Source organism: Urocitellus parryii, chromosome 6, assembly GCF_045843805.1.
Source record: "Urocitellus parryii isolate mUroPar1 chromosome 6, mUroPar1.hap1, whole genome shotgun sequence".
NCBI lineage: Eukaryota > Metazoa > Chordata > Mammalia > Rodentia > Sciuridae > Urocitellus > Urocitellus parryii.
In genome coordinates, this window is record NC_135536.1 from 125,915,413 (window position 1) to 126,059,591 (window position 144,179).

The following is a 144,179-nucleotide window of genomic DNA, read 5'->3' on the forward strand; positions in this document are numbered from 1 at the left end:
CCTCACACCGGTGCTGCCCCAACAGGCCTGACTCTTTCCAGCACCTGACTCGGCTCAGCCAAGAATACTAAGCGGCCACACGCACATGGACGGGGCCACGGCCCAGCTGTGGGCATCGGCCGGCCTAGGAATTCGCCCAGGAGGAGGACAAGTATGGGAAGCCCCGGCGGCTATCCCTGGCCCCTGCCACCTCTGCCTCTGCCAACGTGTGCCGGACCTCAGTCACGATGAGCGAGACGGTAGTGGGTTTTCACTCATTTTGTTCAGCTTTTCCAAGGAATGTTATTGGAGGACTCATCATCGATCCAAGCACGCCGGAGGCACCAACCGCGTCCACGCCCCGGGCCGGGACGGGCCGGGGCCCGAACGAGCACAGTCACGGGGAAGGTATTTGCACACCAACCCTCATAGCCCCCAACAACTGGCTCGGCACGGGGGAGGTGGACAAGCCAAGCTTACCGTCTTCGCCACGCTCCGGCCTGGGTCCCAGTCGCGAACACGGGGATGCCAAACACCAAACAGGACCCCACGGCATCAGCAGAGGTGGGCACGCTCCACTCAGCCACCAGGAACGCCTCCCTCGCCCGCCACCGCGTCCTGAAGAGTGTACACAAGTGACAAGCAACCATGAGAACAACGGCCCGGTGCCAGGGCTCTCCTGTCCGATGCCAGCTTCCTGTCGGCTGAGTATACTCCCCAAGCCTCACCATACACTGTCCTGCATCCCCAATCCACAGGGAGCGCATCCACAATCCCGCACCTGGGGGCTAGTTCCGCACAACGGGGAACCTGGGCGCGCCATCTTGGGAGGACAGTTTGCTACAGGCCTCGCTTTCCGCACCTTCTAGGCTTCACCAGGGGTATGCCTGCTGCAATTGTCCCCATCCGCCTTGTACCTGTCCTCCCCTTCACCCTCCACACTCCACCCCGCTGCCCGCTGCGAGAAGCTCTGCTACACCCTCACCCACTGGTCCTCTAACAAAGGGAGGGCCAGGGCTAGCCCTCTCCAGACAACCTCATGCCTCCAGGTCATCCCAACCTTTCAAATAGAGCGCCTGGACACCTCACACCTGTTGTTCCCCAGCAGACCTGGCTCTGCGGAGCATGCAGTTCCGCTCAGCCAAGAATACCCAGCGGCCCCTTGCACACGGACGGGGCCACAAACCCAGCTGTGGGCACCGGCCGCGCCTAGGACTTCGCCCAGGAGGAGGACAAGTATGGGAAGCCCCGGCAGCTATCCCTGGCCCCTACCACCTCTGCCTCTGCCTCTGCCTCTGCCTCTGCCAACGTGTGCTGGACCTCAGTCACGATGAGCGAGACGGTAGTGGGTTTTCACTCATTTTGTTCAGCTTTTCCAAGGAATGTTATTGGAGGACTCATCATCGATCCAAGCACGCTGGACACACCAGCGGCGTCCACGCCCCTGGCCGGGCCGGGGCCCGACCCAGCACATTTAGGGGGCGGTATGCCCACGCCAATTCCTGCCTATCGTCCAACAACTGGCTTGGCACCGTGGACGTGGACAAGCCAAGCTTACCGTCTTCGCCACGCCCCGGCCTGGGTCCCAGTCACGAACACGGGGATGCCAACCAGAAAACAGGACCCCACGGCCTCAGCACAGGTGGGCACGCTCCAAGCAGCCACCAGGCACGCCTCCCTCGCCCGCCACCTCGTCCTGAAGAGTGCACACAAATGACAAGCAACCATGAGAACAAAGGCCCCGGGCCAGGGCTCTCCTCTCCCATGCCAGCTTCCTGTAGGCTGAGTAAAATCCTCAATGCTCAGGATACACTCTCCTGCATCCCCCATATACTCAGAGCTAATGGAGAATCGCACATCTGGGCGCTACGGCCACACACCCGGAGACCTTGCGCGGGCCATCTAGGGAGGATAGATTGCCACAGGCCTCGCTTCCCGCACCCTGCACTCATCGCCAGGGGTCTGCCTGCTGCAACATTCCACTTCCGCCTTGTTCCTGTCCTCCACTCCACCCCGCTGCCCCCTGAGATAACGTATGCTACACCCTCACCCACTGGTCCCATCAGGAAAGGGAGGGCCAGGGCTAGGCAACCTCGTGCCTACAGGCAACCTCGTGCCTCCAACTCATCCCAACCTTTTAAAGGAGGGCGCTTGGACACCTCACACCGGTGGTGCCCCAGCAGGCCTGGCTCTTTCCAGCACCTGACTCGGCTCAGCCAAGAATACCCAGCAGCCACACGCACATGGACGGGGCCACGGCCCAGCTGTGGGCATCGGCTGGCCTAGGAATGCGCCCAGGAGGAGGACAAGAATGGGAAGCCCCGGCGGCTATCCCTGGCCCCTGCCACCTCTGCCTCTGCCTCTGCCTCTGCCTCTGCCTCTGCCTCTGCCTCTGCCAACGTGTGCCGGACCTCAGTCACGATGAGCGAGACGGTAGTGGGTTTTCACTCATTTTGTTCAGCTTTTCCAAGGAATGTTATTGGAGGACTCATCATCGATCCAAGCACGCCGGAGGCACCAACCGCGTCCACGCCCCGGGCCGGGACGGGCCGGGGCCCGAACGAGCACAGTCACGGGGAAGGTATTTGCACACCAACCCTCATAGCCCCCAACAACTGGCTCGGCACGGGGGAGGTGGACAAGCCAAGCTTACCGTCTTCGCCACGCTCCGGCCTGGGTCCCAGTCGCGAACACGGGGATGCCAAACACCAAACAGGACCCCACGGCATCAGCAGAGGTGGGCACGCTCCACTCAGCCACCAGGAACGCCTCCCTCGCCCGCCACCTCGTCCTGAAGAGTGTACACAAGTGACAAGCAACCATGAGAACAACGGCCCTGTGCCAGGGCTCTCCTGTCCGATGCCAGCTTCGTGTCGGCTGAGTATACTCCCCAAGCCTCACCATACACTGTCCTGCATCCCCAATCCACAGGGAGCGCATCCACAATCCCGCACCTGGGGGCTAGTTCCGCACAACGGGGAACCTGGGCGCGCCATCTTGGGAGGACAGTTTGCTACAGGCCTCGCTTTCCGCACCTTCTAGGCTTCACCAGGGGTATGCCTGCTGCAATTGTCCCCATCCGCCTTGTACCTGTCCTCCCCTTCACCCTCCACACTCCACCCCGCTGCCCGCTGCGAGAAGCTCTGCTACACCCTCACCCACTGGTCCTCTAACAAAGGGAGGGCCAGGGCTAGCCCTCTCCAGACAACCTCATGCCTCCAGGTCATCCCAACCTTTCAAAAAGGGCGCCTGGACACCTCAAACCTGTTGTTCCCCAGCAGGCCTGGCTCTGCGGAGCATGCGGTTCCGCTCAGCCAAGAATACCCAGCGGCCCCTTGCACACGGACGGGGCCACAAACCCAGCTGTGGGCACCGGCCGCGCCTAGGACTTCGCCCAGGAGGAGGACAAGTATGGGAAGCCCCGGCAGCTATCCCTGGCCCCTGCCCCCTCTGCCTCTGCCTCTGCCTCTGCCTCTGCCAACGTGTGCCGGACCTCAGTCACGATGAGCGAGACGGTAGTGGGTTTTCACTCATTTTGTTCAGCTTTTCCAAGGAATGTTATTGGAGGACTCATCATCGATCCAAGCACGCCGGAGGCACCAACCGCGTCCACGCCCCGGGCCGGGACGGGCCGGGGCCCGAACGAGCACAGTCACGGGGAAGGTATTTGCACACCAACCCTCATAGCCCCCAACAACTGGCTCGGCACGGGGGAGGTGGACAAGCCAAGCTTACCGTCTTCGCCACGCTCCGGCCTGGGTCCCAGTCGCGAACACGGGGATGCCAAACACCAAACAGGACCCCACGGCATCAGCAGAGGTGGGCACGCTCCACTCAGCCACCAGGAACGCCTCCCTCGCCCGCCACCTCGTCCTGAAGAGTGTACACAAGTGACAAGCAACCATGAGAACAACGGCCCGGTGCCAGGGCTCTCCTGTCCGATGCCAGCTTCCTGTCGGCTGAGTATACTCCCCAAGCCTCACCATACACTGTCCTGCATCCCCAATCCACAGGGAGCGCATCCACAATCCCGCACCTGGGGGCTAGTTCCGCACAACGGGGAACCTGGGCGCGCCATCTTGGGAGGACAGTTTGCTACAGGCCTCGCTTTCCGCACCTTCTAGGCTTCACCAGGGGTATGCCTGCTGCAATTGTCCCCATCCGCCTTGTACCTGTCCTCCCCTTCACCCTCCACACTCCACCCCGCTGCCCCCTGCGAGAAGCTCTGCTACACCCTCACCCACTGGTCCTCTAACAAAGGGAGGGCCAGGGCTAGCCCTCTCCAGACAACCTCATGCCTCCAGGTCATCCCAACCTTTCAAAAAGGGCGCCTGGACACCTCACACCTGTTGTTCCCCAGCAGGCCTGGCTCTGCGGAGCATGCGGTTCCGCTCAGCCAAGAATACCCAGCGGCCGCTTCCACACGGACGGGGCCACAAACCCAGCTGTGGGCACCGGCCGCGCCTAGGACTTCGCCCAGGAGGAGGACAAGTATGGGAAGCCCCGGCAGCTATCCCTGGCCCCTGCCACCTCTGCCTCTGCCTCTGCCTCTGCCAACGTGTGCCGGACCTCAGTCACGATGAGCGAGACGGTAGTGGGTTTTCACTCATTTTGTTCAGCTTTTCCAAGGAATGTTATTGGAGGACTCATCATCGATCCAAGCACGCTGGACGCACCAACCGCGTCCACGCCCCGGGCCGGGACGGGCCGGGGCCCGAACGAGCACAGTCACGGGGAAGGTATTTGCACACCAACCCTCATAGCCCCCAACAACTGGCTCGGCACGGGGGAGGTGGACAAGCCAAGCTTACCGTCTTCGCCACGCTCCGGCCTGGGTCCCAGTCGCGAACACGGGGATGCCAAACACCAAACAGGACCCCACGGCATCAGCAGAGGTGGGCACGCTCCACTCAGCCACCAGGAACGCCTCCCTCGCCCGCCACCTCGTCCTGAAGAGTGTACACAAGTGACAAGCAACCATGAGAACAAAGGCCCCGGGCCAGAGCCCCTGGAAGTATAGGCATGCGTTACCACACCCAGCCATGGGTTGTACATTTTTATGCCTGGCAATTTATAGCATAAACTTCATAGTCAATATATATTTCTTGGATTGGAAAAGCAGCCTTGATACCACAAATCTATTTATGTACTATTATGAACAGATATACAAATTACAGCTTTGTAACATATTTATTAGATTAAAACCAAGTACCAATGGTGGGCACAGTTGCACACACCTGTAATCACAGCCACTTGCGAATTTGCAACAGGATTATTAAGTCTGTAACAGTCCAAGATTGTTAAGTTCTATAAAAGCTTGGAGAATTTGTCAATCTCCTGTCTCAAAATAAAATTAGACAATTAGAGATGTAGCTCAGTGGTAGAAAAACCCTGGGTTCAACTCCAACTACTAAAAAACAAAACAAAAACATATTTCAATGCTTCTCCTATTCATATCTACCCTAAAACTTTTTTTAAGTGATGAAAGGCTAGAGCACCTTTCACCATGTGATATGAGCTTTTACTCTTAGAACTTACAATTCTTATTCTTCATAATATTTTGTTAATTATCACACTTGTTTCTGAAGAAATAAATACATATATTAAAGTATACTACAAATATAAAAGAAAAACCTAAACTAGCCATTTGAAAAAAAAATGACAATAAATTTTTCAAAAAAAATAACACAGCCAGATGCAGAGGTACATGCCTATATTGTCAGTGACTTGGAAGGCTGGAAAAGTGTGATCACACATTGAAGGCCACCTTAGCAACTTAGCAAGACCTTGTCTCAAAATAAAAAAATAAAAAGGTCTGTGGTGTAGCTAATTGGTAGATAGCATTTCCTGGATTCAGTTCCAAGTAGAAGGAAGGAAGGCAGGCAGGCAGGCAGGCAAATGTTTCAGGTAATATGAAATATTTATAATCATGGCAAGAAACAAACTATTTGTTCTACTGATGCTAACTTCAACTTCATAAACAAATAGTGATTCTGTATATAAAATTCCAGTATATCATCACTGGACAATTAAACTTATTTCAGAACGATGAAGTGCTTCATGCATGATTCTTTGTCATTTAAAATCTTCATGGCTTTAAAAAAACTTATAAAACTTGATATATAATTTTCCAGATCAAAAAGTGTAAGAAAATAATAAATTCAAATCTTCATGATGAGAAGAATAGTAATAATCATCCATAATAACTAGAATCTGACCCAAGCGATCTGATGATAATCTTAATCATAAAGTCAATGCACTGTAACCAAATATTTTTAAGATAACCTTCAGCATACTTAGAGTACCCCAAAAGATATTTAATTATATAAAACTGCAAAAAATTCCCCAAATTTTATAATTATCATTCCTTGCAAAAATCTGATAATTTAGTAATTCAGGTGTAGTTCAACAAATAAAAAGTCACTTCATATAGATATTATCTGATAAGTCACAGACAAAATAAACACAAAACTCTGAAGATGAGGCAAATAACATGGTGTATGAATTTCAGGGTATGATGATTCAGCTACTTACCCCTATTTTCTGAAATGGAAGACCTCATTAAAGCCCTCCTCTTCTCTACCTCAGCAAAACAAAACAGGGAAGAAAAGTAGTCTCAGAAAATATTTTGCATAAAAATGACAAAACACTAAAATTGTTTCATAGTCAACATTTAATATAGGCATACAAAATTCTTCTCTTTATCCCACCTCTGGTTAGTCTTTTAGTACCTATAACAGTAGCTGAATGGATTTTAATTCAATTTCTCTTTTCCTCACTTATTAATAGTTCCTATATATATTCTATCTACAATTTCATTCAAATGAGGAAAATAAAATAAGCCATAGGTAACTGAATGTAATAAAAGTACATAAGACAGGATAGTAATATTTTGAGAGAAAGAAAAGGCAATCTTACACTTTTATTATGTTTTCATTAAGGATCCACCAATAGATCCAGGCTCTGAGAATCTTATTTGTCCTATTCGAGGGTTGCTCGTCTAGACCTCAGATTGACATCTGGAATGAGTCTCTCAGCATCCTCAGACAATTGTGCTCATCATTGATCCATACAAGCACCCTCCCAACAAATAAGCATTACCATAGCCAGGCTTTTATTTTTTATTTTTGTCATACATTACATGTACAAAAGACATTTTGTTTAACAGGTGAAAAATGGACCTCTAAAATATATAGCATACATATATGATGATGGATTGTTCTAACAAAATTAGGTGACATCTATTAGAAAACTTTAAAACACAATATTTTTAATACACTGAAATTTTAAGAAGTAGCACAAAAATTTAAAAATTGCACATTCTAGGAACTTGGGAGGCTGATGCAAGAGGCTCACAAGTTCAAACCAGCCTTATCAACTTAGCAAAGGTCTAAGTAACTCAGCTAGGAGACCCTATCTCTAAATAAATATTTTAAAAGGGCTGGGATGTACTCCTAGTTTCAATTCCTGGTACCAAAAACAAACAAATAAATAAATAAATAGCATGATTATACTACAGATATGAGAAGAAACATCTATGTTTTCATTGTTCCAGATATACAATAAATATATAGCACATTTAAATTTCACTATAAGATCACTTAAAACAAAACAAAATGGTGAAAAAAGTATGTCAGATATTCACCAAAATTATTCATGCTACTTCAAAAATAAATTTTCAAAGGGAAGAAACAATAATAATGATTCTTTAAACAATGAAGGAATACCCATGGGGAAAATTATTATCATAAAATTATTCTCCATCAAGCCTCTGAAATTGGGAACTCACAAGCCTTTAAGTTGTGACATTATTGGCCATAGTACATAAAAAATTTTTAAAAGTGCCACAGCAATTGCTCACCTCTCTTCCCTGAAGCACTCTAACATGTTATAAATTTTGACCTGCAGGAAAATATCATTAAGAAAACAAATCAGATCAAAAAATACAAGAAATTCATTAATAAAATAACAATAATGAATTTCATGGTAGTTATCATTAACAGTGGTTATTTGCAAACAAGTCAGACAATGTGAGGGGGAAAAAAAGAAGTGGGTCACATTAGATTGGGTAGAAAGAAGTGATGGAAGGCGAAAGAAGGAAAACGGGGGAATGGAAGGACAGCAGAATAAAATAGACATTATTTTTGTTGTGGGTATATATATGACTGCATGACCAATGTAATTCTGCAACCTGTACACTCAGAAAAATGAGAAATTATATCCCATCTGATTCAAAAGTATGATATGTCAAGATCATTGTACTGTCATGTGTAGCTAATTAAAACAAATTAAAAAATACACAATTCAATTAAGTATTTCAGGAGAAACATGAATATATTAGCCCAGGACTCTAAAGAATAGATATTTCAAGATGAAATACAGAACTCAAAAGTGTCATAAACATACCAATATATTTGGTAGTTTTCTTTTCCTCTGCTATCTCCTAGCCTGGTTCAGGAAGGAGGGGTGGGCTTAAAGAGAAACCATGAAAGTATTTATCAAGAAACATAAATGTTATATGCTATTTATAACAAACCACCTGAAATATAATGATGTAAGTTGGTTAATGCCCCTTCAGGATGGGGATGGAGATGTAGCTCAAGTGTAGAACACTTGTCTAGTACACATGAGGCCCTGAGTTCTAGCCCCACTATCATCTATACACCCCGACACAAAGAAATAAAATGTAGTAGAAAGATTTATCAAGCAAACATAAGTTAAAAGGAAGATAAAGTAGCAAAGAAAGGAAAAAATGAGGAATTTTTCTGTATCCCTTCTCCAAGAAGATAAAAGTCATGAATCTGAATGCAACCAACAATAGCTTCAATGAGAAAGAAGCAAAAAGTAGAAGTGATTATCTACAATTTCATATGGATACTATAACATTCTTCTTTCAGTAATCAATAGTATGAGTATACAGAAAATCCATAAAAATCCATAAAGAACTGAACAAAACCACAACAAATGATCTGACATTCATAGCACATTCTATGCAACAACAGTGGAATATAATAAACATTTTAAATTCACATGAACATTCACCATGATAAAGCCTATCCTGGGCCATAATGCACACATTAATGAATTTTTAATGCTTGAATTATACAAAGTGCATTTTCTAATCAAAATTAAAGAGTAAATGAAAACAAAAAAATGGAAAACCATGCAAAGACTGGCAGTTAATATAATCTAAATAAGCCATGTGGTTTAAAGATATCTCATAGTAAATTAGAAAATATTCTGAATTAAACAAATGAAAATACATTATGTTAAAATTCATGGGATGCATCTAAAGCAGTGCTTGAAGGGATGTTTATATAGCTAAAACCCTAATATTGGGGGGTGGGAGGTTTAAAAAAAAAAAACACTACAACTTCCAAAATAAGATTCAGGCACATTCTTTCAAAGGATTTTACTACATCTAGTTCCATCTGTCTCTTCTCACATTCTCTAGAATTTCTTTCAAAAATATGTACATGCATCTATCATTTTATCTAAACAACTTCAAAATTGTAGCTATGATACCTCTGACCTCCTTGTTACAAAGCCTTAGTATCATTATCTAAGTTAAATATTTACATCATACTATAATTTGACAGACTTTCTTCAAATTTGTCCAATTCTTTTCTACCCTTTATAGAAATCCTGAATCAATATTGCATTCAATTCTATTTAGTGTGAAATAATCTAGATCATTTACTCAGCAATATTAATGCTTGTTGACTAAGAGTAGAATGTCACTGAATTTGGGTCTGATGTTTCCTCACAAGTATATTCAGTTTATGTCAATGATACCACAGAAATAAAACTGGGTTCTTCTCAATACATCCAAATGTAATGTAACATCAATGTTTCTATTATTGGTTGTATTACACATCACTTCTTTATTCATGTAGTGTCTGTCAGGTATTTTACCATGAAATTACTATTTTCCTTTTATAACTTTGTAAATTACCTCATGGAGCAGATAATTGCATACTATGGAAATATCCTGTGAATCCTCAAATTTCCTTGCAAATTTTAGCTTCCTTTGATGGTTCCTAAATGAAAAACTTATGCTTCTTACCAAATATTGATTTAAAAAGAAAAAAAACAACCTCTATTATTTCCTTTATAATTGAGGGCTTTCTATTATTAAGACAGCTTTAAATTCTACCCGACTTATTCACTCATTCACGTTAATTTAAAAATACTATAAACATCTTACCACCATTAACCATTTTTTCATCCTTCAAGAGGTTTACGGTATCCAAATATCCCCAAAAGTTATCAGTGAAAACCCAAGGTGGTTCACAGTTTCTGTCCAATGATCTTTCTTGAGGGATGAAGTTTCACCCATCTCTGATTGCTTTCTCTTTCTATACTCATCTTCCTTCTCTGTTATTCTCAATGTTCCAGAACCTCAACTGCAAAAATCTTATACAATCAATCTCCCTCCCGTGTCCATATACCAGAAAATAAAAAGGTGGAGTTACAATAGCATAGCACATTCTTTCCATTACAAATTAGTCAAAGTTTTAAATTTATTTCAGCAACTGTTGTGACACAGTGAAACAAAATTTCTGTCATTATTCCAATATGTTTAGTTAAAATCAGAGAACTGCTAAGTAATTACACATGAGAAAACAAAGTGTTGACATTACAAAAGGGTTAGAATGAACGAAGATAACTGAGGAAAAGTGAACTAATTATAGAACACATTTTCAAATGTGTTTAGACCCTAGAACATATGTTCATAAATTACATTTGGAAAAAAATCCCAACAGGAGTGTTATGACATTAAAGTTTACATTAGCTGTCAATTATTTCTTTTTTTAATTTTTTTTTAAAAAGAGAGAGAGAGAATTTTTTAATATTTATTTATTTATTTATTAGATTTGGCGGACACAACATCTTTGTTTATATGTGGTGCTGAGGATCAAACCCGGGCCACACGCATGCCAGGCGAGTGCGCTACCTCTTGAGCCACATCCCCAGCCCTCAATTATTTCTTTACTCAGGGATTCCCAATGGCCTTTTGGTTGTTTTTAACCATGTTTATAGCTTGAGATAGCCTATCTTTAGGTCTAATCAAAAGTCAGTTCCCTCCAGTTAGTGGCTTCTTTTTGATTTGCCACTTTCTTTGGATTTTAATCTTCAATCCCATAGTATTTCAGAATTTTGGCCCCAGAAACACAGTATTCCATATCCTAGATAATGGCGCCCTATATTTCTAGAGGTTGAACCTCATAAAAATTTATACCATGGAATATTTTAAAAACCATGTCTTGTTCACCCGTTTCTCCTGTACTTTCAATATCCCAACACTTTAATCCTGAGAATCTGCACTTAGTAATTCACTTAACATTGAGCATTAGAGACACAGAGAAAATGAAAATCACCTCTGACACATACATTCTTCCACAAAGCATGGTTTTGATCAACACATTAAGAAATTATGTTTAAATATTATCATTTAAAAGTTGTGACAACTACAAATTTTTATTATCATTCAAATGTTGTCCATCTTTTTTTCTTCCTTTTTTGATAAAGAAAAATATACTATAGTCACTGCTCAAGGAGGAGTAATAACATGAATGCGGCTGAGAGACAACATTTTGATTTTAACTGGGCTAAATGGGAAAAGAAACAGGTAAGATTAGAAACTAATTACTTAGGAACCTTGCAGATGAAATTTGGAAGAAACGGGTTCAATTGTGAAATTTAATTAGTTACCAGATGTAACTAAAAAAGTTTTACATTACTGCTATACCTTACATAGTGCTTGTTTACATTGTTTTAAACAATGACGTTGGTATATGATAGTTAATTATATCACTTTCTTATGAATAGATTTCCCCAAAGTAGCTAAAAATACTTTTCTTGAAAATAAAATGCAAAATTACTCTAGAATATTTTTAGCATGTAGTTACATTAAGTTGATTTTCTTGCAATTGAACCAATGCTGTAGTTCAAGGATTTTTAAACTCTAGGCCACAGGCTGCTATTGTAAATAAAGTTTTATTAGAATACAGTTTCAGCATGTTTATAAAATAATATATTATCTACAACTGTGTTCATAATATAACAGCAGGGTAGATTAGGTGCAATAGAGATTAGAAGATATTCAAAACTGAAAATGTTAATTTGGTCCTTTGTAGAAAATTTTTCAATACATGATCTAGTTTAACAAAGGCTTGGGTGATCATATAACTTAAACTGAGCTTTAAAATATGGAAGGATAGACCTGGGGTTGTAGCTCAGTGGTAGAACTTTTGCCTTGCACGTGTGAGGCCATGGTTCAATCCTCAATGCCACATAAAAATAAATAAAGATATTGTGTCCATCTACAAATAAAAAATATTTTTAAAAACTATGGAAGAATAGGAGAACTGAAAAGACAGAGCCATCATTTTTACTCTAATATTTCTCATGTCAAGACAACACAGGCCAGGCCTGGTGGTGCATGCCTGTAATCCCAGTGGCTAGGGGGGCTGAGGCAGGAGGATCGAAAGTTCAAAGCCTCAGCAACTATGTCACTATGCAACTCAGTGAGACACTGCCTTTAAATAAAATACAAAATAGGGCTGTAGATGTGGCTCAGTGTTGAGTGCCCCTGAGTTCAATCCCTGATAACACCCCTCCCCGCAAAAAAAGACAACACAGGACACATCTCTATTTTGCTTTTACAGATTGAGCACAGAAACAAGGCCAGACTTCCTATTCTGCACAGTCCCTGAATTTATTTTAGAGAGAGGGAGGGAGGGAGGGAGGGAGGGAGGGAGGGAGAGAGAGAGAGAGAGAGAGAGAGAGAGAGAGAATTTTTTAATATTTATTTTTTAGTTATTGGAAGACACAACATCTTTGTATGTGGTGCTGAGGATCGAACCCGGGCCGCACACATGCCAGACGAGCACGCTACCACTTGAGCCACATCCCCAACCCACAGTCCCTGAATTTGTCCCTGAATTTATTCTCATGGGTCCCCAAGGTTTCTTTTTCTATAAAACATCACCTCACAAGCCACTGTCATCAATGTCCTCTTACATGGGGTTGACTCTCCGTTCTCCATTGCTATGCTCTCCTACTTCTCATAACCAATGACAAAGATAGATGATAGACAACAAATGAAGATAGATGATAGATAAGAGATGACAAAATATTTCTTAGAAATTTAAATGGGTAAAAATACACATAACAAGACCAAACACGTTTTTTTTCTAATAACTGAACACTTTTTGTTTCACAGAAGCTTATTTATCTTATCTCAATTGGAAAAATGTTTCTGAATTTCTCCCATGACCATAGAAAGACAGTAACTATCTTTTAGTGATGGTATACATCATTAAACTATGATAGCTTCCTTTTCTTACTGACATGTGGGAATTATGACAAAAGTGAACTATTCAAACCAAACAGATACAGTCACAAGATAAATGTTACCTTCCCCCTCAATTCAGAGGTTGTGAGGTATCTATTTCCCACTAATCTTTAATTAAAAGATACAATTTTAAGAGTTGGACCAATGGTATACTAAAAAAAATATATATCAAATGTCTATCACACAATTTACCAAATAATCCCTAGCTAACATTAACTGTTTTTAATATATTAAATGAAAACTATTTCTATCATCAATTCTCTCTTAATGTTTTACCTTACTTTTTTCTATTAACAGTCATCTATTTACTCCCTAACTCATTCTTTCACTATAAATAACATGAAGGCCAAAATTAGCTATTTAAGAATATGGAATGACTAGTTTCTATATGACTTTCCAAAATAAGGGAAAATTATAAACAAAACCAATTCCTTGTCAAAGAAGATCATTTTATTAAAAAAAAAAAAAAAAAAGTAAAACAGGGGCTGGGATATGGCTCAAGCAGTAGCGCGCTCGCCTGGCATATGTGCGGCCCGGGTCCGATCCTCAGCACCACATACAAACAACGATGTTGTGTCTGCCAAGAAATGGAAAATAAATATTAAAAAATTCTCTCTCTCTCTCTCTCTCTCTCTCTCTCTCTCTCTCTCTCTAAAAAAAAAGTAAAACAGAGAAAAGCAACACAAAAACTATTTAGTTAATAACTTTTCATAACTAATCTTTGTTAAATTATCTATCACATTCTGCTATACCAGCCAAAATGTCTGTTTTATCTATTTGCTACAACTACTGAAATTTTGTCTTTTAGCTTTACATAAAAGCCACTCACCTCCGATGATCAGGGTATCTACCACATATATCTATCTCAATTATTCTCCCTTCTGAAACAATCTAAACAGATCAAAGCTCAGTCCTTATGGAGGAAGTCATAAAAGCAGCTTTCTGAAACAATACATTGGTTATGGAAAAGTACACCTAGGCTACATTAGCTTTATGTGTTATGGGAAAAGAATATTTTCATCGACTTTTTGAGATTTTCATCTTGCATAGTTAAGAGTATTTGGAGAAAGTTCTCATTATTTTAAAATGGTAAAAGTAGAACTAATGTTGAAGAATGGTTGAGAAAGGCTACCAGTAGCCCAAATTAATCACCTAGAATTTCTAATAATATCTCTAAGACAAACTGAAACATACTACACAGTGAAGTCAATGCTACATCTGTTTGTTGTTGTTTACAGTTATCTATTTTGGGATTATCTTGGTATGATGTCCAGACTGTTCCTGAACTCCTGGGCTCAAAAATCCTCCTGCCCAACAATCCTCCTGCCAAACAATCCTCCTAAGAGTAACTGGGACTGCAGGCATATACCACAATGCCCAGCCTTCCATCTGGTTTTTGTGAATGAAAAATAGATTTCATATTCATACCAAGGGATTATTTCCAAGTAAATACAAAATTTTTCCTAGGTGAAACACAAAACTGGCAGATCTTGAAAATATGAAACTTGTAAGAATAGGTGTTTTCAAAAGCAAACAGGGCTTAGGATTGGTAGAACTCTCACCTAGCATGTGAGAAGTTCTGGGTTCATTCCCAAGTACTACCCACCCAAACAAACAAAACAAAGACTCCTACAGAAATTTCAGCATGTGGCCTTTATATATAAATGTCTGCGAAATACAGAGAAGTTTCATGTAGGTTTTTACTTGTACATTTTTGTCTCAGAAATTCCAATTTTTCATATCAGGTAACACACAGGTATGACTACTGGTAATGGAGGTACCATATATCTGTAATCAAATTAAACTCTTCACAGATATCAACAATAAACTCCAGATAGAATTAAAAAAACAACTGTCCAGGGTTGGGGTTGTGGCTCAGTGGTAGAGTCCTTACCTTGTACGCGTTAGGCACTGGGTTCCATCTTCAGCACAACATAAATAAATAAGTAAAACAAAGGTATTGTTTCCATGTTCAAAAATGATAATAACTGCCTAAAGACACTGGAAAGTGACCACATAGAAGTAGAAACTTGAGTGTTTGCTTGTAGAAAAGGAATTTCTCTCAGGATATTTCCTTTTTGTTCATTGCACTTTACCTAAAGGTATAGAAGCTAAAGGGTAAAACAAAAGTACCACACAGTAGAGAATCAAAAGGGAGGGCCTCAAATTCTGTGTATAAGTGCTGGTAAAATTCTAGGCTGACCACTGAACTGTCCATAGCGTAGGAGAGATTCCAAATAGCCTAATCAGGATGAAAAGAACTGGAAAAAATATTCTGCTATTTCACACCACAGAAACTAGAGTTTCACACCACAGAAATTAGAGTTTAAATCCAGCTAAGGTAACTGCTTGTATTAAAAAAAAACAATAAAATTACCAATATTCTTTACACATATAGTTCTCAATAAGAAAGATGGAATGGGGATGGGCAGTTTTCCACAAGGGAACCTTTGGAAATGCCTACACTTCTCTGGTCGTTTCAATGCTATAGATAGGTGGAAAGGAAAAGCTCACAATATGAACACATACTTGATAGAGCCAGGGAAGCTACTGAATAGCCTTCAATGCATAACATCTCACACACACACACACACATACACACACACACACACACACAAATGATGTTCAAAATGTCAATATTGCCCAGGATCATAGAATTTAATTTTTATAACACTTTACAATATGCAAGTTATAATCCAAAATTAATAGAAAGACAGAAAAACATAATCCATATGCCAATAAAAGGACATCAAATAAAACGAACCTTTCAACTCTCCAAATACTGAAATTTTTAAAAAGCCATTACATTTATGCTAAAGACATGAAGGAAAAAAATCATGCTATAGCACATGAATGAAATTATCTTGTCTGTTATAATAGAACATATATATTTTTAAATTCCTGAACTAAAAATAAGTTACCTGAAATAAAATATTCACGGAGAAAATTGGGAAGAGTGAACACAGAAACATATTAGAAGAAATTCTTGAAACTGAAAATCAGTAAAAATAAGATTACATAAAGAATCTTAGAAATCTATGAAAAAAAATCAGAATAAAATACATGTAAAAATTGGAGACTCAAGGGAAAGAAAAAAGACTGAAAAGATTATTTTTTAAGTGGATGAAATTTCTTTACATTTGGTGTAGGACATAAGTTAACAGATTAAAGAAGTTAACCAAATGACCAGACAATACAAAGAAAATCACACTGATCACATCATTGTCAGAAAAGGATCAATACCACAGATACTGAGAAAATCCTGACTCAAGTGAAGAGGTAAAAAGGCACAGTGATGTAAACAGAAACAAGAATTCAAACATTAACTGACCAATCAAAATCAATGGAGAACAAAAAACTTAAATTATCTTTAAAGTGCTAAAAAATGTAAACCATAATTCTGTATTCAGTAACAATATCTTTCAATAAAGAGAACAACGACAAGATAAATTTGAGTAAAAGAGAGAAGAAACTCTTATACCAACAAATAATTATCTTGGGTAGTCCTACAAGAAATGCTTAAGAAATTTCTTGAAACAGAATAATAATCAAAAAAGACAATGAATACTCAAGAAACAATTAAGAGCTTTAGAACTGGTTAGGGTTTAAGTAAATGTGGGGAAATTGAAAAACTATGTTAGAGTGAAGGAAAAAATTATGACTAATAAGGAAGGTTCAAAACGAGGCATTCAGATTCATCAAGTATGTCAAACGAAAGTATTACCAATTGACATAGAAACTAAGCCCTTTCATTTCCACTGGCAACATAGAAGGTTGTTTTCCTGATATTTTCAGTAAATCCAAAGACAGACCCATACAAAGTATCATCAGTGGTACCATTTCCCTTCTCTGCAAGCCAAAAATTGTGCCATAGGTAAAACTTATACAACATTCCCATAGAACAGACACAAAAAGCAGTCACCAGACAGAAAATGTTTTCTACTTTTCCAAATTTGGACATTTCTAGTTTTTTCCCCCTACCACTTATTTGAAAATAAGGATCATAATCATTATCTGTATTTTTATATCTCACAGAAAAAAATTTCACCTGTTTCTCTGTAACACTGTCAAACATAACAGATTCTCAAGTATCTCAAATAATATTGCAGGTCTATCAGAACACCATATTTGACCAGAGATGTTACACCGCATAATCATCAAAGCTTTATTCCTACATCTTTCATTATTTGTGATCACTCATTCATTCCTTCACAAATTTGCTCATTCCACAAAATTTAATGAAACTTTTTGAAATTTTAGAAAAGATAATAGAAATTTAAAATATCCCTTTCAAGTAGGAGCTCACTATATTTATTTTGGGAAAAGGAGACAAAACAGTAGACATAAAATGAATCAAAATAGGCATGTGTATTCCGAGTTTTTGAGAGCCTAAGTTGGGGATTCAAAGCAAACAGAACTGAATATATGTAACCAGTTACATTAAGGCATATGTATCAACTGTATGTAACACTCATCCCACTGCAAATATATCATCTGAGGAGAAATCCATTCAGATCTTTACTAAGATACAGGGTGAATAAGAATCACAGATAGTATTATCAATGGAAAAAAAAAACATGAGTCAACAACACGATTTAACAAGATGTGGATGAATCTGACAATACTCCAAATTAAACAAACACCTTTACTTTTTCTAATGATAATAAAGTCAGAAGATATGTTAATCTTACTCAAAAAAGCGGTGAGAGGTCACTAGGTGAGGAGGGCAGGAAGGCACACATCCTATTTATCTAAGGACTTAATGACCTTCTAAAATTTTCAACATTACCAAAGCATCTCATGGTATAAAGGGCTTTCCTTCCCCCCTACTCCTACCCCCCAAGGAATTTAATACAAAGGGGCTTTACCACTGAGTTATTTATTTATAATATAATATATAAAAATATTTTATATTTTATTTTTTATTATTTTGAGATGGGTTCACACTGTAACTCGGGATCTTGCTAAATTGCTGAGGCTGGATCCGAAATTTCCATCCTTCTATCTCAGCTTCCAAAAGGCAAAAATACTCCTCTTCTAAGCTTTCTGAACTTAACAATAGTAAAGGAAAAGTTCATGCATAATTTCTTCTTATTTTCTTTTTGGGCTCTATTCTCTTATTTATTTAAAACATACTCTTCCCATCTGTAATAAATCCATAGACATTTCTTCAGCACCCTTGAATAGTACATGAGTGAACTGGGTTACAAAAATGAAAACAAACTCCTTTGGGGAAACATCCATAATACTTAGTAGGATGATACATGGGTACCTAAAGGAATAAAATTTAAAAATTAAAAAGGTCAAAAACCAGCAATATGTACATATTATTACGGAAACACTGAACAGTCTGACTGAAGTTGGCCATACAGATTGTACTCTATCAATCCATCTAATAATTGAGATTTATTAGTCAATGACTATATTCTACAATGTAATTCATCCTAATTGAATAGTTTTTCCACAAAAATAGCTCTTATCTTAAAAAGGACTTTTTAAATAGAAAAGTATAAAATATGGAGAAAAATGAATTCTTCCTAGGGAGTGATTAAACATAAAGAGAGAGCACTAGCTGGGAGAAGTAGCACATGCCTGTAATCCTAGCAGGTAAGGAGGCTGAGGCAGGAGGATCATGAGTTCAACACCAGTCTGAGCAAAAGACAGATACTAAGCAACTCAGTGAGACCACTATGGCTCAGTGCCTCTGAGTTCTATCTCCAGTACCAAAAAGAGAGCGGGGCGGGGGGGACTACTATTATGTATATCGAATTTGGGGGGCATACCGGATATTGAACTCAGGGGCACTCAACCACTGAGCCACACCCCTAGCCCTATTTTGTATTTTATTAGAGACAGGGTTCTCAGCACCTTGCTAAATTTCTAAGACTGGCTTTGAACTAGGGATCCTCCTCCATCAGCCTCCCGAACCACTGGGATTATAGGTGTGCACCACCGGGCCCAGTCTGTATATTGAATTTTTCTAGATTAAAATGTGTACATAAAACCTCCTCTCAGGATTGTTTTTATTTGAGAGCACACTGTGAAAAAAAGATAATAATGGTACATGCCATAAAAACAGCAAAGAAAACAGGGGCTGTCTTCTACTCCAACTATCAATGCAGATTTTAAATCAATCCCTCATTTTCACCATAAAAGGTCAATGTAGATGCTGAGTCTCTTATTATCATGATCTATTTTTGCATATTCTGAGAATCTATGAGTGCCTCAGTGATGCCATAAAATCCCTCCTAGAAAAATTAAATGATTATGTTATACTAAGCAACCATAAACCCTTCTTTTCCTCACCCTTTAAGTACCTGGAGCTCATTCATCAAAATTTCACTTCTTCTCTGAATTCTTGTAATCTCAGTTACTCAAAATCACTCATTCATGGTCTATACAACTAGTTTAGTCAACACAATTCCTAAATTAAATATCTGCTAGGTGCGATTTGCTCTAAATAAACAATTAAATGTAAATTGGAAAATACCCCTGTCAATTGGAGTTCATTATTCTAGTGTGTTAAGTAGAAAATAGAGCAATAAAATAAAATCTGACAGCTGAAATTTCATTTGCATAAAGCATGTTACAGATTAATTAAACAGTGCTAATCTAACAGACTGGGCAAAGTATTTCCTTGGACTTGTCTCTATCCTGTCAGTGTACAGTAAATTTTTGCACGTGGGGTTAATACATTTTCTGAATCATCTGGAAAAGAACAACTTCTACAGTCATATCTTCTCCTTGACTTTACTGATGCTGTTGCCATTGCTATTGTCCTCTGGAACTACAATCGAAAATTTAGGCTCAATTCACTTTCACTTTGCACTGCAACTCTTTCCTTCAAAATTCTATCTTCTGTTGATTCTCTCTTGCTTGACTCCCTAAATTCCTACCACCATCATTTCTCCATTCCTTTTTCAGTTTTTGACATTGGTAGTTGCTTTTCCTTATACTTGACTTCTCACCAATTACCTCCTCCAAATATCTTAGCTGAACATCCCACAAAAGTCAAAAATCTCTGAACCATTCAGCCTTTTTTTTGCCTAACTAAAACATTCTAGAATGGCCAATAGTACAGAAGACAGAAACAACAGAAGCATGAACTCAAATATAAAAGCTGTACAAAGATTGTTATTGGAATACTAGAGTATTATGAAGAAATCTATTTCTATCCTGCATATATGTAATTAAAAAGGATCTCAATTTGTAAAACTAGGTTGTGTTTTTGCTATATTCACATACTGATTTGTGTAAGCAGCTCACAAAGTTAAATACACACCTGACTATGCTGGGCTTACATTAGTAACATACTACAGTACAAGGTATCCTTCAAACATGGCCTTGCCAATATGAAAGGCAATACCTCCTATCCCAACATAGCACTTTCACTTAAAAACAATGATATTCTCTATATAACCAAACACAATTATGTCTTTCAATGCAATCCAAAAAGCCAACTGCTACCTCATTCATTTTTTTAATATCATTCTTCATTTATCTTCAGGGAAATAGCATTTTCTTTGTTTTCATTATAAGCCTGGGCATTCTTTTCTATAGATCCTCTTAGCTTTCTCAATAACTACACACTAGAGTGTACCTAAAGACAGTCTCAGACTAATATATCCCTTCTCTCACATACATTGTCTTCAGATATTATCCTTTCCAATAGCCATGAGAAAGAAATCAAAAGTATTAGCTCTATTTCCTAAATACCCTGAGTATAAACTTCCTATTTCCATCTTAAAAATCAAAATCTTAATCTATGGGCTTAATACAGATCTAAAACTATCAAAATTTATCTCTTTTTAAAAAGAGGCACTCTGAGAAAACCAACCTTCTCCTTCAGAACTGTAAGAGTAAACAATGTTTTCATTTACTACCTTGAGTCTTAAATGACAAGAGTACTGTTTGCATCCTCTCCTCCTCATCTTTTCACATTCCATGTTTGGACTAGAAAGACTCTCAAACTACACTGAAGCAACCAAATACATCACAGTTCAAGAGTATTGAGATAACCATAAACTTCCCTTTGTCATTACTGTTTATATGTAGACATCTATAATGAGCTTTGTCTTACTTAACTTGTTGAAAATAGCTATTAAATGAGGCAATTCTTAGTACTAATTCTTACATTAGTACTTACATGAGAACATTCTATCTTTAAAAATCTCAACTGGAAATTATGGGAAGAAAGAAACTTTTAGGATTCACAATTCTGTAAGTAAATAATTTATAAATTTAAAATGTCATTATCTTGTATAAAAATAAAAACAAACAAAATGATAATTTAATAATACTTTGTGATAAACCATGTGGAACAACATAGCACAAAATATTTCAAACCATCCAATAAACATGAAAATGGTATTTTTAACCAATGATTGTGTCACTTGGAATTAACACATGTCCTATCCTTGTCAATTATTTTAGTGCAAATGATTTATCAAAGAGTAATAAAGCTCAAAAAGTAAAAGGAAGTGTTAGAGGTTACACTCAAGTTTTTGTTGGTCTATGTCTTCTCCCACTAAAAAAAGAAACTCTACCTTGACTGGTGAGATTTCACAGTATTCACTAAGTAACACTTTTATTTTTATTATTATTATTTTACTTACTATTTTACCACACCAGGATACACCCTGACATTGTCACAAAGATATGGGCTAAACCCTCTCTAATTCAGTCCCAGAACTTATTCCCATCCCTGCTCTCCTGCATCCACTCCACAATCTCACTTGAATCCATTTACAGTTTACATTTTGTAAAAATTAGCATCCTATGTCCTGATGCCAGGACTCACTGTGTAACTTCCATGCATGTACATTTTAAGTTCACTCAGATACATTCCACTGTACTTCTCTTTTCCTGTCCCTTCCTCTTCCTCATTCCCCTTAATGTACTCTACTGATCTTTCCTTTATTTTGGTGAAATTCCCTCTCCTCCTCCCCGCTTATTTAGGATTTCTTAATGGAAATTTTCTGTGTTCTATGGTCACCAACAAGTAGAGTCCTTCTTTCTATCTTCACTTCAAGTTCATAGGCTGATAATATGAACAGATTCAATTATGTTTATTCCTTGTCCTTATCTCCAGGGTAAAGTTTTCAGAATTCTACTGAGATTTGAAATTGAGATAGAAACTGAATTGCTCTATTTCTCCTAGTACTACAAAGTATACTGTAATGCAGTTTTTATTACCAATGGAGAGGAAAATTAAAAGTAATGTGCTTTCCTGTTATGATTTCCTTAATTTTTAAAAAATTTCCTTCATTTTAGGAAATTTGAGACATTACAATATTAAGAATATCTCTCCCCTTTCCATTCTCTTTCTCACAGTGTTGCGGATTGAACCCAAGGTCTGCATGTGAGGCAGGGACTCCACTACCTAGGGCTGACTTTCTGAATTTCGTAATAAAACCATCTTAAATATTCCCCAATATCACTATAGAGGAGGAATTGTTTTTGTCAGGTGGGTATTAAACTTTCAAGAATCCGTTATCACATTATAGTAAAAGTAGCAATACTTTATAAAACAGTATCAAACTCCCTAAATTCCTTGGTGAGTTCTTTATTTGTTTTTCATTTCTTAGATGACACATTCTTTTACTACTAATATGTCTATTTATTTGTGTATTCATTTGACTAGGCTTCATTTGTTTATCATCAGTAATTTTGATCCTATTTCTATTTTCTCCTTCAAAATATTAAATGCATAATATTTACTAAGCCTCTGCCATAATCTTTCCATTAAAGAAGTACAAAATAGATACAGAAATAAGGAAACTTTGAATCATCAATTTTGATCAAAGCCTTAGGTCATGTTCAAACCTCCATAAGTCTACAACATGGATTCACAATTTATAAAATGATAATGGCATTCCATTAATACTAGATGACCTATACTTTTATACAATAAAACAAATTTTGAAACACGCATAATAAGAATGATTAAGACAACTTAAATTAATCCAATTAAATCACTAATCAAAATAAAGAATATCTTAATTATGGAAACCTTCTTTAGTTAGCATTCTTAGTAGACTGCTACTGTGTAGTTATAGAGAACACAGAACAAATTATGGGAATGTATGGGTTTTAACCAACATAGCCACTGCATCACAGTCACAGAGCATAAGAGGAACATGAAAAAGGCTAAGAAAGATAAGTGTTTATCTTTAGATAGATCCTGGATGCCGGCCCTTCACTATTACTCTTGAATGCTCTACAGGGTTAAAGAAATTTAAAGTGACAAAAACAAAAACAGAAGGAACACTGTTGATTTATCACCTATATAGAATATAGCTATAGAGTGAATTTGGACCTAGACACCACTACCATGGCTTATAATGTGTTCCAGATTACTGAATACCCTGCAATAACAAAGGCATGCTGCATTTCCTGTCTGAAATTTATTTATTTTTTTTTAATTTTATTTATCTTTTTGTTTTTCAGCAGACACAACATCTTTGTTTGTATGTGGTGCTGAGGATCGAACCTGGGCCGCACACATGCCAGGTGAGTGCGCTACCGCTTGAGCCACATCCCCAGCCCTGAAATTTATTTTTTTTTTGAGAATTTTTAATATTTATTTTCTAGTTCTCGGCGGACACAACATCTTTGTTGGTATGTGGTGCTGAGGATCGAACCCGGGCCGCACGCATGCCAGGCGAGCGCGCTACCGCTCCTGAAATTTATTTTTAAGAACCTGTTATTCCCCTCTACCATGTAACCATGTATGTTAACACCTAACTCTGGACTTCTTCTGCACGTCACTCACATTCCATGCCAAAATTTTGACATAAACTCATTTGACTCTAAATGAAATCCATGGCACTCATACTGAATATCACTCCCTTATTTTTCTGTTAACCATTTTTTATTAAAAACATTGTTGAATATTTCTGATAAGCCAGGAGATACAAACTTTTCCTTATGGTTGAATACAAAACAAAAAACAACAAGAAAAACTTCAATTCATGAAAAGTTCAGAGTACTAACATTTTAATTTAAAACTTTGATGCTTAACAGAATATTTAGATAGTTTCAATATCTTCCTATACAATATGTATGACAAACGAATAAATTTAAAGATGGAGAAGGCTAGGGGCCTCTAATTAAACCAAATGATTAAAGTTAACTTTACCAATAATGGAACAAAGTGTCAGTTTTCACTTCTGATGATACTGAGTAAATTCTGAAATGTTCTTTCACAAAATGTATAATCTAAGCCTTTTCATGAGGAAATTTCCAAATTTTATGAAATTTTCTTAAAACCTATAAAGCATTGTTTTACAATAAAAAATGTTATTATAGTTGATGAAAGACTTGGGGGATGTTTCTAATTAAAGATGACTAAGGAGATATAACATATGAATACCATACAGGATTCTTTTCTGAATCTCAGTAATGGGGAAAACTCTGTGAAAAAATGACAAAAACATCTGGTAAAATGAAAATATGGACTGTATATAATGTTTGTAAAATTAACAGTTAAGAACATACATATGCTCTTAGAAAATTTTGAGTTCAGGGCAAAAGGAACATAATGTCTGCAACTAATATATAATTTAAAAAAATATCAACACTATGAATATACACACATAGAAGAGGGGAGAGAAGATGGGAAGGGAAAGGGAAGGACGGAGATAGGAGGAGGAAGAAGGAGAACAATGCAGGAAAAAATGTCGATCTGGAGGAAGTGTGTAAGGTTTCTCTATATGATTCTTTCAACACTAAATCTAAGATTATTTTAAAATAAAAAGTTAAAATAAACACTGACATGCTATACTTATGAAGTTTATGAACCTCCAAGAAATGGTAAATATAGAAAAGTTTAATGTATTCTAGCTCCAACAACCAGGTTATTTCTTGGGCTTAGAGGAGAGGTAGAGTACTGTTTTTATTATAAACCACCAATATACATTAAATCCATGGCCACCATTTAAATTAGGTATATTTTAAAAACATCACTTCATCTATAAAATTGACTAAAAATTTAATGGTTCTTAATACTGGATCAAACACAAGGTTCTGTGAAAATTAGCCCTGATATAACACACTGGTCTGTGGTGTCCCAGAAAGCATTTTGAAGGTCAATTTCATAATACCTACTGAAACCAAAAGCATACACAATTGATGATCCAACAATGCCACATCTAGAAATATATTTTATAAAATTAGGAGTAAGACACATTAGAATATATGTTATTTATGTACATTACTGCATTGTAAGTAGTACCAAAAATAAGAATTTAAAACTGTTAACCTATATTTCTCAAAATAAAGAAACAGATAAATCCATTGTCCTATGTACTTAGCATCCAATAAAAGGTCCTGTAGGTGAACCATTTATTGATTTAGGAACATATCCATGATAAACAGAAAATTACAAAATAACATATTACCACAATGATCACACATTTGTAAATAAATTGAGAATAAATTACACATAAGCTTACAAAAGCTTAGAAAAGTTATTGACTACTTTGTATACCACAAATGGTTAATTCTTATGAAAACTGAGAAATAGGGTTGTAAGATGAAAGATGATGATCCCTTACTGCTACATATTATTGAATGATATTCATTCTTGGTGGCCACATTTCAATGTACTACAAGTTTAAGGGCAAAGGAGGCTAAGAAAAATAGATAACACTCAACTTAGCTTTAGAGCTAAAATAGAGCCATATTCCATGCATGCATGTTATACCAAAATGAACCCCCAAATTACATATAACTATACTCCCCCAATAAAAACATAAAATGTTTATCTCTCCCATTTTTTAAATTTCACATTTCATAAAGTTGAGATTTCAGAAAACTGACATGCAAAGAGATAATATTCCTCCTGGTTTCTGTATCTTCCTACCTTTACAATAAAATTAAACCTATGCTTTGGGCAGGGGACAGCAAACTATAGCCTGTAGTAGAAATCTGGCCTACCACCTATTCTTTGTAAGTACATTTTATTAGAATGCAGTAATATCCATTTGAATCAGTCATAGCTGCTTTCACATTAGTGGCAGAGTTGTATATTTGCCACAAACTGTAGGATTTATCAATTCTGTTCCATTACAATTTCACCAGTCCCTAAAATAGACTAAAAATACCAGATTGTTAGGTATTTTTTGACTGGGTACATATTTTGTTGTTTTTGGTTTTTTGGTTTTTTTTGTTTTTTGTTTTTTTTTATTGGTTGTTCAAAACATTACAAAGCTCTTGACATACCATATTTCATACATTAGATTCAAATTGGTTATGAACTCCCAATTTTACCCAAAATACAGATTGCAGAATCACATCGGTTACACATCCACATTTTTACATAATGCCCTATTAGTAACTGTTGTATTCTGCTACCTTTCCTATCCTCTACTATCCCCCCTCCCCTCCCCTCCCATCTTCTCTCTCTACCCCATCTACTGTAATTCATTTCTCTCCTTGTTTATTTTCCCATTCCCCTCACAACCTCTTTTTTTTTTTTGGAAGAGAATTTTATTTTTAATATTTATTTTTTAGTTCTCGGCGGACACAACATCTTTGTTGGTATGTGGTGCTGAGGATCGAACCCAGGCCGCACGCATTCCAGGCGAGTGCGCTACCAGTTGAGCCACATCCCCAGCCCCACAACCTCTTTTTTAACATGAATCAAAATATGTACCCAGTAAGCGACATACTGGGTACATGTAAAATAAAGTTGTATGATTATAATACTGACCTTATATTAAGGAGACCATTCTGAATTTGTAAAATAATTTCAGATAGATTAATTTAACTTTGGAAATAAAAAAGGAACTTCTCATCTTGTAAAATAAATTAGTATTGCAAAAGAAAATTAGTCAAACTTCATTAGAAAACTAAAAGAATAATATAATAAGAATGGAGATATAGATGACAATATATATTGTTGAGATTTTTAACATATTAAATCCTCTGTTGAAAAATTTAGTAGAGCTTGAAAGAGGGATTATCACAAAGTCTTAAAATTCTAGGAACATTTTTTTACTGCTAATACTAGCATATAGAGAAAATATTATTGGATACCCATGGTATATACCTATTTATTAAGACAGGTTGAGCAATACAGTTAGTAGCTCCCTGATGAACAGTACCATTTGTTCCAGAAGCAGATAATTAATATTTCAAATAATCCATATTTTACATCAGCCTCCCTTAGGTGAAACAGAAAACAAATGAAAATAAAGACAATAATGTTCTTTTACTCCAAATACAAAGAAGAGAATATTAGCTATATCAGGAAAATGATGGAATCACATATTCTACAAGATAGCATTACAACATGGTTCAAAATATCAGTTCAGGCATCTAGTATTCCCTTGTATTGTAACAGTTGTTTTGGCATTCATATCTTAGATTCGACCACTGGAGAAGTGGTGAAGTGCAATCAGTCTCAAATACTGACCCAGAATGAGACTACTAGATTCAACAAAAAAATGTAACTAGGGGGCTTAGTCCAGATAACACAAGTGTTTAAGAAGATTTTGTTTAGGACATGCCTAAAAACTGCAGAACTTTGATTCAAATGAGTAAGAATATATCTTACCAATGGAAACAAAATAGGCACAGACAAGACACTCGGGTAGTAGGAAAGTCAAGCTACTATGTGAAGCAACCATGCTGTTGCCCTAATTACACTTCCCACACACAAATGTCTCTTCTATTTATAAAGTAAAATATGAATAAAAACACAATGAATAATACACAACATTAGAGGGAAGCACAAATACACTGAGAGCAGAGAGACTTAATATTTCTGGAAATTACTTAGCAAAAAGCAGGTCCCTTTTATTCCTGTGCATACTTCTATCAAAGTTGTGAGATATAAAGATGGAGTAAGATCCAAGAAAGGAGAAATAATGGCAGTATTTGGGTGATGGTGTGAATGGAACTACTGCAGAATGGACATATTTTGTAATCATCCACACAGTCACCACCTAAGAGTACAGGAGATTCCAAATGGAAATAACAAGTTATCACTCAATCTTGCCTCATGACAGGTAGATATCATCATCAAGTACTTAATCCCACTCCATGAAAATAACTCACACAAATCATAATACTACATTATCTCCAAGCAACAAAACACTTAATTGATGAAAATGATGAAATGGTCATTTAATTTCCTCTGTCCATTTGTTGTTATTTGAGTACTCAAATTGTATCCCAAATTATTTTTATGACATCTAAACTCCTATCATTCTTTGAATGACCATTTCCTGTGTAGCTTCTTAAAATTAATGTATATTCTAGTGGGGGCTTTAAAAAGCCACTGTACAAAGAAATAACAACATACTATGTATTCCATAATATTCATGGAAATTGCTCCCAAAACCAAAATCCATTGTCAAAACATTCAATTATGCATTCCCTTTCCTTTCCTGTGTACTTCTTATGCAACTTCTGGTGGTAATAAAGGTAAGAAAGCACCCTAGTATTTCAATTGTCTATTTCATTAAATATACTATAATAAACAGAGATAACTAAAATCATTGATTAAAATATATCCTAAAATCATAGCATAGCAACAATGTAGATTTGATGAAAAAGAAAAATTCAGTGAACAAAAATCTAATCTAATCTATATCAACATGATGAAAACTAATACACACTAAAAATCATAATACATGCCTTAATGCTCTTACCTTAAGGGAAGCTCTTTTGGGTCCTTGCTTGTGAAAGAGGCTTATGAAAGAAAAAAAATAGTATTGTTTGAAATTATTTAAATAGTCTTCATTAACTCATCAAGTGAAAGTGTTTAAAAACCTACTTTCATCATCCTAACATGGACATATTCCTCAACTTACCATCTGCTAATAATATTAGCAATATTCTAAGTCATGCAGCCAAAAATAAAATTCAACCTGCTGCTGTCATTACAACCCATGTTATTTGCAGCAGATGCTAATACCTATGGCTGTTTATTTCTTTTCTTTTTTTTTTAAATAAGAGAGAGAGAGAGAGAGAGAGGAGAGAGAGAATTTCAATATTTATTCAGTTTTTGGCGTACACAATATCTTTGTTTGTATGTGGTGCTGAGAATCGAACCTGGGCCGCACGCATGCCAGGCGCGCGCACTACCACTTGAGCCACATCCCCAGCCCCAGCTGTTTATTTCTGATATTTTCTATATCCCTTTTTTTCCCTGACTGGCCTGATTTCCTTGTTTCCCTCTACCTATCCACTATTGATATATTTCAAAACATTTATTGACTCTCAGATAAATTATACATAATTATGTTTGACATGTATATAATGTGGTATGTCTAATTCAAGCTAATTGATATCTATTACCTCATTTACATAATATTTTAATAATAATTATTATTATTATTAAACATGAAAAAATACATTTTCCAAATTCCCTAAACTTTAGGGTGCTCATGTGATTGATTTATACACCAATTATCTGACTTTCCTTTCCACAACGTCCCATTGATGTAATGAACCATAAAACCTTATATTGTAATGGAACCAGCAATAAATACTATCTTTGTGACAACACATGAGTGACTGCCATGACCCATAAACTCCTAGCAGAAACTTAAAATCTTTACTTTCCTGATTTGACTTATTCATATATTCTTTCAGATATTCATCAATATTTTTATAAATTTGTTTTTCATTTTACATAGTATATATCAAATTGCCAAGTATATCAATATTTATCCCTATTTCCTCTTCTACTCATGCATCAACCTTATATACATAAAATACTTATATATTCATACCTTTTCTTCTTTCTTAACAACATCCAAAATACATTTCTGTATCCAACCTACAATTGACATAGAGCCACTTGTTCTCAACTATTTGTGATTCCATCAATCTTCCAACCAGACCATGCATCTATACACTCATTCTTGCATTCATCAATTAATCCCTCTATTCTGAAATTGAACCAGTCACCCTAAGAAACAATCTATCATTTCTGAATTCCTTTCATTTAACACACATACATCAATCAGATCAATGGGCAGAGTTCAGTACAGCTCAGAATTACAGACCCTAAATATTTGGCTGAACTAAACTTCCTCACTATCAGTGATCCAATCATCCTGGCCACAAATAACTTCAAATTACTTATTTACCTTCTGACTTTAAAATCATTACATAAAATCTCTGGAAAATACTAACATTACATAAAATCTCTGGAAAACACTAGAATAATTCTGAACAAAAATATTATGGAATATGTGCACATTCCCATAAATCAAATATTTTAAAATATAAAATAAGCTCTTTATTTAGAACTTTAGGTTACAGTTAACTTTATTAAGAAGGCTTCTGCCTCGCCGTCATTTAAAAAATGAGGACTAAACTGGGCACAGCTGTGCAGGCCTATAATCCCAGCTACTTGGAAAGTTGAGGCAGGATTGCAAATTTTAGCTAGCCTTGATAAATTAGTAAGACCTTGTTTCAAAATGAAAATAAAGAAATAGGACATGGTGGCACACGTCTCTAATCCCAGTGAGAAGTACCACTGAGAAGTATCACAATTTGAAGTCAGCCTTGGCAACCTAGCAAGACCATACTGCAAAATAAATAATAAACATGGCTGGGCACACAGATAAAAGGAAGGAAGGTCAATACTGAGTTCTATTCTCAGTACTGCCAAAAAAAAAAAGGAGAAAAAGAATGTAATGATCACAGGACAAATAAGGTTGAATATAAGGATAGAAGGAAAAACATAAGTATAGAAATTATATTGCCATATAGCTCATCTAAAAAAAAGAGTAAAGACATACTGTAAAAATTCCTCCATATTTTTAGCTGTCCAATGTTAACATGTCAGAAAGTCATTTTCATGCTCCTTCACCCCCAAGCAACCCAAGAAACTGGGAAAGACTAAAGGGAAGAAGATAGCCATGGATTCTGCTATGGTGAATGAGGCCAAGAAAGTGGTTAATCTGAAAAAAGACTCAAGAGTTATGGCTGTCATCAGGGAATATAGTCCCAAATGAAACTTACCCACTCTGTCAAATAGCCCTGCTACATCAGGCAATACCAGCAAACGTGCCTACTGTGTCTATCTATTCACTCATAACTTGGGCTGCCAAACAACTACTCTGCTTATTCTGGTTCACAAATACAGATCCAAGAAAATGTGAGAGAAGCAGAGACAGTTGGCCCTGTGAGAGGAAAGCAGCAGGCAAAGGGACTGTCCTAACAAAGAGACCACTTGTCCTTTGTGTACTGTGCTATCTTGGCAGGAACAGCTGCTTATTACAGTGTCTGGTATGAACCTCATTAATCTGGTTATCTTCCTCCCTGTTCTATGACATACGATAGGGGTTCCTTACTATAACATTAATGGGAAAGCCACACTGGGACAGCCTCAAAAAGACCTGGACCACTAATGCCTTAGTACAGGTAAATTCACAAGAAACATAAGCAGTGCCTAAGCTGTTAGACCAGGATCAATTACATTGGTAGATATGAGATCTGCCATCATTGAAAGAGAAAACATCCTAGACTCAAAACCCAGGGTTCCCATTGCTACAGAGGAAAATGAAAAGGCTAAACTTGCCACTAAACTTGTTTCAATGTACACTGTTTTCTGTGAATAAAAATATGAATTATCCTTCAAAATAAAGAAATAGTCATTTCCTCATGATAAAGGAAGAGTGATACACTACTCCAGTTCAAAACATTTTGAGGGATAGGTCAACAGTAGAGTGCTGGCCTAGCATGTGCAAGGCCCTGAGCTCAATTCATAAAAGGAACAAAACAATTTTTTTTGCACTTTCTACTCAAATTACTATAGTGGAAAAGATAAAAGATGAAAGTATGAAAAATAATGAGCCTAAGCAGGGCATGGTGGCACATGCCTGTAATCCCAGGGATTTGGGAGGCAAAGGCAGGACAACTCCAAATTCAAGGCCAGCATCAGCAATTTAAGCAAGGCCTTAAACAATTTAGCAAGACCTGCTTGCAAAAAAAATAAATAAATAAATAAGGGCTGGGGATATGGCTCAGTGGAATTTAATGAGCCCAAATATGGCAGGAGATGGTACTAAATTTCAGTGCAGAATATTAATGACTTCCATTAATTAAGACAAAGAAGTCTCACAATCTGAAAATTCAGCATCCTTTGTGTCAATTATTAGAAATTCATATAAAGTCAAAAAATGATATTAACACTAAACCTACTAGAATGTGGAATTACATTTGTAGTATAAGGAATTTCCGGAATTATCTTTCCTTATGTATTATATTATTACTCTATTTCTCAAATTATCTGGAATAAGCACCTAATTTTTAATCAGAGAGGAGTAACTAAATTGTTTATCATCTCATACTTGTGTTCTAATTGTTTTATTTTAGCAGATATGAAATTTTAAGTTCACATATATAGAAAATCAGAAGTAAAACAAGTAATACAAAATAGAAAGATTTCAAATGGCACTTTGACAATGAATGGCCTAAGAATGGAGGAACTTTGGGCAAAGGGGAGGGAGGAAGAGGAGATTTGGGGACAAGAAAGATGGTGGAATGAGATGGACATCATACCCTAAGTATATGTATGACTGCACATATGATGCAACTCTAATTGTATACAAACAGAGAAATGAAAAGTTGTGCTCCATTTGTGTACAATGAATCAAAATGTATTCTGCTCTCATGTATAATTATTTAGCATAAATAAATAAAAGAAAATGAATAGTTCTTGGGTTGGGGTTGTGGCTCAGTGGTGGAATGCTTGCCTGGCATGTGTAAGGAACCTGGTCCAATTCTCTGCACCACATATAAGTAAATAAAGGTCAATTGAAAACTAAAAAGAATTTTTTTAAAATTTTAAATAATATATTTTACCACATCTATCAAATTACTTCTCCTTTCAAATCAGTATGCCTAATAATTAGAATTTATATCAGATTTACCTTGCATGTGTGAAGCACTGGGTTCCATCCTCAGCACCACATAATAATGAATAAGTAAAATAAAGGTATCATGCCCATCTAAATATATATATGTTGTTTATATATATATATATTTAAATATATATATATATATATATTATTGTTCTATTTCTCAAATTATCTGGAATAAGCACCTAATTTTTAATCAGAGATGAGTAACTGAACTGTTTACAAATATATATTATATATATATAATATATTATATATAATATATATATGGAGCAAAAATCAAGTATTACTCATGAGTATAAGGTACTGCGGCACTGAAGTTAAAAGACCCAGAGTGAGTCAAAATTCAGTTCCTATCTCAGTAACTACTTTAACATAAGTTACTATTAGTATTCAATACCAATTAGAATTGAGTACTGTGATATACCAGGCCCTCTTCTAAACTCCATATATAATTTATCTTAATGCAAGTAATCTTGAGACATGCTCTATGATAGGCAGCTCAAAAACTCACAAGTAAAAATGTGTGAAATGAACAGAGCCACTTAAGCCTAGGAACTTTAAACATATTGTTTGACTAGAAATGTTACAGTAAATGAATGAGATAGTACATGTTTTTGTCAAAAGAGGAAAGGTAAAAATAATACTGTTCAGGGCTGGGGTTGTGGCTCAGTGGTAAAACGCTTGCCTAGCATGTGTGAGGGTTCAATTTTCAGCACAACATGTAAGTAAATAAATAAAATAAAAAATTATCACCAACTAATAAAAATATTTTTAAAAATAACACTGTCAAGTTACAATTTCTTCATAATTATGTAAAAGATTTAACTAGGGGCTGGGGTTGAGGCTCAGTGGTAGAGTGCTCACCTAGCACGTTCGAGGCCCTGGGTTCAATCCTCAGCACCACATAAAAATAAGTAAATAAAATAAAGGTATTGTGTACAACTAAGAAATAAACATCTAAAAAAAAGATTTAACCTAAATTATAGAAAAATATTGTGCATCTTCCAAAATAAGAGTGTACTAAAACTAAGTAGAGATAACAAATGGAAATGAGACACTTTTGTAGAAAAGGAAAAAGATACTTAAAAAGGTAAATTATTGGAGTGGGAGTATAGATCAGTTGGTAGAGTTCTTGTGTCATATGCACAAGGCCCTGAGTTTAATCCCCAGCACCAAAAAAAATTAAATTATTGGGGCTGGGGCTGAGACTCAGCAATAGCACACTTGCCTGGCATGTGTGAGTCACTAGGTCCAATTCTCAGCATCACATAAAAATAAATAAAAGTCTATCAATAACTAAAAAGATTTTTTTTTCATTGTTTTATAATTTATTGTATATTTGGAAACAGTTCATATAAAAAACAGTTCACATTAACTGTGTTTATAAAAAGCACAAACACATAGAAAACTGCAAACACAGATATAATGTAGGTCCTTAGTATATTGAAGTCACAGTGATCTGGATTCAGGTTTCTTATGCAAAATACTATCTTAGTTGTATTATAATTTTTGTGTACTTTGGGTCAATATTTATTCATAGGACTAGTGAAGCAAATTAGACAATAAAAAGTAATAAATAGTTATATATTAAGGAAATTATTTTAAAAAGTAAATTTTTTTGTTCATTTGTACACACACACAATAAGTTTTATAAATAAGAACATACCCAAACTATACACTAAATAAAACAATTGCATGAATAATATACATCTGAATAAACTTAAAAACTAGAAAAATAATTAAAATGTACTGGTTACCTCTTTTATCCTATTTTTGCATCTCCATGTCATAATTATAAGCATTATTATACAACACAACTGAACTTTCCTTGCAGTTCTTTTGGAATTAGAAGTTGAAAAATAGTTGAGAAATAGAGTTATCATTTAAAAGGAGAATTTATTGACATTCAGAAGAAATACACCAACTAATAATGTATAGAAAATGATTCTTTCTTTTATTTTTTGTTGTTGTTGTTGCTTTTGAGACAACTGCTTGCTATGTTGCCCAAAATGGTCTTTAAATCCTGAACTTTCAAGAACCTCACAACTCAACCTCCAGATAAGAGCCACCATACTCATACGAAGCCATATTATTATGTATGAAAGAAATGACAGGTGAGGCACAGTGGTACACACCTGCAATCCCAACAACTTGGAAGGCTGGGGTACAAGAATCCCAAGTTCAAAATCAGCCTCAGCGACTTAGAAAGACCCTCGGCAACTTAGTGAGAAGCTCAGCAACTTAATGAGACCCTGTCTAAAAATAAAAAATAATTAAGTTGATATAGTTCAGTGGTAAAGCACCCCTGGGTTCAACCTCCATTACTAAATATAAAAAATTATTTACTTCATGGGTCTCAACATCATAGAATGGTAAACAAAAGTTATGTAAAATGGTATTCATATAATAAATACATACATTGTGACACAACCGCTTATACAATAAATGATAAAGAATTTAGTTTGATAAACCCAGTGACACACACCAATTGTTTGTAAGTATTAAAGAAATTAATTAATGAACACTTCCACAGGGGTGAAAACTATGAAACCTAAAATGTACAAATATAAATCTTTCACAGGGAAAATGACTTGATTTCCTCTAAAAGCAAACCACCATTAGAAAATATTAGAAACTAAAAGATGGACCTGGGGGTATAACTCAAGTGATTTGTCTGGCATGCCTGAGGACCAGAGTTTGTTTCCCAGCAAAACAACAACAAAAGGGTTGTTACAAATTCAAAGAGACACATTAACCAAACACATGAAACACAATATATTTCTGAGGTGCCAATTTTAACATCAAAACTATTTTTAAAATTCTTTGCTGATTTAGCCAGGCACAGCAGTGCACACCTTGTAATCCCAATGGAACAGAAGGCTAAAGCAGAAGGATCACAAACTCAAAGCCAGCCACAACAACTTAGCAAGCCCCTAAGCAAGTCAGCAAGACCATCACTAAATAAAAATATTAAAAAAGGGCTGGACATGTGGCTGAGAAACACCCCTGAGTTCAATCCCTAATAATGCTCCCCTCAAAATTGTTAACTTAGTGACATTCAGCAAATAATATGATGATCATGTGTAAATAAGAACATGGGATATGAAATTCAGAAAAAGTTACAAAATAACACCAGAAGTTAGCTGGCAATTCACCAATAAATGGGAAAAATCAAGATCATTATCAGACTCTAATGGACCACTTTTAACAAATCCCACCAACACGAGCGTATGGAAAACCGAAAATAGCATAAGATATTATACTGTACAATAAAGCCAAAAGAAATCAAGGGAAAGTATCTGTAATAATGGTAAAAAAAAAAAAAAAGAAATCTGAACCAAGTTGATAATATACTTTGGTAACACTTACTTAAAGAGCTCTCTACCTACTGAAGACTAGAAGCTTTTCCAAACAAATATAACATATTTACAAGATTATACTTTGTTATACTCTGTATAGTGTATTGATATGTACTTACATATCACATATATTTTATTACATATTCAACAGAAACATATATACAAATCTTTGAGGTAAAAATGATAAGGCTTGGACTGGGGATGTGGCTCAAGCGGTAGCACGCTCGCCTGGCATGCGTGCGGCCCGGGTTCGATCCTCAGCACCACGTACAAACAAAGATGTTGTGTCCGCCGAAAACTAAAAAATAAAATAAAAATTTTAAAAACTGATAAGGCTTTAGCTCACCAAAATCTATTTAATATGCTAAAATTAAAAATAGTCCAGGCGCAGTGGTGCACACTGTAATCCCAGTGGCTATGGAGGCTGAGACAGGAGAAATCACGAGTTCAAAGCCAACCTTAGCAACAGTGAGTTGGTTATCAGCTCAGTGAGACACTGTCTCTAAATAAAATACAAAAATAGGGGTGGGGATGTGGCTCAGTGGCCAAGTGCCCCTGAGTTCAATACCCAGTACCAAAAAAATAGAATCAACAAAATGGCAAATATGGAAATTAAGCAGTTCCTCCTTATTGATATGAAACTTTAAAAAAAAATTACACTTAGGGGCTAGAAGTACAAATCAGAGGCAGAATACTTGTCTAGCATTCTTAGCACCATAAATTTGGATCTCAGATCCCCGCCTCACCCCCTCAAAATATATGTGTGTGTGTGTGTGTGTGTGTATTTCTATCTAAAATGAGTATATAATAGATTAAAGACTGAGAATAAATTATGAAGCTCATTAGCAAAAATATCTGCTTAGCATTCATGAGACTGGTTTCTATTCCCAACAATAAGAAAAAAAGAGAAAAATTTAAAAAATACATAAAGGTACTAGATTGCATCTAAATGTGCAAAAACTGAGATTTTTTTTTAAAATGGATTTTTCACCTTATTTGTTTATTCATATGTGGTGCTGAGGATTGAACCTAGGGCCTCATACATGCTAGGCAAGTGGTCTACCACTGAGCCATAGCCCCCAATTGAGATATTTTAATGAGGACTTTCTTCTAATCAAAATTGAAATACATTATCTGTAATTTTGAACATACACACATAATGTTAATAATGATTAGGTTCTGGTTACTAGATATAGAAAAAATCATTTTTCCATTCTCATTGTCAGTGTTTATGGAATAATTAACAGTTCATCAAATAATGAAACTTGGAATTACCTACCATATGACCCAGTAACTGCACTCCTATATGTACATGTCAAAATAATTAAAACACCATTTATTTGCTATACTCCTCAAAATAATATCAACAACAGTGAAAAGTTGAAAATAAACAAGTGTCTTTCAACAAATGAATGGATAAACACAACCTGTTATACTCGTACAATGGAATATTGTTCAAGCATAAAAATAAGTTCAAATGCTTATTTTATTACACAGAAGAACTTTGAAAATATCAAGTGAAATAAGTACAAAAGTTTCATATGGTGCAACTTTTAGAAAAAGCAAAATCATACAGTGGTGGGAGGAGTCATTTTGGCCGAATGGAGAGAAAAAACTTTTGTAAATAGTAGTGATAGTTATAAAACACCAAGTACAAATAACTTGCTCAATTGTATGAATAAAATTCTGGAAAATCCAATACAAAACATATCAAAAACATAGTGTATCATGATCAAGTGGTGTTCAAATAGGGATGCAAAGTTGGCTCAACATACAGAAATCAATAAACATATTTCATCACATCAATAGACTTAAAGATAAGAACCATTTGATCATCTCAATAGAGGCAGAAAAAGCATTTGACAAAATACAGCACCCCTTCATGTTGAAAATACTAGAAAAACTAGGGATAGCAGGAATCTACTCTTAGCCCCAGGCCAACATCATTCTAAATGGAGATAAAATGGAAAGTAGTCCCTCTAAAAACTGAAACAAGACAGAGATTCCTTCTTTCACCACTTCTATTTAACATGGTTCTTGAAAAAACCAGCCAGAGCAATTGGACAGATGAAAGAAATTAAAGGGATACACATAAAAAAAGAAAACTCAAATTAGTACTATTTGCCAATGATGATTCTATACAAAGACCCCAAATTTCCAGCAGAAAGCTTCTAGAACTAGTAAGTGAGTTCAGCAAAGTAGCAGGATACAAAATCAACACTCATAAGTCAAAGGCATTTCTGTGTTATCAGTGACAAATCCCCTGAAAGGGAAACAAAGAAAATTACCCCATTTACAGAGCCTCAAAAAAAATTACTTGGGAATCAACCTAACTAAAGATGTGAAAGACCTCTACAACAAAAAATTACAGAACGTTAAAGAAATAAATTTTAAAACACTCTTCTTAGAAGATAGAAAGATCTACCTTGTTCTTGGATAGGCAGACTTAATATTGTCAAAATGACCATACTACCTAAAGTATTACACAGATTTAATGCAATTCCAATCAAAATCCCAATGACATTCCTCAGAGAAATGGAAAATGTAGTCATGAAATTCATTTGGAAAAATAAGAGACCCAGAATAGCTAAAGTAATCCTTAACAAGAGAAATGAAGCAGGTAGCATCACTATGCCAAAACTTTATACTACAGAGCAATGATAACTTAAAACTGCATGGTATTGGCACCAAAATAGACTTGTAAACTAATGGTACAGAATACAAGGTACAGACACTAACTCACATAATTACAGTTATCTTACATTAGCCAAAGGTGCCAAAAACATACATTGTAGAAACAAATGGTGCTGGGAAAAATAGAAATTCATATGCAACAACATGAAATTAAACCTTTGTCTCTCACCATGTACAATACTCACCTGAAAGTGGAGCAAGGACCTAGGAATTAAACCAGAGATCCTGCGTCTAATAGAAGAAAAAGTAGGCCCAAACCTCCATCATATTGGATTAGGCACCTACTTTCTTAATAAGACTCCTATAACGCAAGAAGTAAAATCAAGAATTAATAAATGGGATGGATTCAAACTAAAAAGCTTCTTCTCAGCAAAAGAAACAATCAATGAAGTGAATAGAGAACCTAGAGCTAGGAAGCAACTTTTTAACACTTGCACATCAGATAGAGCACTAATCTCTAGGGTATATAAAGAATTTAAAAGGCTAAACACAAAAAAAATAGAATAGACAATTTATTGATGTATGTACATTCTATGTATGTATTATATGTCAGAATGCATTCTACTGTCATGTATGACTAAAAAAAATAAATAAAAGTTAAAAAAAACAATAAATGGGACAAGGAAATGAACAGACACTTCTCAGAAGAGGATATATAATCAATCAACAAATATATGAAAATATGTTCAACATCTCTAGCAATTAGACAAATGCAAATCAAAACTACTCTAAGATTTAATTTCACTCCAGTGAGAATGGTAGCTATTAAGAATACAAACAACAGGGCTGGGGATGTGCCTCAGTGGTAGAATGCTCACTTAGCATGAGTGAGGCCTTGGGTTCGATCCTCAGCACCACATGTAAATAAATTAATTAAATAAAGATACTGTGTCCAACTACAACTAAGAAATAAAGATTTAAGAAATTTTAAAAAATACAAACAACGATAAGTGTTGGTGAGGATGTGGGGAGAAAGGCACACTTATACATTGCTAGTGGGACTGCCAATTGGTACAAGCAATATGGAAACCGTATGGAGATTCCTTGGAAAACTGGGAATGGATCCACATTTTGACCCAGTTATCCTACGCTCTATACCCAAAGGACCTAAAAACAACATACTACAGGGACACAGCTACATCAATGTTTACTGCAGCACAATTCACAATAGCTAGCTAAACTGTGAAACCAACCTAGTTGCCCTTCAGTAGATGAATGGACACAGAAAATATGGTATATATACACAATGGAATAAAAGAGCAATAAAAGAGAATAAAATCACAGCATCTGCCAGTAAATGGATGGCATTGTAGAATATAATGCTAAGTGAAGTTAGCCAAATCCAAAAACCCAATATTGAATGTTTTCTTTGATATAAGGAGCCTGATTCATAGTAGGGTTGGGAGGCGGAACAAGGAAACATTAAAGGAAGTCTAGATAGGGCAAAGGAGTGACAGGGGAAGGGAGGGGGTATGGAGGTAGGAAAGTTGGTGGAATGAGATGGACATCATTACCCTAAGTAATGAAGACACAAATGGTGCAAATATACTTTGTATACAACTAGAGATATGAAAAATTGTGCTCTATATGTGTAATACAAACTGTAATGCATTCTGCTGCCATATTTAACAAATTAGAATCAAAAATTTTAAAACATTAGTTAGTTAGTTAATATTGCAAATACTATGTAGTGGTTATTTATCATAACAAAGTAGTTTACTAGAATAAAAATTGTGGAGGAGGCAAATGACGATATATATACAGATAATGTCTGTCCATACCATTTCTTAGAAGGGCTTATACAGAACAGTAACAAAATAGAAATGAACTTTCTTAGCACTCATATCTTGATTCCTACATGTCATATCCCATAATAAACCAGACATCCAAGGAAAAATAGCTTGCATCAGCAGGCAAGAAAAAACCTTAAACTTTATATTGTTGTGCACAGAAAATTTTAAATGAATATTAATAAGAAAGACTAAGGTCTAGATAAAAAATAAGAACTTATAAGAATACTAAATGAGGCTGGGTTTGTGGCTCAGCAATAGAGCACCCACCTAGCATATGTTAGGCACTGGATTTGATCCTCAGTACCACACAAAATAAATAAATAAAATAAAGGTACTGTGTCCACTAAGTGTGTGTGTGTGTGTGTGTGTGTGTGTATACACATACACACACACACACACAAATGACCAAATTTGGGACAATATCAGTAAATATAAAAATCACATTGATTAGTTTCATCCATAGAATAAAGCAAATTTCCATACTGATATAAATAAGTGGAAGATAAAGTATAAAATATAAAATTCCAATTGCAACTGGACTTGGTGGCACTAAGGAGAGATTGATCTTGGAGTAGCATTGACTCCCACCCACACTGATTTTTATTATAGTAAAATACACTTAACTTAATCTTCACTATTTTAATGATTTCTTAACTATAAAGATCAAATGTATTAATTACATTTGCCTATGATCACAGAAATTTGAAAAGGTGTAGAGAGATGATTGAAAGTTTTGAAGCCTGGTTGTATCCTGGTATTGTATGTATTAAAAAGAATAAAGTTTGAAGCCCAGCTTAGGCAATTTAGAGATCTTGTCTCAAAAATCAAATAAAAATTCAAAAAGGGCACCAGGAAAGCAGCATAGTGTTAGAGCAATTGCCTAACATGAGCAAGGCCCTCTGCTTAATCCCCAGTACCTAAGAACAAATAAACAAACAAACAAAAAACAATAAAACACACAACAAATGTTTGATTTTTTTTTAAATTACATCTATCACTTAATAACAGTTGCAAGCAAGAAACACCAATGTATAATTAATTTAGTAGATAAAATGAAGAATATTTGTAGTATCATCTTTAAAAGGTATTAATTATAAGACAAATAAGCAAAATAACATCACTAGCAACAAGATCAACAATATATACCCCTTTGGCAATGAAATTATAGAAGCATAAAATCATTTTCATAGCATTTGTTCCAAAAACTAATAAAATCAATCACAAAGATTAGACAAACACAAAAAAGGGGGCAGTAATGGGCAGAAATTCTTTAGAATGCTCAAATAATAAAGATCATTAAAATAAAAAAATGGAGAAATGCCCGAAAAGAGGCACAGGACAACTTTATATAATGTAGAAACAAACTTTCAATCACAGACTCATAAAATTTCATTGACACTAACAACCCAAATATCAATAAGGTATGTGGATCAGTTAAAATGATATATAAATGACAATATCCTGGTTTAGAGAACTAAATAATATAAGAAAGGAAGGGAAAAATATAAAATTACTATGTACTGCTACATTAACATATTTTAAATCCAACAATTATTTCAATTTAAAAACCTTTTACAGAAGTTATACAAGTATTTAACTCTTTCCGATCTGAAATTGGTCTCAAAGAGCCATTAAAATAATATAATGCTCTGGAAAAAAAGGAAAAAAAACTTCTTGCATGCAAATATTATTTCACAAATTCCATATAAAATTTTAACATGAAGGGAAGTATATACTTTATAATAAATTTATGTTCAACTAATCAATAATTTAAAGTGCAAGTATCAATAGCTGTACCATAAAATAATTAAATCTTCACTAAATTTTATAAAAACTCACTAGAAGTTATATAAAATGACCAGAAAAAACCTAAACAACCTCAAACCAATAAAATTCATATTAATGGCCAAATAATCAATGGTATATTCTAGTTTTACACACACTAGAATAATTTCCCAGAGTATTTAATCAAGAGTAACAAAAATGATAATACTAAAATAAAATGATAAAAATTATAACCAGAGATATGAAAAATTGTGCTGTATACATGTAATAAGAATTGTAATGCATTCCACTGTCATTTATTTTTTTAATTTTTAAAAACTGAAAATACTATTATAAAAGGATATAAAATGATTTATCAATAATAAATTGGAAAATTGTTCCCAATCACTACAGTTAACAAAAGTTATGAAATATTGTAGGAATGAAAAAAAAATGTTCAACTGTACTGGCAGTATCCCAATACAATAATCTAATTAGAAACAGACATACATACCTTGAAGTTGGATAGGAAGACTCAATTTTAAAGTGATCTATTCTCTAATTAATCTATTAAATTTGGTGCAAATGAAATTAAAACTGCATTTTTTCCAATGTGTAAAATAATTGAATGCATCAAGTGAGAAAAAAAATGCAATTATAAACACGGAAAATTCTAAAAAAGAAATGAGAACTGAATGGAACAAATGAGACTGTACAAATCATTAGTAAATGAACTGTCAATAGAAGGTGTGGCAAACAATTGAAGCCAAATACAGCTAATTTTATGTAGTAATTTTCTATGATTATGATAGAACTTAAAAGAAGTAACAGTAAAAGTCAAGGCAAGAAATTTGAATACTTATTATGCTAACAACATAGCAGTGATTAGTAGACCAAGAAATCAACTGACAAAAATATTTGATGGAAAAATAGGAAGACAATGCAAATAAATGTATGCTACTAATATAAACATGTTTGTCAAGAAAAACACAAAACACAGAGGCAATAAAGCAGGATTATATTTCAACACATAATTTGTATACAACCAAAAATAAAATTATAGCACAGTAAAGAAAATGGAAAAACACACATACGCGTATATATTATATATACATATTTCATTTACAATATATGACATGTTAACATAAGTATAAATGAATTCTTAGTAATCAGTAACAAAAAGTCTTATTATAGGGAAGTGAAAATAAAGGAACAAGAATTTGAAATAATACAAATGAATACTAATATAATATGAAGATGATCCAGTTTAACAGAAAAAGAAGGGACTTTCTTTTTAATATACATTATCAATGATCAAGAAAATACGGATATCTAATGTTTACACAGTATTAGAAAATGGGGAATGCTGATTAAACAATGGAAGAACTTACTCCAATTAGGAGGAAATTTACTCAATTGTAGATTTTGGAAATACTTTTCCCCGGCAATTCCAATCCACAGAAAATATTCCAAAGTAGCTGAAAAATTCAAATTTATACATAAGGATGTTTACCAAATCGAGAATACAGAGCTAAGATCAACCCATGAAAAAAATACAAATTGTATCAATTTAATAGCAAACAGCATTAGAGTATGAATTAGAAGGAGAAAAAAATTTAATAAATTAAAATATTAGCTTAGCATGGTGGCACATCCCTATAGTCCCAGAGAATTGAAGACTGAGGCAGTAGGATTGCCAAGTTCAAAGTCAGCCTCAGAAATACCTTCTGCAACTAAGCAAGACACTGTCTCAAAATAAAAAGGACTGGGGATGAAGCCTAAGTGGCAAAGCACCAAGGGATCATTTCTCAGTACCCAAAAAAAAAAAAAAAAAAAAAACCTGCTTCACAAGATTCTGCATTCTTTAATATTTTAAAGTCATGTTCAAATTTATCCTGTCATAAGTGATACTTATAAATGCATGCACTTTATACTTATGGAAAACTTCTCTGGACACAAATGTTTCTTCCATTGCACTTCCTGAGATAAAGTCCAACAGCAAGAATAAAGACAATTAATACAACTAAGTATTAGAATTTTCTGGGCTATATTTTAGGTCTCTTTTCAAAAACAAGCTTTCTGAGTTCAGTTCTTCTGATGAGCAAGGAGTGTCCACTGCAACACACATTAAGTATAAAGTCTTCATTCATTATGCAGAACATATTTTAGTTTTGAGGAAGAAGGTGGTAAAAACAATGGCATGCATTTCTTTCCAGTAATTCCCTGAAAGGACAAATAGAAAAATGGGAAAAGTTTAGGAGCAAACTTAGTATCATCAGCAAGGACTATAAAGTGCAACATTCATTCTATTATCAAAAATTCCTACTGGAATTTATAACAATAAGGAGATCAGATATTAGCCTTCTTTTTGTAACTTAATATTAACTGATCCTCTGCATATGATATGATGCTCATACTATCTATTTGGCTGCTTATATCTCAATGTTATCATTTATATACAGAATATTATAAAGAAAAGGTACATGGTCTATACATGTGTTTATACACACAAAAAAATAACAATGTCTAATCAAATATCAGGAAAAAATAACAATATGAAAAATAAAGAGGATGCTGGACACAGTGGCAAATGCCTGTAATCCCAGTGGCTCAGGAAGCTGAGACAGGAGGATCACCAGTTCAAAGCCAGCCTCAACAAAAAGTGAGGCACTAAGCAACTCAGTGAGACCTGTCCCAAATAAAATACAAAATAGGGCTGGTGATGTGGCTCAGTGGTTGAGTGCCTCTGAATTCAATCCCTGATTCCCATCCCCCCAAAAAATATTTCTGTTAAAAAAAATTAGAGAGAGGCTTTGATGGAGCTATAAAGAGAACATAACATAAAAATCATGTGGACATTGTTAAAAAGTGTTGACCCACAACACAATAGTTGTCACCGTATAAAACTGTTTCAGGATATTCAACCTCAACACATGCTACTGCAAACTAGTAACATCAAATAGCCATTAAACTTAGGAAAAACAGGCTATATAAATAAACTTATATCACTAAAGCACCCCATTCCCCATCAAATGGGCAGTCAGTGGCCCTTATAGTCATACCGCCAAGTGAGAGATAGGAGTGAAGAACACATGAATTAAATTACTCCAACAGATCTTTCATTGCTAGTACATATCATTCACAGGATTAAAACCAAGGATGACAGAAGTATTCTTTCTTGAAACTATCATCTGTTAACAAGAAAAACAAAACAATTTAAGCATATCACTCTGAAGAACTGCTAAGGTAGTAGGGTAAGTGGATATTCATGTTTAATATTTTTAGAAATGTCAGTTAACAGTTACAAGTACTGTCTTGTTAATCAACCCTGCAGCTGAGTTAACTTTAACATAAGTCATGATTCACAACTTCAGTCAGCAATTATGGTGGTTTCCATAAAATTATCTTTTTGTCATAGTACTGTTATTTGCAAAAGCAAATATATTATCAATTTCTTTTTGTTGTTGTTGTTGTTTTTGTTTTGTTTAAATTTTTGTTTTGGAGTAGCAGGGATTGAACTCCAGAGCACTCAACCACTGAGCCACATCTCTAGCCCTATTTTTTATTTTATGGAGACAGGTCTCACTGAGTTGCTTAGTGCCTCACTGAATTGCTGAGGATGGCTTTGAACTCAGGATCCTCCTGCCTCCACCTCCCAAGCCACTGGGATTATAGGCATGAGCTACCATGCCCAGCTCAATTTCTTAATTAAACATTTGGTCACTTACTTTATTGAATTAGTTATGTTGTCATGGTTGCTAATAAGTAAGTAAAATAAACAAATGGCACACTGTGTGCACACACGTAATACCTTTACTACCTTTTGATCAGCTAATTCAGGGGCTGGTCAAGTAATCAGTGGCAGATTGTTTTCCTAAAATACATAAAGCCCTGAGTTCTATCCCCCCAAACTGCAAAAAATAAAAAAGACAAATCTATTTACCAATCAAAATCCCAATGGCATTCCTTATAGAAAAGCAATCATGAAATTCATCTGGAAAAATAAGAGACCCAGAGTAGCCAAAGCAATCCTTAGCAAGAAGAATGAAGCAGGTGGCATTACTATTCCAGACCTAAAACTATACTACAGAGCAATAGTAACTAAAATAGCATAGTATTGGCACCAAAACAGACTTGTAGACAAATGGTACAGAAGAGAGGACACAGAGACTAACCTATATAATTACAATTATCTTATATTAGACAAAGGTGCCAAAAATGTACATTGGAGAAAAGATAGTCTCTTCAGCAAATCTTGCTGAGAAAACTGAAGTCCACATTTAACAAAATGAAATTAAACCTCTATTTCTCACCATGCACAAACTCAACTCAAAGTGGATCAAGGACATAGGAATTAAACCAGAGACCTTGAACCTACTGGAAGAAAAAATAGGCCCAAATCTCATCATCATGTTGGATTAGGCCCCACTTTCTTAATAAAACTCCTGTAGTGCAAGAATTAAACCCAAGAATTAACAAATGGAATGTATTCAAACTAAAAAACTTCTCAGCAAAAGGAACAATCAGTGGGGTGAACAGAGAGCCTACAGAATGGGAGCAAATCTTTACCACTTGCACATCAGATAGATTACTAATCTCCAGGATATATAAAGAAATCAAAAGCCTTAACACCAAAAACACAAATAACCCAATCAATAAATGGGCCAAGGAAATGAACAGACATTTCTTAGAAGAAGATATACAATTAATCAACAAATATATGAAAAATGTTCAACATCTCTAGCAATTAGAGAAATATGAGTGAATCAAAACTACTCTGAAATTTCATCTCACTCCAGTGAGAATGGTAGCTATTGTAGCTCAGTGGTAGAGTACTAACTAGCCCAGCGCATGCGAGGTATTGGGTTCTGATCCTCACCACCACATAAAAATAATAAAATGTATTTTAAAAAGGAAAAAAAAACTAGAAATAGAACCATAATATGACTCAACTAACTCACTCCTTGGTATTTATCCTAAAGAACTAAAATCAGCATACTAAAACAATATAGCCACTTCAATGTTTACAGCAGCATAATTCACAATAGCTAAATTTTGGAATCAGCCCAGATATCCATCAGGAGATAAATAGATCAGGAGATAAATAGATCAGGAAAATGTGGCGTGTACACACACACACACACACACACACACACACACACACATAATGGAATTTTACTCAGTCATAAAGAAGAATAAAATAATGGCATTTGACAGTAAATAGAGGGAAATGGAGAACATAAGTAAAAAAAGCCAGACTCAGAAAAATCAAGGGTCAAAAGTCTTCTCTCATATGTGAAAGCTATAGCAAAATAAGGAAAAGATGGTGAAGAGTGGGGTAAGCGGGGATTGGATATCATATAGGGAAGATAAGTAGAGGAAGGAGAATTAGGAGGAGAGAGGAAGGGAGTGAAAGGGGGAGAATAGGGATTTAAATCAAATTAAATTCCATGCATGTATGATTTTGTCAAAATGAACCTGACTACTATGTATATATAATTATTGGTGCAGCCAATCCGGAAAGCAGTATAAATATTCCTTGGAAAACTGGGAATGGAACCACCATTTGACTCAGCTATCCCACTTCTCTCGGTTTATACCCAAAGGTCTCAGCCATATCAATGTTTATAGCTGCACAATTCACAATAGCTAAATTAGGGATCCAACCTAGATGCCTTTCAGTAGATAAATGGATAGGGAAACTTTGGCATATATACACAATGGAACATTACATAGCATTTAAAGAGAATAAAATTCACGGCATTTGCAGGTAAATTGATGAAGTTGGAGAATATAATGCTAAGTGAAGCAAGCCAATCCCCCCAAAACAAAGGCTGAATATTTTCTTTGATATGAAGATGCAGATGCATAATAGCAACTGGGGGGAGTGGGGAGCATGGGAGGAATGGAGGGATAGGGTAATGGGCAAGGAGGGGAAAGTAGGGGGGAAAGGGGTAGGAAAGATGGGGGAATGAGATGGACATCATTACCCTAAGTACTTGTATAAGACATGAATGGTGTGAAAATATTTTGTGTACACCCAGTTTCTTGAAAAATTGTGCTCTATATTTATAATATGAAATGAATTGCATTCTGTCATCATGTGTAACAAATCAGAATGAAAAAAAAAATTCCACAGGATAGTGTGTATATCAGAACTAGTTTCCTGAGCTTAGTTAATGTCTCACCTGAAAATGGCACCAGAATCTTCTTACCTATGCTTTGCAGTTAAGATGTAAAAATTAAGGACTCCAAAGGAAGATATTCCTGATGATTTCATCACCTGTACTCAAGTTACCTTCAATATATCTCTCATTGTGAATACCTGAAAAATGTAACATCCAATGAGCAATGGATAGATACGAACCAAGCATAAGAACATAAAAAATCAGGATAACATCATGTTGATCAGGCATATTCAATTAGCAAACACAACTGCAAAAAAACACTTTCTATTTTAGCCAACATGGTTAGCACAAATGCCAAAAATATTCAAATATTTCCCCTGCTAATTTTGTGTGAGCTATAAAATACTAAAATTTTATTTGAAATCTTTCAGCACAATGAACCAAAGGAAAAAACAAGCAAACAAACAATCCATTCTTCATTCAAATCAAAATTAAATAAGGAGGCTAGAAACAAGGTTCAGTGGTAAAGCATGTGGTTACATGCTTTTACATCAAATGCAACATCTCTACAATATCTCTAATTAGTCCCCATAAATATGATCTTGTTATTAAAATTTACTCACTTTATAGAATTTTTAGTTCTATTTTTTACTCATTTGTTAATCAAAATACAACTGCTTGGCACCTACCTATAATTCCATCTTCTTCCTTCTTTTCTTGGATAATCCAATACTATTTATTCTCTTAAACTGCATACTCTTCATAAAATCATTGAAAAAAAATCATTCACAAAGGCCTCTGGGAAGACAAAGCTGGATATGACAACCAAATGCTCCAACGATGGTGAGTTGCAAGAATGAAAATAAGTACAAACTGTCTCCTTAACACTTCTTTCTTGTTTAATTGTTCATGTTTTAATACCTTTATAAAAACTAAAAGAAGATAAAAGAAACACTCCTTCTATTCTCATCTCTCTACAGAGGACTGGTAAGTTTTTACCTTATTCTTCCAGACAACTTTTCTATTTCCATTAGACATATTCATTTTAGATTTTTTTCACGTAGCAATTTACAAATGTGGATGGATCTTTTGAATTTTAACTCATATATAAAAATGCCAACAGGATTATAAAATAACATTTTAACAATAGGAAATATTACCTCACTATAAAAATCTCATTTCCAAAATGTTATAAATATTTTATAGTTAACCATTAATACTTCAGCTAGGACAAAGAGGCATAAGCATTCAAATCTATAACAAACAATTATTCAATATCTGTTCAACTCAAAATACTTCAAAACCTACATCAATATTGAAATACTTCTGTGCAAAATTTACATTGATGTTGAGTAAGCCATAATAAATACAATCTTTCTTTCACTGGTTGATATTTCAGTTGTTTACATTATGTTTTTAAAGTAAACACATAATACTTTCTTCCTAGCAAATGTTTAAGTATTCCAACATTTGGAATTGGCTATTCCAATAGCCAATTATTACATTTAAAATATTTTATACCTACAGAATTTGATGATCTATACCAAATTCTATTCAAAAAATGAGGATCTATACTTTGATCAACACAAGAATTTTTATTTAAAAAAATCCTTCTTTATGTAACAGGTAACATGACTTGTCTTTGATTATCACATAAATGAATTATATATAGGTCACAAGAAAATTTCAAAAATAATATCAGAAAAAACAAACTATTCATAATTATTGTTGTTTTGTTCTCACAGGGATATACAAACATGGAAACAGATTTGGAATTCAAAGTAATAGAGCTTAGTATTACTATAAAATTATAGTTAGAAATAATAATAAATTGGATTCTAGAAATATGTTCAAGCTAAAAAATAAAAGTTTCATCACTTGTAAAATAAAAAGGCCTGGGGCTATAGTGTAGTGGCAGAGCACAAGCCTATATCATTCATGAGTCTCTGGGAAAAATCCCAAGCAAAAATATAAAAATTAAAGTAAAATAAAATATAAATCATTAAACAAACAAATGAGAAAAGCTGTAATGAGCAATATCCCAACTATTTAACTAAAACATGATTTCAAAGGCATGTACTTGCAAGTAAATTCGCAGAGAATAAATATAACCAGGTAACAATAATTGTACCGATCTTTTTAATTCTCTCTTTTTTTAAAATGGGAATTTCCTTCTCATATCTTCTACTTGGTACCTGAGGTCAAACTGTATGCCAGGGTAATTGTTTAAATATATAATGCACACAAACAGCAATGATCCTGATCAGTGAGGAGATGCAGACACAATTTACCTATTGCTCTCTCACAAAACAGCAAAATGTTTGTCTTTATATTAATTCACCAATGGACTGTAAAAGCATTTACAGCAATCAATTTAACTATGGAGTTTTACAATGAAATATTTACAAATTTATACTTTCTTGAGACCCAGAGCACATGGCAAAACTAGTTATTTTCAAATGACAAGGGTAACTGGTATTTACAAAGTTGTCTTGAATTTTGTCATGCAGTCCAAGAACATATAATACTATATTAGGTCGAAGAGGTAGAAGGAAATTTTTCTTATAAAAGGCATTTTCTACAATGCTTATAAAAAATACTATTAAAATGTAGCAATACAACTACAAACTTATGAAGTATATAATACAAGCAAATAACTATGGTTAAAATGTATTTTTTTTCTTTTGATGGAAACTCAAAAGCTTAAAATACACATATTTTAACCTTTTCCTTCCCATAACTCAATAAACAGATATTTAATAAAACCTACAACTTTGTGTATTTCATTGGCAAAAAATTTCAAAGAACAATCAAATGATGAAATTTTACAATGAATTATTTACAAAATTATACTTTGTGAGACTCTATACATCTAGAAGGACAACTAGATGTTGAAAATTAAAATTTTGGCTTTACCTTATTTACAAAGTTGTCTTGAATATTGTCATGCAACCAAGGGAACACATACATAACATTGTATAGTTCCAAGAGGTAGTACAAACTCTCTTTAATCATTTATATCTTGAATGTTGACAGCAAAGGGGAAAAAAAGATATAAGGAAGCTTGGAACATCCAGAAAAAGACGATTGGATTTAACTGTTACTTCATTTGAGTATTTTTAAATATGCAATTCATACATGGCAAACTGTAGACTTCCATGGAAATGGAGTTAATTGCATAGTGTCTTCCTATTTTCTTATTTTCTCCTTCTAACATCTATATTAATATATGATAAATTTTTATAGCTCTAAGAGCTACTTATGAATAACCAATTTAACTGCCACATTAATCAAAAATGACCATAGCACTACTAATTTTGTGGATTTACAAAATTTATACTTGTGAGACGCTAGAAATACATGTTTGAAATAAAAAAATTATTTCCCCATTATTTATAAAGTTGTGGTTTTTTGCCATGTAGTAAAAAAATGAACCACAAAATTTAGAAATTCTATAAAACATGTAAGAAGAAAGAATTGCATCATGAACGTAAGTTTAGCAAAATAAGATATGTCTACTTATCTATTACATAGACACATTGTATTTACATTAAATGGATACCCTGGAATGATAATCTAATTTTACTTGTAAATGTGGTAAAATACCACTATCTTCTCTAACATGACAGTATATACACTAATAACATGCAAGCACAGAAGCTTTTGTCAATGGAATATACAAGTAATTTGTACAATCACAGAAATATATTCACGTTTTTCCAAAAGGTAAAAATAATACTTTACCATTAAAAGAAAAATATTTCTTCTTTTTCTAATTCTCATCAACTCACATGCATCTAAAAATGCTGAAATATTATAAAGCATCTATTACAGATATTAAATAAACCCCCAAAAGCTAACCACCTAATGCTGTTAAAGTCATTTATAATTATTTATATTTCAACTAGTTTAACAGTTTAACAAAGTAATGGTTGCAATATATAAATGTTCACCATCTCTACCAAAACAAAAACAGAAGTAAGCAAAAGGATTGTACACGTACATGAAACTGTGATCATAAAAAAATCCATCCTTTCCATATACCTTCCAACAATAAATTTTAATATGTAAAAAAGTACATGGCTGTATTAATTTAAAAAGGTTATTTTCCAAAATGTATATGCATCAGCAATGCCATTCTGGGGGAAAATGTTCAAAACATATAAATGTATACTTTTTGTATATACTCACACATCCACATACTACACATTCATGCGTCCACACACATGAACACACAGATGTGATGCTGACATTTAGTTAATTCTAGCTCAACACAGAGTGTGTTCATGCCTCCTCACAGACAAAAAAAGGCAAAAAAAGTTAAGAGCAAGGGTAATGAATCATTTTACAAAATGACTCTAATCACAAATAATGATTCATAACACAGAAATATGGATTGATTAATTGCAAGAAGGATTTCAGAAGTCATACATTTCTTGAAACATGTTTTAAAACGTACTAACTATATATACATATCTGTGTAAAAATCCTTCTAAATAGAGGCTTGGGTTTTTGCATTTTGTTAATTGCATTTCAGTTAACAAAAAAACACTTTCTGTCCTATAATTTATTTTATTTTTTTATTTATCCTATTTATTTTATGCAAAATATATTCACAAAATGTGACAGAAAATTCTCCACATCTACAAATGTAAACAACATGTGAACATATACATAACAACTGAAAACAAAAAAAAAATGTATACCCAAAATTGCATATATACCATGTATATATGACATGAATATATGTGTGTATCACTCATATCCATACAGGTAGATATATAGTTATATATGCTACATATATTATAAGAACATTTCCTATCATATACCAAAATCTAAAAATTGAGGGCAGTGATCCAATGACTCTTTCAATCTTTTCACATGGAAGTCATATAAAAACCATCTCTGAACATAGGGCCAGCTGCTAAAACTCCATCCTTATATATTAAGTCCATATCTTAAATTTGCTAAATTTAAAGTAGTTTAGCAATCCCTCTAAGCAATAAACAGAATCATAATCATTTCTCAAATGCAAAATATCAGACATTTTTCTTATTAGAAATATTCCCTAATAGTTTTGTGTGGCATACACATACCTCTGTCATACAAAGCCCACCTGGTTGTCAATGTTAGTGTTCATAAAGGTTGATCTCTTCTTCAACTTCATCATGAAAAGGAAAGCTCATATCATAGACATTTAACAGTGAGACATTTGCAAAACATAGATATACCCATGAGTTCCACACATATAGCAGCCTTAACAAAATTCCAGGGGCTGGAGTTGTAGCTCATGGGACAGGAGTTATAGCTCAGCAGTAGAGCACTTGCCATATATGTGTGAGGCACTGGGTTTGATCCCCAGCACTACATATAAATAAGGAAATAAAATAAAGGTCTATCAACAACTAATAAATAAATAAATAAGCAGATAAATGGAGTTCTGCATTTAACAGTTCTGTGCATGTAGTATTCGTGGAAAAAGAATACTAAAGTCTAATACAAAAGTTTAATCAAAGGAATTCAATTTACATCATTCAAAGGTAGTCTTTTCTTTAGTCATCTTTCTATATAGTTCAAACTCGTGGCTAACAATCTCTATATTTAATCAAGAAAATGTCAGAAAACAGTTACATTGAGACGCTGCATAGAGTGAATTCTCAAATGTACTTTAAAAATGCTTCTTCTAATTAATATATAAAGCATTTTTAATATCTCCTTCTTTATTACTCTTAAACACTGAAAAAAATGAACATATAATTTATTCCATACTAAAACATGTAAGACTATATTTACCAAATGTGTTTTTGCAAATTTCCCCTAGGAAAACAGCTGTTTTATCACAGAAACCATTTTTAAAACATCCTAATAAACATTAAAAATCAATGTGCTTGTGTTTCTCTAATTAGATTTTAGGAAAGATTAAAACAATACAAATAAAAAGAATGAAAAGTAATACATGATTAATTTCATTCTGACTCTTGTAGAATACAAGAAACTCATACACATTAGTCATTCAATTATTATATCTGCACTGAAATACTATTATGCCACCACAATTCTCCCAAGTATTTCCCTAGACTCATAAGCTTATTATTTCCTAAAAAATAATAAAATTTGAAGATTTAGAAATGTTTTACAATACTAACAAGAGGGAAAAAAGAATATATTTGCTGTATATGCTTGCAAGTATTACATATGTAAGGTTTTAATTGCAAAGATCATTGTAAGGAAAAACAAATACTTTTGGCTTTTTTGTTTGCCTAAGGTATAGAAGAATACAATTAAAGGTATGCAACAAATTTTATGAACCCAGGAGAATAAATAGACCAAATTTTGTTTTGTGCATGTATACCATAATAGATCCCCTCATTATAGTTATCATGCACCAATAAAAAATTATAAAATATCTTTTGCCCAGTGCCTAACAATGGGAAGTTTCCATTTTATTGTTGTATAATATGCTCTAAATATTTTCAACTGATGTCATTTGTGTCTTCTCCAACACTTTTTAAAATGCCAACTTCAGATTTATAAAAAAAAAAAAAGAATGAGTTCCATCATGTCTTCACAACTGCCACACCAGAAAGATATATTGAAGAACCTCTGGAAGCAAGGGAATTGGGTAAAAAAAAAGTAAACTGGTTTAGATGACAAACACTTCAGCCTTCAGCTATAGAAGCAGTACCAGAACAGTCATATAATGGAGCATGAACAGTATCTGCAATGCATAATATTTCTAAGGAAATCCTTATTTGTTTCCATCTCTTTGCCTCAGCTCTTCAGAATTAACAGTGAAATAGAATAAACTCATTTTAAGAAATATGTATTAATAAATCTATAATATGGCATTATCCTCAAATTTTTCCCATTTTAGGAATAAATTTTTAATTTATTTATACTAAAATGTAATCATGTTCATATTATATAGTTTTCAGGTCACAGAATTACATATGCATTTTCATTCATTTTTATATGGTCAATTAATTATTCTTACCCACTAACACATAAACTCTGTCATATGCTTTCCAATAGCAATGCCCCCTTGATATATCTAATTAAGATCTTTCACAATGGAAAACTTCAAATGAACCCATGTTATACAACATCCTATAGATTTATTCTCCAGTGAGAAAAACTTTAAGGAATTTGAGACACTCAACAAAATGGACAACACCTTAAGAGATTATTTCCATTTAAAAAAAAAAAACACGGGGCCTGGGGATGTGGCTCAAGCCGTAGCGTGCTCGCCTGGCATGCGTGCGGCCTGGGTTTGATCCTCAGCACCACATACCAACAAAGATGTTGTGTCCGCCGAGAATTTAAAAAATAAATAAATAAATATTTAAAAAAAAATAAAAAATAAAAAAAAACCCAACTAGAAATCTGGAAGCATACCTTTTTAATTGATGAAATAGGCAACTTAAAAACAATGCAATTTTCCCCACTTTTTTTAGTCTAGCATTATGGTACAATAAGAAAGACCTGATTCTTGACCTAACCCCTAACAAAGAATAGGATAAAACAGGGTAAAGCTGAAGGGCAAACTTGGCCTTCACTTCACTAGAGGGCAAAATTCTTACACCTACTATTCATTCATGTATTAATTCTATCAATAATTTTGATAGAGTATACCAATGAAACAAAAATTAATTAATTGGTAAAATTAATTTTACCAATTGTGTCAGCCCTTTGTGACAGAGGGCAGGAAAAAAAGGACACTATGTCCTCTGGTGATTCCTTAATGTTTACATTTTCCTCATAAAGTAAAGTCAAGTCTACAACCTCTTCAAACTACATTTCTAAATTTTGCCATGTAATCATCTCACACAAATTAAATAACAAGTCATATATGAAAGTGTCATTATGACTTCAACAATTTCTAATGGATGCATTTGTTATTTTTGCTCCAACAGCACTCTGGGCCACAAGACACTTGGCAGATAAAATGCCTAATTGGTCTATATAATTTGAATTCAGTGTCTAGGCAAGTTCATTAAAGAGAGTTTTACCTAATAGATAAGTTAACCACAAATTACAAGATCAACCTAGAAAATAATTGCAGTAACTTATTCTCAGAAAAAGGACGATTTTATTCAATTCAAGTCAATGTAAAAGTAAGTAAGTTTCTTTGTTTCAAGTTTGGATTTATTATTCAGCTGTCGTTATTATGGGAAATAACTGACTTGACCTGAATATATCCATATTATTTACAACTTCTAATCTTGACCTGAATATATCCATATTATTTACAACTTCTAATCTTGACCTGAATATATCCATATTATTTACAACTTCTAATCTTGATCTGAATATATCCATATTATTTACAACTTCTAATCTCTGTAGTGACTAATTTTACAAAGTTTCTAGGAAAACAGACTATTGTAACACTATTCTCATAGAGAACTACCATTAGAAGATACTAATGAAGTCATATCCAAAGGAAATAAAATCACTGCATCAAAGAGACTCCTGTATTCTCATGATCATTCTAGTACTATTCAGAAGATCCAACATATGCAATCAAATGAGTCATCCATCAGAAGTTAGATGAAGAAAATGTGGTGTGTACATGACTCTGTGTGTGTATACTTTTTTGAATTCATAAAAAAGGTAAAATCATGTGATTTATGTCAACATGGATGGGAAGAGATATTGTTCTACAGCCCAGTAGGGTTATTGTTATAGTATGGATATGAGGTGTCCCCAAAAAATCCTGTGTCCCTGGCAGGAATAATAAGAGGTGAAATGATTAGATTAGGTGACCTGTAATCCGAATCAATCCCCCTTAGTTTGAATGGACTGACTGGATAATAACTGTAAGCAGATGGGGTGTAGCTAAAGAGGGGAGTCACTGGGGTATGGCTTGGAAGTTTTCATCTTCACTGTGTTCCCCCTTCCATCTTCTCCTTTTCTATTTCCTGATGGCTGCATAAGCTGAGCAGCTTTCTTCTGGGGGCACTCTGGTCATGATACTCCACCTCATCTTGGGGATCAAAGCAGTGGACTCAGCCAAAGACAAACTGAACCTTTGGACTTGTGAGTCAAAATAAAATTTCACTCTGCTAGGTTGTTTTTGTCAGGTATTTTTGTCACAGCAATGTAAAGCTAAGATAGTAACTATAGTTAACAAGTTTAATATATATTTTATAATAAAGAACTTGAAGAAAATATTTCAAACGCCTCCAAAACAAAGAAATTATAAATATTGGAGACAGAAATGCTAATTATTCTGCCAGAGATATTAGCACATGCTTACAATCCAGCTAATCAGGAGGTTGAGGCACAAAGATACCAAACTCAAGGCCAGCCTGGCAACTTAGCTGGACCATGTCTCAAAAACAAATAAGGGATCAGAGTGTATCTCAGTGGCCCTGGTTTCAACTCCTAATACCAAAAAAGAAAAAAAAACACTAATTACTCTGATATGATAATTATATCCTATATTCTTTTTTTTCAAATTTTCTTACTGAATCTCATAAATGTGTACAATTACTGTATGATAACATTTTTAGAAAAAATTAAAAATACATTGAAAAAATTTAAAACCACTATTATATGAGAGTGATAAATAAATAAAAGTATATAATATGGTAGGAAAATTTAATATTTCTTGTAAATTTATTGATTTCTGAAATTTTTTTAACCAAAAAATTATGGGTGAAAGTCTTTTTTTATGAAGTGTGTTTAATTAAACTGGATTTAGAATTGTGGTGGATTCAAAGTTAGTCTAATTTTAATCTAGCATTTGAACAGCTGATTTATTTTTAGGAAAACAATAAAAAGCTTTCATCTTCAAATTAGTTAGGACAACTTTCAAACTCCATTTATCATTTCCTCAATTACAAACATGCTATAAGAATACCTTACATTGCATTGTCCACATCTATATAAATTAAGTCATATTAAATATTATTTTAAAGCAATCAAATGTTATGTCAGTTTTCACAGAATTAATCACTGTGTTTACATTTGTTTGGAAGTGTTTGGAATCAAACCCAGGGCTTTGCACCTATTAGGCAGCCACTCTAACACTGACCTACATCAACACACTGTCTCTGGGTACACACTAATGACAACTTTTATTCTTTCTACCTTGTTCCCTTTAATTATTTTTGTCCAGGGATTTATGCATAGCTATTCTTGCAGTCAGATAAACAAATGTCTATTGCTTTAAGCACAGAAGACATATCATAAGCATCACCAGGAGACTGAATGTAAAGAAAAATCAACAAAGACAAAAAATTAATTAATTAATTAATTAAGTCATATAAAAGCACATTCAGAAAATGAAAACTCCATCCTGAACACAACCACCCCATTGTTCTCTAAGTGTTGTGCCTAGGAACAACACCATCTGCCAACTTATTAAAAATCTAATTTCACATCTAAACCTAATGAAAAGCAGAAATTCCAAAACTGGGACCCAGAAAACTGTTTTAATAAGCTCTCCTCCAAGTAATTCATATGCACATTAAATTTTGAAAAGTTCCAATTTAATCAAAGCTGTCTAGAAATGCCCTTTACCCATTCCAATACAGATACTTGATCAGCAAATCTTGCTAATCACAGTAATGTTAAGACACTCCTTTATATAGTCACCTCAAAAGAGGGCACAGAAAAGGGGCTGAGACTCACTCTCTGAAGAAAAACAAATATTGCCATGTAAATGACGACTGACTTCTCAACTGATCACTGTTACAAAATACAAATATAAGTTCTTTCAATGCCAAAAAGTGAAACATCCTAATATTACTCTAAATTTACATATCTACCTTTATAACAATTTAAGGACATGGTTCAACCTCTGTATACTTAGATTCTATATTTCCTTTCCCCCATCCATCAATGCACTCAACAATCTACTACTAATTCATGCCTTCTATTACTCTTTGCCAAATTATTCTACTGTAAATTAGCTGGACTGGAAATTCCCTGGCAGAGATGAAAATCATCATTAGGTTGAAGAAACTATCCCCAAACCACAAAAACAAATTGTTCATCTCTTCCACAGATTCTTATTTGTGGAGAATTTTCTTCAGGTCATCTGTACAGAAGAACTACCAACCAAATAAAGTTATTTGGATGAAGCTTATACAACAAATACTACAGTGTCCTCTCTCAACTGCATCAAATATCACAAGGTCAAAGAACCTACACATATATACACTACACCTCAACAGATCCTACACTTGTTCCTTTCCTTTCTCACTCAACAGAACATTTTTACTTCTATCAAGTGGAACGGTAGCTCAACTTTCTCAATTGACCCAATATATTGCTATTAGTCAAGATCAAAAATACTATGATAAATCAAAGTTGAATATGCAACACTGGAAAAATGGCTCAATAAAAGAAAAATCCAGAAAAAAGCCTTGTTTACCTTACTTTTAAGTGAATGTTCATTTCTCCATACCCCAAATAACTTTTTGACACCCTAATTTTTATACAGTTATAATATTTAAACTGATATTGTTCATTAGTGTACATATATCTATATACATACATAAAACTCATATAGACTCTAGCAATTGAGATGACTATTTGAGGATAGAGTCTTAATATCTACAACCATCTGTGCTAGATTTGTAAACAGGTTGTTTCTAAATTAACTATTTAATTACCTTATCCTACATTGTCAACCACAGGTAACAAACAATGTATCACTCCTATAATAAAAGGTAAATATTAACATGCCAGTGCATGGCTATAATTCCAGCTACTCAGGAGGCTAAGAAAGGAGAACAACCTTTGAGACTTAGCAAAACTCTGTTATAAAAAAAAAAAAAAAAAAAGGAAAAGGGCTGGGGATATAGCTCAGTGGGAAAGCAACTTGGAGTTTAATCCTCAGGAAATCCTCTCCAAAAGGATGCAGGAATTAATTGAAAGATCATCTAATGGCCAATAATCAAACAATTCAAGCATCAGTATAATTAAAGTATGCAAGTAGTACACAAAATAATGTCTACCTGGGCTCAGTACCCAATATCATAAAACAAGTAAATATAAAAGGATACAATGAGATAAAATACATAACTCAAGAAATTAATATTTAGCAAATCTTTATCTTGTGTGACCAGCATCACCAACAAAATATCAATTTCATTCCCTTAACTACATCACAGTCCAAACTTCTAAGATTCCATACTGCCAAGATACAGAAAAAGACATTAAAAGTAGAACCAGATCGCTGAGGATACAGCTCAGTTAGCCCTTGGTCACATGTCCAAGTCCTTAAGTTCAAACCCCAAATTAACTCTGTACATAACTTAAGCATGTGCAAAAGCTATAAATTAACTTAAACTATACATAATCTTAAACTATACATAATAAACCATCAATATCCTATTCAACTGGTAAATATAGAAACTACTTCAGTTACTTGGAAAACGCTTATGAAATGTTCACAGACGTTTGAACCTAAGTGATGCTAGTAATGGGATAGGGAAACATAGTACCTTCCAAATCCTTATTCTCCTCAATTTATCACTTGAAACACATAATGGAAAAGAGAAATTTGAAATTTGTCAAGACTATGAATATAGAAGCACTCTACAAAAGAAAACTATACTAATATAACCACTTTTGTCTACTGAACTGCAAAAAAAAAAAAAAAAAAATCTACCAGTCCAGTCCATTCTCCTTTACCAGAAAGTATTGATAAGAAAAACCTTGTGAAATTTACATTTTGAAAACTTACATTCAGAATATTTCTGTCTAAATCCTTAAAAATGACACTTAGGCTGGACCTCAGAGTAATCATATTGAGCTTCACTTCATCATGCTCAGTAAACATAGCTCATCATAAATCCAGCCAAGGTCTTTACCAAAGTCTCTCTTAAAATCTAACTTTAAAAAGAAATAAAAAGAATGGGACTGGGGTTGTAGGCCAGGGCTATAATGCATAGTAGCATTTAATAGATCCCATGTTCAAACCCTAGCACCAAAAAAAAAAAAAAAAATCAAAAAAAAATTTAACATATAGAAAGTATATCTCTATGCATAGACAGTCCTCTTATCTGGTAAAATGATTGCCTTTAATTGGCAAAGGATATGAAAACAATGTAATAGACTGATGCAGAATTAAGGGGACAATAGTAAGAAACAAAAAAAAAATCAGCAGGCATACAGGCAGAGAGACATACTGACACAAATATGCACAAACAAAACAATGTGCCTTAAGATTGAGATCTTTTGTTTTATATAACTAAGTTCACTTTCTCTTCTCCCAACATTACAACCCCAGTATTGGAGAGAGAATACATGGGTGCTTTATCACTGAACAATATCCTGACCATTTTTCCTTTTTATTTTGAGATAGGGTCCTGCCAAATTGCTGAGGCTGGCCTTGAATTCATAATCCTCCTGCTTTGGCCTCCTGAGTACCTGGGATTACAGGTGTGTATCACCATGCTCAATTCTGAATCTAGTGTTTTATAACCAACTTCCATAAGCAAATTGTCCTATAAACTGAAATAGGAATATTCAAATGTCACCACAGACGGACACAGTACCAATAACTGTCTGTTCTCCCCCAATATCTTATTATCAATGAATCTGAAGGCAAAGCATATAAATTAAAACCACAAAAAATATTCCAGATAAAGTATAAATCAATAGTATGAAAGGAGAAAGGTAGATGTCAAAACAAAAACAAAGCAGTTCAAAGAGATAAAGCAAAAGTTCAATAAAACAATTCTGAAGGAGTTCTCACTCAACTTCTAACATCTCTGATACAAAAGTGTTATGGTAAACTGGCCAACTTTTATTATGGAAATAATAGACCCCATGCTACTACTTTGGATATATATCTCCTAGAAGACTTCAATGTGTAATTACAGGAACTGTTTATTTCAACTATAGAAGTGTTACAGTAGGCAGACAAGTAGATATGAGGCAAGGGTAGATATGGGGAAAGAAATTTGGGATCCACCCCTGCTCATTAAGCCTCCTAGGAACCACCTCCTTATAGTCCACTCACAGACAGACAATAAATTTTATAGATTCCCAAATTTCTCACTGGAAAGGACAAAGAAAACTGATCTCTGGGCCTGGATGACCCAAGAAAAAACTGGAAATACCTAGTAAAAGCAGCTAATGTCATAACTCCCCAGGGTGAGGGATGGCTCAACCAGTAGATCATATGCCTAGAATAAAGGAGAGACACCTCTCACATACTCTTTTGTCTTTCTTTTCCAGATGGCTACCCAGATGTCCATACATCAAGACTCACCGCTCAGGTGCAGCATCTTAAAAAATTAAGATAAATCTGACCCTCAAGCATTAAAAAAAAAAGCCAAATTTGCCTAGAAACTTGGCCATAAAATAGAGAGGAGATAAAGAAACATGGCCTGAACTTGGAAACATTAACACTAATACCATGCTTTTTCTGCTGCACCCAAGGAATTTCAAAAGAAGTTCCATATGTTCAGGATTTCATGGCCTTGAGAGACAGTGAGTGAAGAACTCTGTAAATGAACCCAACGATTATGATTTTCTTGAAATTCTACATTCCCATCCATAGCCCAATATGAGAAATAAGAGCCATAAGTGACCCACTCTAAGATGCCTTTAACTACCACAGTAGAGCCTCACAACTGGGAAAAGGACAATCAGGTCTTAGAGATTCCTGACCACTTTAGTCAGGACCCTTCAATCTCCAGGATTGGTCATCTATAAGAGGTTGCAGGGCTAAAAGCTCAATGTTTCATTAACCATATTCCATTAACCATTCAAAATCTCAGACAGGTAAAGGAAGACCTGGGAAGATTCTCAGTTGATCCTGAAAGATTTATTGAGGAATTACAAAGGTTAAATGTCTCTTTAAACTATACCTGGAGGGACAGAAGTATCCCGAATCAGACTCTCAAGCAGAAAGTTGCAATAGGGCATGCTGCAATATGATGATAACAATTTGACAAATTGTTAATTTCCCATAGTGGCAACTGATGTTCCTTCAACATAACTCCAGCGGGATTATAACACCACTGAGGAGATACAAAGGAGAAATCACATGGTTCTATTTCTATTAGAATATAAAAAACATTCACATCAAATCTGTGAACAGGGGCTGGTGCTGTGGTAGAGTGCTTGCCTTGCATGCATGAGGCCATGGGTTTGATCTTCAGCACCACATATATACACAATGGAATATTACTTAGCAATAAAAGAGAATAAAATCATGGCATTTGCAGGTAAATGGATGGAGTTACAGAAGATAATGTAAGTGAAGTTAGCCAATCTCCAAAAAACCAAATGCCAAATGTTTTCTTTGATATAAGGAAGCTGATTCATAGGATAGGGAGTGGAAGCATGGGAGGAATAGACGAACTCTAGCATGGGGTTATTAATGAGGGTGGAATGTGATGATCATTATTATCCAAAGTACAGTTATGAAGTCACAAATTGGTGTGAATATACTGTGTATACAACTGGAGATATGAAAAATTGTGCTCTATGTGTGTAATAAGAATTGTAATGCATTCCGCTGTCATATATAAACAAAAAATTTTTTAAAAATTACCTCGTGACTTTCACAGAAGACATATACCACACATCAAATTCATAGCTTATTAGAAAACCAAAGAGCCTCACTGGCTTACAGATGTCAGGTTACTCAGGTATCAGTCAATCCTTTTAGAAACTTGACATCACTTTATAGAGATGGACTTCTTTAAATCCAACTATCCTGTTGTGTATTCTGGGGGACCAAGTGCCTTTTCATTCTTGTAATAAGTGACCTAATATGCATGAGCCAAAATGATTTAAAGGGCTCCACATGTTAGCTGATTTGGACACAGTCTAGTTCTCTAATGGAAGTAGCTTTCTATAGGAGGGTATCAGAGATGGAGGATATACAATTGTGTTCCTCCTTCAAAGATATCACTGAGGCAGAGGCAAATTTTTCCAGGAACCTCAGACCAATAGGTGGATTGAAAGCTTTCACCAGGGTTTTGGAGCTAGAAAAAGGCCAAAGGGTCATCATGTACTCAAATTATAGACACTTATTTTGGGCGGTTCACACCCATGTAGTTATTTGGAAAGAATGGGGCTACTTGACTTTAAAATTACCTTAATCAAATATGGACCACAAAACCTAAGACTTTTGAGAGGTAGTAGAGTGCACTGGCCCAAGGAAGCATCAGGAACATGAGAACAAAAATCATGAGGAAGCACAGGGCAATAAAAGTTCATGCATGACCATGTAGAAGAGTACCATTATAGAAGTCCTCATCTCTATCCTCTGTGAAAAGCTGTCCACATCCCAATATACCCAAGAAGGGAAAAAACTGGATGTCACAGGAAATTATCTAACACCTGAACCATGAAGAATGGTACAGAGGGCTGGGGCTATAGCACAGTGGTAGAGCACTTGCTTAGCATGCGTGAGGCACTGGGTTTGATCGTCAGCACCATATAAAAATAAAATAAAGGCATTTTATCCATTTACAACTACAAAAAATTTTTTTAAAAAGAATGGTACAGAGTACACTAATCTACATTCCTTAGTCCATCCAATAGAAGTTTATAAAAGGCTTATATGACACTTGCCATTTGTGCCAAGAAAGTCTCTACCAAATATATATTATTCACAAACAAAGAACTCTCTTTAGAACATATGAGTTTGATGGTCATGCCACCTTTGCTACCAAAATAACCCTCAGGGAACTAGGCTTCACCTCCTACTTCAGCCCATGCAATGCCAAGGCACATGCCCAGCAGAAGACCAGAAACCAAATTTCACTCATCTACACATTTACAAAGGCTATAAATTTCTACTGGTTTTTATAGACAACTTCACAAAAATGAGTAAAATTCTTTCCTATGAATACAAATTGATCCCTGAAGTATAAAAACCTTCCTAAAGGAGACCATCCCCAGGTTTAGGCTAATTTGATCTCTCCAAAGAGACAATGGATCCTCCTTCATCTCTCAGATTACTCAGCAGATGATAAATATCCTAAGAATTAAATATTTCCACCATTCTTACCAGAGATATTATTCATCAGGAGAAGCAGAATGGGCTAATCTTACCATAAACTGTACTCTGAGAAATCTTTGCCAAGAAACCTCGTTACCATGGTTGGAGCTTCTTCCTACAGCCCTTACATGGGTTGATTAGCTCCAAAAACTCACCTTCAGATTAGGTCCTTTTGAGATGCTATACTTATAAGGGCTGGCCTAATCCAATATATAACCTCTATAAGAAAGTTAACAGACAAGGACCTGGCTTTAATCCCCAGCACCACAATAAGTAAATAAATAAATAAATAATAGAGCTAACAGGGCTGGGGTTGTGGCTTATTAGTAGAGTGCCTGCCTATCATACACGAGGCACTGTGTTCAATCCTCAGCATCACATAAAAATAAAGATATTTCTTTCCACCAAAAACTAAAAAATAAATAGTTTTAAAAAAAGAAAGAAAGTTAACAGGCAATACACACCTATGGATGAGAAAGTGAAGGATGAGGTCAAAGAGATATTCCCTCTTTATAAGCCCAGACTTGGAAATAAGGATTCCCAGCAGATCCCTGATAGAAGAGCTATTTTACTCTTTTCCTCCCTATCCTCACAGTGGAGAGATTGCTAGCTAGATTCACCACACACCCAGATGAAGCCCTAGAACTCGGTGCTTCAAAAATCAAGATTCTTGAAGCCTACTTGTAGCTGTGAGCCCATAATGGACCTAAAGTTACTTTTCAAAAGGATGACAGGTAAATAGATCCCTCATGGACTCAGAGGCCCCATGGCTTCTCATCTTCCCAGTTCTGGACATCTTCCTTGTTAACTTCATAGTTCTTTGTATCTCTGCTATCTTCCTTGTGGACTAAAACCATTTTTGTTCAATATGCCTCCTACACTACTGATCTTAGTTCATTCTTAGCTTCATCCTACTCCCAGAAATGTCCTAATATACTTGCCTGTTATTGTCAAGCAGAGCTAAAAAGTTGCTAAAGACTGCCAAATCCACCTATGTCCGTGATTTCTTGCAATGCATAGACCCTTTCCTCCAAGAGAGGAAAACAACACATCCCACTGACCCTTTTTGACTGGGCTTAGAACAAGACACTGTTGTCCCATACCTGCTATTTCAACACAACAATCTTTAACTAACTTCTCCCCAGAGGACAGGTAACTTAGTCAATATCTTTCCTCTATCTTTTTAAGAACTCAGTAGTTTTAGGGCCATAATTGATCTCTATGATACTCATAGCCAGACCCCTTTGCAATCAATTGTCCTAATCCATAGAGACTCCAGTGGGAAGATTTCTTATAAACCAATGTGTCTTGACTATCAGTATCACTGATTCCCTGAAAATATTTCACCTTCACTGAGGATTATAAACAATCAATTTGTTTTGGAACAGCACCCAAAATTTTCAATGGCTAGCTCTTTGTACTGGGGAATGGGACCCAATTCTGTGATAGGCCACCCAGTGGATGAGCTGGTGGTACCCCATGGCTTCAACTGTATTCCATGATAATGATAAGACGACTCCTCCTATACACTTTAAAATGCTTGATTTCCATTTTTTAACCCAAAAACATAAAAATTCCCAAGAATACACTAAAATATTATGACAAGGCACTGTACAAAACTAGGGCTGGTTGGGCTGGTTGGGCTGGGGTTGTGGCTCAGAGGTAGAGTGCTTGCCTAGAATACATGAGGCAGTGGGTTTGATCCTCAGTACCACATAAAAATAGAATGGGGGTTACTGTGTTCACCCAAAACCAGAACAAATATTAAAGAAAAAAAAAACTAGGGCTGGTAATACTAATTAATTTGAGTGACCCACGCTTTTTAGGCCAACTACTTTAGGATATTAGATATCAGACAGGCATGACTTCTTACCACAGATATTTCACTATAAGGAAGTAACCATAAAATATCTAAACATTCATTTTCTAACAAACACTTTAGCAGTCATTCTTCATTCATTCACTAAAATGTTTCTTATACAACTATTTTATAATGGTGTTTGGACATGAGGATCAATCACAGGCCACCAAAGAAGAAAAACACACAAATTATCCTAAAACACCAACAGGATCCATGTGAAGCCTTTTAATATACTTACTGTGATCCACAATATATGCTCGACAAATATTATTCTTTCATTCCTGGACATCATTTAGAACCCTAGGACTTTAGTACTCTTTGTTTTCAATAGTTGATAGTTTCATTTGTACACATCCTTACTTCCATCTCACCAGGTGCCTGCTATCTTCTGTAATCCAAGATGTTTCCTTTTAGCTTTCAACAACATACAAAGTTCAGAAAAAAAGAATTACCTCAGAATATCAATGAAAATAAAAGACATTTGAAGAAATGGCAAAGTTCTATACTAGAAAAGGCATATCTATATGTTCTAAGTTTTTACAAAAAGCCAAGATCTTTTTCAAGAATAATGTGCTCTGTAAAGTCTAGTGAGGCACACTGACTAGATTTCAGAGTGTCAATTTAAGCTCAAATTTTGAAATCATCATATTCAGACAAGGTCCTGTGTCATCATGAACCTAGTCAAGGCCTCACAATATACTCTTATTTCTACTGATAAGGTTATATTACCTTGAAGGGTTTATGTTTCTGTCTTAAGTGCAGCTAATGTGGTTTTCAGTGTCAATTTCAGATCCAATCACTGAATAGGATCCACACTGATGACACACCATGAAATTCAGTGACCAAATTCTTCCCAAAATTCAGTAGCCAAATCCTCTCTTCCCTTCAGTTATCAACTAAGTTGACAAAAGGATATCATAAAAGCCTGAAAAAGTTTCAACATACAAATAACCCATGAGACTCAGATTTCATTCTCCTACCACAAAAAATTAAATAATCATGATAATATGCCTTGCTTTATTTCAGAATATTCACATACTGAGATTATGTGTACAAACAGGACCAAGGGAACTAATATGCAATTATGAGTAAGACAGTAAGATCAAATAGATAATAAGCACTTTAAAATTTCGCCCATTATATCAGTAATGGCTATAACCTACTGCTTGTTGAAATTCAATAAAGATAATAGTTGAGGTTAACATACTAACAACAGTGTATTGTTTTCTTTTTGGGGGGTGGTGGAAGGTGCCAGGGATTGAATTCAAGGGCACTCAACCACTGAGCCACATACACAGACCTTTTTTATATTTTATTTAGAGACAGTGTGTCAATGAGTTGCTTAGCACCTCACTGTTGCTGAGGCTGGCTTTGAAGTTGTGGTCCTCCTGCTTGAGCTCCCAAGCTTTTGGGATTATAGGCATGAGCCACTACACCTGGCACTGTATTATCTAATCTTTGAAACAAGATGTTCAAAGTATACTCATTGACATGTATGACTAAAAATAATAAAAATACCAAAAGATGATTGTGAAAATTCCAAATAACACTATTATCATATTGTATATAAATCAATTTCCATCTTAATAGTGTGCTATAAGGAATAATCTCTAACAAACCAAATCCCCAATGCATGCACTTCTGACTTCTAAAATCTGACATGATGTAAAAAATGAACTATTGAATTTAAGAAAGTAGAGGGTTCCCGGGCTGGGGATGTGGCTCAAGCGGTAACGCCCTCACACGTGCTGGGCGCTGGGTTGGATCCTCAGCACCGCATACAAATAAAATAAAGATGTTGTGTCCACCGAAAACCGAAAAATAAATGTTAAAAAAATCTCTCTCTCTAAAAAAAAAAAAAAAAGTAGAGGGTTCCCAAAGTAACTCTCAAAACTCTTTAAGGAGCAATTCAAATGACCTATGAATATATTATACTATAAACACTACATAACCAACTTTAACACAGCAGTTAAAAGTAATATCCAAGAATTCTATTTCAAACTAATATTCAAACCACTATGAATAAACTTATCAAACATTATATACAACTTGAATCTATGGAGTCATTAGTAACCATGCAATTCAGGAAATCAGAAAATTATTGTCTACTTATTTCAGATGTGACATAAATTCACTTGAATATCAGAATATAGGATGATTTCTTTGTTTTTGTTTTGAATTGAAGCCAGGGGTGCTCTAACATGGAACTCTATCCTCATTATCAGCCCCTTTGTTTTGTTTTTGCTGAGACAGCATGTGGCTAAGTTACTGCAGCTGGCCTAGAACTTGAAATCCACAGGCATGCACCACCATATCTGACAATGATTTATAAGTATTTATTAACAAGGATGTTTGAAGACTGATGTCAATATATGTCCATAATGGAACTCTAAAAAAGCACAGATCTGGCAGTATAAAGCAAAATATTGATATATTTATCTAAATCCACTCAAGTATATGAAAAGATTCCCGAGTCATCTTCTAGTATATAACCTACAAATAGGGGTCTTGAAAAGTCCAAGAAACTTCAGGCAAAAATGAGTAGTATTATCACAATCCAAAATAACTATCAGAAGTAAGCATATTACAGAACTTGGGTTGTAGCTCAGCGGTAGAGCACTCACCTAGCACAAGTAAGGCACTGGGTCTGATCCTCAGTGTCACATAAAAATAAATAAATAAAACAAATGTATTGTGTCCACTTACAACTAAAAATAAAGTATTTTAAGAAAAGAAGTAAACATCTTTCAGAAAACAGAAATCTTGAAATTCACCTATAACTTGCAAAAAAGCCATTTCTAGTTAAGGGAATAGCATTAGAAAATAGAAAATCTATCAATCAAAATCTAAATAAGAGGCAAATACCCAAACCAGAAGTCCTATGCAAACATGAAATATTTAGCTATAAAATAAAAAGAATTGCATTATAATAAATAAAGAATTGAATTATAAATATGTTGGTTTAAAAAAAAGATGGGGGCTGGGGATGTGGCTCAGGCGGTAGCTCTGGCATGCGTGCGGCCCTGGTTCGATCCTCAGCACCACATACCAACAAAGATGTTGTGTCCGCCGAGAACTAAAAAATAAATATTAAAAATTTTCTCTCTCTCTCTCTCTCTCCTCTCGCACTCTCTCTTTAAAAAAAAATAAAAAATAAAAAAAGATGATCAGAAAACTTGTTTTCATATCACCCATATACTTCTAAGACCAAAAGTATCTATCATGTTATACACACTGTCTTAATGCTTGTTAATAAAACAAAATTGCTTTAAAATTTATCAACTCTGAAAAATAGCATCAAAAAACAATATTGCATCTGTTATGAGTTTCTTAATCAATTTAAGATTTCGCCACTTCCTTAGTGGATAGCTAGTGGTAATAAATCCTAGAAACTACCTTTAGTAGGGATAGTCACTTTGATGGTTCCTTTTCCTTGGGTGCACTTGCAAGTAAATAATTGAAAGGACAGAACAGAAGACATATGTACAATCAACACTAGAAAAAAATTCAATAGAAAAATAAATACAATCAAGGGTTGGGCTCAGTTGTACAGTGCTTGCCTAGCACATATGAGGCACTGGGTTCGATCCTCAGCACCACATAAAAAATAAATAAGTAAAATTAAGAAAGCATAATTACAATCAACTTACCATTCTTTATGTAGTTAACATGAATCTTTAATAGCAGTACACAAGGAATTAGTTTCCTACCATCAATATAGGTAATTCACTCACTAACTATTAAAAATCTTAGCAGCAAAATCACCCCATCTTACTCACTCCTTTTAAAAATGAATTTTTTTCTCCATAACAAACAAGAAGGAGATATTAGGGTATTCCTTAACTATTTAACTTAAAGACAATTTATTTGTCTCCATAATTTAAATACATCACTATTGATATGGTTAGGAATATTGAAATATAAATTTTAGTGTGTAATTTACAAAGTGTCCTTTTTACATTTTAATACAACTTAATTATCTCGAATTGCAAATCTGTCTCCCTATAACAACAGTCTGCCCTTCATTTAATATTTTATAAATGAATACTTACATGCAGGTAGACAATGTTTACCTAAGTCAGTTTGAGACAACAGGATCAGATCTTCTATTCTGATTTCAGGATACTGTAAAAATTGATTAACTAAGGTAAATTTCCAAGGAAAGGCTATCTCTTGTTGCAAATAATTGAAATTAATGAGCACAGAGTCCAAGTCAGTGGCACAATTTCCTTCAGTAAATATTGTATCCTTACAAGGCCTTGCATTCATCTCTACTTTATTTTAGATATTGTAACATAGTAAAGTAAAAAGCAGAAGACTATTTATGAATTCATAACAACTTAAAGCCCCTGTTTCATGAGTTTCCTATCTGCAAATGTTATCAATCAACACTGGTCATGCACAAAGTAGAAGAAAGTCAGAAAGCAGAAACAAATAGCACAATCATTTTACCTTAAAAAGTATTTTGAATAAATTCCTTAATAGGATTCAATACCAGAAAAAATGTTTTCACTCTGACCTCACCAATATAAATAGGCAAAGAAAAAATATACAAGTATCTCATGGTTTAATTGCTCTATGCATTTATTGTCTATTATTAATGCAGAAAGGGGACAAAAAGCTCACAAACAATCTACACAATTCACAAGACGCAGAGCAGGGATAAAGGTGACTTAGATGAATCAACAGTATTCTAGGGTCTTGGTGGACGCATTCCTGGGGGAGGTGGACCTGGAAAACAAAAAATAAAACAAAATTCAATGAAATAGTCAGAAAAATAATATATATATATGCATTCAAAGCCCTGGCTGCCACTCTCAAGCTCCTATAATCCCAATTCACCTCTAATTCCTGGTGGTGGGGGCCTCATTCCAGGAGGAGGCATGCCTATTGGCGTCCCTCGAGCAGGGGGAAGCCCAATTGGTGGGCCCATAGGTGGTCTCATACCAGGTGGAGGAGCCATGATGCCTACAAAGAAAACAATTCAGAAATAAAGACCTTATAAGTTGGCTCAGGAAAGTTAGACTTCAGCCCAAAGTAATGAGAAGAAATGAGCTGGGTTCAATCCAGAAAGAAAGAGGGAAAAGCAGCAGACAGTGAGGATCAAATAATTTCTTTTTAAATATTGCTCTTGTTTGCCATCTCCAATTCAAAAAGAATTCCTACTCTTTCATTAAAAACTAATTATATACTCCCAAAATCTCTAATTGAGCATACTTAGGTTGTGTCTGAATCCATTATCTAAGTCAGTTGTTGTTGTTGTCTCAAACTGACTTAGATAATGGCATATGAACTCTTGGAGATACAAATTATTCTTTTTCACAAATCCCATACCTGGTGGTGGGGTTGCTCTGCCTACAGGTGGGGGTGGAGTCCCCCGTCCTGGTGGGTACTGTGTTGGGGCTCCAGCAATGCTGGCAGTAGCAGCAACAGCAGCAGCTGCTACAGTACCTCTTCCTTGTGGAGTCATTACCTGAGAGGGCAGAGCCAGGAAGACAATAAAAATGAGAAGAAACATGCTCACATTTTTAAACACAGAAAATAAATATTAGGTATGTCCTCTTAAATGCTAAATAATTACTGCAATTTTATACTTGTCTCATTCATATTTTATTTTTGCAGCACTGGGAATGAAATCCAAGGGCTTAATCACATGTCAAGTGCATGCTCTACCACTGAGATACAGCCCATCCTGAGTTCTGCATTTTTTTTTAATCTTGGTATTATGGGCTGGGGTTGTAGCTCAGTGGTAGAGGACTTGCCTAGCATGTGTGAGGAACTAGGTTCAATTCTCAGCACTGCATATAAATAAATAAAGGTCCATCAACAAATAAAAAATATTTTTTAAAAATCTTGGTATTATGACATATCAAAGCAGCTATTCTTCTCTTTTTTCCAAATCTGACATGTACATTCGTATTTTTGTGAATAAGCAAATAATAGTTTTACTCCTAACAAGGTGGCTTTAAATACCCAGTAACCATTTTAAATAACTAGTTTTATTACCTTGCTTTTATATTTATGTTATATTCTATAACATATACTGCTTAAACAAATACACATTTTTAAATATCCTCAATCCAGGGATCTACTCACATTTCCCCATTAAGCTAAAACCCTTTCCTTGTTACCCACCTGCTGGGATGGACCTCCAACTCCTCTGACAGGGCCTGCTAATCCAGCAGGAGCCTGGGGAATTGGTACACCAGCTGGTACTCCTCTGCCAGCTGCCCTCCCAACCCCAGGACCTCCTGCAGCTCCAGCAAGTGGCACCCGAGCAATACCAGTCTGAAATAAGAAAATTTATAATGTAGAACTGAATGACTTACTCAAGTTCTCAGCACTTTTATACAAAAACCAGTTTTACCCACTATGTTCCCAGGCCACCCACCTAACATTAATTTCAGCACTCAAATGGAAAAAAATGAGTATATATACCATGGAGATAATTCTCCACATATATATTTTTCAAATTGTTAGGACACATACCATGTGGAAATAAATCGACAACTCCCATGATTACCTAGGTAACCCAGCACATAAAGTAACCCATCAGAAAACTTTTAATTCATAAAAGTTCAAATATTAGCTAGCATCAAGTTCTGAACACATTTGACAAAAGTATACTATATTGTGCTTCCCTGGTCCCCCAATTTCAGCCATCTCAAAGAATACAATATTCTCCCATATTTAAATTATTTCCTTTTATATACCAATTAAGAATAAAACAACAAAATGAATTACAGTAGATGGGGTAGAGAGAGAAGAGATTCTAATGTATGAAATATGAGATGTCAAGAGCTTTGTAATGTTGTGAACAACCAATAAAAAAAAAAGAATAAAACAACAAAAAATTACTTTCAAAGACAAAATTTTAAAGAGCTCTGTCCTGCCCTGCATCTTCCTTACATCTTTAGGGGGTGGTCCCTCCACAGTCATGGATACCAAGTTCTCCCCACGCAGCAACACCAGACCTAAAACCCGCTTTTCTTCACGCTCTGGCTGCTTTGCATTCTTTGGCCTATGAATAAGAAGAAATTTTAGTGAGAGAAATTTTAGCAATCCTCAAATTATTCATTAAACACAAGTACTAAATAAGACAAAAACTAATGCCAAGATTCTCACTTAAGTTATTCCCTATATGAAACATTCAGACTCAATTTACATATATAAATAGCAAAGCTCCTTTCCTATTTTAACTATTGTCCTTTCCAGAATATTTCCTGGATATTACACAAATATTACAAAAAGTGAATTACTTTTGTAAAATACAGATGGAAATTATGAGACTTAGCCTTTTAAGGTAGGCAAAATTTTCAACTCTATTTCCACATTAAAATGGAAAATAGGACTGGGGTAGTGGCTCAGTGGTACAGTGCTTACCTAAAATAAATAAATAAAATAAATGTCTATCAACAACTAAGAAAACATTAAAGAAATGGAAAATAAATTTTTAAAATCACTTTTAACTAAATAAATCTTGAATACAAAACTGAAATAAAAGAAACAGTAATAGAGAGAAAGGATACCAAATGGTATTCATAACACAATTTCCAAACCATGGACAATTATTTTCTCTCCTTCAATGTAAGACTGTCACAGAGGACAGTCAATTAATACTTCTAATTTTTTGAAATACATATAATTTGATATTTCAATCATATTGTGCTGTTTTATTCTCAGTAATGCATGATTGTTTTTGCAAATTTACACTAATACATTGGATGCAATGCCTTTAAAGCTCTAACCCAAGTCAGACATGACATTAAGAGATTAGACAATAGACTGGCCCTGCTATAGTTTCTCTACATGAAAGTCACCCTTTATAAACTCTACTTTAGCTCTGCCCTTGGATTTTCACTGCTTTTGCTTCCAACTGTTACCCAATCCTCAGACTTACTTGATTTTCCTGAACTCATCACAATCACAGAGGATCAAATTCATATGCTTGTCAAAAGCCTTAAAGGTGCCAATGAAGATTCGGCCATCTTGCAAGATACATCTCATTCTATAGTCAATGTGCTGCAGCATCTTGCTACTCTTGCCCACAGTCTGGAATTATTAAAAGGAATGTCAATAGTCAATTTGTCTCATTTCTTGCCTGCTCCCATATCAATCCAAATCTGGTTTCCTTAACAAGTCCTCTTCCAAGCCTTTTCTGCATCATTTCTTCTCTCTCACTAAATATACTAGACCAAATTTTGACCCAGGACCACTAGATTCTTCTAAGAAAACCTTTACTTCTTAAAATTTTAGGCAGTTTTCCCATCATTACTCATTATATTTTTTTCTGAAATCCCTCAGCTCACAGTTGGTTACCTTTTAGAACTATAATCTCTCTACCCTTCCCAAATACTACCTTTTTTCTGATCATTTGATTTTATAAACTGTTTGTTTTACCCTGAACAAATCTATACCTAAAATAAAACTACAAATCCCATCAACCTAACTAAAGCATAATGCATAGTATTTCTTAGCTTTGTAAAGACATTCAGATCCATAACACCTACAACAATATTCAGAACTTCCAAATTCTTGTTTCTCCACATTTTCTTTCGTTTTTGTTCCCCTACAGCACCATTTTAGATATTTATCACAGTAACCCTCCCATGTGAGATTTTAATATAGAGTCATGATCTCCCTATATTAATATAATGTGATTCTTTGTGGTATTATAAAACAATATAGAATGTTTATTTTTTTTGATACGTCAAGAACCAATTTTGATACTCTTGGAGAATGCATGCTCTATATTTTCAGAATCATGAAGTTTTTATTATGATACTCTATCCAGATAATTTTCATCTATATTAACCAACTGATTCTTTTGTCCCAGCAACTTGGAAGGCTGAGGCAGAATGACTGCAATTTTAAGGCCAGCCTCAGCAACTTAGCCAGACAGTCCTTAAAACAAAAAAAGTTAAAAAAAATTAATGGGCTGGTGATCAATCTCTGAGATCAATCTCTATACTTTAAAAAAAGGAGAAAAAACTTTCCTAAGTAGTCTGTAAGTCTTCAGAAATTAAGAGTCACCAATGGGCAAGATGGTTCCTTAAAACAGCAATGATCACCAAAAACTACTTCTGTATTTTCTTACATCATAAGTTATCTTTCTCTTTTCAGCATGATTTGTATAACTTGTACAACCAACCAATAATAGGAACCAGACATTTCTCATCTCCAGTTTTTTTTTAATACAATAAGAATACGTCTATGGATATATTCTCTTTCCTAACTTTTAAAACCCAAAGCTCCTCACACCTTGGGAAACTATTATTTTGGGCCCTTATAGCATCTTACCACCCCTGTACTTTAATGTACATCTTACCATGATTGCTGTTCCACCAAAGCCGATGTCAAAAATAAAATCTGGGGATCCTTAATACCTAAGGGAAGGCTTGGTACAGATAAAGGTATGATGAAGGTTCTCTTATAAACAATGCAAGCTGGGCAGAAGCTTCATAAATAGTAGACAGAGCCTGCAGAGGAAAGCATGTTATAGCTGCACTGCAACATATCATATTTTAAACAAGTTAATTCTGCACTAAAATCACTGCAACACACATTCAAAACATCCCTCCTCTCACGCTGCCATAGCAAGAGTCTAACAAATTTCAGTATTCCCTCATCTTAACTCTCACATTTGACACACCTAGAGAAATAAAACTCATTTATTTTACCTTCTAATTCTTAAATGTTCCAAGTAAGCATGAATTCCCAATTCCAAAATTTATATCAATATCTCAATTATTCCTGAATTTATTCAATTTTCAACTGCAAGGTTCTCTTTCTTTCCCCTAAATCCTGTTCCAAATGATATTAGGTAATCTTTCTTCACCAAATAATATGAATCTGCTTAAGACTTCCTATGTAGTCAGTTATAGCCAGTACAGTACAGGGTCTCAAACTATTGACCATAATAATTGCAAAGTAAAACAGCAGCTTCACATCATATGATAGATGAGTAGTCACTGTGTATCTTTCTCAAATGAAAGGACATAAAAGCAAGGTAAACCACCTAAGATCAATCATCATAGCAAGGTCAAACTTTTATAAAATATAAACTTTGAAATCATCATAAACTTGAGACTCTCTACAGAAAAATGTACAAAATATGATTACCAATGACATAACAGGAGAAAATACAAATGGGACATATTCATCTACAAAACAATGTGAATTAAAACCACATGACCAGGGTACAGTGGAACATGCCTATAATCCCCACAATATGGGAGGCTGAGGTGGGAGGATTGTAGATTTAAATCCAACCTTGGCAACTTATCAAGACCCTACCTCATCATGAAAATAAATAAATAATAGATGGCAAGCATACACATGCAAAAATATTTCCTTCAAAACTTTTATTTAATGACAAAAAATACCCAAAGGGGGCTGGGGATGTGGCTCAAGCGGTAGCACGCTCGCCTGGCATGCGTGCGGCCCGGGTTCGATCCTCAGCACCACATACCAACAAAGATGTTGTGTCCGCCGAGAATTAAAAAATAAATATTAAAAATTCTCTCTCTCTCTCTCTCTCTCTCTCTCTCTCTCTCTCTCTCTCTCTCTCTCTCCTCTCTCACTCTCTTAAAAAAAAAAAAAAAAGTACCCAAAGGAAGTATGAGAACCTAAGTATGTTTTCATGTTACTAAACGCTTCCTCAGATGCCCTTAAAAGTGATGACATAAAATTTAGGAATCGTACTACAAAAAAAAAATAGTTTAAAGAAGAAATAAAATTTTCACTAAATTTATACTCTACGCTCTGCACTAGGATAATTAATGTTATTACACATTCAGATGCCAAAAATGTACCTGTGGTCAGACATAGTAGCACAAGCCTGTAATCCAAGCTACTCCAGAGGCTGAGGAATAAGGAAAATTAGAGGTCAGCCTGAATACTTTAGGTACACTCCATGTCAGAATTTTGAAAAAAGTAGCAGGAACATAACTCAGAGGTAGAGCACTTGTCTGGGTTGAGTCTCTGGGTTCAATCTCCAGTATGCAAAAATTTTTTTAAATAAAATATAAAGCGTGGGTTGGGGATATAGCTCAGTTGGTAGAATGCTTGCCTTGCATGCACAAGGCCCTGGGTTCAATCCCCAACACCACTAAAAAATTAATTAACTAATTAATTAATTTAAAAATAAAGGGCTGGGGCTGTAGCTCACTGACAGTGCACTTGCCTAGCATATGTGAAGCGCTGGGTTTGATCCTCAGCACCACATAAAAATAAACCACATAAAGGCATCCTGTCCCTCTACAACTACAAAAAATTTAAAAAATAAAATATAAAGGAACTCCTGGTTGAATAGCTCTCATCCAAAATGTTTGCTACCAAAAGTCCAAAAGTGTTTCAGATTTCATGTTTTAGACTCTAGAATATTTGCAAACACATCTTGAGATACACAGAAGGCAGTAACAAATGTCAAATTCAAATTAATTTGTTTCATATACACCTGGGTAGCCAAAAAAATTGCTGGGTTAAAAAAATTTAATCTGTGGACACCTGCTCATTGAAAAATGCCTTTACTCTGAAGAACAGTTGGGGACAGTGATCAGATTCCAGTATTTATTTACAAGTCTATGTAATTATTACAAAATGTTGGGTATAAAGGATTCAATGAAATGATTTCTCAGAAAAGCTGTCTCTTCAGATCTCAGTTCAAAATGATGGCTATAAACAATCCGTGTTAACTCATGTTGAAGATGTTGAAGAGTAACATTTCAAAAAACAAAAATAAAATCTACAGAGAATTAATCAATAAAACCCTTTTCTTCTAAAGTTTTATTTTCTAAACAAATAATAATTAAATAACTGAGCATGTATGTGTGCATGTTTGAATGTACAAGTAAATCCTAGGAATTTGGGCATTGTAATGTTGAAACAGAAAATAATTGCAAAATAAAACAGAATACTAAATCAATATCAAATTTGGAATGTCTTTTTTCCTATTAAAAAAAGTGAGCAAGAGCTGGAGCTATGGTTCAGCGGTAGAGCACTCATCTCACATGTGTGAGGTCCTGGGTTCGATCCTCAGCACCAAATAAATAAAAGTAAAGATATTGTGTTCACCTACAACTAAAATATTTAAATTTAAATTTTAAAAAAGTGAGCAACCAACAAAAAATACAAACTAAATAAATATTCACTACATTGAGAAATTATGGATAGTATCTTTGTTACATTGCTGATTCCAAGAAGAAATACATTAGAGAAAACATGAAAGTGAGAAAAAGACAATAAAAAATAAATAATTAGGGGGACTGGGGTTATGGCTCAGTGGTAGAGCACTCGCCTAGCATGTGCAAGGCCCTGGGTTCGATCCTCAGCACTACATAAAAATAAAATAAGGACATTGTGTCCAACTACAACTAAAAAATATATTAAAAAAAGAACTATAATTGAAAAATAAAAAAATTAGTTAATAAGCATAGGAAAATACTTAGATTCTCTTAACACTCATTGCTAATGAATGTGTGATGTATTTACAACTTTCATTTATGCCAAAATTGGTCAAAGTGAAAAGTGACATACTACATTTGGAAGGTTAAAAAATTAAAACAGTAAATACTTTAAAACTAGACACACACACACAAAAATGAAGTCTATCACAAAATGTAATTATAAAACATTCACTAGGGGCTGAGGCTGTGGCTCAGCGGTAGCACACTTGCCTGGCATGTATGAGGCACTGTGTTCAATTCTCAGCACCACATATAAATAAATAAAGGTCTATTTGACAACTAAAACATGAATAAATAAAACATTCACTAAGATATTTAATGCCCATTCATAAAAATTTTTCATATAAAGTTGATAATCAATGCAAAATAAAATATGAATAAAACTTTCTGAAAAGCATGCACTATGAAATGTTTGGAAGTGACACAAAAACATGTCAAAATATCAGGGGAGGGACAGTAAGTTTAAACTTCTATTGTTTTAAATGTCATACAATGTGCTTATTTTATGACACTGATCATTACAGTATCAGCTCTAACCTGGTTTTTTGTTTGTTTGTTTCTCTTGAAATCAGCTAGCTTGATGTTCCAGTATTGCTTTAACCACCTCTTGGTGTCTCAGCTAAGAAGGCCTGTCTCAGTTCCGCCTGAAAATCCACCACAGGTACTTGTTGCTGCTGAGAACGCCTTGGGTACAAATGACACCTATTAAAAGAACACAATATATATATTTTCTATCTATATTTATATTCATATATATATATTATATCTATATATGTGTATATATATATATATATACATACACACACATATAAATATAAATACACATACAAGATACATCTTATTAATAAGATTTTTGTCCATGTGCAATTATATGAAATAAAACACAAAGACCCTTAAACTTACGAAGGTTCTCCTTTATGTTCAGAATAGACCATTTTTACCTAGTAAGTTAACTATTAACACAAAACACAAAATCTTGACACATAAGTATGTGCAAGAAACTAGCAGATACTTACCCAATCTGGAAATATTTTCAAAGAACTATAAAACTAAGAACTATTACTCCTGTAGAAATACTATTAGTACCATATCTATCATTCAATTTCCAATTATTCTAAAATGCTTACTCCCCTGCAATAGAGTGAGGGTATTTGCTTAGCATACATTAATGATGCATAAAGGCTGTCTCATCTGAAGCATTTTCTTCATAAATAAATACCTAATAACTTGCAGAGTCCATGAGATTTGAGGGCTTTCAAACTATGTGATTCAACCATCTGTACTAGTAAGCAGGGAATTCTATAAGAAAACCCTCCATACACCCTGTGGGACAGTAACCTTGCTGTGAATCTAATAAGAAAGAGATGGCCATGGTGGTACAGTCCTATAATCCCAACTCTGGAGGTCAAGATAGGAGGACCACAAAATCAAGCCCAGTCTCAACAGCTTAGCAAAGCCCACAATAAATATCAAAAACAAAGGAGATGCAGCACAGTGGTAAAGTACTCTAGGTTCGATCCTCAGCATGTGCACATGCTTGTTGTCTCTCTCTCTCTCTCTCTCTCTCTCTCTCTCTCTCTCTCTCTCTCTCACACACACACACACACAGACACACACACACACACACACACACACACAATAAATAAAGGAAATTATAGTTTGCTGATCAGGAAAGGTCTGCTATTGATATTAGCAATTTTACCCTGTTGGTAAGGGGAAAAATGATAAAATATATTTGAAAATATTTAATAGCACTGGATTTGGAAATGAGACTGGTACAGGTTTCCACTTTTTTCTATATATTTTCCATTGTGTGTTAAACATGCTGTTAAATAATAAAGAATTTAAGTCAGGTGCCATGGCATAGACATGTAATTCTAGCGACTTAGGGAGGATGAGAGTCATAAGCTCAAGACTAGACTGAGAAGTACCTTGGCAAGACCCTCAGCAACTTGGGATAAATAATAAAAAGGACTAAGGATGTAATTCAGTGGCAAAGAGACCCTAGATTCAATCCCCAGCACATACATACATACATACATACATAAAATTAGCTGGCCTCTGTCCCAGGTTATCAGGAAGTCACATCTAACTCCTTGGAATTTACAAAAAGATAGAAATATCTTTATTGTTCTTGGTGGTTTATGCTAGTGAGATAATTCAGATTGGGATATGGCCAGGCCCAAGAAAAAACAAACAAATATTAAAGAGAAGGCTTCGGAACCTGACTTCCTAGGATAGGATGGAACCTAAAGACTGATTTCAATCACATGACCAATGTTTCAGTTAATTTTGTCTACATAATGAAACCCCAACACAACAGTAGATTTCTGAAGTTCTGTTATGTTTTCTAATGGGTTTTATCTACTAACATACAGAGTACATCCTGAAAGAATGTAGCTTTATGTTTGAGACCCTCTCAGACCTTGACCTACATTCATTTGTAAGTTTTATAAATCTTGTACTAAGTTGTAGTGTTTGCCTAGCATGCATAAGGCTCTGGGTTAAATCCCCATAACATTTTTTTACAAAATCACACAGATATACATATAAAGAATATGTACACATATATAGAGAGAGGTATTTGTGTGTTATGTTTTATTTTTAAGTTCTGAGACATTTTCCCAAATAATCAAATCTGAAAGCACACTGGGAATCACAGATTCACAAGCTAGCTGGATCAGATGTATCATAGCATGGGAACCCTGCAGCTTATGGGCTAATGTGTGAATTAAGGACAATCAAATGGAGAGAATATTAATATCTGTGATGTGTGCAATAATTCAAGTTAGTTGGCCTCAGTTACATTTAAATTTTCCTACCCCAATCACCAAATAATAAAATCTACCCTACCAGTGCTGGGAGATGCATGTTAGGCAAGCATTTTATCACTGAGCTATATGCCCAGGTCTGAATAATAAATAATCTAAGTATTCCTCATCTCAATCTCACTGTTGCCAAAAAGCAACCAGTTCTCTGGTCTAACAAAATCCTAAAACTGTTGCAGGAAGAAGGAAAAAAAACAACTTTGCTTCTTGAAACTTGAATTAAGAGAATTTCCTATTAAGTATCTTCCTTGGTTAACTCTGGGAACCTAAAGACAACTGAGGTTAAGAATGAGAAAACAAGGGGCTGGGGATGTGGCTCAAGTGGTAGCATGCTCGCCTGGCATGTGTGCAGCCCGGGTTCAATCCTCAGCACCACATACAAAGATGTTGTGTCCACCAAAAACTAAAAAAAAAATAAATATTAAAAATTCTCTCTCTCTTTAAAAAAAATGAGAAAACAAGATGCAGGCTATATAGCATTACACATCACAAAAAGCAGAATATTAATCAGGAAATACATTTGAAGGTATACCTAAAATAGATAAAGATGACTCTCCAACCCTAATTACCTCAAACTGAAAATATATCAACAGGGAAGATATTATCCCAAGAACAAGAGATGATGTGGTGACATATCTAATGAAAGACAAAATTACCATCAATTCCACGAGTGGAACAAAAGTCAGCACAGTTCTATTCATACTCATTAGTTTGTATCTTGTGCTATTTTTATTTAGTTTTGTATTGAACTTTCTAGAATGAATAAAATGATAATTATTTAGGGCTGGAATCAATAGAATCCCTCTAGGCAGAATGGACTCCCATCTTTATTGTTTGGGAGAAGGTAGGATATTAATTGGATAAATATCAATGAAGATTCAGTTTAATAAAATATACAAGTACCTGGCTTATGAAATTTTGAGCTTATATATAAACCATGATACAAATTCTATTAATCCTACATTTAGACACAGGGTCTCTGGTTTAATTCCTAGGTCCTTGATCCATTTTGAGTTGAGTTTTGTGCATGGTGAGAGATAGGGATTTCATTTCATTTTGTTGCATATGAACTTCCAGTTTTCCCAGCACCATTTGTTGAAAAGGCTTTCTTTTCTCTAATGTATGTTTTTGGCACCTTTGTCAAATATAAGATAATTGTAATTTTGTGGGTTAGTCTCTGTACCATTGGTCTATCAGTCTGTTCTGGTGCCAATACCAAGCTGTTTTTGTTACTATTGCTCTGTAGTATAGTTTAAGGTCTGGTATAGTGATGCCACCTGCTTTACTCTACTTGCTAAGGATTGCTTTAGCTATTCTGGGTCTCTTATTTTTTCCAGATGAATTTCATGATTGCTTTTTCCATTTCTATGAGAAATGCCATTGGTATTTTGATTAGAATTGCATTAATTCTGTATAGTTCTTTTAGTAGTATGGCCATTTTGATAATATTAATTCTGTCTATCCAAGAGCAAGATAGATCTTTCCATCTTCTGAAGTCTTCTTTAATTTCTTTCTTTAGTGTTCTGTTTTCATTGTAGAGGTCTTTCACCTCTTTTGTCGATTCCTACGAATTTTTTTTTTGAGGCTATTATAAATGGGGTAGTTTCCTTCATTTCCCTTTCAGAGGATTTGTCACTGATGTATAAAAAAATGTGGCATATATACACAATGGAATTTTACTCTGCAGTAAAAGAGAATAAAATCATGGCATTTTCAGGTAAATGAATGGAGTTAGAGAAGATAATGCTAAGTGAAGTTAGCCAATCCCCCAAAAAAACAAATACCAAATCTTTTCTCTGATATAAAAAGACTGATTCATAGTGGGGTAGGGAGGGGGAGCATGGAGGAATAGAGGAACTATAGATAAGGCAGAGGGATGGGAGAGGAAGGAAGTGGGTAGAGGATTAGAAATGATGGTGGAATGTGATGGTATTATCCAAAGTACATGTATGAAGACATGAATTGGTGTGAATATGCTTTAATACAACCAGAGATGAAAAAAGTGTGCTCTATATGTGTAATATGGATTGCAATGCATTCCGCTGTCATATACATATATATATATATACATATATATATTATATATAATAAAAAATCCTACATATATATTTCCATAATCTATTTACTCTAAGAATGAAGAGAACTGGAAAATTATACAATTTCCCTAACTCAATACTCATCTCAGATCCTGCCCCCAATACAGGAAGGACTATGAAGTTTAATATATAACATACACAGTATATATCAGAAAAACTCAAGTTATGTTTTCATCAAAATCAAACTGTTTCCACAGATATGAACAAGACAGACAGATAACTGGAGAAGACCACTTCATCCCAAAACAAGATGAGCATGAGATCACTTGTATTAATCTAGGTTCAGAATGTATAGAATAAAAACTCTTAACAAAACACAACAAACACAATGGAACTCCATTTACTAAAAAGATCCTCCCTCAACAGATGCCCTTCCCCATAAACTCTACCACAAGCTCTCTAAACTCTACTGGAAACTCTAGGAACATTCAAAACTTTGGAAGTTAAAGGGAGGTTTTTGTTTTTTTTTCTTTTTTTTTATTATTGGTCTTTCAAAATATTACATAGTTCTTATTACATCATATTACACGGTTTGATTCAAGTGGGTTATGAACTCCCACTTTTACCCCGTATACAGATTGCTGAATCACATCAGTTACCTTCCACTGATTGACATATTGCCTTTCTAGTGTCTGATGTATTCTGCTGTCTGTCCTATTCTCTACTATCCCCCCTCCATTCCCCTCCCCTCCCCTTTTCTCTCTCTACCCCTTCTACTGTAGATCATTTCTTCCATTTGTATTATCTTGTCTTACCCCTCCTTTCCTCTTATATGTCATTTTGTATAACCCTGAGGATCGCCTTCCATTTCCTTGCGATTCCCCTTCTCACTCCCTTTCCCTCCCACCTCTCATCCCTGTTTAATGTAAATCTTCTTCTCAAGCTCTTCGTCCCTACCCTGTCCTTGGTTACTTCCCTTATATCAAAGGAGTCATTTGGTATTTATTTTTTAAAGATTGACTAGCTTCACTTAGCATAATCTGCTCTAATGCCATCCATTTCCCTCCAAATTCTATGATTTTGTCATTTTTTAATGCAGAGTAATACTCCATAGTGTATAAATGCCACATTTTTTTTATCCATTCATCTATTGAAGGGCATCTAGGCTGATTCCACAGTCTTGCTATCGTGAATTGAGCTGCTATGAACATCGATGTAGCAGTGTCCCTGTAGCATGCTCTTATTAGGTCTTTAGGGAATAGACCGAGAAGGGGAATAGCTGGTTCAAATGGTGGTTCCATTCCCAGCTTTCCAAGAAATCTCCATACTGCTTTCCAAATTGGCTGCACCAGTTTGCAGTCCCACCAGCAATGAACAAGAGTGCCCTTTTCCCACATCCTCTCCAGCACTTATTGTTGTTTGACTTCCTAATGGCTGCCAATCTTACTGGAGTGAGATGGTATCTTAGGGTGGTTTTGATTTGCATTTCTCTGACTGCTAGCGATGGTGAGCATTAAAGGGAGGTTTTTATGTTGAAGCACTCCCGGGTGCAGGGAGGCTGAGGTAGAAGAATTGTAAGTTCAAGGCCAGTTTAGGAATGTTAGTGATACTGGTATCAAAATGAAAAAAATATATATATAAGCCAGGCACAGTGGCACAGGCATGTAATCCCAGGGACTTGGGAGCCTGAGAAAGAATAATCCCAAATTCAAGGCCAGCCTCAGAAACTTAGGGATGTTCTAAACAACTTAGCAAGACCCTCTTTCAAAAAATTGTTTAAAAAGGGCTGGGGATGCAGCTCAGTGGTAGAGCACTTGCCTAGTATAAACAAGGCCCAATCCCCAGAAACTCAAAAATAAAAACACACTCAAAAAAGAATTTTAATTCCTAAAAATTAGAAGAAATGGAGAAATCTTTATTCTCACCAGTAATTTCAAATGTGCTAATCTTTTGGGCATGGCAGCATACGCCTGTAATCTCAGGGATCTGGGAAGCTGAGGCAACGGGATTCCAAGTTTAAGGCCAGCCTCCATGATTTAGTAAGACCCTCAGCAACTTAGCAAGACTCTGTCTCAAAATTTAAAAAATGATGTAGCTCAGTGGTACAGAATCCCTGGGCTCACTTCTCAGTGGCCCTACTAAGTAAAAAATAAAATAAAATGTGCAATCCTTTGACAATCTTTCATATATACAATGATTACGTAACAACAATAAGACATTAACTGTTACCTACCTTCTACAATTTAAAAAATACTACAGTTAAGGAAATAAATTATTATACACTGCATTTTAGAATGATTGTTCATATCCTCACTGTTAGAAGACAAGGAATGCAAACAAAATAAGTATCAAGTAGGTTAATAATTAAAATAACCCTAATCTATAAAATAATATAGAATTACATATATCACTATAGCAAGATCCCCAAGACATACTGTCAGAAAAGAATCACAAATCGCAATGTATACAAACAGACATATAAGCATGTATAGGATGAATTCTGAAATGATAAATACCAAGTACTTAAAAATTATCTCTGGAGTGGGAAGGGAAATGAATTGATAGTGGGTTTTTTTTTTTGAGAGAGAGAGAGAGAGAGAGAGAATTTTAATATTTATTTTTTAGTTTTCGGCGGACACAACATCTTTGTTTGTATGTGGTGCTGAGGATCGAACCTGGGCCGCACACATGCCAGGCGAGCGCGCTACCGCTTGAGCCACAGCCCCAGCCCCGATAGTGGCTTTAAGATGAGACTCTCTAGGCCGGGCAGAGTGGCACATACCTGTAATCCTAGTGACTCAGGAGATTGAGGCAGCAGGATTGCAAGTTTAAAGTCAGCCTCAACAATTTAGTGAGACCCTAAGCAACTTAGTGAGACCCTGTCTCTAAATAACATATTTCAAAAAGGGCTACGGATGTGGATCAGTGGCTAAGTGTCCCTGGGTTCAATCCTTGGTACCAAAAAAATGAAGAAGAGACTCTTTAGTGCCCCAACACCCTTATCCTGTTCTAGGACTTAGGGTCTCAGGGACACTAGACAGGTGTTCTATCAATACCTGTTCAATAAATCTCACCATTTTACCATATCATCTATATTACATTCATGTGTTTTTTGTTTATTTTTAGTCTCTCCATTCCATGATATTTTTGTTCTAAACTAAAACATGATTCTGACCTCAGTTGGTTCTCAGCCCAGACTGTACTCACTCTTGATTGCTCAGTGAGGCTGTCCTTCTACGTTTGACTTGGACTTCCACTTCTGGCACGTGCTGTTCTGTAGTTCGTCTCAGGTGTAAGCGATCCCTGAAATAGATACAAAAGAATTATTTGGTAGACTTCATCAATTTATGAAGCAACTCATGATTGACTTATGAAAGTGACCAAAATCCAATTAAAACAAAATAAAACTAAAATATTAGAAGATCTTTACCCTTCAAATAATCAGGATCTTGACTATCACAGACAATCTGGTTTGAAAAGATCAAGAAATGAAAGACATATTCACTTCCATTTATATTTACTCATCTGTACAGAAAAATACTCACACACACACATTCAGTAACATATCACCACTCCATACTCATTCTTCTGGCCAAAAATAGCAAAGCTAATTCCAAAAGTGGCTTGGGAAGCATATTTTAAAATCATAATAAATAGCATTTTGTATAGTGAAATTATAGAACATTAAGTTTAAAGGGAAAAATGTCTATTTTTAAAAAATGGAGCCTAAATTAGAAAAAAAAAATATATCCTATGCTTTCACAGTTATATCAAAATGAATCCTATTGGGCTGGGGCTATTGCTCAATGGCAAAGTGCTTGCCTAGCATGTTTGAGGCAATGGGGTTCGATCCTTAGCACCACATAAAAAAATTAACAAAGGAAATAAAGGCATTGTGTCCATCTATAACTACAAAAATATATTTTAAAAAAATGAAAAGTAAAAACTAATGGGATACCACAATTTATTATTATATCATTTCCTATAAAAATGTTTGATATACTTTATATTTTAAAATTCAATAAAGACCTCAGGAATTTTTAAAAATTAGCTAACAGGAAAAATACAAAATGGGGCTGGGGATGCAATCCCTGCTACCACAAAAAAAAAAAAAATAGCTAACAGTAGATCCTTCCCATCTGCACTTCCCTAATATAGGAAAGGTCAATGCCTCCAAAACAAAGAGAATTATGAAAAAGGAGAATTCTGGGCCAGTTAGTACTCAGAAATTGCTACAGAAAAGGGGTAATTTATATATACTACTTTTACCAGTTTCAGAGGATGTCATCTTCAGCACAATTACTCAAGTTCCATGCCATAAAAGTGGATGGAAAGATAGTGCTGATCCATACAAAAGAAATAAGATTAAAATTTTATTGTCCTTTGTCATGATAGGGCAGCACTTATAATTCTCCCTGGAGGATTATGTGGCTCAGCAGTAGTGCACTTGCCTGGCATGTGAGGCGCTGGAGTCAATTCTCAGCATCAAATATAAATAAATAAAATAAAGGTCTATCAACAACTAAAAAAAATTTAAATAATAATAATAATTCTCCCTACAAATGGCTAAATAACAACATAGTGACAGATAAAACATTTATAATGCTATCCATATTAAATGTGAAATTTGTTGGAAAACAAAAATGAACAATTAGAAGACAGTGGGTATAAGAGATAAAAATGTAATAAAACACTGATCAAATAGAAAAGGGAAATAATCTAAGCTAACATCTTGCTTTGAACAGCAAGTTTTCCCTCAATCAAGCTTCCTTCATCTAAATCACTTGAAGAATTGCACTCCTCCTTTTCAAAAAGCCCCAGCAAAGTGCCTAATGGATCAGAGACCTAAAAATCTTCAGATGCCTTGAAACAGGATGAGGTCTTTCCAGTGATCTGCCATATTGGGATGGTAAGTCAGAATCAAAGACTACAAAATGGCAGGCCAGCCTACACAGTTTTTTATAAAGAGTCAAAGGACTCAGAAGTTCAACCAAAATATATCTGCAGCAACATCTTCCTACAAGCCAGCAAAAAATGATCAAATAATAAATACTGCCCACAATATTCTATTTTTCTAACTACTAAACATAGAAAACTCCATAACAAAGCTTTTCAAGCTAACTAGATTTGCCTTTTTAATTTCAACTGAAGAAAACCAGACATAGTGCTTAACAAAGATAAATGAAAAACATGATTAAATGAAGGTAAGCACAAAGGAAAACAAAATCCCTAAAGGAAAAAAAGGTTTTAAAAAGTAATGGTATATAATAATCCTATCATTTGGTTCATTATTCTTTCTCATCAAATTTTCACAGTAGTTCCAACTTCAAAAATTATCAAAAGCTTAATTTAAAAATTCTTCTACAGGCAATAGTCTTGAGCAGTGATTCTGATCCCATGCACATCCCCAAACCAATAGGGTTCTCACCACTTTTCTGATTCTGTTTTCTTCTCTTTTAACAAACACAACTGTAAGATCATAGGAGCCCAAGATTATTCAATGTTTGGCATGCTCCTGATTCCCCTACTTTAATAAAATTATCTCTTTGGTGGACAAAAAATTGGACATCAGAAGATTAAACAATTTACACTTGATGGTAGATGCAATTATTAAATTATCAAATCTGGAAAAGGAAGGGGAATGTGTAAGGGGTTACTGAATGCACTTTGAAATTAGACCATACAAAACAGTAAAAGAACAATCTACAAAAATTAAAAGGTGACTTTGAAAACAAATTTGACATCTCCACCAGTGATAGAGGCTGCCTCAAGCAGCACATCAGATACTCTGGTGGATGCACATTTGATGTCCTATAGACCCTTACCACACCAGTCTACTTCAGCACAGAAAAGGAGGGTCACAGGACAGCTGTGGAGACTGCAAATTCCTGACCTCTCCTTCATTTCACACTCCTTCATCCACCACACCCCTACCGTGGTACTGTAGGGACACGCCTGCTGCCAAGTCTTCTGAGTATGTGCAATCCTGCCTTCTTTCCCCCACCCTCCACTGCGACACAATAGGGAATGTGAGGTAAAACAGCAGCTGTTATAGCATCCAGGTGAAGGGATGGCTTCTATCCTCTTCAAGCAGATGCTGCATAACCATGTTCTCTGCTACCAACCGCATGGCAGGTAGAGATAGCTATCCTCCCCACTGCGCCTGCGCACCCCGCACCCTTCACTGCAGCACTTTGGGGAGGGGGCGGACACCTCACCCAACATTTCTCCTACCTCACCCAAGCACTTTCGAGAGCATATGGCTGAAATTTCAGCAGGGCAAAAATGAGAAAACAGGTGTAAACAGTGCCATACCTGCTGTGACATGATGAGGAGGGGGCGACCACCCGCCCCACCCTGCTGCGCCTGCGCAGACTATTGCCTCTGCAGCAGCGGCCATCTTTGGGAAAGTGCACAATGGCGGTGACGCAAAATATTACCCTCTTCCAATCCTGAGATAGCCTTTGAAAACTATATTAAGATAAGTAAAAACAATGAAAAACAATGCCTCTGTGGCATCACCTCACACATATGTCAGAAGATGCACAACACTAAATTGTGCACGCCATTTCCCTTTCTTACACGTTAGCCACCTAAGTGAAGAAATCATAAAGGAATAAAATAGACGAGAAAAGCAAACTAAATTTCTGTAACTAGCACTTCATTGTAGGGGCACAGCAGCTTAAGAAAGCAAAAAGCACAATCATAAAAATCAAAATGCACAACAGCCAAAGATCATGTGGAAATTAATGTTCCTTCAAAGTCTCTACTTCTGTCTGCAACCATCCGTCCTCTCACCCCCTCCCCCTCCACACCAGAGGTCATTCTGCTGACCCACTCAGTCACTTCGGACACCCAGCAGGCCCTGCCATTACTGCCATATACACCAACGAACGTTCCCCACACTACCACTGCCACTGTGAGCACCCCAATGTCGCCCACTACATCCACCACTGTTTCCCCACTCTTCCCACTCATATCAGAAACCGTGCTGGCCTCAACAACAATATGGGCTCTCCAACCTACCCTCGAGCCCCCAGCCCTCCAATGGCCCTGCATTACCTGCTGAACTATAGCTGTACCATCTCCGTTACAAGCCAAATCAGAATACTCCAGTGCCCCGTAGATACCTGCTGTACCCTCCCCCACTAACTTCACCTCGGCATTACCCCCTACCAGAACTACTCCGCGGTCACCCTGGCATAAACCCCCAAACTGCACCAGGGTCCCCTCAGACAACCGCCCAAACTATGTGGCATTGAATTCCTTCCCTAAAACCACGGTAGTCCCCTCAGTACATCCACTTCCATCCGCGCTACAGTAACCTCGCCCTATCCCGTAAGCTAAATCACTCGGTACTATGGACCAGCGCGGCATGGTCACCTCCGCATACCGTCCCCGAAACTCAGAGGCACTGTATACCTTTCCTTCATGGCGCCGAACGGTGAGCCCCACCCCTGGTCATGGACAACTCAGCGGACCCTCAGCGGTCCTCGGTCACCCTCAGTATTCCCCCACAAGACCGCGGGCAACCCACTGTAACTGCCTTGTATTTGAAAGGTAAAGGTTCACCCACGAAAGGAACTGTCGCGGCATTACAGATGAGAGGATGCGGCAAAATGCGGCACGACACCAAAGAACAGAAGAGATAAATTCCAAGCCTCCAAAGGTGTCTATCTGGTTCTCCAAAACAAAGGGCTAAAGGCCCTGAAGTTCCAGTTTTGTACAGTACTCCATTTAGTAAACAACAAATGAAAATTCCCCAAGATAACAGAAGCCACCAAAACGGCTGACCTTGCTCGCTCCATCGCGTCGCTGACCGCTCCTCAGGCCGAGGAGCCAGGCATCTCCAGGGGCCGCTCTGCTCTGCGCAAGACTGCCGCAGCGCAGATTTACTGCACCTCCGGCCAGCGCATGCGCACCAGTTCCCCCCCAGTGCTGCACATGCGTGTCTATTTGCCGCAATGCAGAGGGTCCCACGTTCTCAAACCAGAATGACCCGAGTGCATTGGTTATTGGGCCCCAATAATCCACATCTCTGATGCCTTAACTGAAGGACTTCAAAAACCACAAACATCTAAAATTAATGAATCTGTTTGCCTATTTTTGTTTATTTATTTTAATTTTAAGATTATAATATTAGGTATTTCTGCTTTTTTAAAATATTTTTTAGCTGTTATTGGACACATGCCCTTATTTTATTTATTTTTATGTAGTGCTATGGATGGAACCCGGTGCCTCGCACATGCTAGGCGGGTGCTCTACCGCTGAGCCACAACCCCAGCCCAGGTATTTCTGCTTTTTAAAAATAGGTGTAAAGCTGTGAAGAAATAATCCTTGGTTTCAAAGAAGCCTTTGCCGATGTCACAGCCAAATAATCCTGACTTACAGTCTTTATCAGGTTTTACTCTATGCAGTAAACAAAACTGCCTCAGAAAAGTTAAATTAAGCAAAACCACAGTCAACACAAATATGCCAGATTCTTGAAATACTATCCACAAGAAAATATTCCTCTCTCTAAAAAGATGCTATGTTGTTCAAATCTAGCAAACTATCCCCCCTTTTTGAATTAATATTTCTTTTGTAAACTGTCAAAATTATTCCCCAAAATCAGAATGTAAACTCTTTAATACTAGGGGCTGGGATTGTGGCTCAGTGATTCTCAGCACCTTGTAAAAATCGATAAAATAAAGGACTACTGACCGAGGCTAGGGTTGCAGCTCAGTGGTTGCACACTTGCCTGGGATGCATGGAGCACTGGGTTCAATACTCCGCACCACATAAATAAATAAAATAAATGTATTGTGTCCATCTACAACTAATTTTTTTAAATATTTGTTTATTTTTTCTAATTGCAGTTGGATACAATACCTTTATTCCATTCATTTATTTTTATGTAGTGCTGAGGATAGAACCCGGGGCCCCGCGCATGCTAGGCAAGCTTTCTACTGCTGAGCCACAATTCATCCCAGCCTCACAACTTAAAAAAAAAAATTAAGTCTATTGACAACTAAAAATATAATTTTTTTAATTAAAAAGAAAAAAAAAACCTCTTCAATACTATATGGAAGATCACTGGCTTCTCATTTGCACAATAGGACTGTGCTTAAAGTCTAAAATATAATAGTTTCCCTTGCCTATTAAATTTGGGAACATTTAATTTTTTACCAAAAATCAGTGATAGATGTAGTGAAGGAAAATAGGCACCAATGAACAAATATAAATAAAGTTTTTTACATTAATAATATCCTTTCTGCAGACTAATATGTTTATGTTCCTTGGGAAAGGACAATGATAAAGATTAGAAAGCTAAGGAAATAACCCTAAAGCTACATTTGCATAATGTTTTACATATCTTTACCCTTTCTCAGTTGTCCATTTCAAAGAATTTAGGGTGAAAGGAGACTAATGGGGATTAAGTGGCTAAAATTCCTTCCCTACCCCAATAAAATTCTGCTGACTTCCTAGTGATCATAGAATTAAACACGTGTGCACAGATTTTCCCATAATAAGCTATGTAATGGTAATTAGAAAACAGGCTAAATAACTTCACATATATTTAAGCAATAAAATACATTATTGAGACTACCAATAATGACATATTTAGTTAAATTATATAAAATTGTCAATATTCAAATGTTTTTGATCTCTAAAAAATTGCAATTTCTACTATTTCAATTTTACTTATTTGTATAAAGCAATGTGGAAAACTCACTCTTGGAAATGAATAGCAAAATTAATTGTATGAAAGGTTTTATGTAATCATGTTTATTTGCACATAAAAAAATTATCAAAGAATACATGCAATTATGGTCTAAGTAATGAAAATCATACCTTTGGACTTCTGCTCTTTTGATTCAAATTCTAGCCTTGATTCTTGAAAGCAACGTTAACTTGGGCAAGTTACTTAACTTTCTGTACATCGTTTTCCTTATTTGTAAAATTAGGGGGGAGGTACTTATATTACACAACATTCTGACAATTAGATAAGTTTACATGCATGTATATTTAGGTCAAGTTCCAGTACAGACTCCAAGGACAGCAGATGGTTGTTAAAGTTGTACCAATATTACAGTGGTACTTCTGGGATGAGAAATGGAAACATTTGTTGCTATTCATTAATGTCTGATGTTATTATTAACTAATGTCTTTCAATTATTCCATTTTTTCCAAAGAATACACATAACAACAAACTAAACTCTTAGGGGTTTGAGCTTAAGGGTCACTAAAACTGAAACTATTGTGGAGATTTTCAAAAACTAATCTGATATCTTGACTTACATTAAATACAAAAATTAATTCAAAATGGATCAGACCTAAAAAGGGAAAAATATAAATAACTCAGAAAGAAATCAAAATATACAATTATATGACCTTGAATTAGGCAATAGCTTCTTAGAAATAACACCTAAAGCCAAGCAAGTAAAAATATAAATTGGATTTTACCATAGTTTTATAGTATTTAATCACCATTAAACAGTTACATTTGCTTCAAGGGATAGGATTAAGAAAGTAAAAGGCAAAATAGGATAAAATTTGCCAATAATAAAACTGATAAGAATATGTATAGCTAGAGAATATGCAAAAGTAAAGACCCCCCCTTATTTTCTTTAATTGCCCAAATGAATTAAATAGATCATTTAAAAAAAAAAAAGTATACCAAAAGCCAATAAGCATATGAAAAGACACTCATTACCATTTGTCATTAGGGAAATGCAAGTGAAAATCACAGTGAGAAGTCACTTAGGCAAATAATTTAAAAGATAATACAGGGACTGAGGAGGTAGCTTTGTTGGTAGAGCACATGGGAGACCCTGGGTTCAACCCTCAACTAAAAATCAAAAAAGACAATAAAGCTGAGTGTGTAGCTCAGTGGTAGTGCATTTCCCTAACATGCATAAGGCTAAGTCATTAAGTCTTGAGAAGGACATGGGGAAATTGAAATCCTCAAAGATGCTTTCAGGAATGTAAAACAGTGTGGGCACTTTGGAAAACAATTGGAAATGTCCAAAAATATTAGCCATTAAGTTACCATGATCCCTATTTCTTAGTATAGTACCAAATAAAAAGAAAAAAAGAATCTAGGGGCTGGGGATATAGCTCATTCCCCATGTCCTGGGTTCAATTCCCAGTATCACCAAAAAAAAAGAAACAACCTATGCAAAAACACAAATGTGAATTATCATAGCAGATTTATGAATAATAATCAAAAGTGGGAACAACTCAAATGTCTACCAACTGATAAAAGGATAAACAAAATATGGCATGTTATGTACTTCCATATAATGGGACATTGCTCAACCACAAGAAGTAGTGACTGAAAATATTGTGCTAAGTGAAAAAACAGACCCAAATGCCTACATATTATATGATTCCATTTCTATTAAGTGTTCAGAATATATGAATCCATATTGATAACAGATTCATGACTGTGGATAGATCAGGGAGCTGTGAATGTGCAGTGATTGCTAATGGTTGTAAGGTTTCTTTGGGGGATGAATTAGCTAGTAGGGACAGTTGGAAAATATTGTGCATACAGTAAAAGAAGCACTGACTTATGTAATTTTAAAGTGTGTATTTGGGGGTTGGGAACTTAGCTCAATGTAAACACTTACCTAGCTGGTACAAAGCCCTGAGTTCACTAACCAGCAGTACCAAAGGGGGGTGGGACACATTTTAGTCTATGTAAATTATAAATCAGCTTTTTAAAATCTTAATTGAGAAAGGTATTTGTAAACATATAATTGCCAAAACAGTCTAGATCATCAAAATTCAAGTCTAAGAAATTGTCACAACCAAAAAGAATCAAGATACAAATATAAAATGCAATGTAACTTCCTGAATGGGAATCTAGAACAGAAAAAGAACATTCTAAAGAAACTAAAGACATCTGAATAAAGTACAAAGTTCAGTTAATAATAAGGTTTCGATATTGTTACATTAATTGTAATAATATACAAGAAGATTGTAAAAGGTAAATAGTGGGGGAAATGTGTGAGAGGCATATGGGTACTCTCTACTGTCTTGAAATAATTCTGTAAATAGATGACTATTTTGAAATAAAAAGTTAATAAAGGAAAACAAAACAGAAACTGGGCATGGTGGTACATTTCTGTTTTTCTAGCAATTCAGGAGGCTCAGGCAGAAAGATTGCAACTTCAAGGCCAGACTCAGCAATTTACTGAAACCCTACTTCAGAATAAAAAATAAAAAGGACTGGAGATATAGCTCTATGATAAAGAGATCCCAGGTCATTCTTATTATTATTATTATTATTATTATTATATTTTTAAGATATTAAGATTTGAGGAAGGATTCAATCTCAGCATCAAAAAAAACAGAACAAAGGAAAAAAACATTGTGGACATGGGTTGGGAGGAAGAAGAACAAAACATGTACAGACAACAATGTTGGCATAATACTTCAGAGGGATTAAAATTCTCTTTAATAACAAAATTAAAGAATTTAGAAAAAGAAATTCATGATGATAAAGCTATAAAGCCTAAATAGTAGTGGATTCAGTGGTGCATGTCTAAGAACCCAGCTACCCAGGAAGCTAAAAAGGAAGATTGCTAATTTGAGACTAGCCTTGATAATATAGTGAGATTGCATCTCAAAATTTATAAATAAATAAGTGAATAAATAAATAAGGCAGGGAATGTAGTTCAGTGTAGTAGAGTGTCCTTGGGTTCAATCTCCAGTATCTTAAAGAGGGCGGGGTGGGAGGGTGTTGAAATCTGCTTCTACATGCTCTACCACTATCTTTTTCATTTATTTATTGTACAAGCATGTAATTTGTCTACTATGCACCATATACTTTGCTCTTCTAGATATTTAACATTAATCCAAAAACAACCATGTGAATTAGTTTTTATCTGTAACCCCCTCCCCCATTTGTTTTTTGGGTTTTTTTGGTGATGGTGATAATTTGAACCTAGGGCCTCTCACACATGCTGTGCTAAAACTCTATCACTAAGGTACATCCCCATTCCCATTTTTTAAATTTCTTTCCTTTTTCCCTTCTTCCCCTTCTTCTTCTCCTTTCCCACCCCCACCCCCCACCCCCACCCCTGTACTGAAGATTAAACCCAGGGGTACTCAACTCCTGAGCTAATCCCCAGACCATTTTTAAATTGTTTTTTGAGACAGGATCTTGCTAAATTCCCTAGGCTGGCCTAAAATGTGTGATTCCCCTGCATCAGTTTCCCAGATATATGGGATTACAGCAATGCACCACCATGCCAGGCCCTTTATTTCTTTCTTTTTTTTTTCTTTTTTTTTTTTTTTTACAAATTATCAAACAGGCTCAGAGAGGTAAAGAACCATCCTAAAAGTCACACAGCGCCCTGATTTCTGTGTAATGTTTTTTCTTTTCTTTCTTTTTTTCTATTTTTATAGTCCTGGGGATTGAATGGAAGACTTTGTACACACTAGGCAAGGCTTCTACTACTGAGGTATATTCCCAGCCCCTTTTAAACTATTATTTATTTTGAAACAGGGTCTTTATAGGGAACACACAGATATGAGTGGCGGGAACATGAGATTAAGGAAATAATTCATAAAATGGGCCCACTGTGCAGATCCCACATGCTTTCTTTTCAAGAAGCAATTTACTGGGCTGGGGTTATGGCTCAGAAGAAGGGCACTTGCCTAGCACATATGAGGCCCTGGGTTTGATCCTCAGCACCACACATAAATAAATAAAATAAAGATATTGTGTTTGTCTACAACTAAAAAAATATTTAAAAAGAAGAAGGAAAATAATAAGAAGAAGCAATTTATCACAGCCATGCCTGGTTTAAGTGAACAGGATATGTTACATTCCTCAGCAATCTACTTATCATCTGCAGGAGATCTGCAGGCCCAAATAATGTCAATAAGTGGAACACAAGTAACCCTGAAGGGAAGGACTTTTGTGACCTTTACACAGACCAGATCCTGAAATTTAGGAAGACAAGAATAATTCTGCTTAACCATAAAATCTGTAAGAACATATTCCAATTAGAACTGGTCAGCATGGACCAAAATAACCTAAAGTAATCACAGCACCAGAGACTTCAATGTCTTATGTTATCCTGCTGTCAGCCAAAAATAAAGAGGCAGACCTTGGTAGGACTCTCTGGAAACTTCCCTGGGATTCCCAATTAAACTGAAGGGCAGTTGGGTGTGGTGGCTCATGCCTATAATCCCAGCACTTTGGGAAGCTAAAATAGGAGGATCTCAAGCTCAAAGCCAGCCTCAGCAAAGGCGAGGAGCTAAGCAACTCAATGAGATCCTGTCTCTAAATAGAACACAAAATAGGGCTGGGGATGTAGCTCAGGGGTTGAGTGCCCCTGAATTCAATTCTTGGTACCAAAACAAAACAAAACAAAACAAAAAACTGGAGGGCAGGAGAGGCATGCCTCTCCAAGAGGACTCATTATTTTGCTTCAGAGTATTCCATTTTCCCCTTTCCAGTCCCTTCTAATGAACTCATGCCTCTTACTCTGTGTGACCCATCTGAAATCTTTTTGACTTGATCGTAAGAACTGGGGTTTGAATGGAGGCCTTCACACTGCCACAGTTTCCCAGAAGTTCTCATTGCTGTAACATTTTCCCGACATTGATCAGGCTGGCCTCAAATTTACCATATTTCTGCCTCAACTTCCTAAGTAGCTGGAATTACCTATGTGTACCACTATGCCCAGCTTAGTGCAGTGTCTCTTTACCACCACCCTACTGAAGGATTCTAGATACTGTCACCCAAAAATATGGTTTCATAGGAACTCAGAAAAAGCAAATGCTGGAAGAAGTACTCTGATATCTCACTGTTTAAAGTATGGATCCATCAGCAAGAAAACTTGCTTCTATCCCTAACTTGAGTTTTTATTAATGAAACTCATACCACAAAAGAAAAACTGAAACTTGTCAACATTCACAGATAGTCTTGCCAGACATCATTGTCTTCCATATCAGTCCAATTTGATATTACAAAGGGAATCACTTAAAATCCATTATTTCCCATGGATCTAGTAGACTTGGACCCAGGCCACAGTAAGTTTCTCCAAGACCATTGAGTCCCTTAAAATCATTTAATATTCCCCTAAAAATTATCTACAGGGCTAGGATTGTGGCTCAGTGGTAGAGTGCTTGCCTAGCACATGCAAGGCCCCGGATTCAATCCTCAGCACCACATAAAAATAAATAAAATACAGATATCATGTCCAACTACAACTAAAAAATAAATATTAAAAAAAAAACTACGGGCTGGGGATGTGGCTCAAGCAGTAGCGCGCTTGCCTGGCATGCGTGAGGCCCGGGTTCGATCCTCAGCACCACGTAGAAACAAAGATGTTGTGTCCGCCGAAAACTAAAAAATAAATATTAAAAAAAATTTTTAAAAAAATCTACAACTCTCATTCTCCTCCTCCCCTATACAGAGAGCATATTATAAGCTTTTAAATCATTTTGAACTAATGAGTAATTATACTTTGTGATTTCTTCCATTAACATATTAAATAGAGTAAAAGATAAACAAATTTATTATGTCAATTATCAACTCATTCCAGTGAATCTTCTGAGAACTCAGGGACTTTCCTCTTGTGCTTGAATTATACTGACTCTCTTCATTATCAATTTTCTTGCACAATGACTTTGTACAAATTCAAATATATAAATCTAAAGCTTAAGCATAATGATGAGTGAAAAACTAAACAGGACACATAATATTGAGAACCAAAGCACAAGCACTGCCCCAATCGGCCTCTTTGTTCAAAGCACAGGGACATGATTAGCTGACAGGTTCTATTTTTTTCCCTACAGGCACAATCTGTTGTAAAGGAAAACAGTCAAGTGCAGCCTAACAAGAAAATAAATCTTTGCTACAGACACTTTCCCCCAAACAGAGTGGCAGCTGGGGGAAGATACTTTAAGAACAGCCTTCTTGGATAGTTCCAGGACTAGTTCAATAAAAGGCTGAGCAGAGGAATAAATTACCTTTTTTTTTGAGAATGTTCCATCTGAATTAGAAGCAATAACAACAACAACAAAAAGCTCTTCAATCACAGCCCCTACACATACTCTCACTCTATCTACATTTTGGTCAAGCAATTATGCCAAATCCCATCTGCTGCCTGATATTTTTAACATGGTTCAAGGGCAGGATCAAAAGAAAACTTTAGTTGGGTTCCAACAACTTGGGAGGCTGAGGCAGGAGGATCTCAACTTCAAGACCGAGATGAGCTATTGAGCAAGATTCTGTCTCAAAATAAAATATAAAAAGGGCTGGGAGGGGGCTTATAAGCAGAATCTTCCTGGGTTCAATCCACAGTACAAAAATAAAAATTAATTAATTAATTTTAAAAAGAAAAGTAAAGTTTATTTTGTAACACATGAAAAGTATATTAAGTTCACATTTCAATATCTATAAATAAGGTGTTACTGAAACTCAGCCATTCCCATTTGTTTACTTATTGTCTATGACTACAGCTGTTCAGTCAAGTAGTTACAACAGAAACCATATGGTCTCAAGGCTAAAAATATTTGCTATTTGGCTGCCATGGTAATTTTATGTGTCTACTTGACTAGGCCACATTCAACAGACATTTGGTTAATCACTGACCTGGATGTGTTATGCTGGTATGTTTCTAGATGGACTTAACATTTAAATCACTAGATTTTGAACTCTGTTTTCTGGCTCCCAGGAGGTAAAGTAGCTTCCATATCCCATGGCCTTCCACCATGATACTCTGCTACACTTTAGGCCCAGAGCCATGGTTAACTACTCTAAGTTGTTCTGGTCAGCTATTTTGGTTACAGAAATTAAAACTTAACAAAGGATTAAACACTTTATAGGAAGAGATATGAAAAGGTGAGAGAAAAAAATTTAAAAAGGAAAAGAAAAAAAAAACAAATGAAAAATAAAAAGAAAATCAATGAGATGGGATGAGAGAATATGTGAGAAAGAGAGAGAGAGAAGGGCAGAGGTGGGAACCAGACGCAGTGAGTGTTGAATGAATATGGAAGGTTAAATTCTTTTTTTTATTCCATTATGTTGCTAATGTAATATTTGTTGAATTGTTTAAATTATACATAAAAAATTGAGAATTTTAAAACTAGCATATAAATAAGGCTTGTACATTTATTAGTTATTTTCATTGAAATATAACTTTCATTTGCAATCCATATTCAGCTAGTGGATGACTCCTAGCTCAGACAATTGAAGGACAAGAGGGGAAAGACTGACTAGAAAAAGAGAAAAACAATCAATCAATCAATAAACTTACTAAGACAGATTACCCTTCATTAATGTGTTGGGTTTCATCTGCTAAATTGAAAAACTCGGGATAAAAAAAGAATAAACTCCCTCAGGAAGATGAAATTCTGTATCTAGCCTGCTTTTGGTCTACAGCTGGAACATTAAATCTTCCTTGTCTCCAGACTGGCCTGAGATTTCAGATAGTCTCTATTATCACATGACTTGATTTCTTACCAAAGCAGGGAAAAAACCAAGACAGTGAGATAGAGAGATCATAGGTGCAGGGAGACTGACTCTGGGTATATCTGCATCCTATTAGTTCTGTTTCTTTGAAGAACTCTTGACTAATACAGATTTGGGAGAGTGGCTTTAGAGGAACAAATCTTTCCTTTTTTTTCCTCTTAAAGTACTGGGGATTGAACCCATAATCTAATGCATGTTATGCAAGTACTTTGTTAGTGAGCTATATCTCAAGACTTTTTTTTATTTTAACATAAGGGCTTGCTAAATTGCACATGCTGGCCTCAAATTTGGGATCCTCCTGCCTCAGCTGCCTGAGTGATTACAGGCGTGACCCACTACACTCAACTAAGATTAACAAACTTTTAGGGTGAATTTTCTGATTCGGTGATTTGTTTTGGGGTTTCTGGAATTGGTTCTCTAATTTGACAATATTTAAAGGCATTAATAACTATTTCCATTATTAAACACAAAACAGATAGTCTATGGGATGATGTGACACTAGAGACACTCCAAATCAACAGTCTGAGGCCTGCCTGGCAACTCAAGGTGACTCTGTCTCAAAATAAAATAAAGGGCTAGAGTTGTAGCCCAGTGGTAGAGGGCTTTCCTAGTATATGGGAAGCTCTGGGTTCAATTACAAGTAACACACACACCCACACACCCATAAACACACAGGCAAGGTTCATGATGAACATTTATATAATAAAAACAAACGTTTTTTGTCAAACCAACAAGTATATCAAGATACACTTTTTTGCACCTAATTTTTTTTAAAGACAGAGTGAGGGGGGGGGAGAGAGAGAATTTTAATATTTATTTTTTTAGTTCTCGGTAAACACAACATCTTTGTTTGTATGTGGTGCTGAGGATCGAACCTGGGCCGCACGCATGCCAGGTCAGTGCGCTACCGCTTAAGCCACATCCCCAGCCTCTGCACCTAATTTTTTTAGACAAAGTAGAGAAAGAAAAGGGTGAGCGCAGGGATTCAAATTTCCATATTGAGTGCTATATTAATTACTTGAAAAGCTAATTTTGAGTAGAGTAATTTTGTGTATTTATTTTGTTTTGAAGGATAAATGGCCAGATATGCTATCATATCTTAATTTATGGGTTATGGCCAATGGACTTGAAAGGAACATGTTTAGAAAATTGAAAACAAGGAGGTCTGGGAAAAAGATACATGAATAAGCCCATCTGCATCAGCAAAGAAAAAAAGAAGTGAAGATATTTGTGTCTCATGTGAATGCCAGCCAAAGGGCAACCTCTGCAAAGGAGGATTTTAGTAATTGAGGAGATAGGATGGCCCATTCTGTGGATATCAGGCATTTTTCCTCAACAAACCTTGCCTTGCCTAATCAGCTCATGGAAAAGATGGCCATAATGCAATGGATAAAAGTTATGCATGGGATCAGCAACATGGGCTTCCATTCATCAAGGCCCATTAGGCCATAGTTACCATCTACTGCACTAGCACCAGAGACAGCTAGTTTCTGATATGTCACTATTTCGCGGGTTAGATCAGCACGGTCATTTAATTCAACCCAGGAAATAGTGCCTTATCAGGGACTCACTCTTTGCATGGGATGATAAAGGACCACTTCCATCACGAGAGAGATATCAATTTGTTCTTATTAGAGTGGACATATTCTGGATAAAAATTTGCCTTCCTTGCATACAATGTTTCTATTCAAATTATGAGTAGTGAATTTAAAGAATGCCTATCAACCATCATGGTAACTATTATTTATTGAGACAACGTTTCATTAAATCACATAGGCCTGTCTGGAAGTTGTTGATCCTTGCCTCAGCCCCCTGAGTCACTGGGATTTCAGGTATAAGCCACCATGCTCAGCTGGTGAACACACAGTTGCAGCACCAGTTAGGTGCTAATACCTCTCAGGGTAGAAAGGTTCTACAGGAGAATGTATAGACTCCAAATAAGTGTCCAATTTATGATGCTATTTCTTCCATCATCTGGATTAATAGGTCTAGAAAATAGGAGTAGTACCTATTCACTATTACTCTAGTGATCCACAGAAAATTTAAATTCCTATCTACATGCACTTATGCTCTGCTGGCTTAAAAGTCTTAGTTATATCAGGAGTAATATTTCCTCCAGTAGGAAAACAGTAATTCCAATGTTTTAAATTAAGATTATCATCTAAACTGGGTACAGTGGCCTGTACGTATAATCCCAGTGATTTGGGAGGCTGAGATAGGAGGATCATAAGTTCAAGGTCAGCCTCAGCAAGTTAGCAAGACCCTCAAAAATTAGTGAGACCCTGACTCATAACAAAAAAACAAAAATGAAAAAATTTAAGGGCTGGGATTGTGGCTCACTGGTAGAGCACTTGCCTAGCATTTGTGAGGCACTGGGTTCAATTCTTAGCACCACATATAAATAAATGAATAAAATAAATGTCCATAACATCTAAAAAATATTTTTAAAAATTTAAAAGGGCTGGGAATATACTTTAGTGGTAAGGCACCCCTCGGTTTAATTCCCAGTACAAACAAACAAACAACAACAAAAACACTACCATCTAGTCACTTTAGGTTTTTCATGCCTCTGAATCAACAGGTAATTAAGGAAGTTTCCACACTAGATGGAGGAATTGATCCTGATTATCAAGAGGGGAAACTGAACTCCTACCTCATAAAGGAGGTAAGAAAGAATGTATGTAGAATGCCTCTTAGTATTATCAAGTCTTGTGACTAAAGTCAATGGAAAAACTTTAACAACCCAGTCAGGCATGGCAAATGGCCCAGACATTTCAAAAATTAAAGTTTAGGACACAGAGATGTAGCAGAATGGTAGTGTTTCCTTAGCATATGCAAGGTCCTGGGTCCTTTGGAGTTCAGTAAGTAGGTAAGTGAGAAAATACATACAAACATACCTACTTACATACATGCTTAAATAAATAAATAAATAAAATATTTCTGTAACCCCTCAGGTAAATAATTACTAATTGTTAAGGTGCTTGTTGAGAGCAAAGAAAATTCAAAATGGGTAGTATTAGATAGTTACAAATACCAGCTGGACTACATGACAGTTACAAACATAAGGACTGCAATTGTCTTTAGTATTTCTACCTAATATTTAATTTGTAAGTTGCTTTTTCTTTTCTTTTAAATATATTTTTAGTAGTACTTGGACACAATGTCTTTATTTATTTTTATGTGGTGCTAAAAATCAAGGATCAAACCCAGTGCCTTATAGGCGCGAGGCAGGTGTTCTACCACTGAGCTACAGCCCCAGCCCCTAATTAGTAAGTTTCTGTGTGTGTGTGTAAAATGCTTTTGTTTTCATCCCTTTCTTATCTCCTTACTTTTCAACATAATTTACATTATCTTCATCTCAGAGTACTTATGTATTGTTAACTTTTTTTTGTTTTGTTTGCAGTACTAGGGATTGAACCCAGGGACATTCTGCAGTTTGCACTGAGATACAACCTCACTCCTTTTTATTTTTTATTTTGATACAATATTTTGCTAAATTTCCCAGACTGACCTTGAACTTGCAATCTCCCTGCCTTAACTTCCCGAATCACTGGGATTATAGGCATGTGCCACCACACCTGATAGGTATTATTAACTTTAAATCATTGTATTTATTTCAGTTATAGGATATCAAGGAAAAGAGTGATAAATGACCTTGAATGTTGGATAAGTATTTTCCCACTAAGCTATACCCGTAGTCCTTAAAAAATATTCTTACAAAATGCAAAAAGTATAGACCAATGAAATAGAATAGAAACACCAAAATTAAACTTTCACTTATATATTCAAATGATTTTCGACAAGGGTGCCAAGACCATTCAATGGGGAAAGGAAACAATTTAAGCACATAGTGTTGGGAAGACTTGATATCCACATGCAAAAGAATGAAGTTGAACTTTTTTTTTCTTTTATCATATACAAAAGTTAACTCAAAGCTAGATAAATCTCTATGGACTCTGTTGGGCCACTACTTTAAAAAAAAAAAAAAGTTGGGGAGAAGACAATGTATGTATGTATGTATTGAAATTCACATTGAACCCCATCAAAATATACAATTTTATGTTTGCATTGCCAGTTTGAAATAAATTAATTTATATAAAAAATAGATCAAAGACCTAAATGTAATAACTAAAACTATCAGTGTTTTGGAAAAGAAAGTTTTACAATATTGAATTTGGCAATTAGTTTTTAGATATGATACCAAAAACTAAGCAAAAAGAATAAAAGAGATTGGAATATATATATATATAAATAAATTTAAGCCAGGCATTGTCCTTCATCCTATGATCCCAATGACTCAGGAGGCTGAGGCAAGAGGCTAGCAAGTTTGAGGTCAGCCTGGGTAACCCAGCAAGACCCTGTCTCAAAATAAAAGGGAAAAGAGGCTTTGGGATGTAGCTCAGTGGTAGAGATCCCCTGGATTCAATACCCAATACAACAAAAGAATAATTTAAAAACAAATAAATAAATATTAAAAATCTATGCAGCTAAGGACATGATTTACTAAGTGAAAAGCCCCACAGAATGGGAAAAAATATTTGTACACCATATATCTGATAATGAACTAATATCCAGTACATATACATACATATCAAACATATATTCTAAAATTCAAAAACCTTAAAAAACAAACAGCTCAGCTGGTGGCAGGCACCTGTAATCCCAGTGACTCCAGAGGTTGAGGCAATAGGATTGCAAGTTCAAACCCAGCCTTAGCAATTTAGTGAGGTCCTAAACAAGTCAGGCAGACACTATCTCTAATAAAATATAAAAGGGCTTGATAGTTAAGTGTTCCTGGTACCCAAAATAAACAAAACTTTCCTGCTAGGTGTGGCAGCCCATGCTTACAGTTCCAGCTACTTGGGAGGCTGAAGCAGAAATTTTGTTTAAATAAGGAATTTGAGGCCAGCCAGGGCAACACAACAAGATCTGTGCCACAAAAGAAAAACAAATGAACAAACAAACAAATAAAAATCTGATTGAAAAATGATTGAAGGGCTTGAATAGAGTTCTCCAAAAAAGATAAGAAAAAGGAATAGAAATAGTACATGAGAAGATGTTCAACATCACTATTTATTTTATAAATGAAAGTTTGAAACCACAATGATATTTTCATTTATATCCATTGGGATAGTTATTATTTTATATGTTTTATTCATTTTTAATTTTTTTGTCAGGGGGCTTTGAACCCAGGGATACTTTACCACTGAACTACATCCCCACCCCTTTTTTAAATTTTTTGTTTTGAGGCAGGGTCTCACTGCTTAGGGCTTCACTATATTTGGAAAAGAGTTCCAGAGATGGTTGTGATGTTTGCACAACAAGTTGCAAAACTTGAGCAATGGTAGTAGGAATGTAAAATGATGTATCCAGGATAAAAAAACAATATGTTGTTTCCTCAAAAATTGTGTGTGTTTAATTACCTTGTGCTGTGTTTTATTAGATTCTTTGTCTATTTGGCATTCATTCATCATGGGGCCAATTAACTATCATTTTTCTTAATTTCTGCATTCTTGATGGGATGCATTGGCATTTGAAGGCCTTAGAAACCCTAGAAAACTGCTCCTCCCAAGGTTAGCTAATTCCTATTATTAATTCCTATTAACAACTGCCCTCTGATCATGTCTTTCATATGCAAATTGATCAATCCCAGTCACTTCATTATTTAACTCTCACAAGATAATACTTCCCCTCAATCTACCCAACTCAGGTACCACCTGAGACCATCCTAGTCATAGCCTACAGTCATCCTGATTATGCAAACTAGCCTATCCTAGACTGTTTACTCTGACACACATTGACTCTCCCAGGGATTGCAAAAGGCAGTAGCCTACATTTTTCCTTCCACTCCTTTTTTGTCTCCCGACTGAAACCTGGTATGCCTCACTTGATGTGAAGTGATGTGTTGTGATGTGATGTGACATATCCACTTCTATGGGGAAAGGTTAAATAATAAAAATCTTCATTCTGTAACATTGGCCTGCTCATGTCATCACTCAGTCTCTTTTATAAATTAAGACTTGAGCACCAAACACCAGGAGTCAACAATTTCAATTCTGGATATTTACCTAAAAGAAGAGAAAGCAAGACTTTCTCTTGCTTTCTCTATGTGATAATCTTTGCTCATATGTGATAATCACAGCATTATCACATATGAGCAAAAATACTAGATTCATGAAAATGAAATATATTTAAATTAAAATGTTAACATATTAAACATTCCCAAGAAATTATTTTGGTTCTAATTATTGATCTATAAAGTATTGATCAAATACATTTTTTATAAAAAATGAATTGTTGATAATTAAAAATAGGTAAAGGGTTAGGGTACAGCTCAGTGGTAGAGCACCTGCCTAGTATGGCTGAGGACTTGAATTAATCTCCTGCATCACACACACACACACACACACACACACACACACACACACACTATCTCTGTAGTCCCCACTCTCCAGTTACAACCATTTCTTGTCCATGTATAAGGCTCTGGGTTTGATCTCTGGCAAAATCAGTATCTATCTCTCTCTTTTTATCTCTCTCTCCTGCTTTAAAATTCCTCTAATTGCATTTGCTCCAAATAGCAATACATTCTATGACATATTTTTGACATAAATTGAACATGTCATCTCCAATCACCAGTTCAGACTTCTCTCACTTCCCTGCTTCTCACTTCTCACATTACACTTGAGACATGAAATACTTCCTATCCCCCGTGGTGGTCCCATTGTATCCAAGTCTCAGCTAAGACCCTTGCATTTAGCCTAGGATCTTTGTCCTTCTGATTTTAACTTGGATAGCATAACCTCCATGAACTTTCTAATGAAAAATCTGCAGAGAGATAGATCCCTTAACATAAAGTACATTCTATCTATCAGCATTTCTATCTATATTTCAAATAAACCTGTAACAGTGGTCCACTTTATGCTTCGAATATAATCCTTGCTCTTCTGCCACCACAACTTATTTTTTAAATGAACATGTTTCTTTCTCTTCCTCTCTCCCTGCTCCTCCCTAATCTTTCCCCCTCCCTAATATCAGCAGAACAGGATTACCTTTCTTCCCCATTTTCCACAGATTTATCTGTCCCTTAGTACACACCCACCATAGGAACAAAGTAATCCAGACTTTGAAGATGGTACCAGAAAATCTCAGAAATGACTTTCTCCCAAATTAACAAGTGAATTATAATTCCAGACAGAGAACTTGTGGAATGTAGCCTTTGAATCTTTAAAAGCCCCCATTCCTGCTGATGGGCAGAATCACAGCCTTTGGGACAGGAGTCCCCTGTGTTTCTCCTTTGCTAGCAAAGCAATAAATCTTTTTTCTTTTACTCAAAATCATGTCCTCATTATTGGATTGGCATCAGGGACAAGAACCCAGCTTTCAGCACAAACCCATCTATTCAAGAAAAATTCAACTTTCACCATATTGAAACCTTTAAAATAAAAGGTTTTGTCACTCTTTGCATGGTGGTACACACCTGTAATCGCAGCAACTCAGGAAGTAGAGGCAGGTCAATATCAAATTTGAGTCAGCCTAGACAATTTAGGGAGACTGTCTCAAAATTAAAAGTATAAAAAGTCTGGGCATTTAACTCAGTGATAAAGCTCCCTGGGACTCAATCCCCAGTACTGGAAAACACAATTTTGTCTTGTTAACCTGTGATCCCCTGTAACATACACATAAATAACACAGGCTTTCAACAAAATAATTGTTAAATTGAGCAAATCAGAAGTCAGTAACTTTTTCTGCAAAAAGACCAATATTAAATATTTTTTTTTACATTTAGAAGGCCACAGCTTGCAATTACTCAGCTTTACCACTGTAGTGTGAAAGCAACCATAAATAATATTTTAAAAAATGGGCATGATTATATTCCAATAAAACTTTATTTATGGACATTAAAATTTGAGTTTTGAATTTTACATTATTTTCATGAAATAGTATCCTTCTTTCAGGTCTTTTCAACTATTTAAAAACAAAAAAATTATTATTACTAGCTAACAAGCAGTCCCAATTGGACACAGGCTACACTTGATTAATTCCTGAGATAGATAAATGTACATAGATTTAGACAAATTCAGTTCCTAAATTTATCTCTATGATTCCATTCATTCGGTTTTTGAAATTAGCCTGCAGACTTCCCCACATCTTATCAGAGAACTGGCCTGATGAAAATCCTTCATGCCATGCCCCTTTACTGTATGTTCATCTTTTTTTGGTGGGGAATAAAAAAATAATAAAATACCTGAATCCAGCTACTTATGAAGGGGAAAAAGGTTTATTTAGCTTGTAGTTTTAGAGGCTAAAAGTCAAAACAATATGGTTCAGATTTTGGCAAGGGTATGATGGCAATGGTGGGAGTGTGTTCATGAGGATGGGATCATTCTCAATACAGATCCAGACAGAAAGTGGATGGGACTTGGCTCAGGCTTTTAAAACAATCTGACAAGAACTAACCAACTTCCCCTCTCAAAACATTAACTGCTTTGGACAGCAGTCTTCAATTGGCCCAGAAATCCCAAGCAGATCCTATTTCTTAAAGGTCCATTACCTCTTAATATTACCATCCTTAGGACCAAGTTTCCAATATAGGAACCTTTGAGGAATACCCAGACCATAGCAGATCCTATACCTGTCTCATTCTTCTCTAGTCCTCCTTATATCTGTGAGTTAGGTCTCCTATACTTTTGACAGCCCCTCTGATGTGCTCAGGTCCCTTGTTTGTGAATATCCATCAAATCTTTCTACCTCCATAACAAAGGAGCCCCAACCCAGCCACTGTCTTCCCTAGAAGTCTCCCCTTGGCCACTTTCTTCTGGGCTCCTAAACATACCATACTTAGTTCACTGTCTTCTAACAGATATCAGAATTATCCAATCACTTGCAATATGTACTATACTATCTACTCAAGGGCCGTAAATTTTCTGCCAAAAATTGGCAAAGGGGCTGGCAAAAATGAACTTCTAATCAAAGTTTAGAATCAATGACTCTTACTGCTGGGAGAAACATTATAACTGACAAAGATTCTCTCCTTGATGAGGCTCCTCTGAGCCCCCTTCTCAATGAGAAGAGCTGAATAAAACACTAAAAGAGTTTCTAATAGCTCAAGCCTGACTTCCTAAATTCCTCTTCAGTCCTTTGCAAATGCTAATCTGAAAAAACTGAAGGATCTCAAATTTGTTTGTTCTAGCCAACACCTGAAGATTAGACCTTTGTCTCCTAGCCTCTGCAGGAGGGTAGGAATCTAAATTCTCTATAAACCCATTTGAATGGGTCTCAGCAGTGAATGCCTGTAACCCCAGCAACTCAGGAGTCTGAAGCAGGAGGATGCCAGTTAGGATCCAGTCTTAGCAATTTATCAAGATCTTGTCTCAAAATAAAAAACAAAAAGGGGTGGGGATGTAGTTCAGTGGTAAAGTTCCCTGCATTTGTAGAGACATTTATAAATAACAAATATCACAGTTAGCAAACCCAGATGGGTTTCACATGAAACCCATGTGAAAGTAAGATCCATGCTTACTGCTTTTTGTAATTTTTCATGACTCTGACTCCACTGAGCCTCCATTCACTGGCCCTTCTTCCTACTCCTTCATTGTCCCTTTAAAATAACCAGTTACTTCTGTATTTATTAAAGTTGAATTCTGAATTCTGTTCATGCTAGAATCTCTTCCCTATTATAAATAGTTGTTACTGATTAAATCTTTAACTAGAAACCAGCTTTATCTTTAGACAAATTTTAAAAAATGCACAGAGCCATGAGTTCAATCCCGTCAAAAAAATTCTTTAAAATCATAATGAAGGAAGAAAACAAATGGGAAATCTTTCAATATATATTAGCAACATTGCTAGAAAGACAGGGTCTAAGGAGGGCTGTATCACCACTAAGCCAAAAGTAAAAACCAGATGAAACAAAACCAATTGTGAAGTTCCTAGTAATAGAAGAATATAAGGGAAAAAGTAACATATAGCAATATATAAAACAGGTTTTTAAAAATTTTTGTTAAAGCTTGGTTCCAATTAGATAGAGAAACAATGTCTGGGGATAATAATATTCTGAGAATTTAAACTAGGGGCATAGACAAAATTAAATATATGCATGAATAAAATATTCTTTATGCATTATGTAAAAAAATATAATTGTCCATCATATCATTCAAACTTTAAAACCAATAAATTACTTATCTCATATTTACTCATAGACTCAATAACAGTGTAGATTAGTCTTAAACAAACAGGGTTTTATGCATTATCTTTGGACAAACTTATTACCACCTTTATTTTTCTTTCTCTTCCCTTCCTTCTCCTTCCCTCCTTCCTTTCTTCCCACCCCACTTTCTGTCTTTCTTCCTTTCTTTCTTTCATACTGGGAATTGAATCCAGGGTTGCTTAGCCACTGAGCTATATCCCCTTTCATTTTTGATTTTGAGACAGGGTTTCAAAGTTGCTTAGAGGCTTGCTAAGCTGTTGTGGTTAGCCTCAAACTTGTGATCTTCTTGTCACTGTGTCTAGTTGCTGGATTACAAGCATGTGATGCTGTGCCCAGGCTTTGTTCAATTTTATTTGAAAAATATGTACTGCCCTAGGCACTATGGCATGTGCTTACAGTCTAGCTACTTGGGAGGCTGAGGTCAGAGGATTGCTGGAGCCCAGGAGTTTGATACCAGCTTGAGCAACTTAGCAAGACACTGTCTCAAAAATAAAAATATGTTTTCTTCTATTGTAGAGACTGATGCTGACAGAAGAATCACAACAGTTAGCCTTCCCTCATGCTCTCCATTATCCAACAGGAAAAAAAAAGTTATCTCTAACTTGGAAAAAGAAAAATGTACTTACGCCTTTCATAGAAAATGGTGTGGCAGTCCCCAGGGAGGGTTGACCGGGCCTTGGCCCTAGTCTGCTGTTGTCATGAGGTGATGGCCACTTGACAAGGTTCTTGCAGGTTTCTCTGAGTTTTCCAAGGGTGCTTAAGAGTCCAGGTGCCTGTGGGTATTCCCTATTCTCCTAGACTTAGCCCTTTTCACTTCCTGCTTGCATTTTCTTTGAAAAATTTTAAAGTTTAATTTTAAATCCACAATGCCTGCATTGTGCTCCTCTGGTCTGGCAATCAGCAAGACATAAGAGGAACACCAGAGATGGGGGGAAGGGAGGAGGGAAGGAGACATTGATATACAGACTCACTGAGTGAGAAAATTTTTAATACAGAAGAAGATCTACAAATAGAAAATGGGAAAAGGCAAAGAAAAACCCTATGGGGTGGCTGGGTATGGTGGTACATCCCTGTAATCCCAGCAACTCGGGAGGCTAAAGTAGGAAGATGGCAAGTTCAAAGCCAGTCTTGGCAACTTAGGGAGACTCTGTCTCAAAATAAAATATGAAAAAAAAAACATGGGCTGGAGATAATGTAGTTTAGTACTGCAAACAAGCAAACAAACAACAATGAAAACTCCAGACCTTATGGAGTGAATTGGGTGAAAATATCATAAACATATGAAAAGTATATACATAAAATGCATATGCTATATATATATATATTCATATATTCATATATGCATATATACATATTTTGCATCTGAAAGGACTAAAACATGAGTAGCACAAAGACCTTGGTTTCTAAACATCTTTTCCATTATATGGAATCAAGGTCTTTTGGGAAATATGGGTGAGCCCATAGCTGGGACAGGAGACTACGATCTTGGAATGTGTCCTTGTGTCAGAACCTAAAGAAGCATTAAAAATTATGATAATATGTCAAAGGACACAAGAGCTCCCTTTCGTCAAATTAGGGGAAATTTGAACATAAACATATAGAAAGTAAGATTATAGTTTATTGAATAAAATAAGTATTCATGAGTCCATACTGATGTAAATGGATAAGAAAATGAAGGAATGAATGAGAGAACAAAAGAGAGATAGAAAGTAGCAGAGAGAAACAAATGGATAAGAGAAACAAAAAAAAAAAAAGAGGGACAAAGAAACAAGAGACAGACATTGGGTATGTGGAAGAAGGGCAGATTTTTTTGTTTAGAATGCCAACTAATAAATACTAAAGGAATGATGTACAGCCATGTACTACACAATATTTCCATTAATGACCAACCCACATAATAATATTCCCATAATATTATAATACTACTGAAAAATTCCAACTACCTAGTGATGTTGCACCTCTGATAATGTCACAGTGCAACATGTTACTCATGTATTTGTACTAAAGATAGAATAAACATACTATACCGATAGTCATATAAACATACAGTGCATATGATTATGGACATTTCATAATAGTTGATAATGATAATAAGCAACTAAAAAAATTTGTCCATGTATTTACCTTACTATTAGAGTGTATCCTCCTACTTATTATTTTTATTTTTTTTAATTTTTGGTATTGAGGATTGAACCCGGGGGGGGTGGGGGTGGCTTTTCCAATGACCTACATTCCTAACCCTAATTATTTTGAGATAGGTCTTGCTAAGTTACTGAGTGTTTTGCTAAGTTACTAATGCTGATCTCAAACTTGCAATCCTCCTGCCTCAGCCTCCCAAGTAGCTGGGATTACAGGCATATGCCACCATACCCATTTTATCTCTCCTACTTATAAAAAGAATTTACAGTAAAATAGTGTTCCATGTTGGTCCAGCTAGTAGTCATATATCTCATGTTTAATAAGTAACTTGATTGGATCATTTCCTCCTGTGCTTCATTTAATCTCTTGTTTTGTTCACCATAGCCTTATAAGCAATAGGCTATTATAGATACAACAGCTCATTTTATACATAGGTGTACTTATATACTATATTCATTCATGCATACATATAGGTAATATGTGTATGTCCTGTATATAACATACATGTAAACACATACACATATATATATATACATACACACACACAAATATACCTATAACCTATATGAATAGAAGGCTATGTCACCTAGGTTTGTCTATATATACTCTAATATTCACACAATGATGATGTTCCTGTTATAAGTGACATGTAACTATAGTTACCAGACATCATTTTGGGGATGATTATAGTAAAAATTTTGTTCTGCTGACCAAAAAGGCATCACTTAAATCCAGTTTCTGTGTGTATGTGTGTGTGTGTGTGTGTGTGTGTGTGTGTATGTGTGTTTTACTGGGGATTAAACCCAAGAGCACTCTACACTGAAATACATCCCCAGCCCTTTATATTTATATCAGAACCTCCCTAAATTGCTGAGGCTAGTCTTGAATTTATGATCCTCCTGTCTCAGGCTCCAAATCACTGGGATTACAAGCATGTATCCTATGGGAGGCTTAAATCCAGTCTTAAGGACAGTTCAGACAGACTCAAACTGAAGACATTCTATAAAATACATGGCTAGAGCACTTAAAAATTACTAACAACATGAAAGGCAATGGAAAGTTGAGGAACCAATACAGATTAAAGATTATTTTGTTCTCTTGAAAAAAGTTCTGGAGGCTGAGCAAGCCTGTAATCCCAACAGCTTGGGAGCTGAGGCAGGAGGATGGCAAGTTTGAAGCCAGCCTCAGTAACAGTGAAGCAATAAGCAACTCAGTGAAACAGTAAATAAAATATAAAATGGTCTGCGGATATGGCTCAGTGGTTAAGTGTACCTGGGTTCAATTCCTGGTATAAAAAAAAAGAAAGGTATGGAATAATGATGCTATTTATAGTCTTAAATATGATTTTTTTTTTTTTTTTTTTTGCTTGTTTCAGTCACATCCCCAGCACCTGTTCTTCCCTCCTTCCCTCACTTTTTTTTTTTCATTTTGAGACAGGGTCTCACCATGTTGCCAAGTCAGTCCTCAAACTTTTTTTTTTTTTTTTTTTTTTTTAAAAAACAGCATATATTTTATTTTCAAGCACACAACACCAAAATTTTCTCTGCATGAATTCTTCTCATACAGAATTGGGCATATTGAAAGCAAGTTGTTTCTGGTGAGGTTTCTGATGATCAGGAATCAGGACGTAGTAGCCCTAAAGTTAACAGTCTTGTACCCACCATCCTCAAAACCAAGACAGCATAGTTTACTTTCAAAGTAGAAGATAGTTACCATATCCTTCAATCCATAAAGCATTTCACTGTGAAATGATTCATGTCGACTCTGCATAATTCTTCTTATACATAATTCACTTCAAGTGAGATGAGGGACGAGTATAAAACATGCATTATTTGAAATATGCTCAGTATGAAAAGGCAGAACTTTATAATTTATCTTAAAAGAAAGAGTAAGTTCCAGGAGCTTTTTATTGTTTGAATAATAGAACACATAAAACCAGGCAGAGAAGTCCCTAAGGAAATGATGGTCATGTTCCACTGTTATTTGCCCTTTGGTCCTTCATCTTTTAAGCACTTATTATATTTTCTTTTAAGAACATTAGATATTTATTTTGATCACAAATGCAATCCGAGTGTGAATTCATAAATGTGGCATCTTTTATTCCCCCCCCCCACGTTCCTTTAAATAGAAAAAAGTGCTAAATGTCTCTTCATAGTCTATTTGGCCACAGTTGTTCCACCTATGGTTTTAAAAACAGACTGCAACTTGATCTTCTGAAATCTTTCTTGAACTACAGCTCATTCTGTTAAAGAAATCCTGGGGAAAAAAGTTCTACTGATATTGTCGATAGTCTCCAAAAGGTGAGGATGGTAACTGGGTGGAAGGCAACTGGGAGGGGTCTTCAGCAAACTGAGGACCATAGGGAAACTGTGTAGAGGCAAATCTTGTCAACAAGATACCAGCTCCTTCAATTAAAGCTAGGAGAATGCCACCCATTGCAGCTGACCCAACCATGGCCACTGGACCATTTCTTGCTGCCAGTATAGCTCCTGTTAAGGCACCACTAGTGATGGAGTTCCAGGGATCTTCTTTTCCTCTGACTTGAACCATACTACAATCAATCATGGAGATCAGGCCTCCCCAAACTGCAAAACTACCTCCCAATTGTGGAGCCCTGGTTCTAATAGCTGTCAAACTCCTGTGGTTTACTCCCACTAGAGAATTTCGAAAACCTTTGATTGCTTGAAAGATACCACCACCTATGGTACCCATCGTAAAGGCCCCACCCCAGTCATCCACAATTCGCCAGGGGCAAGGCTCTCTCGCATACTCCTCCATCTTGACTCCAGCCGCGCGGGCCAGTCCTCAAACTTTTAATCCTCCTGACCCAGAATTCCCAGTCACTGGGCTGGGGTTGTAGCTGAGTGGTGGAGTGCTTGCTTGCCTAGAAAATGTAAGGCCCTGGGTTCAATCCTTAGCACCACGTAAAGATAGATAAATAAAATAAAGGTATTGTGTCCATCTACAACTAAAAAAAAAAAAAAAAAGAATTCCCAGTTATTGAGAATAGAGCCATGTACCACACCTGGTTTAAATACAATACTTATCAGGAAAAAAATGCTATTGAAAACATTATTGGATTCTGGGTGCAGTGGTGTATGCCTGTAATCCTAGCTACTCCAGAGGCTAAAGTAGGAGGACTACAACTGTGAGAATGGCCTAAGCAACAGAGTAAGAACATGTCTTCAAGTAAAACTTTAAAAAGAGCTGGGGAATGTAGCTCAGTGGTAGAGTGCTTGCCTAGTATATGTAAGGGCCTTGGTTTGATCCCTAGAATTGAAAGAAGAAAAAAAATAATGTTGTTGGTGCAGATGAATAAATTTAATTATGATCTTTTTTTTTTTTTTAAAGAGGAGAGGAGAGAGAGAGAGAGAGAGAGACAGAGAGAGAATTTTCAATATTTATTTTTTAGTTCTCGGCAGACACAACATCCCCGTTGGCATGTGGCGCTGAGGATCGAACCCGGGCCACACGCATGCCAGGCGAGCGCACCACCGCTTGAGCCACATCCCCAGCCCCCTAATTATGATCTTTAGATTTAAAAAAAAGGTTGTGAACACCCAGTATGGTGGCACAGACCTGTAATCCCAGAGGCTTGGGAGGATGAGGCAGGAGGATGGCAAGTTCTACGCCAGCCTCAGCAACAGTGAGGCAATAAGCAGCTCAGTGAGACACTGTCTCTAAACAAAATTCAGAAAAGGACTGGGCATGTTGCTCAGTGGTCCAGTGCACCCGAGTTCAATCCCTGGTACCAACCCCCAACCCCCCACCAAAAAAAAAATGTTACAAAAGGCTGGTGTTGTGGCTCAGTGGTAGAATGCTTGCCTAGCCTGTGTGAGGCACCGAATTCCATTTTTAGCACCACACATAAATAAATAAAATAAAGGTCCATCGACAACTAAAATTTTTTTTAAAGTTATGAATGTTAAATTTCCTAAATTAATTGCTGTACTGTGGTTATCTAAATTTTTATCCCTGTTATTAGGAAATAACATGAAGGGCAAGATATATGCAAACTTCTCTCAAATTATTCAGAATCCAACAACAGCAACAAAAGAAAAGTTGACAGAAGAACAGAAGAAAGAGGAAGAAAGAAAATAGAGAACCAGAGAGAAAGAATAAGAGGGAGTAGGAAGGGGATCAGGAGGAAGAAAAACTGATAAATTAATGTGAGAAAATATGTAAACAAGTGAATCTGAGTAAAGGATAAATGTGATTTCTTTTTAATATTCTTGGAAGTTCTTTAAATGTAAATTTGCTTCAAATGAAAATTTAAATAAAATAGCATGGACACAATTATTTGCTTATAAGTAAAACAAAACAAAAAAAATAAACAGAACTTCAAGAACAATGATACTAAATTTGTCTCTGCCTGAGGTGGGGTGGCAGTGTATGAGGAAACAGTGATCTAAGTAAAGTGCCTATATATTTTATTTTCCATACCTGCAAACTTCTTAAAGAAAGATTCAGAATTACACCATGATACACTGCATCTATTCTAGGCAAATGGGGATTTGTGGCCATTGAGAGTGGAAAGCAAACTTTTTAAAAAAATTTTTTTTAGTTGTATGTAGACACAATACCTTTATATTATTTGTTTATTTTTATGTGGTGCCAGGGATCGAACTCAGTGTCTCATGCATGCTAGTCAAGCGCTCTGCTACTGAGCCACAACTCTAGTCCCCAGACTTTTTACTACATGTCATTTATGTGCTTTGCTTTTTAAACTAGATGAACATATTCGTTATTCAAACACACTAATAAAAATTAGCATGCATAATTAAGGAAGCACCTAAATTTTAATAAATATAATGAACACTAGAAACTGTAAACATTATTGGAATAGTCACACAATCAAACATAAAGTAGCTATTTAAGATTGAGGAGGTCTATTCCATGAGTATTACCAAAAGCATAAAGCTAAATATCTATACTTGTTTCAGATCCAGCCTTTTTTCATCAGCTCTACTGAATTGAGCCACCATCATTTTCACCTCAACTATAGCCTTCAGCCCCTATCCTTCCTCTAAATGCTTTGTTATAATTAATTTTAAAATGATCTCCATCCCCTAAAAGACATTAATTCCGAAAGGAAGGATCCAATTAAGTAGTTTTGAAACTTTCACAGAGTAAGATATTGGCAAAATAGGAAAACAAGAAAAAGGGCATGGAGCCAGAAAAGTGTAGGGAGAGAACTGTGCAACTGGCGATAGCAATCATACTTTTGAGAATCAAAGAAGTTCAAAGAAGCATGTAGATACTTCTTCTGTGATTGACATACAACATTGGAAATGTCCTTTGTCCCAGGGGTCCTTTATAAACTAATAATCTATACATTTACCATGCACTTGTAGGCATCAGTAAAAAGAAAAAATAACGCTGGAAATTTAGCCTTTCTTGATTCAAACCTGAATAACTTCAGTATGAGCCTTCACACATTATTCTATTTAGTTTGACAAAGAAAATAAGCATATGAATTTTATTCTTATTATTTTCACAGTCCAATGCAGTTGGAAATAGTTTAAGGGAATTCGAATTTAAGTAGCCAGAAAATCACCACAGCTAAACCAAAGGACTCAAGTCTTTCATCTCCACCCAAATCTTCTGTCAGATAAGCAGGTGTTTTTCAATAATCCTTGCTTATTAGTTTTAACATTGCTAACTTTAAGTCTCCTCTGCCAAGGAGAAGCTCAACTAGTGTTGGTTGGGGCCAGGGGGTACTTCTCTTTTTCTTCTGTCCAAGATTTCCCATTAAAATAAAGGTGGTTGCTGAGGAATTTTTTTTCCATTTAATATAAAAAATTAAAAATATAAACATTAATTGAAAACACAAAAATGATCTAATGCTAAATTTACACAATGAAACCCACCAGCTGAGAAGAGGCCAGTGATCTTCTCAAGGAAAAAAATTCCTCTTACCTCTTCATAGGTAACCCCTGTCCTGACTTTTTACATAACTTACTTCTGAATGTCACAGAGATGAAATCGTAACAATATTTTTTGCCTAGATTATTATACTCAACATTATATTTGTAAAATTCATCAAGGTCTTTTTCATATAGGTAGAGTTTGTTAAATTTTTATTGTATACTTGGAATCCACTGGATATATATACTAAAATTTACTTACTCCTTCTGGATTATTTCTGGGTTTTGCTATTAAAAATAATGTTGTTAGGCTGGGGTTGCAGCTCAGTAGTTGAGTGCTTGCCTCACATGTGTGAGGTACTAGTTTTGATCCTCAGCACCACATAAACATAAATAAATAAAATAAAGCTAAAAAATGGACATTTTATTTTATTTGGTACTGCAGATTGAACCCAGGGTTGCTCAACACCAAACCACATCCCCAGCCCTTTTCATATTTAAAAATGAACATTTTTAAAAATAATGTTGCTATGAAGATTTAAATACATAGATTTTCATGAACTGAGCATTTAATATTCTATAGTCTATACTGCAGAGCTGAATGTCAGGTGCCTAAGGTACACCGTATGTTTTTGTAAGAAATAGTACAAATTTTTCCAAAGTAATTATTTTTGTTAACACTCTCGTAAGCACTTTTTGAATTACAGAATTATTTCCACTCTTCCAGGTACAGACTGTTGAGAGATGTGAACCTATATAAATCAGGATACATGAATTTAGCTACTTTTAGCAGCAGAGTTTTGAAAACTGCAAACTAGACAAAACCCAACTATGAGGCATAGAAGAGATTCACCTACTATGGGATAAATATATGGTATAACTATATTTAAGGTGTGAGTGAACATATGCTGATACTCACACATATATACTGTATATACATATGTAGTAAAATATATATGTATGGTGATAGAACACTTTCTGCAATGAAAATAAACTGAATTTTTACATATCAGAGTTAAATATGAAAATATAATATTTTATCATGTCAAAAAGAACATTCCATGGAAAACAAGAACAGTTGCTGATACAGAATAAGTACTCAAAAGATGCTGAACAATACTGGGAACATTTACATTGTCTGCCATATTCAATCTTTTACAATCTTGGACTGTGCTCAAAAGAGCACTTGTTTTAATCAACCAAGCAGTATCACAGTGAATTGTCCTACATGTCTATGCCCTCCTACTCTCCAGCACTGACCATGTGACTGGCAAATGCAAAGCAAGAAACAAGCCCTGCACCTCAGAAATTTATGAGAGGCCCAGGCTGAACATAAGGTAATTTACTAAACTGTAGGCTGCTTTCTGCCCTTGGTATTCAGCTTTTCTCTCTGGTTGGACCCCCTTGAACCACAGGATGATTTAAACAAACTGATCCTGCTGTTTGCCTGGATTAAACCCAACCCCATGCTGCATTTTCATCCCATTCTTTTACCTGGTAAATAGCTGGTTTCTCCTTGAATTAAAGGAAGGATGATTCTGCCTGAACAGACAGCCATGCTTCAGGTGCTACTCTGCAGAAACACTTCCTTGAGGGGGAAATCCTTAATGATTCTGTTTATCAGGCAATAGCATGCACCTGCATCCTCACAAAGTCCCTCCGTGAATCTCTGAAAAATTCTGCTCACCTGCTTAAATGTCAATTTTCTTATATATGTCTGTACAGTTAGTCTTCACAAAGATGAAGATGTATTAAGATGAACCTCTCAAAAGAACCCTTGGGTAGAGGGCTGGGGTTGTAGCTCAGCGGTAGATCGCTCAGCTAACACATGTGAGGCCTTGGATTTGATCCTCAGCACAGCATAAGAATAAATAAATTAATTAATTAAATAAAGGCATTGTGTCCAACCACACCTAAAAAAATATTTTAAAAAAACCTTGGGTAACCAGAATATTGTGGCTATCTTTGGTTCTATGCCACTTTCAGAATTTGTATCTCCACCAGACAAATCATGGAAAGTACCTGACTCATCAGTTAGCTATTCAGAGGTGGTGGGGAAAAAATAGAATACATCTAGGAAAAACTTCTTATTTTGTTTTATTTTGCAGTGTTGGAGATTGAACTTAGGGCTTTGTGCATGCTAGGCATGTGCTCCACTAAGCTATATCACCAAGCCAAGGATATGCTCTTTAACTCCTTTTCTATTTGGAAAGGTAGCACAGTTGAATAATTCTCCATAACAAATCTTAAAAGGCAACTGACTTAGAACAAAAAGCATTATTCATCCAAATTCTTTCTGAGCTGAGCTTTGCTACTGACACTTGAGATTTGGGAGGCAATCTAGACCATGGATTATGAAACTATAATGAACATATGAATCATTATGAATTCTAGGTTTGTGGTTAAGTTTATGACTGTAACTCACTTCCCTAGTCCAACCCCCAGCCCTTAAGGTAGTCTGTGTAAAGCATTCATTCACATACTGAAACTGGAATTCAGCTCTTATCTCTCCTCAGATTTGGTACATTTTAGGGGTTTTCTCTACTTGAGGTGAAAGAGGTCTAACCAGTCTCTCATGGTGTTCCTCAGATCAATCCCAACACCTGGTAGAAATGCAAATAATCAGGCCACAAATCAAGACTTTCTGAATTAGAACCCATAGGTTGGAGGTGGCACTCAGTGTTTTAACAAGCCCCCAGGCGATGCTAATGTACCTGCAAGTGGGAAAACAATTGTGTTTGCCAGAAAATAGAGTCAAGCAGAATGTTGGAGAAGAGCTAATATCCAAAAAGAGGTAAAGGATTGAATTCTGGAATTATAAATAAAATTATAACAGCTCGCGCAGTATGAAAAATGATTCTGGTTAAAAGTTTTAAAAGCATCTATAACAGAGGAGGTGGCAGACTAGACCATACATGTAAATGGAGGGTAAAGAGGAAGATGCTAGAGATACTTAACATCTGTATTTACAGAAGAGAAAGTAACTTCAGTGTCTGGTGAAAGGGACAGCAAACCCTGTGGAGAAAATTCTGGAGGATCATATTTACTTTTGACTTGCAAATTCTATTCTTATATGCTGAAGTCATAAGAATCACAGAGAAAAAAAAATATATATATATATATTAACTCATTCAAAAGATGAACGTATAGAATTCATGTAAAATGTGCTTTGTGTTCCTTGGAAAGGGGATGGGGGCATGGAATATTGTATAAAAACTTGAATTCCTGGGCTGGTGTTAGAGTGTTTGCCTAGCATGCACAAGGCTGTGTTTGGTCTCCAGTACTACATAAAATAATAATAATAATCCTCACACTGACAAAGATTCTAGGCTTAATCAAATTTTAATCAGGATCTGGAACCTTTTCCAAGGACCATCTGCAGACTGCCTTATAAAATCCAGTTTTAGAAAACAGCCTTGCTAACTCAGTTTCGCAAGACACCCCCACCTGGATATCTGATTAGGTTTCTCATCCTCCACCCCCAGGAAGTGATATCTGATACCCATTACCACTTAGTAATTTTCCAGCCACTGACTTCCACCTGCTCCTCAGCTATAAATTCCTCCTTGCCTGTTCTGTATTCTGAGTTAAGCCCAATTTCTCTCCCCCACAGAAAGACTGTTGTAGTGGTCTCTTTACCTATTCCAACCAGCTTTGCCAGGCTTTAAAAAAAATCAGTGAATAATTTTTAAATTACACACACACACACACACACACACACACACACACACACCAGAATCCAAACAGCTATATAACGATAGGTTAAGCAAAGCCCATATAATCAGATGAAACATGTTGCACTTTGGCAAATAGGCTCTAAAAATCCCTTGTTTCTGGTCTCTGTCATTAAAGATGATCTGTAGAAAAGTGATAGATTGGTGGGATCACAAGCAAATATTTGTATCTTTAAAACTTGTATTAATAATGTATATTAGCAAGAACAGATGCAAATTCATGTTTTAAAATGCTACACCCTAAACATGAAAACGAAAGAACAAGAGGAAAATATAAATAAAACGTCCGTCTCCAATAACCACGAAAACACAGAAATTGAGAGTGACGTCAACCCACGCCCCGCCCGGCTGTGAAGACCCAAGCAACATTATCTCCAATCTGTACGTCACCTTCCCATGCGCCGAGGCTAAGACGGTTGCGCCTGATGATGGCGTATTTCCTGTTGGCGCTCTCGCGGCGAGAGCTTTAATAACTCTGCGCTGAGCCAGCGCCTTAGAGGCTTGGTGGATGCGGAACTTGCAATGAAACCTCGGTAGTAGCGGTTTTCAAAACAGGTTGCGCTGGCCAGAAAGAAAAAAGAAAAAAAATATATATATATGTAATAATTTTCTTAAATTCATCTTCACAGGGTGGTCCAAGAGTAGGAGTTTTAAAAAATTAAGACAGCATAAGATATACCAAAAAGCATATATCCTTTTGAGAAATATTTGATCCAGAAAGAATTGAATCATTGCCGGGGATGGGGGATGTATGTTACAGATTTCAAAACAAAGTTTTCCTTAGCTTAATTATAGTCCTATTTTGACGCAAACAGGACCGTCAAAAATTTGTTCTTTGATTATTATTTCAAACTTGACACATACTATGTTCTTTAAAGACACTGGATGCTGCTATGTGATTTAATTCTAATTCAATTATGTAGTCTACAAATAACAGTGTGAAACGCAAAAAAAAAAAAAAGCGGTTTTCCCCCCTCTTTCTTCTTTTATTTATTTATTTATGGTCATATTAGGTATTGAACCCAGGCCCTCACACTGATAAGTGATTTACCAAGGAGCTACACCTGCAGCCCTCATCAATTTCTTTCTCCCTACTTCTTTCCTTCCTTCCTTCCCTCCATCCCTCTCTCCCTCCCTCTCTTTCTTTTCTTTTTTTTCTTTTCTTTCTTTCTTTCTTTCTTTTTTTTTTTTTTTTTTTTTTTTGGTGCTGAGAATTTACCCCAAGGTCCTTTACCATTGATTACATCCCCAGTCCTTTTTATTTATTTATTTTGAAGCAGGGTCTTACTAAGTTGCTGAGGGTCTTGCTAGATTGCTGAGGCTAGCTTGGAACTTGCCATACTTCTGCCTCAACCTCCCTTGTTTCTGGGATTATGGGTGTGTGCCATCACACCCACTCATCAAGGCATTTCTTTTTTAAAAAAAAATATTTACTTTTTAGATGTAGGTGGACACAATATCTTTATTTTTATGTGGTGCTGAGGATGGAACCCAGCAAGCAAGCACTCTACCTCTGAGCCATATCCTCAGGCATTTCTTAAGTGTAAATTTGCATAGAAAGAAATCAAAATGTAGATGTTGCAAAGTGTGACTACAATAATCAGAAGGCTGTGGTACATTTTCATTTCCAAACTTTTAAATTCTTTGAGTTTGTAATAGCACATATTTCTCCTTAAAAATCAATATGAAAAAGGTATGTGTATGTATGCATGTTATATGTATATAACTCTGGAACTAGCTGACTGTCATTTCTAAATTTGTCACAAAGCTTTTTATGTTTTTTGAATTGGTCTCTCAAATTTTTAAAAATATTTTTGTTAGTTGTTGATGAATTTTTAAATTTTTTAAAAATTTATTTATTGGTATGTGGTGCTGAGAATCGAACCCAGTGCCTCATACATGCTAAGCAAGTGCCCTACCACTGAGCCACAACCCCACCCCTCTCAAATGTTTTATAGTCCCAATAGTCTTTGATTTAAAAAGTTAATTTTCAGGGCTAGAGTTATAACTCAGTAGTAGACTCTGTGCTTAGCAGGTTTTGATGCCTTGGGTTTGATCCCCAGTAAAAAACACACAGATACACACCACATTAAATTCCAAACCAAAAATGGGGACTTCATAAATTTGGGAGGAATTTGTAATACCAACTGGCTTATGCTGTGTGTATGATGCAACAGATATAAGTTTCTTCTATATTTTTTTGAATATTTAATAAAAACCAAAAGGAGAGCAACATTGGGAAACTATCAATCGGACAATAACATTAGTGTGGCAGAGTAAGCTCTAATGTAGAAAGGGTGCAAAAAGGGTGACAAATTCTTTGGTTGATTAAAATTTATTTAGGCTTTTTTATGGTTCTGGGGATTGAATTTCGGGTCTCCCATATGCTAAGCATGCACTTTTCTTACTGAGCTACATCCCAGACTTCTAGTCAGACATCTGAATCTTCTCCCTGGTCCATTTGTATATTTCTTTGTAAAAATCTAGTTTTAGCAAAAACTCTCATAAGTCAGTTTAGTTAGAAACCTCCCTCTCCACCCTTTTTTACTAATCACCCTTTATTATTAATCAGTGTATTATCAGTTTTCTTATCCTCCTTCATTCCCCATATGATATTTTATCACTCTGTATTCAGCTATCCTTTTACATGAGTTTAGCCAGTAGCCATCTTACCCTTGATATTTCTTCTTACTGATTTTTCCATCCACTGATTCCCTCCCCTGCTTCTTAGATATAAATTCCCACTTGCCTGTGCTATATTCTGAATTGTGCCATATCTCTATTCCCTACTGCACAATTACATTACAGTGGTCTCTATTATTTATCACAGTGTGCCTAAAAAATAATTTTTTTTCTTTCACAGTTGTTTTTTTTTTTTTGTGTGTGTGTGTGTGTGCTGAGGATTAAATCCAGGGCCTTGTGCATGCAAGGCAAGTACACTACCAACTGAGCTATATCCCCAGCCCTTCTTTCACAGTTTTGATGCTACAGTTTGTATAGGGTCAAATTCATCATAGGAATCTAGACCTGTCACCCAGGACCTTAAGTATACACATTTGAAGGATATGAGGTGGATTGTGCCACTGGAATGAATTGGTGTTCTTTTTTCTCTAAGGCAGGAAGCTACTACCACTACCCTAGACCTGACACCACTATCCTTTTAGTTGATGGGCCTTGGCAGAGACATTGACAGTGGACAAGCAATGCCTCTGTTATACACATAGGCACTGCAGTGACACTAGTATAGTGGGACCATAGGAAGCAACTATTAAAACAAACAAAGAGTACCACATTCTGGCTGTGGTCATCATTCTGATACAAGTGGGATGGCTTTGTATGGATCACTTTTACAGTTCTCCCAGGTCTATTGTAAGCAGTGTAATCATTATAATGAGAACAGGTAAACAAAACCAGGGTCCTAGCATGCTTTCCAATTCTTCAATACAAGTACACCATTCATGACATAGGTTGTTTTGCCATTGATGGGTCTCAAATTCATCATGAGAACATACAGGACTACTTTAAATGTAAACTAGTGGCTCTGTATACTAATATCATTTGGCCCTGGCTTCCCACATATATCAGAATCTCTGACACAATCCCTGTTCCCCTCAACCTGGAGGGACTGTCTGAGTAGGTCTGATTTTCTTGATGGGATTTTTTCTGACTGTATTGATGACTTCAGGGGTTTCTTTTATGACTTTTTTTTTTTCTGGTACCAAGGATTGAATCCAGAGGCACTGAACCACTGAGGAACATTCTCAGTTCTTTTTACTTTGAGGCAAGAGACATAGGACCTCTGTAAATGGCTGAGACTGGCCTCAAACTTAATCCTCCCGCCTCAGCCTTCTGAGTCACTGGGATTACAGGTGTGTGTCATCACGCCCAGCAAGTTCTATTAATTTCTGAAGGGTGAAAACCTTCATGATTTTGAACAATGCCAACCATGGTTTGAAGGCCTTGAAACAGCTGTCCTGAGGAAAGTAGTCCTATAGATATGCTTTAGGAGCATGTTAGTTTGTTCACTGCCTAGGAGGCGTTCTTTTAAAAACTTAATGTTTTGTATATATTCCAGACCAAGAATTGACATTAATCCATCCATCATTTACAAAAGCAAGTACAGTTGATCAACCACACAGAGGATGACTAAAAATAAACTAGATATAGAAAGACAGATGCTTCATGATCTCATGTTTATGTGGAATCTAAAACTTTGAACTAAAAGAAGCAGAAAGTAGAATGTTGTTACGAGTATATGGGAGTATCTTTGGTTTAGGAGGAATAAGTTCAAGAGATCTGTTGTGCAACATGGCCATTATAGTTAATAACAATATATCATATACTTGAGAATTGCTAAGAGAGTAGACTTTTAAGTGTACTCTCACCATATTGTACTCATTTGAACTAGGTAAGAATTTTCTTTCTTTCTTTCTCTCTCCCTCCCTCCCCCAACTTCTCCCTCTCTTTTTATCTTTCATGCTGACAATTGGACTCAGGGCCTCATGCATACCAGGCAAGAACTCTACCACTGAACCACATCCCTACCCTTAGATATGAATTTCTATAGTTCAGGACTGGGAGTGTAGTTCAGTAGTAAAATGTGTTCTTAGTATGTATTCAATCCCTGGTACAAAACAAAAACAAAAATAAATTCTTGAGCCCTAATAAAGAAACTTATATTTTCATAAAACCCAATATCAATCGAAGTATCAATTATATGGCACTGTACCTTGGTACATATGCACACATAAAAGCCAGTTTTCAGAAGTTAAAATACCAAAAGTTAATGCACAAAACAATAACACTCCAAAAAGGACCAAAGCAAAGTTAGTAAGATTTAAAAAAAAAAAAACAATACTGGATACTAGTTAAAGTGGCAGGGATGGATTTTAACTAGTAATAATTTAAAATAGTGAAAAGATTTCAGTTCAACTCTGTCTCAAAAACAAAAAAAAGTATGTAGGACAGTGGTAGAGCATCTTGGGGTTCAACTTGCAGTACACTCCCCACTCGGCCAAATACAAAGGGTTGTACAATGTAAATGTGACTAGAGTAGATGTGTTTGCAACCTGACAATTACTTAAAACTAGATTTTTTTCCTTCCACAGACTAGTAGGTAGAGCCCCATTCTCAAGTGTTGTATATATTTTGTATATATTCAAAATTTTCTTTGAGCCTCTAGTTTTCTCATATACTTTACCAGGAAATAGAATCATTTTAGGTCTGTGATCTTTTTTTAAAAAATTATATTTATTTATATATGGTGCCGAGGATTGAACCCAGAGCTTCACATAGGCCAGGCAAGTTCTCTACAACTGAGCCACAACCCCAGCCACCCACCCCAGGTCTGTGATCCTGAAGTGATAGAAATTGTAGTAGAGGTTGAGGGTGAAGGTCCATGGTAGAGCTATTGCCTAGCATGAGGAAAGCTTTGGATTCCAATCCTGGCACCATGGGGAATTTTTTTTTTTAAGTAAAGGAAAAAGAAATTGTAAGAGTGTTTGCACAAGTCTTTTTGGACAATGGAGGTGGTGCATTGCCAGCGTTTGATTAAGTAGAGAATCTGTCAGAGGTAACATGCCAAAAAGAAAAGATGGAAGACAGAATAGAGAGAAAGGAACAAATGTAAAGCTGAGAATGATCAAAAACACAATGAGCTGAGGTAAATATTATTTACCAGTGACACGTTAATAATCCACCAATATTAGCTTTGGCTAACTGATACATCATCATGGCATACAGCTGATGAGGGGACTATAGTAGGAATAGTCTCTACTTGAGAGAGAGAGAGACTCAAGAAGTTTGTAGGAGCAAAGAGCAGCTAAGACCACAAATTTACACATACTAGGCAGAGAAGCATCTGTAAAGGTCCAGGTTCTGCCCTCCACTGCCCATACCTTGTACTGTCCCGCCAAGCTCACCTGTACTGCTGGCCTCAGGTCTTTTCCTATGCAGCTGCAGGCAGCCCCTTATCTACAGATTCCTTTTAGGCTATTTTCAGCATTCAGTGTATGCATACCAGTTGGCCATACTCTGAATTCTCCCCTTTTTTCTTTTTCTTCTTCTGCTACCCACCCCCTCACCCCCCACATCCCCCATCTTCCTCCTCCTCCTCTTCTACTTTCTTTCAGAGTATTGCTATTGTTGCCTAGTCTGGCCTTGAACTCCATGGCTCAAGCAATCCTCCTGACTCAGCCTCTGGAGTAGCTGGGACTACAGGTGGGGACTCACTGATGCACTATTAATACCTACCTGAACAGTGACTGAGGGACAGGAATTTGCACCAAGGGTGGGATGGGAGTTTCTGAGCAATGGAGAAAGGAAGGTGAATAGGAGAATCAAAGTTTCAGAAGCTTGCCCATCCACCCACTTGGGGACATGCCTGCTCTTCTCCATTCTTATTTCTCACCACACCCAAACCCCTCCTAGTAATGCACAAAGGCCTTCCTGGTGGATAAGGACCATTGTCAATTGTTTTTAATGTCTTCCTGACAGGCAGATCCTATAGACATGACCCAAACTCAAAATTCAGTAGCACAGGATGCATTTTTCTGAGTTGACCCTGAATGGCTTCTTAATTCACTCTTTTAACCTGACTATTCTCCTTATGCTCTGCCCCCACCATCCTTATATATGACTGTTCCAAACTGACCTCTTCTCATACCTTGGACTGTGCCATGGACACACCTTTCCTCTTGTGTCTTCTGAGTTCCAAGTGAAACTCTTTCTCCTGCTGTTGAGTTTTCTGTAAAGTTTTTTGAATACCCACTGGACTGAAATAATGGAGAATATGACAACTTTGTATATGCTGTTCCTCTGTGAGTCCCTCACATGTAGTGGACAAGCAACACATGCTCCCCACAAGCTGAAAAACAAGCTTATTTTAATCTTTTGGAATATGAACATTTTTTTTCTGAAGATGTTCTCTAATGTATCCAGTACTACATGAAGAGCATCCTGCTTCTCCACATGGCCTGCTCATTCACAGACCAATTCTATACTATAGGTCACATGATGTGCATTATTCCTTCTAGCCTCCTCTGTGCCTCTTATTTCCCCAGCCCCACTAATACAGCTTTGATTGAAAATTAATTGAACATCTCCTGAATAAAATCATAAAGTGCTGTACTGAACTCAGAATTTTATTAACAAGAATGAGAAGTAGGAAAAATCTTTACCTGGACAAGTGCCCTATGAGACTGTTACTCATGTGGACTCTCAATTTCCTTCCTCAAAATATCTGTTAAAGGGCTGGGGATGTGGCTCAAGAAGTAGCGCACTCACCTGGCATGCGTAGGTCGTTGAGTTTGATCCTCAGCACCACATAAAAATAAAATAAAGATGTTGTGTCCACTGAAAACTAAAAAATAAATATAAAAAAATCTGTTAAAGAAACAATAATATTGAATGACACTTGTTAATGCATGGTAGAGAGACTTTATTCAGGACTGACAGATATTAGGGATTGCAGTGATGGGAGTTTTGTAGTGAGGGAAAGAGATTGGGCTTAATCCAGAATACAGCACAGGCAAGTAGTCAGGGAGAATGAATGGAAAAATACTAAGATGTAACATCAACAATAAGGGGGATTATAGCTAAGATGACCAAGCAGGATTCTTGCAGAAGACAGGCCAGAATGATTACATATTACCTGGAGAATGGTGGAGGATGAGGAACTTCATCAGGTTATCAACCAAGGGATGGGAATTGCTAAAGTGATTTATTAGGGTTCTTGCTAAAACTAGATTTTATAAGGAAGTACACAAATGGACTTAGGAGAAGGATCAGGAGCCTAACACATGGTTAAGAAGAGAATCAACACATTCTTGAGAATAGAAGAAAAGAAAGTCAACATACTAAGATGGCAGAAACAGAAACCAGGCACATTCTGAATCCATGAAAAAAAAACCCCTGCTCTTTGAAGAGTAGTGACCTGCTGATGCTCAATTTTTTTCATGCATATGTCAAATAAACTCATTTTAATTGTATTATGTGTTGTTTCATATATTGGTGCATAAAACATGGCCATGCAGCATGTGCTGCACAACCCTCTAATAACAACAATGCACACAAAAGAGCCACCTCAAATTCCTTCCTCAGCATTGCCTCCTTCTCACCCATTTCTGTTTTGTCCTGTGGTTTGCTAGTACCACTTTGCTTTTGGCTGAGGTGATAAATGTTACAGAGAATATGGGAAGAATCTAGTAAGGAAAACAGAAGACTAGTGATATGTCTCAGAAGTGACAAATTTATAAATTGGCTGATCTATATTTTATAAATATAAAAGTTTCTGAGTATCTAGAAAAAGGGAATTAGATAATCATGCCATATTTGGAGAAGATTTCAAAAGCAATTTGGCAAGGACTAGCAAGACTTTTAAAGAAACCCCATAAGATCTTACAAATCTGTACTAAAGAAATTTAAATTCTAGTTTATAAGTCTAGGCATGCTTATCCCAACACAGTTTCTTTTAAGTTATTACTACTATTAAAATAAATAAAAATATTGAATACTACTACTAACAGGAAAGTGTGGCTCATTCATGTACTATGGAAACATGCAGAGGGGTATTAGAATTCAAGCACAGGGCCTTGTGCATGTGAAGCAAGGGCTATAGCACAGAACAACAACCTTGGCCATTTTTTATTTAATTGATTAATTTTCAAGACAGGTTCTCCCTAAGTTGCCCATATTGGCCTCCAACTTGTGATACTTAGGCCTTATCCACTGGAGTAGCTAAGATTATAAGCATGAGCTATGAGCCTGACTAAGAAAACTTTTAAGGGGACAAAATTTAAAAGAACCCAAAAGCTATCCATTACAAATTCTCAGGGGCTTCAAAATTTCAATATGGTGCTGGGTATACCAGCTCAATAGTAAGGAATGTGGTCTGTGCAGTGGAAAATTGGGTTAATGTTAACCTCACCACTTTATGCTTTCCTAATTTCACATTCAATCCTACCTTTCCTCTTTACACTGACGACACATATTAAACTGTGACAGACACTTATAATCAGCACCAGGAATAAACTACTGTACTAGCAATAACTTATACTGTACAATGAGTATAATAATACTTAAAGAATGAAGCTCATATAAATATACATATATTTTTAAAATTTTGAAGTGATAAAAACTGAAATGTTGACATTGATGGCTATTACTATTGAAAATGCAATTGTAGAAAAACCACAGGGACAAGAGAGGTATTTAGAGGTCATGTGTCTTTTGGGGGAGTGGGAGGAGCTATGCAGAATATCCCTCTGCCCCATCCATACTATGCAGGTGCCATTAGAATGGTCCTTAAGGAGCACTACCTTCTCCTCTAGCAAGGTGACCTTCCTGCAGCTCCCAGCTTGGGTGAGGCCATTCTTCTTTGACCACGTGTTCTGGATGTAGGCTATGGTCCTAGGCAGAGGTTGGGGAGGGAGAGGCAGGCTGGCTGCAATTGTCCCCAAAATGCCCCTACATCAAGGCTTACCAGACAGGAACTGCAAAGCCTCTGGAGTTCTAGTTTTCTTATGCTTTCCTAATTTCACATTATATACAGCATTCTGTAGTATATAAGTAAAACTGGTTTCCTTCTGGAAGATCCAGAAGTTTACATTGCGCTCTATTATGAAAAAATTGAACGGTCATGTACTCTTAATGTCTGTATGATAGTATTTATTGTTAACATTTTGAATATCATTAACAAAATTGAAAACACATGCTTGCTAAAATATTATAGGTAGGATAACCACACAAACTTTAGGCAGTAAATTTTCTTCCCATTTACCCAAATTTTATGTGATATGTATACCTTTGAAAAGCATAAAAAATATTATTGTTATGGTACCAGGGATTCAACTCAGGGCACTCAACCATTGAACCATGTCCCCAGCCCTTTTATATATTTTATCTAGAGACAGCATCTCACTGAGTTACTTAGAGCCTCACTAAGTTGCTGAGGCTGGTTTTGAACCCATGATCCTCCTGCCTCAACCTTCAGAGCCACTGGGATTACAGGTATGCACCATCATGCCCAGTAAATTTTAAGGTCTGATTCTAGCCTGGTTGAAAAACAAAAGGGGTGATCATGAGCCAGAAAAGAAAAAACTTCTGTATTTAACAAAATCATTCAGTTCACAGAACAACCTAAAAATTCAAAATCAATTATCAAGACACAACTCAGAAAGACAATAATGAAAAGTATATGAAGAGGTAGTCAGAATATGAATAGGGAGGGACTTCCATAGTTTGACTCCAGAGTTCATTTCTAGGTGACTTACATGAATGAGAAGGCAGTTAAATGAAAACCCAAAGAGGGTCCAATTCTGGCAGAACAACACCTGCTATCATCCATTCAAAGCCCACCTTTTCAAAGGGAAGGGTTGGCAATTATAAACATGGCATTCCTAAGACTAATTAAGATGGTGAATAATTAATAAACCCAGAACTCACGACTATGGCAAAGATGATTTGAAAATCTAGATGGGCTTCATATTCTTGTTAATATTCCTATAGTGCTTCAAAATTTTTAATGCTCAGGCTTTTTGTGGGACAATGCCTTTTTGTTTGTTTTATTCTACTAGACATGCTTTATTGTGACTTCTTAAATGGCATCCATTTTGTTGTTGCTGCTGCTGGAGACTGAACCCAGGACCTATTTTATGCTAAGCATCTGCTCTACCATTGAGGTACATCCTCAGTTCCCTGCATCCTTTTCATGGCAATGGGAAGTCTTGTTATTTGGCTGAATGTCCACTTGATTGCTATATGTGGGGCAGCAGACTCATTCTCTATTCTGAACACCTGCTATCATCCATTCAAGGCAGAGTACAGGCCATGTGGTTCTTCAGTTTTTCAGTAGATAAAAAGTGAATAGAATGTTGCATCAGGTTCCCTTTGGAATTAGGCACACCGAATATGATTTGTTATTTTTGTAGATTAAAATACTTCAGTGGCATTCTGCTGTATATAAGTAAAATTAGTAAGAATCCTAACTATCAATTTATCCCCATTTTTTTGCTAATTTTTTCTCAAATCCATGGATATGACACATGGTTTCTTTGCAAAACACTAACATGTATGCTATCTCTTACCTCCTTACCTTAGTTATTTAGTCCTCTGTGTAGACGAATAAGGTTTTTTTTTTTTTTTTAAATATTTATTTTTTAGTTTTCGGCGGACACAACATCTTTGTTGGTATGTGGTGCTGAGGATCGAACCCGGGCCGCACGCATGCCAGGCGAGCGCGCTACCGCTTGAGCCACATCTCCAGCCCCGAATAAGGTTTTTAAGGAATTCATAATAATATTTTTGTCAATGGCAAATTGCAGATAGGATGGTGGTCTCATAGGATTATGTTGCCTAATGATATCTTGTCTTAGTTTGTGTAAGTATACTATATCATGCTCACACAGAGATGAAACTACCTAACAGAATCTATCTTCATAATTAATCAACACTTGACTGTATCTCAAAATCTTCTGGATCAAGCAATGCATTTTGGATTGTGCAGAGGTGAATGAGAGGAAGAAAAGGTGGGGATAGGAAGGATGGTGGAATGAGATGGATATTATTACCCTATATACATCTATGATTACACTACTGGTATGACTCTGTACCATGCTCAGCCAGAGGAAGAAGTTGTGCTTCTTTTGTGTACAATGTGTCAAAACACATTCTGCTATCAAGTATAACTAATTAGAACAAGTTAAAAAATAACTAGAATAAAGAGCCATTATTAGGTAAATTCATGGAAATTTAAAATATAACATGATTCCTAGAGCAAAGTTCTCTGTTTGATACCTAGTAGGCAGCTCTAGTCTGAGGATTGAAAATGGAATACTGGGTTTGGATTGTGGCTCAGTGGTAGAGTGCTTCCTAGCATGCATGAGGCACTGGGAATGATCCCCAGCACCACATTAAAAAATCAATAAATAAAAACAAATAAAATAGGGCTGGGATTGTGGCTCAGTGGTAGAGCGCTTGCCTAGCATGCGCGGGGGCCCTGGGTTCGATCCTCAGCACCACATAAAAATAAACGAATGGAATAAAGGTATTGTGTCCAATTACAATTTAAAAAAAATAAATAAAATAAAGGCAATGTGTTAATCTACAATTAAAAAAAAAAGAAGTATGCAGAATTCTCTTCTTCCTCTTCCTACCTCCTCCCCCTTCCTTACTGCTCCAACCCTCAAGCCTCACAGTTGTCATGGTGACAGTAGCAGCTAATTAAGTTCACAGAGCAAAAGTTAAGAGTAGAAAAGTCTCACCGCTTGGCGGAGTTGTAGGTCCATGATAGTGAGGACAATCCTAATTGTTTTTTTCTGTTTGTTTCTGTTGCTGGGGACTAAACTCAGGGCCTCTCTCTGCCCTTTCTTGACACCAGCACTCTACTGCTAAGCTACACCCACAGCCCCCTCATTGCTTTATAATATTTTCTCTTTCTCTTCTTTGACCATAGACCCTAGAAATAAGCATAATCTTAGCCAGAATATTAAAAATGGGAGCCAAAGGGACACTGAAAATACTGAGAAGTTATGGAAAGAGAAGAGCTTTTGAGAGGGACACATTAGAATTGTTTGTACACTTACAAGCTCACCCCTTCTTTCCGACCACCCACCCGTGGATCTCATCCTAATTGCCATACCAAAGATTTATCTGTCCAGGTCACATATTGGACATTGTGTAGGCCAAAGAGTAAATAGTTAGGCTTCATGGGTCATCTTGTCTCTCTGAAAACTATTGGACTTATTGCCATGTAGTTTGAAGACAGCCAAAAACAATTCATGAATGAATGTGTACATTTTTATTCCAATACAAGTTTATTTTTAAAAATATGTGGTGGACAGTTTTTGGCCCTTAGGAAATTAGCCCAAACAAACAAAAATATGTGATGATGTTTATCCCAGAATAAGTAAGAAGAACAGGGATGGTCTCACCAGGCAGGACTGTGGTTTTGTGTTCACACTCCAATACTAATTGCTACTTTAATATTATAAATACAATTTACCCAAAGCCTCTTAGAACTGACTGACAAACAAATTCATCAAAGTAGTAGAGTACAAAATCAACATAAAATAATTATCTTTCCTATATACTATTAATGAACTCCTTGAGGTAGAAATGAGGAAAACTATTTCATTCACAATAGCATAACAAACAAACAAAACCTAGAAATAAATATAACCAAGGAGGTGAAGATCTCTACAATGAAAATTATAAAACACTGAATAAAGAAATTGAAAAAAACACTAGAAGATGGAAGGATCTTTTATATTTGTGGAATGATAAAGTTAATATTGTTAAAATGACTATGCCATAAATAAATGTCTATCAACAAATTAAAAAATATTTTAAAAACAAAATAAAATAAAATGACTATGCCAGCAAAAAGGAATTTATAGATTCTATTAAATCTAATGACATTCCTCAAAGAACTAGAAAAATGATCTTGAAATTCATATGGAAGCAAAAAAGACTCCCAATACCCCAAAACAAATATTGGGCAAGACAGTAATGATGGCTACATTACAATACCTGATTTCAAAATATATAATAGAATGGTTTTAATAAAAATGTATGATATTGACAGAAAAATAGGTATGTAGGCCAATGGAATAGAAGAACTGGGAATAAAATTGCACATCTACAGTCATTTGAATTTTGACAAAGGAGTCAAAAAACATATGTTGAAAAAATATAACCTCTTCAACAAGTGGTGCTCTGTAAAATAGGAGAATGAAACTAGATTCCTCTCTCATCCTGTAGAAAATAAACTAAAAAGGGATCAAAACTACCAGGAGACATGGTGAAAACACTTCAAGATACTAGTAAAGCCAATGGTTTCTTGAATGGGACTCTAATAATTTAGGAAATAGCAAGAAATGACAAATAGGATTCTATCAAATTCAAAAGGTTCTGCACAGTAAAGGAAACAATTGACAGAGTGATAAGATGGTGTATAGAATGGGAAAAAAATCTGCTAGTTATTCATTTAATAATATCCAGGATATATAAAGAACTCAAAAAAACTTAACCCCAGGGGCTGGGGTTGTGGCTCAGTGGTAGAGCACTTGCCTAGCATGTATGAGGCATGAGCTTCAGTTCTCAGTATTGCATATAAATAAATAAAATAAAGGTCCACTGACAAGTAAAAAAATTTTAAAAACAAAAAACAAACATAGACAACTTACACCAGAAAGCAATCTAATCAATAAATGGGCAAAGAAGTTTGACAGACACTTTCAAAAGAAGTAGCACAAATTGCAAATAAATACAAGAATGTTCAATACCTTTTTCCATCAGGGGAATAATGCAAATCAAAACTACACTGAGATTCCATCTCACACCAGTAAGAATGACTTTTATCAAGGAAACAAAAAAGAGCAAATACTGGTGAGAATATGGGGTAACTGTTATACACTTTCAGTGGCAATGTAAATTAGTAGAGCCATTGTGGAAAACAGCATGGTGGGGCCTCCAAAACCTAAAAGCAGTATTATAATAAAATCCAGCTACACTATTCCTGGGCATTTATACCTGAAGGAGTTAATCAGCATACAGAAGAGTACCGTTTACCCATGTTTATCACAGCATTATTTACAATAGCTAAATTAGGGAGTCAGCCTAGCTGTTCATTGATGGGTAAATGGATAAAGAAAATTTGGTTATGTATAATCAATGGAATATTATTCAGTCATAAAAAAGAACAAAATCATGTCATTTGCAGGAAAATGGATAGAACTGGATATCATCATTTTAAGTGAAATAAGCCAGACTTGGAAAACAAGTATTGTGCTTTTTTTTCCCCACATGTGGAATCTAGAAAGTAACAGGATAACATGAAAGTAGAAGTGGAACTACTTGGGAAGGAAAACTGGGAAAAAGAAGTGAGAAAGGGTAATAGGGAGGGTGAATACAATGAAAGTTATATATGACAACTACCATTTTCCCATACACCAACCCCTTTATTATTAAATAAATATTTATAAATTCTGTAGTCATATTGATCAAAGTTCATTATATCCTTGTGTGGAAATGTCATAATAAACCTTATTAATTATAATAAAATTATAAATACATTTCATCTTTTTTTCTCTGCTAAACAATAGTTAAATCCATAGAACACAATTATCTCTTTTCTTTTCTCTTTCCTTCCTTCCTTCTATCCCCCCTCCCTCCCTCCTCTCCTTCCTTTCCCTCAGGGGCACCTTAACAATGAGCTACATCCACAGCCTCTTTTATGGTTTTATTTTGAGGAAGGGTCTAACTCAGTTGCTTAGGACCTTACTACATTGCTGAGACTGGTCTTGATCTTGTAATTCTCCTGCTTCAGCCAGCCGCTCAGATTACAGGAATGGGCCACTGCATGCACATGGTTTGAACACATTGAAAGACCCCAGCCCAACAACCTCAGGCCTAGTTGCAAAACCACCGAGGCATGTCACAAACCTACGCAGGCACCAGAGGTGTTTTTTTAGACAATCAGTTAGGTGTAACCGGTTGAGAAAGCACAAAGGACCAGGTCCCTAGGCATGCCTGAATGAGCAGGAACAGGAGGACCAGAGTGCAAATATGTAGCTTTTATGTGGTTCTTTTTTAGTAACATACAGTGAAAAACAACTTTGCCCTTTAGGTAGCCTATATGCTGGGTTTAAAATTAACTAATAAGAAACCTATTGTTTACCGTGCACGAAAACTGCCCCTTTACCCTATAAAAATCTCTGTATCCCCAAGCCCGGTGTGCCAGCTCACCAAAGCTCCGGCTGAGGTTCTGCTGGGCACCCGCAGGCGCCTGTGTCCCAATAAATCCCTCTTGCTTTTTGCAGCCAGTGTTTCGTGTGATTCTCCTTGGACAGGGAAACGGGGTCTTTTCAACATAATTTCTATTTCAGAACAGTATTTGACACAAAATAACTCAATACTAGCTGAAATCATTTATGCTGTATTATGTTCTTAAACACACTGACATATATTCTTTGCTTAACCAAACTTATAGTTACCTGAACCTTCTAGGTCTTTCTGTGCATGTGCCTTTCTTGTAAAACCCATTTTTAGTGAGAATACTGCTAAGCCAGTTTAGGAAAAACCTCCCACTCAGATCATCTCCCTAGGTGATGATCAGGTTTTTTAGGCTTTTTAATTCAACTGGTGGTATCTGATCACCCTCATCTTCAAAAGCAATACTTTTCAGCAACAGCCAGTTAGATTGTTTTATCAAGAATATCCCTACCTCTTGTTGTTACCACTTAGTAATTTCCCAACCATAGAGCAAGCTCTGCTTCTTGGTTATAAACTCCCACTTGTTCACAGACTGTTCAGAGACCAGTTCAACCTTTCTTCCCCACGGCAAAATCTCATTATAATTACCCCATTATTTATGGGGTACATAAATGTACATATTTTGCACACTTTATGTTTGTATGTATCAGTTTTAAATAAATTTAAAATAGAAGACAAATAAAACAAAATAAAAGACTAGTAGAGGGACTTATAACAATTTTTTTATTGGTAGCAAGGATTGAACACAAGGGACTTCCCTGAGCTGTATCTGCAGCCCTTATTTTATTTTGAATTTTGGAACAGGTTCTTGGCAAGCTACTTAGGGCCTGCTAACTTCCTGAGGCTGGCTTTGAACTTGCAATCTTCCTGCCTCAGCCTCACTTAGGATTACAAGTGTGTGCCACTGCACCCAGCCTGAGGATAAAAATTTAAAATATGTGTATGCTCAAGAAAAAAAAAAAAAAAAAAACTACATACAATATGTCAAATGATTAAGCGTGGTCTCTGGGGAATCACACAGGAAGATTTCCACTTTCTATGATTCTTTTTCAGTTCTGAAGATAGAACTTATAAATTTAAGGCAAAACTCCACAATTTACCCACACCTGCAGTCATATTGGTATATAAGGTTTTCTGAGTAAAATAAAAATAAAATGTAAAAAAAGGCAATAATATATCTTATAAGCAAATGTAAAAAAGCACACTGAATCCTTAATGGTGATTAGCATGTTGCAATTTTCAGTAGCTTGAATCAGGTGGGATGTGGAATTTCCATTATCTTTTTCTCATTTTCTATTTTTTGTAGTTAGCATTATGTATTCATCTTTAAAAACAAAAAGGATAGTCAACATCCCTAAAAAGTATGCAAGATTATAGAATAACAGCATCAAATAACCAGTAAAGTCAATCTTATTATGTGGAGGTTCCCTAATTTTTCCTTAACTTCTCTAATACTGCTTTAACAGTTTATCATAAAGCACGAAATGTAGGTGAAATAAAAATAATGAAAAGAAAACATTTGTGACTTCTGGGATTGTATAAACTACAGTGTTGTTTAGAATGATTAAGGAGTTTACTGAGCTCCAGGGTCCCAAAACTACAAGGATCAAAGCCTGCTTCTGTAAATGAAGATTTCCTGGATTGCCTAGGGCTTTTCATTTACATATATGGTCTGTGGCTGTTTTCTTGCTCCTATTGCAAGGGTGAGTAGCTGAAATAAACAAAGGATCCACAAAGCTTAAAATACTTACCTATGCTTTACAATTAAAAAAAAAATCTCTGAATTATAAAGTTTGGGGAATATTCTAAGAAAAGAGAAATCCAGAACTATGAGAGCAGCATAGTGGCAAAGTGGCAGAATCAATTAGAAAAACAATTTTGAGATTGAATGGTCAGTTTTAAGGTTATAGAGTGGGGATAATCCTACAGAAAAACAAGGTCTAGTAGCTATTTTAAAACATACTTTAGAAAGTTCTTTCAACCTTGTACAATTTTTAAAACATTAAAGACAGTATTTTATAACTGAATATTGAGAAGAGGGGATTTACCTTGAAACCTCTACGAATCCTCTCACACTAAAGGCATTTTTGTTAGAAGAGGAAAAAAAATATATACACACACACACACACACACATACACAAACAAAACAAAACAAAAAAACTTGAGGCCCTTGCAGGTCACCGTTAAAAAAAAAATGACCATTTAGTATTATTGCAAAATATTTGAATTTTTCAGACGAATTTAAAAAATAAATGGAAATCGCTAATACTGAAAAAGAAGGGTACAGAATTATGGTTTCAGGATAATATTTATAAAACTATAAAACCAGGCTATTGTAGAAACACTACAGTACCCATTTTCTGAGGAAAAAAATAACAAACAAAAAAGGACCAACCGACCGAAAGTTAATACAAAGTTACAAAGCGAAAACCAAAATGATAATGCGATGCCTAATGAGTTTTTCGTTTTCCTCTCTCTCTCTCTCTAATGGTATGTTACAACTTCAAGTCTTTGTAGTGCAAACAATGCAAGGGAAATTTCCAGCAGGCTTGTCACTTTAAGAGACAACGGGGCGCCAAAACCCAGGTGGCTAGGAGATGGATTCCCACTTAGTTCCTCTGCTCACAAGCCGCTTGATCACCCGCGGAGCGTCGCTCACTTCTCCACGCACCACGTGACCTTCCCACCGCGCACCGCCGACTGGCTGGCGGCGCGGAAAAACAGCGCATTTCCGGTGCGCTGCCTAGCTTGTCTCTCAGAGCGCTAATGGCAGTTGATTGTGGTGCCACAAAGGTTTTAACCGCGGGATCTCGCGGGAACCAGGTCCCCGCCGCAAGACTGGAACGTATGCACTTTCTTTTTCTTTTCTTTTCTTTTTTTTTTTTTTTTAACATTTTCAGTTGTAGATGAACACGATGACTTTATTTATTTATTTATTTTTTATGTGGTGCTGAGGATCGAACCCAGTGCCTCACACATGCTAAGCAAGCGCGGTACCACTGAAGCCCAGGAATGCACTCTTAATACTTTATCACATTGTAACATGTTTAAAGAAGAACAACCTACAAAACTTTTCACTAAGATATTCATTGTATCAACTATAGTGCTAATGAACAAAAAATGAAGTGTATGTAAACACATCCATAGACAGTTGCTCAAGGCTGAATGTAACAGGGCAAAGTCAATAACTTATTTCACAAATATAAACTAAGTATGGTCCATGACAACATACTCCTGTAAATCCAATCTTTAAATGAAATCAATCTGCTCTGTAATGTTCACATCCACCTTGAACCCATGCACTTGTACTGGAAGTAATAGAAATAGGGCACGTGCAATGAGCCCACACGTGTGTGTGTGTCCTTATATGTAATCATTATTAATTGTATCCTCCCACAGTGCATCAATTATGCATTATGTCCCAGTTTTGAAAGGAATATTTTTAATAACTTTTTATTCTCTTTATTTATTTTTATGTGTTGCTGAGATTGAACCCAGTGCCTCACGTGTATTAGGCAAGCGCTCTACCACTGAGCCACAACCCCAGCCCTTGAAAGAAACATTTTTCAAAATTCTTTTCAAATAAACAGAATAATTTCTTGTTCCTGGACCTCCATTTTGGCCCGAAATGTCTTATTTTCCTTGCTACAACCTCCTCCTGTTTTGTTGGATGCTAGATGGCGCTGTGGGTACGGGGGTCACTGATTTAAAAAACCATAGTAAAGCTTGTACTTATGAAATAGGAAGCGTTTGGAGCCCAGATGTCTCCTTTCAGGAGAGGATCCAGTGGTCTGACTCAACATCTTTCACATGGAGATTTAAGTAGATCAAAAGAAAGCT

The 144,179-nt window shown here is 35.9% G+C and overlaps 2 protein-coding genes, 1 long non-coding RNA gene, 8 other non-coding genes and 1 pseudogene across 13 annotated transcripts; all 12 read right to left on the reverse strand.

Annotated features, from left to right (window-relative positions):
- Positions 1-213: 213 nt before the first annotated feature.
- On the reverse strand, positions 214-307 carry LOC144255550 (small nucleolar RNA SNORD116). The gene has a single exon (XR_013343847.1). It is a non-coding gene; the product is annotated as a small nucleolar RNA SNORD116 (small nucleolar RNA).
- A 988-nt stretch (positions 308-1,295) lies between these two features.
- LOC144255551 (small nucleolar RNA SNORD116) lies at positions 1,296-1,389 on the reverse strand. Its single transcript, XR_013343848.1, has one exon. It is a non-coding gene; the product is annotated as a small nucleolar RNA SNORD116 (small nucleolar RNA).
- Positions 1,390-2,386: 997 nt separating this feature from the next.
- On the reverse strand, positions 2,387-2,480 carry LOC144255552 (small nucleolar RNA SNORD116). The gene has a single exon (XR_013343849.1). It is a non-coding gene; the product is annotated as a small nucleolar RNA SNORD116 (small nucleolar RNA).
- A 988-nt stretch (positions 2,481-3,468) lies between these two features.
- Positions 3,469-3,562, reverse strand: LOC144255553 (small nucleolar RNA SNORD116). Its single transcript, XR_013343850.1, has one exon. It is a non-coding gene; the product is annotated as a small nucleolar RNA SNORD116 (small nucleolar RNA).
- A 982-nt stretch (positions 3,563-4,544) lies between these two features.
- LOC144255554 (small nucleolar RNA SNORD116) lies at positions 4,545-4,638 on the reverse strand. Its single transcript, XR_013343851.1, has one exon. It is a non-coding gene; the product is annotated as a small nucleolar RNA SNORD116 (small nucleolar RNA).
- A 2,343-nt stretch (positions 4,639-6,981) lies between these two features.
- On the reverse strand, positions 6,982-7,048 carry LOC113199058 (small nucleolar RNA SNORD109A). The gene has a single exon (XR_003302924.1). It is a non-coding gene; the product is annotated as a small nucleolar RNA SNORD109A (small nucleolar RNA).
- Positions 7,049-43,981: 36,933 nt separating this feature from the next.
- Positions 43,982-56,125, reverse strand: LOC113199052 (uncharacterized). Of its 2 annotated transcripts, none has more exons than XR_003302920.2 (4): positions 49,656-56,125; positions 49,054-49,163; positions 45,901-46,029; positions 43,982-45,061 (listed from the first exon to the last, which is right to left on the reverse strand). It is a non-coding gene; the product is annotated as an uncharacterized LOC113199052 (long non-coding RNA). The 2 variants fall into 2 exon arrangements; XR_003302921.2 differs by having other exon boundaries at positions 49,027-49,163.
- Positions 56,126-61,711: 5,586 nt separating this feature from the next.
- Positions 61,712-61,778, reverse strand: LOC113199055 (small nucleolar RNA SNORD64). Its single transcript, XR_003302922.1, has one exon. It is a non-coding gene; the product is annotated as a small nucleolar RNA SNORD64 (small nucleolar RNA).
- Positions 61,779-68,412: 6,634 nt separating this feature from the next.
- On the reverse strand, positions 68,413-68,486 carry LOC113199057 (small nucleolar RNA SNORD107). The gene has a single exon (XR_003302923.1). It is a non-coding gene; the product is annotated as a small nucleolar RNA SNORD107 (small nucleolar RNA).
- A 3,923-nt stretch (positions 68,487-72,409) lies between these two features.
- Positions 72,410-77,225, reverse strand: LOC113199050 (small nuclear ribonucleoprotein-associated protein N). Its single transcript, XM_077799706.1, has 7 exons — positions 77,137-77,225; positions 75,709-75,860; positions 74,718-74,829; positions 73,944-74,096; positions 73,143-73,281; positions 72,651-72,776; positions 72,410-72,539 (listed from the first exon to the last, which is right to left on the reverse strand). The coding sequence occupies exons 1-7, from the start codon at positions 77,137-77,139 to the stop codon at positions 72,502-72,504; spliced, it is 723 nt and encodes a 240-aa protein (XP_077655832.1). The 5' UTR covers positions 77,140-77,225; the 3' UTR covers positions 72,410-72,501.
- On the reverse strand, positions 77,137-93,043 carry Snurf (SNRPN upstream open reading frame). Of its 2 annotated transcripts, none has more exons than XM_026411933.2 (4): positions 92,934-93,043; positions 88,347-88,442; positions 80,813-80,977; positions 77,137-77,205 (listed from the first exon to the last, which is right to left on the reverse strand). In XM_026411933.2, the coding sequence occupies exons 1-3, from the start codon at positions 92,945-92,947 to the stop codon at positions 80,872-80,874; spliced, it is 216 nt and encodes a 71-aa protein (XP_026267718.1). In that variant the 5' UTR covers positions 92,948-93,043; the 3' UTR covers positions 77,137-77,205; positions 80,813-80,871. The 2 variants fall into 2 exon arrangements, with proteins under 2 accessions (XP_026267718.1, XP_026267717.1); XM_026411932.2 differs by having other exon boundaries at positions 77,203-77,287.
- A 23,813-nt stretch (positions 93,044-116,856) lies between these two features.
- Positions 116,857-117,760, reverse strand: LOC144255375 (mitochondrial import inner membrane translocase subunit Tim17-A pseudogene; annotated as a pseudogene).
- Positions 117,761-144,179: the final 26,419 nt, after the last annotated feature.

Coding starts and splice junctions, on each gene's coding strand:
- Snurf (XM_026411933.2), bottom strand. Junction 80,978..88,346: donor GCCTCACTGAGCAATCAAGA/GTGAGTACAGTC, acceptor TTCTTTTAATAG/GTGTCATTTGTACCCAAGGC.
- LOC113199050 (XM_077799706.1), bottom strand. Junction 74,097..74,717: donor AGGGACCACCCCCTAAAGAT/GTAAGGAAGATG, acceptor TTCTTATTTCAG/ACTGGTATTGCTCGGGTGCC. Junction 72,777..73,142: donor CAGAGCAACCCCACCACCAG/GTATGGGATTTG, acceptor TTTTCTTTGTAG/GCATCATGGCTCCTCCACCT.